Genomic DNA, 116,800 nt, shown 5'->3' on the forward strand with positions numbered 1-116,800 from the left:
GATAGTTCTGGCTGCCGTGGCAGAAGTCAGGCAAAAATGTCACTGCAACCCAAGGAGAGGGACACATTCCTGTGAGACTGGCTCTGTCCAGGAGCCAGGTCCTATCAGGAAGCCTTAATGAATAAATCACTGGAAAGAAGAGTGCACATTCAGTGGCTCCAGGATACAGCTACCTCGGTGTGGAAGGAGAACCAAATTTCCAGCCTGCCACCCCAGAGCCCAGGTGTGTCTCTGGCAGGCTCCTACCTGGGCTCACGGCACCGGCACCACGCATGGCTATCCCGGGATAACCAGGGCGCTTCTCCCAACGTGCCCAAAGCCCCACTGCAGCCAGAGCTCACCATCCCAAACACGGGGCATCCCCAGGAGCCGCCCCCCGCCTCATCCCAGCGCCCGGTGCCGTCCTCTCCCGCCCTGGCCCCCAGCCCGGCGCTTCTCCCCGGGGACCGGCCGCCTCCCCACGGCCCCGGCAGGGCTCGCCCGGCGGCAGAGCCGGGAGCCGCGGGCAGCCCGGAGCGCCGATCCCGGCCGGCCCCGCGGCTCGGGGCGGGGCGGCGGGCGGGGCGGTGCGGGCCGGCCGGGGCAGCCGGCGCTGCTGGGATCGGAGCCTGCGGAGCCGGGCGGCGGCGTGTCCCGGAGCGCTCGGGAGTCGCTGGGCTGCGCTCCCGCTCATCGCCATGGAGAAGTACAAAGGTGAGGGGATGGGAGCGTCTCGCGTGTCCGTGTCCCGCGGCAGCCTCGCTCGGGGACCGCCGGGGGGCTCTGGGGACCTGCGGGGGCGGCGGTCCTCGGGGTGGCTGACCCGCTGGCACGGGCTCCTGCGGAACGCTGTCCCCCCGCGTGGGAAAGCGGCGGTGGGATGCGGAGACAGCTCCCGAGGCGATGTTTCCCGAGAGTGGGAGCGGGATCGGCTGCGGGGAAGGGTCCTGCGAGAGCGGGCCGAGCCCAGTTCCTGCGGCCGGGAGCGGCTGTCCCGCCAGCGGGACCGGGCGGGCAGGGCGGGGGTCCCGCTCCGCCGGGAAAGGCGGACGGACAGTGGGACGGGAACTGGCTCCCGGGAGGGGATCTCCGTGTGCGAGGCCAGGGTCAGCCCGGGGATGGAGGGGAAGCGGTGCCCGCCGTGGGGACAGGGACAGCTCGGGGATGGAGGGGAAGCGGTGCCTGCCGTGGGGACAGGGACAGCTCGGGGATGCAGGGGAAGCGGTGCCCGCCGTGGGGCGGGTGCGGGGAGCGATGGGGAAGGTGCGGGACAGCGCGGGCAGGTCTCGCCCGGGGATGTGAAGTCCCTGCGTACCTGCCCCAGACACCTTCCCCCTTCAGGTAGGAAGGGAAGGAGAAGGAGGGAGATGTGGGAAATTTTCACGTTTTATCCGATCCAGAGATCGGGACCTTTTTCTGCCACTTAAAAGCAGCGGCTTGTTGCGTTTTCTGGAGCCGCTCAGTTGCCTGACATTGTCCGTTCCGTCCTTCATCCTAAGCCACCGATCTGCGTGGATTTCCCACCCTCCCAGGCTGAGCAGGCACGACACTGAGTGTCTGTTTTCTAAACGCAAATAGTTTTGGTGGTTAGGGAGAGGGTAGGTGAGCACTCCCAGCTTTCTCCCTGGCAGGTTTCATCCGGGCTGGCTGTCACCCACAGCCCATTTATTTCCCCTCGATCAATGGCTCTGGCGCTTCCTGTGTGATGCTGCTTGGTCGTGAGCACCGAGACTGGCACATCTCAGGTCCGTGCTGCTATGGACACTCCTGGGCACTCTTCAAACATGAGCTCTCCTTGCCAGCTGAGGCGGAGGAGGTGGGATGCGGTGCCCGGGAGTGCACGGGGCACTCGGATGTGTGTGGGTGCTCCGTGGTTTCTGCTCCTGCTGATGTGTAGAAACCTCCCCTGGAGGAGGCGGATCCACCCCTTGAGTAGCACGGTAAATTTTACCTGTTGAGAGGAGATGGGACTCTCCTTTTCACTGCGGTCCTCCTCATGGAACTTGAACATTTATGTGGGGAACTTGGTACTAAACAAACGTATTTCTGCCAGACCCCGTTTGTATTTATTACTGTCAAACCAGAAAGGTTTGCTTACACCTCAGTAGATGCATTTGAACTAATAGCTCATTTCCTAATGTTGAGGTATTATATTGTGGAAATTAACTTTTGCCAGAACTGTATGTTTTTTTCACTGTGAAATACTTCAGCGTTCTGACAGGGCTGGCACTGTGCTGCCTGTTGCATTTGATCCTTTTCCTCCTTACAACTGGTGCTTTACAGGCCTGATAAGCACAATAATAACACACTGCAAAAGCGATCTTAAGGATTATATTACAAATCAAATATTGTGTAGTTGGTTTGGGTTTGTTTTTTTTTTTTTTCCATCCTGGCAGGGTTTGCACAATTCCATTCAGTTCCAGTAGCAAAGCAGTAGATTCATTAAGATTCAGCTATGTTTTGTATATTGCCTTTTTAAATATGCACACTGCTCCCTCAGAGCAGCGGGGATGTTCTGCACATGTGTGATGAATAAATAGCGAGCACAACTGAATGATGGCAGAGCCCTGCCAGGGCTTTTTTGTGTTGGTGCCGATGGGTGTGGGAGCGGGGGTGGTGATGAGGCACCGCCAGCCCTGCGGGGCAGCCCCAGGTGACAGCACAGCTGGGTCAGTGCGTGGGAGGTGTCCCCACTGTGCGGGGTGACCTGGAGCTGGTGAGGTGTGGGGGAAGGCTGGGCTGGAGGAGAACATTGAGGAGCCTTGAGGAGCAGATGGAGAGGGCAGACAAGTGGGTAGTTATTAATAAGCAAGGGGGATATGTGCCTGTTCTGTTGATGCCTTGCTGTGGGGAGTGTTCATCCTTGCCGCTAGCCTGGCAGAGTGCTTGTGCAGGGAAATCCTGTAATGATAGAGGTGGATGGACGCAAAGAAGGCTGTTGAGCAATGAATTGGTGTTCTGGGAAAATGAATTTGACTACAAAATCTGTCATACTGCTTATGAAATTAAGTTTGCAACCACCATCAAACAGCAGCATCCTTCCTTTAAACACGGGCAGGGATGTGCAATAATCCAGACTCTGAGGTGGCACGTGCAGGCTCTCTGCTGTTTCAATGGCAGGTGAAGCAGCCTCAGGAATCCTGTTGGGTGGAGTGTGCAGAGCCAGGTGGGGTGGGAGGCTGGGGCTGGTGCCTGGCAGGGTGGCACCGGTGGAGTGGCAAGAGCTCAGGCTGTTGGACTGGCATGGTGGGAAGTGAAGGAAAGATTGTGAAACTCTCCTGGGAATGGGTTTCCTTTCCCAGCCACTGCAAATGAGGTCACAAGGCCAGCTGCACAGGAGGACACTGCTGCCTCTTGACTCCTCTTAGGCTGTTGAAGCTCTGAAGGATAATCATGAAGTTCACGAGGGGTTGGGTTTTTCCCTGCCTGCCCTAAAGAATGTCTGCTGTTGGTGAAGATGCTGTTTATAAAGGCACCTTCTCCCTGTGATTAAGGAGTGTGTGTGAGGCATAAAGAGCAGCAGACCCAGCAGCCCAAGGGGACAAGAGGGAGACCTGCAGAGAGCAGTGACCGAGGGTGGACAGCGTAGTGACAAGGACAGAGCTGCTAGTCTTGCTCTTGCTCCTCCTCTGTTTCCTGTGAGTGCTCTCACCCCCTTCCCATGTGTTTTGCCTTTGAATATGGCAGCAGTCCCATCTTGTGCTCCCTGTTCTAGGGGCATTGTGGCTTCTTGCCTGCTCCTTACCACGCTTGTCAGACGTGGCTGGCTGGTCTGTGACCAACCATCTGCAGACCCCGGGAGGGGAAGAGGTGCTGAGTGCACTGTTGCTGCTGAGGGAGGTTTTGGGGACACCTTCATTTACCTGCCATCTCTGTCAAGTCCTCTCAGACTGACACCCTTGTTACCTCAGTCATGGGTGATGCAGCCCTAAGGTCACAGTCTAAAATGTTAAGTGATGTGATCGTGGAGAGATTTGTAAGATTATTGCTGTGTTTTAAATGTGTTAGAGGTCTATAATGGAAATCAGAGCAGATTCCAGCCCAGTTCTTCAAAGAGAAGTGTTTGGCATTCATGTTTTACTATCTCTGCTGAGCAAAGATTCAAGCTGCACATTCCCTGTCAGAGGGTCCTTGGAAGTGTTTGCAGTGCTCCCCCAAGGAGATGAACATTGTTTGCCCACAGAGGAGAGGTTGTCTTCTTAACAGAAACCAACAGGTTAGTGTTGATAAGGAGTAAAATGGTGACTTGGTAAAAAGAAGTGTTTGCTTGCTAACTGGGAGGGGAAAGGGGGTGAGTCTTTTTAGGACTAGGGCATACGTTCCTGCACATACAAAGGGATATGCTTGGTGTTAAACTGAAAAGTGGAGACGTGAATAAAAGACAAACCGTGGTTACAATCTGAGGTGCTTTATAAACTGTTGTTAATCAGAGTTGGAAATGGATTGATTCATATGAACAAAATCTGGTCTGTCTGCAGACACATGTGGTTTCTCCTCAGTTGATTGTCCACACAGCTGTTGTGTTTAACTCATTGTCTTGGTGTGGCAACTGGAGAAAGCAGGGCAATGTACTGCTCTGTGCCAAACCCAGTACAACTTCCAGCTGCTGGGCTGAGCCTTCTTTTAAATGCAGATGAAAATTAGTGTTATGCTTAACCTCATGACATACACAGTAACTCTCACTTATGTGAGAGGGACCCTGGTTTGTTTTGGAGAATGGAACAGGCTCTCTTGGGGAGTAGGCAGGAGTGCAGAGTTATTTACTCTGCAGGGCTTCAGGACATGGAGCCTTTTTTCTGCAACTGAAACCACAGCCTGTCTCAAACATCTGCCATGCCCACCCTTCCAAGCCCTCCCACCTGTGCCAGTATAGCACTTCTGTCTGCTCTAGCACAGCTGCATTTCTTGTTCAAACAGGGCACATGAGGATGCTCTGAGCTGTATTACATGCACACAAGGCTCTCCAGTGCTCCCCACAGCAGGACAGGCTCACTGCAGATGGGCTGTAGGGATTCTGGCTTCAGCCCCATTCCATGAGCAGTGATGGGAGGTGTCCGTGTAACTGCCACGTTTGGGGTGCTCCTTTTGCTACCCCAAAATGATCCCTGGGGCTGGCTCCATCTCTTCAGAGTAAGAGGCAGGGATCCATGCAGTGAAGGGCAGGGGACCAGTACCCCTGCTGCTCTGGGGTCTGTGCCCCATCTGTGTCCCTATGCCAAGAGCCCTACTCCTAAAGCCAGGAGAGAAGATTTCTTCCTAAATAAGGGAGAAAAAAAGAGGATAAAAGCTAGCTGACAAACTCTGAGCCTTTGGGCATCTGCTTTTGGAATGCTCTAGGCAGGGCAGGAGCCCTTCCTTTACCTTTGTGTGTAAGCAAGTCTTGTTCCCCTTCTTCCCCACAGCTTCACCTCTCCTCGAAGCTGGCCCTGTGTGCCCTGCTGGGGCTGCAGACACTGCCTGAATGAGGGTATTGTTCCTGTGCCCTCACTGATGGCTTTCACTGAACACCCACAGCCAGGAACACAGGGAGTGTCTATGCAAAAATGCTTGTATGCTTTATGCTGGGGCATGGCTGGCTCTGTCAGCCCCCAGCAGCAAGGAGGGCTGGGGGCAAGCCCATGGGCAGCTCATGTCACCCAGGCTGAGCAGGGCTGTGCACCAAAGCAACACCAGCTTTAAAATCTGATTTCTGGACACCTGCTTGTTCTTCAATGTTTCCATCTCAACATAAAGTGCATATGAAGGATTTGGTGATTTGTCTGAATCCCTTAAGATTTCATGGCAAATTCAGGACCTGAATCCCAAGCTCCTTCATCAATAGCCAATGCTGTCCTTGCAGCCATCCTTCCTAGATCAAGGGAAGTTAGGGATGCTGTTCTTTTGAGAAGTCTTTGTAAACTCTAATTTGCTGTACCCTGTGGAAAGGCAGGATTCCTGTAATTCAGGGAAGTGCATCTTGAGGCAATAGCAACCAGAGAGCCCAGAGCTGTAGGGGACGTCTTGGGGACCAAAAATAAGAGGAGCACCTATCATCAGAGGGGATGCAGAGCATGTGCACCCAGGGCATAGGTGTTCCTCTTTGAAGCTGTCTGGCTGAAGCACAGATCCAGACCCAGCAAGCGAATTGGGATCCTGCAGTCACACAGCCAGTTTGATGACCTGCATATTATTGTTTACTTCATCATGGAAGTTGAGTCATTTGTGCTTTTCTTTTGGGTCAACAGACAAGACAGACTGGTCCAGTCTGTGCAGCAGCCTGTCAGCACAGCTCTGTGGGTCAGAGATGTGTCTGACAGGGTCTTGTTCCAAGGACCTGCTGGTGCAGATGTTCATGCAGCCACTTTCTGGGCTGGAGCTGCTGGGTTGGTGGTGAATTGGGCAGAAGTGTCAGTGAATTGGTGAATTCCCTGGCAGTAGCTGAGAGAAGGCATTTCCATTGGAAGAGCTATGCTGCCCTGTGAAGAAGAGGGTTTAAACTTCTTGCTGTGTGCTATGGTGCAGGGCTAAAAAACTTGTGTGAACTGATGGAATGACTGTAGGAGCTCACAAATGAAAAATCTTTTCAGAAGTGTTCAATCTAAATTACTAGATTTACTTGAATCCAGGGAGCAGAGCTTTAGAGGGAAAGGCCTCCAAAACAAACAGGAGTTGCTAAGGGTGGTCAGAGGAGCTGGGGCCTTGGCAAAGCTCAGCACAGCGGTGCTGGGACAGGGAGCAGCCGGGGCTGCAGCCACCCAGAGTGGCTTGGCTTGGGGCTGGAGGGCCAGGCTGGGAGAGCAGCCCTTGCTTGAGGAGCTGAGAGCGGGGCAGTTCCTGCCACGGGCCTGGGAAATGTGCTGGGTTGGTCTGGAGTTCAAAGGACAAGGGCCAGGACTGATTAAAATACATTTCCCCTCCGCCCCTCCGCTGACCTGTCGCTTTCTCCGTGGGCAAAATTCCATAGAAAGCAAGCCTGAGGATGGTTTGGAGCATGGCAATGTCGTCTTTGGTTGTAAACAGCTCTGTCTGGAAGTAAATATCTGAGAATTATGGGATCAGACTGAAACTCCCACGTAACATACAGACTTGGCCACTTGCAATTTAATAAAAGTATTTCCCCTCCTTGGGTGGACTGGGCTCTGTGCTGGACAAAGATTTTCTGATGTATTTTTTTTCTTTTTCTTTTTTATTTTCTTTTTCTTCTTTTTTACACTTTGGATCTGCTTAGGATAAAAGTCTAGCATGAAGCTTAGAAAAAGCCTGGGAAATAGGGAATCACAAGTCTTAGCTTGGAGTTTAGCCTGTAGGTTTCTTATTTCTGAGTGTAGGAATCTCCTCCAGAGATAACCAGGAGCAGTAGCTACCCCCAGCACTGGTGTGATGCACATGGGGTTTTTTAAACTTTCTTTTGTGTTGTAGGAGAATGAAACTTTTAAAAAATATCTTTAGATTCCAAATTTTGCTAATAATTAATGAGGCTTTCCAGAGAGAGCTGGCACTGAGTTTGGGGAGTAGAGGTGGCAGCTAAGCAGTTGGGATGCCTTTTGAAGAAGTTTGCATAACACTTTGGCAGCAGTGCTCTGGAAGAGGTGGGTCTGAGCCAGGAGATTCTTGCAGTTCGTGCTCGAGCCCTTCCCTCTTGGACTGAGTGAGATGGGGAGCAAGTCTTGGTCTGCTGCAAGGAGGGGATCTCTGTCCTGCAGCCTGTGTGTGTTCTGAGGCAGCCAGCCCAGGCAGGTGGTGAGGGGAAGTGTGTGTGCAGCTCCTGTGAGATGAGATAAGGTATCTGCAGAGAGATCTCTGATCCAGAGTCGCTCTGCACATCTCATCATTGCTGTTTGTCACTGCAGAGTATGACAACTATTGAGGCTGGGAAGAATGAGCTGGCTCGCAGAGAACCTGAGTTGCACAAGGTCACAAGATGTTACAAGTGGCTTTTGCTGAAAGTCCTCCACAAGTGTGTGTAAATTTGGGGCTTTCTTCTGCTGAGGAATGCAACCAAGCCAGCTGCAGCCCCACAGCCTTCCAGTAGCACTGTCAGTTTGTCATCTCTGGAAGGAGCCCATGTATTTGTTCAGACAGTCCCAGTGCCAGACAGCTCTGACTTCTGATGGTCCTGCTGTGAGTGAGCTGAAATCAGTAGACTGCAGAGAGAGTTCTGGTGCCTGCTGGTAACAGGTATGTGGTTGCAGCAGTTAGGGGGCCAGCACTTGTGGTAGCAAAAATATCACAAGTCTGGGAGTTGGGGCTGACTTTAAAAGTGGAGATGTGGCCAGCCCAGACTTGTGCAGTGGCTTGTGACAGCTGGAGGCCGTCTGCTCCATCCATCCATCCCTTCAGCAGCTTCATCCAGGCTGCCTGGCTGGGGAGCACGTCCTGTCTCCTTTGTATAAACCCAGCATCTTCAAGGATCTTTTGTGTTCTACTGCAGTCTCTAAAATGTGCCACGTAGTCTTGAATGGTGGGAACGTCTGCTCTTTTTATTGTCATGCTTTTCAGACTTCTCCCTGGCTCTGGGGAATGCAGCATCAGGCAGAGAGCTGGGATTGTAGTGCACAATTCCACATCTGCTAAAGGATTGCCTGATCCTGCTAGCTGCTGAAATGTGATAAAGAGGAAGAGAACACTCAGACTAATTGAGCTCAGTTAACAAAGCAGTGAGCTGTGGTTACCTGGACAGAGGGGTGGGATGTGCATTCATACCACCCAGCCACAGCCAGGGTTTTTTTTTTCCCTTGTCGGCAATTCAGTACACAAGCACTGGGGTGCTCACATCTCTTCTGCTGAGGTGTGAGCTGTGTGTGAAGTTGTATACACTAGGTCTGAGTGGGGGTGCCAGGCAAACCTGGCTGCTTCCAGTGGTCAGGAGCCCTCCTCCCCAAGCCTGAGGTCACAGACAGCAGGGTCACCCACTGGCAGGGTGGCTCTGGCTTCACCATCCACTGCTGCAGGGGTCTGGAGTCTGCTGGGCAGCAGGGTGGCTACATGCTTTTTCTCCTGGGTTTTTTCAGTCCATGTGGGTTGTTTACCTCATCTGGGGCACGTTGCACTTGGTGCCTGGGGCTCTAGGTGTAGCCAGTGCTGGGCCTGCAGGTGCTTTTGGAGTTCAGCAACCTCACCTGTCTCGTCAGAAGATGGTCACAAGTGCCCCAGAGCTGTGCAGTCACCAGTGAAATGTGCACGTGACAGTTTTGGGTGGTTTTGGTTTTCTCCCACACCACTGTTTGTGTTCCACGCTCACTTCTGTGTCTTGCTCCTCTGAGCAGCAGTGTCAGAGCTGAATGCAGTTGTTGGTGAGCCTGTGCAGGGTCACAGTGACCTAAAGCCAGTGACCTCTGGAATAAGTTTGTCATGTCTGCAGAGCAGCTTCTTCACCCTTCACCCACCAATTCATCCAGCAATACCTCCTCCAGCCAGGCTGTGAAAAAGCTGTAGGAAGACATGAGGACTGAACTTCTCATGATGGTCCTAATAAAGGATTACTGGATTCTATCTATAACTGAAGTAATCATAACACTGAGGAGTTAATAATATAATCAGTTTCTGCTTGCAAGGGCCTGTCTTGTTTCAACAGAAGTCAGCTACCAAACTATTTAGCAAAGCAACACTTGTAAATGATTTATTCTTGAGTTAAGCATGGTATTATTTTATATAAACACAGGTTTTCATTACTGCTTCAACTTTATTCCATTTTCTCTCTACTAGTCATGTTACAGGAAGCACACACAAATCCATGCACAGTCTCCTGCCTTTCTCTAATGAGCTAGCTGATGCTATTGTCTAGTTGCCTATGTGCCACATCCGTTTAATTTGCTATAGCTAGAGCTTTGGAAATGGTCCCTCTCATGAGGTGATGCTTCTTGGAAACTAGGTTGCCTTCCAGGTGTTGAAAAGAATTATTGACTTATTTGGTGCTAGCTGCTCTAATACAGTTCTGTGCAGACCATGTAACTGCTTAAAGTGTGTCAGAAAATTATCAATGCTCCAAGTGTGGTTTGGCTTATGTTTGAGTCCATGTGAACTCTAAGGTCTGGTTCTAGGAAAATTCAGCAGTAAATCAATCACAAAGTGTATTAATTATGCCAACATATACTCTTGATTTCTGGGCTATTGAACTGTAGTTCTGTCTGACTGTGACCCACAGCCCTGGAATCACTGTTGATGTGGTCTGTCATCTGAGCACTTGGATCATGGTAGCCTGTCACACTCTCAGCTCAACGGGCTCTTGCTTTAATCACCAGGATATGCCAAAATACCGGTGGACTGTCTCTATATGGGTTACACTGGTCTGTGCTGAGCCAGTGTAAACTGGCAGTGTGTGAAGCAGAGCAGACCTGGGCGAGGATGGAGGTGCTTGAAGCCTGAGCCTCTTGGCATCCTGCACTGCTTAACTTTTGTGAATGTAGTTTTCCTATCAGGTTGTTCAAACAGATGCTCTCTAAGTGTAGACGAGATCTATTTCTGGAAACTGGAGTGGGAGTTGGCAGAGTGGGGGGAAGTGAAATGGCAATCAAAATTCCCATACTTTATCCTAAAGGCTGAATTCCCACGTCTGGCTGAGAAGAGAAACAAATGCTTTCTAGACCCAGGAGGCTCAGCATTCCCTGAAACAGAATGATTTATTTTTAATTCTGATAGTTCACTGGAGCTCTTAAACCAAAAGAGCAGTGACAGTTTTATTATACTTAGAAATAAAGGCAGCAAGCTCTGGGCGATGTGAGGCTGGAAAACCTGGAGTGCTGTAGGAAGGGAGAGGGCAGGTTCATCCAGACATTCAACCCCTGCTGAGTCCAGCCCAGCCAGAGCATGGCCTGAATTGCAGGGGCAGCATCCAGAGGCAAGGTTTGACTGGCTGGAAATCTGTGTTGAGCAGCACAGGATTAACATTCATGTTTCTTTGGACTGGCTACGTCAGCCTTCCTTCAATTCTTTGGCCTAAATAATGGCATCCCCTAAGCTTATATGCTGGGTTTTTTTGTTTTTTTTTTGTTTTGTTTTGTTTTTCATTTGCTGCTGATACCATTTCAGCTATGGCCAGTGTTTTATTCGTGTGATGGTCAGCTGTATCTCCCACAGGAATGCTGAAGCCATGGGGACTGACAGGAGCACAGGTGGGTGTTGAGCACACATTGTGTGAGAGGGACTGAAGATCATAAAAAGGGTGTCCTGTTAGTGCAGTGCATGGGATAAAATGGACCATCCTTGTGGTTAACAGTAAAATAGGCTGTTTGCTGTCCCTTTGGAAGTGGCATTGCCCCAAAACCAGGATAAGAGCCACGGACTGTTGGGTACCACTTCCAGGTCACACATTCTTACACCTTTGGCTGCTTGTGTCTCTATTAAAAATGTGTAGGTCTGGATGATGCTCCAAGGCTTTCTTTAAGGTGTTCTTCTAATATTTAACCCTGATCACACAATCTCACTCTGACATTCTGGTTAGCTACAAAATTTTTGCAGTTTGCTTTTGTTCCCATGCTGGATTTTTTTTTTTTTGGAAATGCTCTGTTTCCAGCATATGTTCTTGTTTTTCCTGATAAACATGCATGTCTGTTGGCCCACATTTAGACGAGGTGGGAAGGGCCAAATTAATTCCTGGTGTCATTCCAGCATAGTCAGTGGGCTGACCACAAAGATCAGACTGGGTCTAAGATTTACACTGCAAGTTTTACCAATTTTTACTGATCCATTACCTAACTGTGTTCCTGGTGCTATTGATAAATATGCCTTTGAATTTAATATAATTAAAGCTGATTTGTTATGGAAGAGGGATGTAGAGCTGACAACTCCTTTGCCAATCAGACATGCTCAGAATTCCAGGTGCTAATAGCACTGACGTGGCTGACCCTTGCTCCAGTGTCTGGACTGTGTTAGTTGTTTGGACCATGAAAGATGAGGAGATTCTACCACACTGGAGACATGCTCTATGAAAATGCAGCCAAATCATCTGTGGACACTTCAGCAAGGACATTGTCACCTTCTCTGATCCTCTAGGCTGAAGCCTTTCCAGCTGCTGATGAAACAGTGCTGCTGGGAATGCTTGCTTATCCCGGATTCTGGGATGGAATTTCAAATTTTCTTTCACCCTTTCCTCATTCATGCGTTGTTTTTTGTTCGTTGTTCACAAATGTGCCGGCCTGCTCTGCCATCATACTGACAGAAGGAAGGAAAATGTTCCGTTTTGAATATGGAAAGGGAGTTGCTGCTTAGCACAGGCAGAACTGGCTTCTAGATGAAAGAGTCAAATACCAAACTGTTTTGTTTCAGTTTGAGCAGGACAGGCTTTGATCTAGAGGAGATGACTCAGTCAGTAGCAGGGAGCAATTCTTTATAGTGCATTTAGAAATAAAACCTGAAGATTTAGGCTATGACGGCTTTGACAAGTCAGTCATAGCATATATTATGTGAAAATGAAAACCATAAACATCTGAAATGAAGTGTGGAGGCTTTTCTGAAGAGAGAAAAAAACCATTTCTGATATTGGTTGCCAAGAGTTTTCCTCAAGTCAGAAAGGACTGGGGGTGGGGTAAGATCATTCCTATTGCAATAGGAATAATGAGCAATGTGGACAAAGCAGGAAGGGGAAAGACTTCCTACAGCGCAGCTCAAGCCAGAGGTGGGGCCAGGATGAAAACTGGGATCTCCTGGCCTCAAGTCAGGCTCCATAATCCATCTCTGCTGCCTGCTCTTCACCCTGCCTCGATGCATCATGCCCTTTGTCACCTCTCACAGAGCTCTGGACAGAGGTGGCCGCGGTCAGGCCCCGCTCGGTCACTGCCTGGCTCCACTTGCACAGAGCAGGGATGGCCGGATTCCTGCTACTGAGCTGCTTTCATCTGGAGCCAGGTGACGGCCCTGATCAATGCAGCTGTGTTTTGTGGCACTGCAGCTGGCCAAACAAACACAGCTGGAGCGCGGCTGGGTCTCTGCGCCGGCTGCACACCCGCGTGGAGTCAGAGCCCTGTGGCGTGGCCAGTGTCCTGGGGACGTGGTGAAACACGTCTGGCTCCACACCACGGGCTGCTGGCAGTCCCAGTGTGAAAGCAAAGTGTCGCTGGTGCTCATTATTTCTGCAGCTTTATTCTACATCCAGCCTCTGAACTTCATTTTGTTCTGTGCCACTGTCCTGTGCAGGCTGAGAACAAATGGGTCTTTACCTGAAGAACGTTTCTTGGTTCTTCTTGGTGGCTGCATGCAGGTGATGGGGGCTTCTTTGGCATAGTTGCCTTGTGAAGTATCCTGCTACTAACAGTTTGTTTCTGCTGAGGCTGAGGAGTTTATTTCTCCTCAGACTCCTGAGGAATGATCTCACCTCCTCACCAGCACCATCTCTGGCATTAGTTCCCCTTCTCACCAGCAGACAGCTCTTTTCACAAGGTTATTATTCTGCTGGCTTGACTTGACAGCCTGGGCAGTGATGGGAGCAGGAGCAGGGTGCTGGGGCAGGGAGCCAGTCTGTTGGGTAGCAAAGCTCTGTCAAGTGGGCTCACTTGGGATGCTGAAGATGTGCAGGTCCTTCAGTGATGCCTGGGAGCAGGACTCACCTGGTCTGTCTTGTAGCCCTGGTCACAGAATTTCTTACAAAATAGGAGTTTGATTAGGTGGCCCAAGCTGTGCAGGTTTGGAGGTGACATACCTCCTCCTAGAGAGAGAAAAAATCCTTTAGGTCTCCCGTGGTCTGGAGAGTGTGCATCTCCTGGTGTTCTCCCCATTTAAATGCAAAATATTCCCAGTGAGATTACTTGCTTCAGTTCTCCTAAGGATTATTCCATGGTCTGGAGGGTCCTGTTACTCTTATGGGTGTGATTTATAAGGGCATCAGATTACTTAGATTGGATGTATATAATGGGAGAATCAGATCATTTCCTTGCGTGGCAAACAAAAAGCCGTTTTCACTAGTGCCAAAGAACAGCCAGTGCTGTGATGTGAGAGCTGGAGACAGTGTGTCTGTATCAGGAGATGTGCTGAGGATGCAGCTACCCACATTCTGTGCTGTCACCAAATCAGAGCTGTCCTGGCTCTGGGTCAGAGCCTGCGCTCAGCAGGCAGTGGCTGTCCCACTGTAATGTCATCGTGCAATTTGTCAAGCTGGTGTGAGAGTGAGAGCAGAGGTCGTGCTTGGAGAGGGGTCAGAAGCTCAAAGCTTGAAAACAAAAAGTGTTGAGAGTGTGGCTGGAGGGCAGCAAGGGGCTGGCCAGGCACTGGCTGAGCTTCAGGCAGGCACCCATGGCAGGAGGGCTCTCGCTCCCTGCAGCTCCTGGGGATGCTCCCAGGGCAGCCCCAGCAGCCTCTGGCAGGGTGTGCAGGGGGGGACTGACCTCTGGCAGGTGTGGAACAGAAGGATTGTGCTCCTTCCTCAAGGAGAAAGGAGCAGGGCCACAGGTGCTTTCATCCTGGGCTGTGTGGGAGGGAGGTGGCACCTGCTGTCCATCCTGCAGTAGAGAGGGCTGAGAGCTCCCAGATGTCATCACGTCCTTCTCTTCCTCTCCAACTTCCCTTTGCACATACCATTATGATGATTTGTTTTGCTGATGCATTTCCAGGAACTAACACCCATTTTCAAAGACCTGCAGAGGCAGAAGGAGTTCCTTTCTATGAAGGAGCAGATGGTTAATTTTATATTTTAAGAGTCTTACTGTGGGCAGTGTCTCTCCTGCCACACAAAAGGCTTTTTCAACCCAGGGATGCTTCTTTTAGATTAAGTTTTCCCCCTGAATTCAAGTCTTTCCAATAGAATAATTTAAAATGTAGTTTTGATGTTCCCTTGTTCCAGTTTACTCCTGTCTTGAGTACATAGAACTGCCTTTGCTATAAAAGAAGATTGTGAAAATTAATGGTTTTACCCAGTGGCATTGCAAGAATGTTAAAGGAGAAACCTTTTCTTGTGAGTAGCACTGGAAATGTGTATGTTCTCAAAGAGACTGGAAATGTGGGCTCCAGTCCTCCAGGCAATGAACTGAGCCAGAGGTGTTACTGGGTGTTTTCTGAGTGAATCTGCTGAGGGACCAGGATAGTTTTACAGAGATTCCTCTCTGTTGGGTGGGACACATGCAGTGAGAATTTTCATTTGCAGCCATAAAGCTGTAACCTCTACAATCACCTGGGGTTTTTGGACAACACTCAGATCTCATAAAATCAATGTTTATGAATTATAAATAATAGTAAATGTACCTAAAGACTTGGGTGCTGTGATGGCTATTAGCTGCTGTTAATGTATGTTATAACAGAATGTAACTTTACTCCAGAATTGGTGGCAATCCTTGAAGCTATGGGGTCCATACTGCAGTATGGTCATGGAGGTCTCGTAGTTGGAAGGAAATTTATGTGATAAACATATCAGGAAACAAAAAAACCAAAAAAATCTGTAGAATTTTCTGCTTGCAGCAAAAGCATAGGACAAAGAAATAATAAATTATGAATTCGGCAGGGAACAAGGAAGTCTTAGTTGGAAGGAAATTTATTTGATAAACATATCAGGAAACAAAAAACCAAAAAAATCTGTAGAATTGTTGCTTGCAGCAAAAGCATAGGACAAAGAAATAATAAATTATGAATTCGGCAGGGAACAAGGAAGTCATGTAGCAACTGCAAAAGATCCAAACATATGGAAAATTCAATTCTGTGGAGAATTAAGTCACTATTATGTAATCAGGATCAATGGAAATGAGCTGATGTCAGTATTGGACTGGCTTAATGCATGGGTGGAAAATTGTGTTGTCTCAGAGAGGCTGCTAATAGCAGTGGAAGCTCCATGTATGTGGCATGCCCATTAGCTGTTGGGTTTTTTACCTAGGGGGGCCTGATCCAAACCCAGCAGGAGTAAATAAGCTTTCCACTAACCTGAAACTCATTTGGGATCTGAAGGTAAAAGATCTGTGTGAGGTTGGAAACAGTAAGAGCCTGGGATGCACATGTACCTCATACTGGTTGTTCGGGGTGAAACTTACCCCTTTTCTATCCATCTGTCTGAACCTTTTGCACTGCAGGTTACCTGTGTGTCCCTCCAGGCTGGGCCACAGTGGCCTTACAGCCTTGGAAAAGCCCTGCCCAGGCAGGGGCCAAACCCCCAGCTGGACTGGAAGGGGCTCTACCTGGCAGGAAGGGAGAGGAGTGTTCCCCTGTGCCCAGGGCAGGGGACTCCAGAAATGTTGGACACCAATAGCATTGCAAAAGTGCCCAGAGACCCTCCTGACCTTCCTATGGCATGACTGTGATCCTGTGAGACCAAACATGTGGTGAGAAGAAGGGATGCAGAGCAGAAGAAGAGCTCCTGGAGGAGGGCAGGCAGCCAAAGCACCTGGCAGGGTCCTGTGCTTGATGTTCTGTTGTGACAGGGCTTGGCAGCAGCAGCAGCAGCTGAGCTTGGAGCTCGTCCCTGAAAATAAGCCATCATTAGCCTGGCAGCTGTGCAGGGAACAGCAGAACCTGCTCCTTGGCATGAGCATGCTCTGGTTGGTGTCACTGTCCTTGGGAAGGAGGGGCAGCAGTGCATTGTCCTGGGTGTGTGCTCTGGGCAGTGTGAGGGGCTTGGCAGCACAGGACTGCGCCCTGCCAAAGAGGTGGAAAAAGCTCCTGGAAAAGCTACCTGGCTCCAGCAGGAGCAGCCCTTCTGTGGCCACTGGCTGCCAGGCACTTTGCTGGTCCTGAGAATCCAGCCGAGCATCCTTGCTGCTGGCTTGAGAGCCAGGAGGAAGTTTGGGGGAGGTTCTGAGTGTGGTGGTTTTGTGGGGATTTTTTTGTGGTTGGTTGGTTGGGTTTTGATGGCTTTCTTTTCTGGCTCGTAAGTGAGGATCATGGGGAGGACAGAGCCTGTAAGGATTTACTGAGAAGTGCAAGCTCTGGCTGCCTTGAACCCTGTCAATGCTCAGGACACTGCCCTGGGACTCACTGAAGGTGTGTTTGAGTGATGAGCATCAGGCACATATTAACTAGAAGAGACATTCTGCTGGGAAGCAATGGGCTTCATGAGAGACTTTTCTCCACATGAAATAGGTTTGATATTCTGGAGTGCTACTGTGTATAAAAACATGCCTTTGAATCAACAGATTAGGGGAAAATGTCAGCTGTTAAACGTTAGTGGATGGAGCTGTCACATGAACTGGGCGTGTGGGTGGTTTCGAATTAATAGATGCCAGAGGTAGGAAGAGTAATGAGACAAAAAGTGGTGGGAAAGTCTGACCTTGACAGTTTCCAGTCCAGTGAGAGCCTGAAGGGCAGGTTGAAGTGAGTGAGGTTTCTAAGTGGGTCAGCAGAGTGGGGGACCTGAGTTGCTGAACACTTCTGGAGCACTGGAAAGGGGAGCTGCAGTACCTGCTCTTCCCTAGCCAGGCACTGCTGCTGCTGGCTCTGTGCTGGCTCTGTCAGACCACCCTCTGAGCTGATTCATCTGGCCAGCCTGATGGGGGAAAAAACACCCACAAAACAAAACAAAAACCAGATCCTTTTGTTGCTGCATGTATCTTCTCCTGAATGAGAATAGATGTGGCTCATCAGGAGCTCATGGGGGACACCACTGTAAATGGAAGGAAGGGCTGAAGCAGTGTAAGCAAAGGCAGGGAGAAGGAAGAGGACAGAGTAGCCCATGGATCTCAGTAGCTCTATGGGTTTCTTTTTTTTTTTTTTTTTTTTTTAAGGTTTGTGGAAATAACCTTGGTGTTTCCCAAAGTGAATTTATTGAAAAGATACATAGGGGACTACAACACGAAGGGAGCAAACAGTTCCTTAGACGTTTCTTTTGTGTTTCTAGCAGGCCTGTTTGTCTTAACTCAAGAAATATCCTCTGTGATAAGGAATAATCCGTCCTTAAATCTCGTTAGAGAGGTGAAGACATCCCTGGCTTTGTGAGCAAGGTTAAAGTGGTAGTGTCTCCCTCCCACCCAGCAGCTTTGCAGATTCATTGAAAGTGGCCAGTGTCTTTCCTGAGAAACAGCTGCTCAGAAATTTGGGAGGAAAAATATTTTATTCCTCACATTTTGGTGGATTTGAGGCTGACCAGCTGGTTGAGAATCCTGCCAAGGCTCCACACTGTTGTGGAAATGTACAGTAACTGGGCAGAAGTAGCTCTAAGCCCTTTTTGGACTGAGGGGTGAAAATGTCTTAATGCTGGAAAGCTGTTGAATGTCTTTTTCAATGTAGAAATAAATCAGAAGGGAATTGTGCTGCCTTTGCCAACAAACTCATTCTGGGGAATTTACTGTCCCTGTTTCCATGGGACCTCTCATGCTCTGCCCGTCGGCTGGAGCTGTCCGAGCCCTCCAAAGCCCTCATTATGTTAATGTCTGTGTTTGAAATACAATTTTCAACCTGAAAAACAGCTTCTTAAATTACACTTTTTGACTGATTGTATACATAATCTGTGATATTTCCATCTGAGAACCAAATTCTCAGAATATTGATGAAATTTTCTCACTGACTTCAAGGAAACTAGGCCTGTCAGTCTGGGTTAAACCAGGAAAGACAAACAGAAGATCTCTGTCAAAATGACTTTGTGCTAGCAAATGCAATTTCTGTGTTTCCCTGAGTAAACTATTCTATTTGCTTTTTTCCAGCTCTATTCCTACCCACAACATGGAGAAAAGTTCATATGAACTATTTTGACTGCTGTAAAGCAAGGATTTTGTTAGCTGTAAATAGAAAAGAAATACATGTTCCCCAGTCTTAAAGCCTGTCTCTGAATGGAAAATTGGATATTTGTTGGCTTGGGATGCAGTGGGGGCACTCAGCTGTGGGGAAGGTCTTGTCCAGCTCAAATGTGTGCCCAGAGTGGGATGTTATGGTCCAAGAAGGTGGGCTGTGGATGGGTGGGCTAGCAGATAGGTAAAGAACTGGCTGAATTTTGGGGCTGAAGAAGAAAAAAGATGATGGTTTGTGTTGTAGTGAACTCTTGCCTTTGGGGTGTGTGGAAGGGGCCCTTGCCTGGGCGGAATGGTTGGAGGCCATGTGAGCTGGGTTGAGCCATTTTGTGAGTCCTGCGTGCACATCGGGGCAGAAAGTCCAAGACTGCCCTTGCTTGTCACCAGGAGCTGCTCGTGTGTGGCTTCACAGTGGGATAAAGATTATTGTGGGGGCTGTCAGTATAGCAAGAGCTCTCCAAGCTGACTTCCTTCCTCTGGTTGGAATAGATCAGCCTGCTCGTAGCAGCCCTGTCCATCGGTGAAACTCAGATCAAGGCTTTAATGTGGAGCGAATTGTTCTCTTGGGATGAAGCTCAGGCAAGAGGCCAAGAGCCCAAGACTTTAACAAAGAAGCATCAACCTGTTTGTATGATTTTTGTATACGCTATACAAATCTTCTGAACAAGATGTTCTTCTAACCCCATGAAAAGGAAGGCCAAGAGAGAAAGTCTGATGCATTAGTGGGAGGCATTCAAGTGCTGCCAGAATGGTGTGATGTAACTTGACACAGTGCCAGTGTTTCTGCTGTAAACTGAATGCAGGTGAATGCTTATTAAAATGAGCCTTCACAGTATCTATCTACTGCATCTGTTGTTTGGTTTAAGGCAGCATCTAGAAATGCAGGTGAGGGAACCAGATTCTGTCTGTGTGATGATATATGGATATTCTTATCTCTGTATTTTCATCCTGAAACAGAAATACAAACAACCCACAGATACACAATGTTGCTCGCTCTAAATAATCCCAAGCACACCTTACTACTTATGTCTGGGTTTTGATGAGTAGACAGCTTGGGAAAATGTTGGCTTTATTTATTACACCTTATGTCACAGTCTTGATGTGTGTAAAACTCTAACAACAAGCTTGGTAAATGAAGAGTGAGCAGTGGGTGTTTATTGACTTTATTTCAACACTCTCTTTAACATCCTCCTAGCAAACTGGTGAAGTACAAACCCAAGAAGTGGATGGTAAGGTGAGGCAAAAACTGGCTGAACTACCATGCTCAATGGATTGTGACAGGAGACACAAAATCCAGCTGGAAGCCAGTCACTTCTCCAGCTGCATTAAGGACCTGGTTGAAGGGGCAGTTTTGTAGGTAACACCAAGCTAGGAGCAGTGGCTGATGGTTGTGCTGCTGTTAGGAAGGGCCTCACTAGCCTGGTGGAATGAAACAGCAGGGATCTCCTGAAGTTCCAGAAAGAAGGACAAGGTCCTGCCCTCAAGGAGGGATAACCCCAGGGATAATGTGCTGGGCCAACCAGCTGGAATACACCTCTGCAAAAAGCCTCTTAGTGGACACCAAGATGAGCATGGGCCAGCAGTGTGCCCTCATGGCAGCAGGCCAGCAGGCATTAATCTGAGAGCACACATTAGTCCAGTCCTAACGCGTGCTGGTGTTTGATACGCCCTCAGTAACAGAGGAGGAATCTTTAAACAAATTTGGCACAAGCCATTCTACAATGCTTCTGCATAGTGGCAAATCTGTGTCAGTCAAGGGAGTTTTAGGTTCTTGGAGCAGGGCCTGTGTTCCTGTAACACAAGACACAGCTGCATGGATCAACAGCCACCCCATTCTGCTGCATCTGCTTTTGAAACACTCCAGGTAATCTGTGAATTTGTGGCTCTAAAGCTATTCCACAGATGAAAATCTTGAGTGTTGACAGTGTGCTGTCAGGGCTGGACGATGAGGCTTTTCTGTGCTAATGGATTTACTGCCTCCCTGATTTTCTCGAAGCAGTGCTAAATGTGTCACGCAGAAAGGTGGTTTCATTAGCAGTTCTGCTTGGCTGGGGGAAAATCACTCTATTTATTTATTTGGTTGGTTCAGCATGAAGTCTCTCTTGGCAGGTCAGTCACTTCCCAGGCCCTCCCAAGCTGCTGTTTTCCATTCCTGTGCTGTGGATGAAGGTGAGCTCCCAGCCCTGGGTGGCTGTGGTCAGTGTGGGCAGAGCTGCTGGCCAGGTCAGCTCCAGTCCAGCCAAGCACAGTGTTTGTCATGTCCATCCTCCTTGGCTGCCCTCTGCTTTTGTAGGTCTGGAAGTGTCCCTGGGATGCTCCTCACCAGAGTTAGGGCTCCTACACACTCTGGAGTTCAGCTGGGAAGGAAGGAGGACTTCTAGTGGAAAGGAACATCTGTTACTCCTTAAGTGTGACCACTGTCAAGGTTTCCATCCCTCCAGCGAAGCAGATCTTAGCCAAGGGCCTGGTAATCTGATTTTTTTTCAGGAGGAGAGGGAAAGTAAATCTTCAGGATGATTCTTTTTTTTTTTTTTATCTGAAGAGATTAATTTTGTTTTAAATTACAATATATTGAGTCAGTGTCTTTGACACCCACAGCTGTGTTGGTGGAAAGCTGCTGAGGGGCCTGGCCAGGCAGGGCCCGCGTGTCTGCTGTGGCTTTGTGCACCTTGCAAGGGGCCTTGCTCAGCCACTCGTGGAGGATGGTCCCTGCTCAGCTTCGCTTCTCCAGCTGGAGCATTCCTGCTGGAGGGTGTGAGTGTGCCCAGCAACACAAATGACATTGTTTTCACATGCTGCAAAACCACTCCCTGCACCTTCCCCTGCACCGCTGCCCGTGTCCTGGCTGTAAATCCTGGGGGGAAGCAGGGCTGAGTCATCTGGCACTGAGCGTATTTATAAATCAGAAGGGCTGGAGCTCTGCAGAGCCTGTGAGGAGAGGCCAGCACTTGGAGGATCTTGGCCAGCCATGGTGGGTTCCCCCACGCCCCGTGCCTGTCCTCAGGCTTGGTTACTGACCCAGATCAGCAGGTTCTGGCTGTGAGGTGATTGCAGGGGCTGCTTCAAGGAAACCATCGATGAGGCATCAAACTGCTGGGCTAATCTGCTTTCTTTTTCTTTAGAAAACCTCATACGTGGGCTCAGGGCAGAAACAGGAGCATGGAAAAAGGCTTGCACAGGGGAAGAGCTTTGAAGATATGTGATGCCCACAGCTAAGTTGGCTGGTTGCACTCACCCTTCAGCACCCAAGGTGCTGGTGGGGGATGCCTGTGCAGTTCTGGCCATTCTGGCTGGTTCTTGCCTTGGCTACAGCCTGCAGCAAGGTTTGATCTCACTTGCATACGGGTAAGCAAGAGGGAGCACCAGGGCTGCTCCTGGGGGCACTTTGGAGTGGAGTAGCCTGTGCTGTGGCACAGGGGGCTGAGCCCAGCCTGGTTCTGTGCTCAGGGTTAAGTCGTTGTTTCTCAGCCTCCTCACATTCCCTTCCATCCCCTTAATAACAAAATCAGAGCAGGGAGGTTTGCTTTATTGTGCTGGGTCTCTCCTTCCTCCACCTGCTGTGGCAGCTGATCTCCTCTTAATGAGCAAAGTTGCCTGGGGATGCCATTTACCCAGGGGAGGCAGTTTGCCCTGCACAGTTGGATTGATTTTTAATTTTTTTTTTGGTGCAAACTGCATGTCCAGCCTTGCTTGCGGGTGCTGTTAATTCTGTCCATGCTTTCTCTGGAAAAGCTGGTTTTCAACAAAAGGGCTGTGTCTGCAAACCTTCCCCCTTCCTGGAAGGAGCAGGGTGAAATAGTTCGTGATCGTGATACTGTGTGATGGAGAATTAGAGACAGTGGAGGGGAGGGATTGCTCCTTCCTTCTCCATATATCCCACACACACTATGAGAACAGGGAGTTTGCTGCTGAAACAAATGGGCAGGAAATGGGAGGTGAATAAAGCAAAGGGCTCCTTCACGTGCTGCGAGTGTGACTGTGGGAGGTGCTGCTCAGGCCAAAGGATCCCTGCTGTTAACCTTGATGGTGAAAAGGACTGGCTAAATGGATGTCACCTAAACCTGCCTGAGCTCAAAGCAGTCAGTCTGCATCATGCCTTGTGACTGGGCAAAATCAACCTGCACATTGTGCTCCGCTGAGACCCAGAAATTTGTGTGCCAGACCCCAGAATACAGACCCTGTGCCCTGCTGGCTGTTTCACAGGTGCTGCCTGTGAATCCACTCTGCTGTGGAGCACCAGCTATTGATTCAGGCTTGCTGGCCCAATGGTTTCCACCACTGCTGCATTTCTCTGGCTCCTCAGGGTCCTGGCTGGGGATTTGAGTCCAGGGGATTTCTGTTTGTTTGTTTAAGAATGTTTTATTCATTTATTCCTAATCACAGTTCTCACTATTGCTTAGGTCGTGGCTTTCAGCTATCTTGAAATGAAAAGAAAATACATGTTTGTCTTCCAGCACCTTGAGAGCCAAGGGAAGCCTTAACCAGAGCCAAGATGTAACGTGGCAGTACAAACACTAATATCTGATGTTCCCCCAGATTTGTAATTAAAAGCTGATGATTTTCCCAAGTTTACCAGAAGGACACCAGCCTACAGGACCCACTTGTCTGGCTGCCAAAACTCTAAACCTGTTCCTATGGCAATGAGCTGATTGCTGTTGGCGTTTGTGCTGATTTTAGCCCTTTTTTAGGTGTGCTTTTTAGTTTTTTTTTAATGAGTGCTGCTGCACATCTCCCTTCCTCCTGATGCAACCAGGATCTCAGCACAGTTTCTTGGCCCTGCAGGATCATCCTGTATGGGCTGCAGGCGGTGCCAGGCACTCTACAGGGATGTCCTGAGAAGCAGCCCTGTTCCCAGGGGTCCCTGAGTCCATCCTGGAGATGAATGGGGCCAGTGCAGCTCCAGTGGCTTCTGCAGGGCACTGCTGCTGCCTCTGGGTCGTTTTATTCTCAGAGTATTTTTGTCAGGAATGCACCTCCTGACCCCCGGCTTGCAGCGCTGCCTGGGAGAGCAGAGAACCGGGAGGGGTCCAGCCCTGCTCCAGCTGTGAGTCGCCAAGCTGCTCCTATTTTGGGGCTGGCTGGGTGTTTCCAGGTCCCCTGGGGATGTGCTGAGTTTGCCTTTGTTAGTGCTGCTTGGACAATAACGAAGACCTGGAAACCAGCTGTGATTTATTATATTTTTGTTAGGTAGGCAAGAGACAAAATACAAAGCAAGAGATCCAGCTCTTCTCTTTTTGCAGAAGGGGTGCTTGAAGTTTGAATACAGAAATTTGAATAGGAAGTGTGCAGGGTGGGCTGTGTTGGTGCAAGTACCAGCTGGTTTTTCACCTGGTTGGGTACTCCTAAGCCACACTTTGTGTAGCAAGAGAAAGAAGAGATATTTTTGTCCTGTTGAAAATTTGGATCCTGCTTCCTGCCTGTACTGGAAGGTGAAATATGCTAGGAATGAGCTCTGTGTACATCACAGGAACTCCTCTCCTCTCTGTAGCTGGGTTGGATGCTTTGGGAGGTTTTAAACTGACTAAGCACAGGCATGCTCCTGCCTGCTCTGCTGCTGAGACATCCCCAGCCTGAGCATGGGCTCACAACCCACCACAGGCTTGCTTCAGAGGGAATTCAAGGATGTGCAGTGAAGGGATGGGGGTAACCATGTGCTTGACATCTTTAGCTGGACCAGGGCCATCAATAAGTCAATCACACCCTTGCTTTGCACAGGTGTGTCCTTCCAAGTTGCCAAAAGATGGGCTTGTTAGTGATGGATTAGGGGAAATAGAGGAGTTGAACACAGCCTTCCCATCACCCTCCCACTGTACTTGGTGCATGCAGGGACTAGAGGACTTTGCTTCAAGTCTTGTCCAAGTCCCTGCTGAGCAGGGATAGCCATAGGAATTGTCCCCTTGGGGCTCTCTAGCTCCATCTCCTCTGTCCCAGGCTCCTCATTTCCCACTTCTCGTGGCATCCTGAAAAGTTTTAGTCCAGCACAGCTCCCAGCTGAAGTCCTTCTGGAAGCCAGATGTGTCAGCTCAGCAAGACATCCTGCCTAAATATTTCCAAAAAGAAGTTCAAGGTTGCCTTGTGATTCTTGGTTTGGGTGTTGTTTGTTTTTCAACACTGGTTTTCAGTCTTGTGGCTATGCCTGGTAATTCCCAGCTGCTTTGGGCTTTTTGGGCTAATGCAAAAGGGCCATAAACTCAGTCTGCTAGTGCAGTTAACAGGAGCTGTAAGGGATTTGTAGCACCCCTCTGGGATGGAGTCGCTGGAGCTACCCTGATGAATCTCACCCAGGGGAACTCTACTGGCATGAAGAAGTCTGATCCTGGTATTGATTCTCTCACACAACAAGTAGAAGATTTTTCTGCATCCTGACCCATCAGGACAGTGATGGGTTTTTTTTGTTTGTTTGTTTCTTAGTGAAGGTGCACAGAAGCATTTTTTCATGCAAGTTCCTTAGGTCCTGGCTGGTATTTCTGATCAAAAACAGCCTTTGTAGTGATGGTCATGTCCAGGAGACCTAGGTCCCCAGACCTGAGCCTCAGAGGTCACTGTCTGTGTTTTGCAGGGACTCCTACCCCAAGGAGCACTGGCAGCATGTATAATGTATGTATAGGGAATTACTTAAATGGGAGAGAGCAGCTCCAGAGGAGCTGTGTTAAGTGTGCAGAGGAGCTACCTCTGGTGCTGCCCAATGTGAGCTTGGTTTTGGTCCTCAGTCCCTCCCACCCTTGAGGAGGGCTCCACTGGCCTGATGGGGTTTATTGTTCAAAACAAAGAGAATCCCAAAGTTTGGGCTTCCCATTGAACATGGAGCGGTTTGCGGTTTCCTGTTTCAATAAAGTGCAGCTTGCATTTGTTTGGCTTACATCTTGGTTTTTCTCTGGTGTTTTGGAATCCAGAGTTGGACATCTGCATCTAATGTGAACTGGGAAATTTCTGTACTGTCCATTTGTGCCTGCATAAACCTGGAGTTTCTGTATACAAGAGTATCCTTCTCTGGGCTTAAATTCAAACTCTGGTAAGCTTCAGTGGGGCTGCACAGGTCTGTATGAGATGAGGGTACAGCTCTGGTAGATATCTGTGATGGTTGCCCAGCACTACAGCGATGCTCATGTATCCTCCAAGCATTTCTGTGTTCTCAAAGGAGTGTTCCTTTCATATTCTAAACACAACCTTCCAACTTCTGTGCAAGTCCAAGAGGCCTGGAGGACCAAGCTGACACCCAAATCCTGGCACTGACTACAGAGGTGAGCAGGTGGAGCTGCGTGTCCAATTGCCTTTGATTCATGGCTCAAACACCCACGTGGCTGCTTCTGTAAGGGCCAGGCTCATGGTACCACTGGTACATCCTGGAGCAAGTTTTGAAGTGGTGTCTTCACTTCCACAGCAAGAAGCTTTGCCAGTCTGCCGCTATGTCCCAAAATGTGGCACCCTTTGTAGACCTTCTTGTGAGGAGTAGCTGCATTTGTACAAAGATCATTCTTTTTCCCTCAAAACTGAGTCAGGAGCTTGGGAAAGAAAGTCCCCATGAAACCTGTGGGCAGAAATGACATGATAGGGTGAAAACTTTTATTCCCTTGAGATTATGGTTGCACCCACAAGCCTGCGGCAGATGGAATCCAACACAACTTGAACTAAATACATAAAGAACATTTGAATGCCGAGACAATTTTCGGTAAATACTTTGTGTTATGACATCCTGTGAGCTTCCTCAGAGTGTTACTGGAAGCCTGTTCACGCCTGCCAAACTCCCAGCAATCTTTTTTCCTTGCCCACTTGACAGATGAGCAATTTGAGAGCCTGAGCTGCAGTGACCCACCGAGCTGGGAATGGGGCGGCCGGGAGCGACCGACTGTGCCAGGTGCTGCTGCTGGAGCTCATTCCTCCAACCTGACTCAACACATCCCACCTGCACCTGGGGAGAAAACAGGGCTCTGTCTGACCTGGGAGAGCTGGTGACTCATTTTGGTTGTCTCTGGCACTGTCTGAATATGAGCTGTTGAGTCTTTACTGTAGGGAAAAAGTTCAAGAAAATGGGTATTAATGTCTTCAGGTAGAGAACAGATGCTGGGGAGAAATGGCCCTGGTGGATCACCAACTTTGGCTTCACTCCAAAGCTGCGCTTCTGCCCTTGGAGTTTACTGCAGACCTCTAGTTTTGGCCTTTGCTTTCCCAGAAGTGTTGGGACCTCCTGGTGGAAGGGGCTAAATGCTGAGTTTGTTGTGAGCTGCTTCAGCTTTTTGGAGAAAGCCAGAACAGACATTTCTGCTGTTTTGCAGCCTTGCATTTGTTTGAATGCAAGGCTGCATTTGTTTGAAATTTGTTCAAAACTTCCATAGCAGAGATCTCAAAGCAGCAGAAATTTAGCAATGATCCTTGGTGACTGGAAACCACTGAGTTCTGTGTACAGTTTGATCTCTGACTAACATCACACCTCTCCAGTTGGAGCAGGGCTCTTGACCTGGCAGGTCACTCACCAGCAGAGCAGACATCAGTGCTCACCGACCCTGCAAGCCTTTGAAGCCTTTAAAAAAAAAATTTAAAAAATCCAACCCAGTGATGAAGGAAGATAAACTGTGCTGTATACAAAACCCCTTGTCTAAGAAATGTCTTATCTCTGAGGGGTTTGCAGAAAGCCTCTCCTCTTTGGGAAGGATAAAAGCAAGACAGCTATTAATAAGCTGAGAAGAGAAATGGAAGCAGGAGGCATCTAGCTTTTGATGGTGGCATCTTTCTCATGTTTTCAACAACTGCAAGGGTTTTCTGTAAAAATGTTTTGAGACAGAGGTATTCATGAAATTGCATTTCTAATGTGGGCTAGAGAAAGCTGGGAAAGCAAAAGAAACTTTTTTGGCAGCAATTCATCTTTCTTAGCCTAGTGTGCTTGTCCAATCTGTGTCCCTTTTAAATTCTAATTACTTCCTCAGGCACCACAAACACTCTGGCCTTGTCACTTATCCTTTTGAAGTTTGCTTCTCATAATGCAGCCTCTTCTGAAGCGCTCATGCTGTCGGTCAGCTAACTAGTCCAAAACATTCCACTGCTTCAAAATCACTTAATTCTTTTTCAAGTACAAAGAACGGCTTTCCTGTTGCTGCCTGCTGACTCATGAGAGGAAGGTAGAGTGCCTTGTGTCAGCCAGGAGAGCAAGTTCCTGCAGGAACCTCACATAGGGCAGAAAATCTGCACAGTGGGATGGCCAAGGTGGCAAGCAGAGGTCTGGGTGCAGAGGAGGGTGTTAGGGGAGAAAATCCATCTTGGTGGAACCAGCCTGAGCATCACTGATTGCTGAGTGTGTATCCTTGCCAAGGCTCAGATTATCAGCCCCATCACTGGAGTCATGTGCTTTGGCCTAAGAGGCTGCCTGTGATGAAGGGCAAGTGAAGAAAGTGGGCTTTTGCAGAATCTCTGGAATATTTAATGCACAGTAGCCTTTTTCAGGTGTGCAGGACAAACTCAGTGAGCGTTGCCCAAGCTGAGTGTGCATTTGATGGATTTCCTTACAGCATCAGAGAGGCAGAGCTCCTAAGCAGTGTGTTATCCTGAGATGCTGTTCCAGCACCTGAGCACAAAGGATGTGGGTGAAATGTGCTGGAGCACTGCCTCCAAAGAACTGAATAAGGATGGATAGTCATGGGTAGGGAAAATTAAATGTTTTATTTTGTTGCTGAGATGGTCCTATAGGTCCATTTTGTTTTCTACATCTCTGAAACAGTTTCCTTCACTTTCCTTGCCCTCAGGAGGGGGGAATTTGTAGAGGCATGTTCCACATGGAAGTTTCAGACATTGTTACTCAAAATGGAGAGGAAACTTAGAGTGTGGATTTCTTGAATGCCATGACGAAGGAGTCTGATGGCCTGAACAGCCCTTGAGAGCTGGGCAGTTCTTGTGCCTGTGTTTTTTGTCTGCAGGTTGTGCAGTGTGTGACCTGCTTAGCAGCCTGCCCAGGTGGCTGTGACAGATGTCCCTGTGAGATGGAGCTAATCACTGTCCCCTGCCCTTTCCACCTGGCTGCCAGGCCAAACGCTTCTCCCCTTTGGGCAGTTTTTCACACAGGTGGGAGTGGGGTGGTAGCAAACTCCTCCTGGTGTCAGTGTGAGAGAAATTGCTGTTCTGGGGTGAGTGCCTGAAACAAACCTCTTTTGGGAGAAACAAAAGATTGTCTGGTTTTCTTTGTAACCAAAGGTAAGTGATGAAGGCCCCATAACATGTAGAAGCTTTCCAGTGGAACCAAAAGGGACACGTGGTAGTTACATCCCAATTGCTGTTTGAGGTGGGACTCTCAGGGTGGGAGAGCTGGTGCTTTTTACCCTCTCTAGCAACATAAGTAGATGGAGCAGCCTCTAGAGAAGATGAATTCAAACTCCTTCAGTTAAAGATCCCCCACCTTGGAAGTAAGGATGAGAGGACAACTGTCCCAGGCCTGGCCCCCTCTCTTTTTTGTCTTCTTTCCTGAAACAAACAAGTTAAATCAACCCTATTGGTATTTTATCTTATAAATGCCCACACTTTTTATTGTTTTAATGGTCTTCTTCAACAAAATATGCCTAGTCCTAGCAATGGGGATTGTTTTCTCAGTCATTTGTCTTTCCTTTACCTGCCTGTTTCTTTCTTAGAAATGCTGAGCAGATAGCAGTAAAGCAAAGGAAATTGCAACAAACCACACAGAAGCAATCTCTTAACCTGAGAAGATTGAAAGGCTTTGTGGCTTTGCTTTTGGGGCTGGGGCTTAAGCCCAGAACTGGTGGAAGGAAAGACAAAAGGTTGAGTAGAGGTTTGCAGTGGCAGCCTGGGATCTCTCTTGATCCATGCCCAAGAGTACTGCTCCTCTTTTTCTCTGGGCCCTCTAGTTGAATGGCCAGCAGTTTACTCTGCAAAGCAGGAAAGGCTGGCTGTGCTTTACCAGCTGGCACCGGTGAGGATATGCATCTCTTTTTTCCTGTGAGTGCTAGAAAACTGTCTCGAGGGCAGCTCCTGCGTGCAGGATGCTCCTCATGTCCTGGCTGAACTGCTTCCAGCGCTACAGGCAGGGTGGAAGACTAGCCAGGCTGCACTAGCACTGAGCAGACAGAGAGTTCCTTCAAGTTATTACTCTCATTAGAGATTATTAATTCACTAGCGCCAACACTGAGCTATATTCCATTCATTTTGGGGATGGAAAGCACAGCAGTGTGGTTTGGAGTGACAGTGGCGTGGCCAGCCACAGGGAGCCAGGCACGAGCTGCTGGTCCCAAACCGCTGCTCCACAAATGATCCCCGGCTACCAGGGGTGACAAAAGTGTTTATTAGCATGTAATGCTGAGAACAGAGAAGTGCCAGCATGGCTAGCTTATAGCCAAGCTGCAGGGATGCCTCCAAAGTGTGTTAAGAGGAGGATGAAAGAGTCAAAAGTTCATTTAGAAAAGCTCCAAGAAAGCTGAATTTGCTGGAAAGACTTGAACTCTTTCATCAGCAGTTTCTTGTCACAAATATTCTGCTGAGATGGTAAATGAAAATAATGATCTAACTTTTAAATCTGTGATAGGATTAGTGATACTTTTGGCATATTTATGTAATGGGTTTCAGAGGTTTAATTCAGAGTATTGTTTCCAGTCTGGATAACTGGCTCTCATTCATGTAAACAAAGTGCAAGACAGACAAAGTAAGAAAATCTTTTTTATCCTGTAAATGGTTGTTTTGCTGGTTTAAGAGCTGTCTTTCAATTCCCATGCCTCGCAGTCAGGATAGAAAGGGAGAAGTTTTCCAACTCACATGGGAAAAAAAACATGCAGGTCATTGTCCTGGTTTTCCACTGCATAAGCCCCCCTGGGCTCCTGCCAGGCTCTGCTGGGGAGGGTGGCACAGGTGCCATGGGGTGGTCTTGTCCTGAGCCTCCTCTTCCCCCAGGACATCTCTGTGAGCCTGACTTGCTGCTGCTTGGAGATGAGCTCAAGCTCAGGTGGTAAATCAAGGTTTATTGACCAAGGCTTGGTCTTGGCAGAATTTTGGGTGCTTACCTCTACCTTACCTTATAAGAGGTTCCCCCGTGCAGTAGAGCATCCATGGGCAGGGGAGCAGGGCTGTCACCATGAGTCAAGCCAGGAGCCCTCCATTTGGTCACTGCAGCTGCTCATCTCAGCAGGGAAATGTCTGTGGCTTCTCTGCTCCCTGCTCCATGAGTCAGATCACCCCACATGGGGCCTGCACCTGTAGGACACACGTGGGAGCTCATGTGTCCTGCCACTTGTGGTGTGCAGCCTCCAAGTGATGCCACCTGTGTTTTGGCAGGACACATTTCTGTCACGTGGATGGGCCTGTGGTGGAAATTTAATGTGTGTGCAGCCATTGCAGAAATTGGGTGGCCTGGGAGAGGTTCTTTTCTGAGCATCCTCTCCATGAGTGACACTTGTTTTTCTCAAGGCCAGCAATGCTTGTTTTTACGAGTATTGGACAGAGAAGCTCCATGAAGAAAACGTATTTGGGAGTTTCTTGGCAACAGGAATTAATAACACAGATGAAAAATGGTACCAAAGATTTGAATCCCATTTGAAAACCTGTTGAGTGATGAAAGGGGTGTGAAGCAGGGCAGAGCCTCTCTTTCTCTGGGCATCACTGCAGCATTAGGACAAGACTGGTGTTTCCTAACAGGGCACACGTGTCTTGAAACATCTCATGTGGTGCCCAGCTGCCTTGGTAATCCATAGCAAACAGGGGAGCTGCCTGTTCCTGGGAGGCTGCTCTGCCACCCTGACTTAGTGAAATATCAGTTTGGAGGTGTGGGAGAGGAGTAAAGGTGGCATCTCTTGAATACAAGAGTGAGGAATGTCCTCAGGTCACCTGGCAGGTGTGCCTTCCCCTCACACGTGGGAGGGTGGTGGGTGGGAGCTGTGGCCTCCCTTGGTGGCAGATGTTGGGAGGTACTCACTGAGCAGTGGTGACTCGTGGCAGGAGAGGGTTTGTAATTTGACCTCTTTGTAGTATTACTAAAGCTTGTTTTCTATGCTTCTTAACCCTAAATTAAAGTGTAGTGAACGCTGGTTTGATTTGAATCTTGTTGGGAAGGAGTGTGAGCTCTGGTCCTTAGTGATGTCTGTAGATGGAGGAATTTGGTGGGGGTGGGGAGGATTTTTTCTGGGGGGAGCATTGGTATTAGGGATTTTAGCACTTCGCTGATAATTAAAACAGCAGATTTCCAGAGGAAAAAAATCTCTGGTTTGCACATTGCTCCATCAACACTGCTCAGTGACTCAGCTGCATGATCCTCCCTCTTGGAGTTTAGGCTTCCAGATTACTTGAGAAGGATGGATAAGGACTGCATGCTGGACAAGGGATTGAGCAAGATTATTTAGAAAGAAATCTAGCAATCAATAATGATGTTGCTGTAGGCTCTGCCAGCCTACCCTGATACACTCAGGATACTTAAAAAACCTGTTCTGCCCCTGCAGTAATGCGATAGCCTGGTGTGGTCATTCTGCTTTTCAGAGGCAGGCACAGAGGCCCAGCCCTGGCTCCTGTGGGCAGTGTGGCTTGAAAAGCCCTTTCTGCAGAGGAAACAGCAAGGAAAGTCTGGGACTCCAGGGCTGTGTGTCTGTCTTTCTCTCTGACCCCAGAGCTCTTGCTTTTGCTTTCTCAAACATAATTGCTTTCCCCTTCTGCTGTGTTCCTATTGTTCATTGGAGAAATGATGCCATTAAATCAACAGAGAATGGTGGGAAAATGCTTTGATATGAGGCCTTAGGAGGGTGTGTGCATGTGTGTGTGTGTGTGCTTGTCCTCTCTTAAAAACAGCACAACCCTATGTGTATCTGGCAGCTTCCTTTAATTTGTGTCTTGCCTGGGAGAGAGAAATCCATCTCAAAATATATTTGGCAGTTAACCTCCTTTATTTGTATTGAAGTGGCACAAATTGTGTGTTGTTCCAGGGCTGTTGTTCACCATCGCTGTGAGAGTTAATCTCTCCAGGATCTTGCCTTTCTCACTCTCTGTTTTGGGAATGAGGTATGCCAGGCTTCCTTTTTCCATGGGAGAGAGATCCTGTGGCTGTGGGCTCGGCAGGCACTGGGGACTGTTGTGTGCCTCTATTCTGCTGCTGCTCTGTAATGTGGACAGGGATGGAAATGTGCTTTCCCCTGCAGAGTGATGAGCAGGGATGAGGCAAAGTTTGCCACAGCATTTTGACTAAAACTGTGCTCCAGGAGCCTTGGCAAAGAGCTGAGGTGAGGTCCAGGGAGCACATTGCCCCACTCATGGAAAAAAGGCTGCATGAAGGCAGGGGAAAGCAAGGCAGCTGTGGGATGCCTTCTTGCACAAGGTTGCAGCAGCAGTGTTTGTGACATTTGGTTGAGTGGTTTTTTTTTTTTGTGTTTCTTTTTCTTGAAGGCAGCTGTTCCATTTGATCAGCCACTTCTTGGTAGTCCCTTCCTGGGCACAGCTGTGCATGGCAGTAGCCAGCAAACAGCAGATGTGCTTTGAGCTGCAGGTCAGATGGTCACCAACCCCTCCAGTGAAGTCATTCCCATGGAGTGATGGAGAGGAGAGCAACCCTTCACAAGGCAGAGAAAACCCAAACCAACCAACCAACCACCAGTCTTAGCTGGAAACTGAAGGAGTAAGGGGCAAAAGCAGCAGAAAAGATTGTGGGAACAGAAGGGAATCAGTGGGGGCAGCTTCATAGGAAATGGGGTCTCTGTCTAGGATTCAGCTCTGGGGCTTGGCAGCAGACGTGATTTCTGCTTTGTAAAACTTGTTGGGATTGTTTTTTTCCCCACTGGGAAAGGAGCCCACCAGGCCCTGCTCCTGGGGATATTTACCTTAAAAACAGTGTTGTCTTTAATGTCCTGCCCTGCCTGACTTGGTCCAACTTTTTTTAATTGACATCTTAATTTGGATGGATCGTTACTTACCCTCTTGACTACTGCACTGGTATTTCTTTAGCTGCTTCCTTTCTGTTTTCCTAGCTGGGTTCTGTTCCAGCAGGAGTTACTGTGTTACACAACTTGTGTGTGACCTGGTGCCCTGCGCAGCGAGGATGTGGCACTTGTCTGATCCACCCCAGGTCCCAGCATGGCTTTCCATGGCGCTCTGTGGTATGTTCCCATCTGCTGGGGCTATGAGCATCACTGAGCACAGACCTGCAGTTTGTAGCCTAGCACAGCTTTGGGGATCTTGTGAGTTTGATGGGCAGTCTGCTAATATGGCCTGCTCCAAAGGAAGAGGTGCCAGCTTCTCTCGGATGTCATCCAACAAATTTGTTTGGCAGTGGGGGACATCCAGTGACTCACCAGTTGCTCTGTCATGGAAAGGCTGAGACCCTTTGCAAAGAAACACATCACTATGTTGCCTGTGAAGTGTCAAACATACACCCTCCATTGCATACCAGATGATCTTTAAGGTCCCTTCCCACCCAAACTTTTCTATGATATGATAGATCAATATGGCACTAAAATGTAGGAGTGCTCAGTAAAATCTCTGTGTGACATGGTAATTTTCATGTTTTGCTTCTCTTCTCTCTTCCTTCTTTTTTTTTTTTCCTTAATTTTTCTTGGATGCCGTTTCCCACCTTCCAGTGGAGGGAAGAGGAGTCTGTTGTTTGCTCAGCTAACTGAAAAAAGCTTTGTGTGCATTTTCTGCCGCCGTTCTGTTAAAGTTCAGAGTTCCTGGGTTAGAGCTGCCACTGCTCAATACAAGTCTTGTTCGAACTTCCAGAGCAGCCCACGCAGAGCTGCTGGGGTTCATCTGTGCAGTTCACAGCCCACAGCCAGCCAAACACATTGTTTGCCTCTGTCCTTCCATGAATCATACTTTGCAACAAAGACCAGCCTAGTGCTCCCAAGGAGAGTGTGAATCCAAGCGGTGCTGGATTTTAGGTACATTAATAGACCAGTCTGGGTGGGGTTTTTTTTTCTTTCTTTTTTCCCTGTGAGCACTCATTGTGTCTAAAAATCAGACAGCTTTGTGACAGTGGTCATAGCTGTCTGACACTTGTCTGGCTTATTAGGAATACTCTGAGGGGAGTTCTCCAGTTTTGCAGCTTTCTTATTTTGAGGGATTTTAGCTTGTCTCAGGATTATGAATTTCGCCTTTTGTTTTGTTTAATCTAGCAGTGATTCTCCAATGAGAAAGTTCATTGTTTGCCAGAAGCTTAGAGGGGTTTTTGTGGGTTTTCCTTTAAAAAACACAGCACTTCTCATTTTGCTGTGGGGAGATTTCTTTTTTCTACAATTACTTATATATTCATAATTTTTTTCTGTGGGTAAAAAAAAAAAACCCTTTTCAACTGGACAACAGTGGGCTGGACTTTTTTATTCTCTTCCCATGAAAAGCAAGAACATGGAAGGCTAGCCAGTCATTACAGGTGCAAGTGTGAGAAGAAAATAATTTTTTCTGATGGTCAAAACCAAGGTGGTAAGCCTGGTCTCACTCAGTGTGAGTACCTGGTTTATTCTGCTCATCACCCTGGGTGAATGCTGGTGGAGTTTCAGTGGGATGGGGTGCTTTCCAGAGAAGCAGCTTTCCGGGATTCATCAGAGATGTTGCTGCTTGTCAGTGTACTTGGATGAACCATCTGCCACCTGTCCTTCCCTGCACTGCATTGCCAAAGGCAGCAGCACCTGGAGCAGGGCAGAGGAGCTGCATCCACTGCAGAGGAGCCAAAGCATTGCTGTTCTCTTTTCTTCACTGCTCCTCTGCACGGCCCTGCGGCCAGCAGGGAGAGGAGGGTTGGTTTGTCTGAGGAAGGATCTGCTTTGCTCTTCTGGAAGGTGGCCCAGTGTAGGGGTCATCCAGCTGTTACAGCTGTCACCATCCACACATCTGCCTTTCCTCACAGCTGGGGAGAATGGCCTTCTCTAGCTGTAACCGTGGGTGACTTTTCCCTCTTGCAAAGCCCAACTGTTACTGTAAGACTCCAAATTAGCCAGGGAGGCCTGGGCTGGGTCCTCCTGCTCTTCTGACAGCACTTGCTATTCAGCAGCCTGAATGCTGCCTCTGTGCCTGCCTGTCCTCCCTGCACGCTCCTCAGCTGCCCTATTCATTTTATGCAGCAAAGGAAAAAAGAAAGCAGGGCTAGAAAGGAACTGCTGTCTGCCAAAGCAGCCCCTGGGGAATCCCAGTGCTGCCAGCCAGGGCTGGGCAGTGGGAAGTGGGGGCTGAAAGGTTGCCATGGGATGTAGTGCATGGTGGAGGCAGTCTGGGTGTGGGCAGGTACCTCAGGGTACTCCTCAGGAGCCCCTCTGCTCCTAGAGCTGGCTTTTTCGTGGTTCACAATGCTGTGGTTTTGTGGTTCACAATGCTGTTACCAGTTCTACTGTCCCTGGAGTTTCCAAGATTTTTGAAGCAGGAAGCTTGGCATGGCACAGGCTGCAGGTATTGGTGCCCGAATGGAGTTGTTTGTCTGCAGCTTAGCCTAGCTCCTCTAGGAGGGAAGGGCGAAGCCAAAAGTACCAAACCCAGACTCTGCTTTGGGCAGGAGGGTGGAGTATCTCTCAGCACTTTGGGATCCATGGATGGGGAGTTGGAAACACAATCCTCAGGCTGGGATGTGGGAAAGCTAGTTTATATTCCTGATCTGCTGAAGAATATGCCCATATCCTTGGACCAATCACTTAATCTCCCCGTGCCTTAGTTTCCTGTTAGCAAATGATACTCCTTATCTTTCACCTCTCATCTCAGCAGAGGAAAGAGTTTGTCTTTTAGTATATATCTCATTACAGTTCTTTGTCCGGTGGCTGGGGCCCCTCTACCTTGATAAAATAAGTAATTGAATTTAGATTAAAAGGTCTAATACAATCCTGCCCAGTGGTTACTGAAACACTTGAATGAAAGTTCATTCAGAGCCTGTCTTCCCATTTCCTCATAAGGCCAAGACATGAAGTAATTAGATGTAGACTTAGGTTGTTATTGTAGCACAATGACAGAGATCAGTGGTTATTGGTAGGAATGGGTTTTATAATCTAGTTTAATGGTCATTTACCTTTCAGTGACCTTGGTGTCAGGCAAAATTGGCAGCTCTTTTGCAAGGAATGTGCTTCCTCAATGAGGGCTTTGCAAGCTGTTTCATTTTTGGCTCTAGATTCTCATGAGCTAGGATAGACACTGCTGCAATGTAAGAGACTTTCAGTCTGCAAAGAAAGACACAGGCTCTTGCCAAAAGAAGCCCTTTTCAGTGCTGTCCTGCTGCCACTGAATTGCTGCTGGAACAGATCAGTCGTGTTCAAAGCATCTCTTTGCTTATTGCTGCGGCCAGAGTTGCAGCCTTCAAACTGAGAGAGCTGTGGTAGTCAGGGGCAGCCCAGGAGTTTCTGCAAAATGGGTTGCATTGTCTTGGAGCAAAAGAAGGGAGAACATATCTCATCATCCAGTTAAGTGCATGCAAGAAGAAGGAGCTGGTAATTCTGACTGTAACCCCCACCCTGAAAGTCCTCATTACATCAGTAAAGATATGATATTTCTATGTATTTCAAAGTGCTTTCCTTTCAGTAATGATCATCCACTCACTGCAGATGCAAAAAACTCCAGTTTCCCATTGGCTGTGATGCTCCTATAACTCTCTCCATCATGTGTTGAGAAATTCCTACTGGTTTTATCCAGTTACTGATGTCTGTTGCCATGGAGAAGAACATGGCATGAGCTGTGCTGTGATTTCTGATGGTACCCCAGGTCTGTGGCCACGCTTTGTAGGGAACTGGAGCAGGTCATATCCTGGTGCTTGAGGGGACTGGATTCAGTGCAGGTATTCACAGTGACCTTGGCCAAGCCTCTTAATTTTTCTGACAATCTAAACCTTAGAGGTAATCCCTGTTTTCTGTGAAGGAGGCTGAATTTTTGTGAGATCTGTGAAGCTCTTTGTTTGAGGTGGTGCCAGAAATATTATTTAAGTCACAAAGAAGTGCTATGAGACCTGAGAAGAGCAACATAGCAGTGGAAAAAAAGTTTCAGAAAAGCATCTGAGAATTTCTTTGCCTTATGACTTAGGCTTCTGTCTGCTTCTGGTCTCTCATCCTGCTGCTCACAGCCATACAATTTTGCAAGTAAGTTCCTTGGATTTGTCACTATTGCCCTGCAGAGCCAGCACCATCTCTTTATGTGCTCTCATTTCTAAACTAAACTAAGATAAGGAGAGCAAAACTATGCAGCTTGGAGGGAGAACCATTTGTTTTCAGGCTGCTTTGAAAAGCCACCAACCTGGTGTTACCATGAGCGTGGTGCATCCACACATCACCAGCATAGCATGATAGGTTTTTAGCTAAGATTAAGCAGTGACTTCCAGCACTCAGAATCCTGAGATGGTTTCTTGTACAAGGATTCTCAATTGTTTTTACTGCTGGGACCTGCTGTGATAGTGGCAAGCACAGAGGATCTTACAGACCCTCTTCGTATTCATTCATTTTACTTGTCATGCTCATCAGTCTCTGATAAGTACGAGCTTGTTCTCCCTCTGATAGGAGAGACTGAATGGTCACTGGAGTTTTTGGGGTTTTTTTGCAGGTATCAGGTTTGGATTGGGAATGTCCAGCTGAGGTCAGAGAGATACTTGCATAGGAGCAGATGGATTATATACTGCTTTTTGCTGAAGAACAAAATTAACCTCTCTTGAGGCCCTGAAGTCTGAATCCATTGAGGTCTGACAGAGTCTTTCCACTGACCTCTGTGGCCCCAGGATCACATCCTAAATGAGCTGCTTTGAGTCACTGGAAGCCTGAGTTCAGCTTTGGTGGGCTGGAAAATGTAACCTACTGTATGGGCTCTGCTATTCATAAGGGCTCAGCCCTGAGTGTGTGCTAGCTGTGCATGCCTGGGAGAAGAATAAAGTCATTTTCTGCAGTCTGGGGGTGGAGGAGGGAATGGGAATTGTACCCCCTTCCCTGCAAACCCGCTGTTGTGACAGTGGGCAGCTGCTTCTGAAGCTTCAGATTGAGGTTAGGTGTCCTTGGTGCTGTTTCTGGTATCATCCCTGACACATGGATGTCCTGTGCAGCTGGCTTGAGCAGCAGGACCTGACCTCAATTTGAATTTTCTGAAGTGGGCCACTGAATAGCAAGGCCGTGATTTACCATGGGGAGTTTCCTTAAACTTGGAAGAAACAGGGTCTCTGAAGCTTTAGTGAAGCTTTACTGAAGGCAGTAGTGAGTAGGTTTGACACCATTCATTGCTTATTGGCATCCAGCAGGATTATCAGCAAACGCTACCTGTTTTCTCACAGCTTGTTTCTTGAGGTGATTCTTGTTTTCTCTGGGCAGAACAGAAGCTAGCAAAGACCTTTGAGTTAACACAGCATGATGCAGGTGTTTTCTATTCCCTGCTGGTCCTAAATCATACCAGAAGGGAATTAATTGTAGCGGGTAGAGGGTAATGTGTAGAGGGTATAGAATGAAGTGTGAATAACTACAAGTTGATTGGTTCCTCTGGAGCTGTTATTGATTGATCTGGAGTCATCAAGCTGTTTGACAGTCAGTCTGGTGAAGATTAATTCAGTTTGAGAGCAGTAGCAAGTTTTTCCAATTAATGGCTAGCAACATAAACCTTTACAGTGTAATTTATTTAGCAATCTTCTAACATGCATTTACCCCAGGAAGGTTGCCTGGTGGCTAAAGATAGGTGAGTAGGAAGGTGATGGCTTTCTCTTGCCTTTAAAAAAGTGTTCTTTGTGACCTTAAATATGGTAGCTCTTTAACTAGAACTGCTCAGATGCTTTGTATTATGAATCCAAAGTGCTAACACTTTCCTAGTTCATGGGTGTGAGCTGTCACTCACAGGGTACCATGGGATCAGCAGTGTGGGAATGCTGTAAGTACAAGGAAGGGATCATTGCCCCTCTCAAGTTATCCCTTAGCTCCCTGGGGGAGTGCTCAGGAGTCACTGCCTGGCTTGCAGGGTGGTGGTGGCAAAGCCAGGCTTCACTGCCCATCTCTGCAGCTCCTCAGCACCAGGGAGCCTTGGAGAGGGGCAGCAGGGGAGCCTCCAAAGGGGAGGAACAGTCCCAGCTGGGTTTGGCACGTTTCCCCACATACTGTAATTCTTGCACAGCGCTTCCTCTCTCCTCATAATACTCTGTTATTTCCTCCTCCTGCCCCTGCTGCTAATTAGCCCACGATAAACTCTGGTGTGAACAAAAGCAAACAATTAAGAGTGTGTTGCTTCAGCGTGAGCCCTGTCAGAGCAGTGATTTGTTGGTGGCAGGGCTGTGCAGCACCTCCTCAGGAGGAAAACAAACCCATTAGCCTGGCTCAGCTGGGCAGTGCCGTGTCCCAGCTGCTTGCTTTTGGGTGTGCAGGGATGTCTTGGGTACAGCAGGGCTTCCTGAGCCTCTGAGAGATGCTGCTGAGTCTTGTGTCTTCAGTTTCACGTGATACAGTGGGTCTGTGGTCACTGCCCAAGCAAGGCGGCTTGAGAAGTTCCTGGATTGTGATTTATGTATGTGAGGAGGTGGGGATTTTTTTTTTCTTTTCTTTTTGGAATACACACATAGACATTTTCAAAATAATACAGACAGAGAAATAATAGTGGAATTAAACATAAAATTGTTGAGTGGTTTGTGTTGGAGGGGACCTTAGAGATCATCTAGTTCCAACTTCCTTACCATGGGCAAGGACGCCTCGTGCTACACCAGACTCCCCATCTCTCCCAGATATGGAGGAGGTTTAGAAAGAAGAAGTAAAAAGCAGGATTTTTGGTAGGTCCCAAGCCAAATGAGGTTTGAATGATATTTTGCAGGATTCAAGGTGCATGTATCAAGACCTTGCAACCTGCTTTCGTGTAATCTCAGCCCTAATGCTCAAAATCTCTTCAGGTTGTTTTTGCTTGAGCAAGAAGTCCTAATGGAAGAAGAATAGGTATTTACATGGGATTTCACTGATGTATGAACAGACTAAGGGAAGTTGGAGATTTTTTGGTTTGAGACCCACTTCCTTTCCAAAGCTAGAGGCAGGGTTCAAGCTGGAAAATTAAAAATGAACTGTTCCTGGGCAAAAAAAAGCAAAGTATTTTGGAAATCATGGAATTAACATATGTCCTCTTTTGACACACCAGCCAGCTGCTTTGCGAACAGTTGTCTCTGTTTCTGTTGTAGCTCTCGAGCAGCTGCTCACAGAACTTGAAGATTTTCTGAGGATACTGGACAAGGAGAACTTGAGCAGCACAGCTGTGGTGAAGAAGAGCTTCCTCTCTGACCTTCTGAAAGTCTACACCAAGTCCAGTGGTACAGATGAGGAAAACCAAGGATGGGATTGTGGGCTGTCATGGGAATTGCTACTGGGTCTTGAAGCAACATTTTATGGCTGCTGGTGGGAATGGGAGACAGGAAAATTAGAAGGAGAAAATGAAACTGAGTTTATTTTTGCAGTGACCTCTAATTGTTTATGTAAAATTACTATAGTTATGTGTCCAGCTTTACAAGCAAAGGATTCCCAAGATTCCTGATCCTTTCTGTTTTCCTTATTAAACCTTAAGTTTATTTAATCCACTTTGTAAGATACACAGGATGTACTGTTTGGCCAAGTTAATGTTTAAGTAGAAATTTTAACTTACGGAATTTCCTGACCATAAAGCACTTAATTTTTCTGCTTTTTATTATTGCTTGGGGTTTTTCCTGCACATTGCTTCGACCAACATGCTCTCTCCAAATGTGCTCAGCAGAGACACTTTTTACATCTGCCTTTGTGGAAAAACTTAGCGGTGTGAAAGCAGCGTGTGGGTAAAGAGTTCACTTTTCCCTTTGTTTGCAGGTGGTGATGAGGAGTACATTTATATGAACAAAGTGACAGTCCATAAACAGCAGGGTGACCAAGAGAAACAAGACAAAGGTAGGGAGCTGGAGATTAATGGTTTCATCGTGTCTCAGGGGATGATGAAGGCACACAAGGTTAGAGCCTTGCTCTGGCAGCTCTGAGGGCTGAAGCAGCTGCTGGTTGTGGAAGGGCCATTTTCATAACATTCCCTTGGAAATAGTGGTCCTTGCCAACACTGCGAGGTTATTCCTGGAAGTAGCACTTTGGAGGTCTTTATTTTGGGATAAAAATGTTGCCTTCTAAGGCTTGAAGCTCCAGTGCCTGAAATATTCAAGGAAGCCTTCATGCTTTCTTTGGCCACAAAACAAGCCACTTTTTGCATCTTTGAGACCTTGAAAGTGCATTTCTTGTTTGCTGTGTTGCTCTGCCCTGGCCCAGAGGGTCTGTGCAGTCACAGCCCTGCGAGGCGAGTTCGCAGGGCTCAGCCCTCACCATCTGCAGGGGCAGAACTCCTTCATCTCCCAGGGATGTGAGAGCTCTGCAGAGTAAAGGCTGAGAAATCAAACCTAGGTGAAACTTCCATTCCATTTCCTCATTTCCAATTTAGTTTTCCCACGTTTTGAATTTGTAACACGGCAAAGAACGTAATTGTCTAAAAACGTTCTTCCTCTTTGAAGTTCACCGTGAAAGAGGTTGCTGATAATTGCATGGAGTGAGAGTATTAGTGACACACATTTTTTAAATGCACACCTACTCAGGGGCTGATCCTACCCCAGAGTTTCCAGTGCAGAGGGATGAGGCAAGGACTCATCAGTGCAGCCTGCTGCTGATGTGCTGGTCCTGCAGTAGTTGGGATTGTTCCACTTCCACAGTTGTTTGTTTTGGTTTTATTTCTCTGTGGTGGTTGTGGTTTTGGTTTTTTGTTTTTTGGGTTTTTTTTTTTTGTTGTTTGTTTTTTTTTTTTTTTTTTTTTTTTGGTTTTTTTTTTTTTTTTTTTTTTTTGTTTTTTTTTTTTTTTGTTTATTTGGTTTGATTTGTTCTTTAAACTACCTGCAGCCAAACTTGGGCTAACTTCAAATGCCTCTGAAGACAGGATGTCCTCCCAGATTACACGTGCAGCCCCAGTGTGACCTCCAGGCAGGGCCCTCTGGGTGATGATGTAATGCTCTATAATAGGATCACACAGCCTCCCAGCAGCTGAACAGCAACAGAAACTTCTCTTTATATAAGTTCTCATTTGGGTGGATAAAGCCAAGTTTGCACTGACCCACCATGCTCAAACACAGGGAAAATTTCAGACAATTTATTTTTAGAGGTGCTTCTTTTGTTTCAGACTTTTCCCTATCAAGGACACGACCCTGCCCACTCAGTCACTCCCTGTGGGACCTGGCACTTCTCTCTTTCTGTTTTCAACAATTTCCCTATTCCAAGTAAAACTTCTGAGTTATTTGGAAGTGCTGAAGTCAGTGAGACATGTGTGGGGTCTTAGCTACAGCTGGAGCTGGGTGTAGAGCCCTGATCCTGCCCCTGTGACTGGATGGAGAGGTGCCTGCACTTCAGGTTGAGTGGATGGAGGGGGCCCAAGTGCCCACTGGTGTGATATTGATCTTGCAGTGATCACACAACTCCCTCTGTCCCTTTTATCTACTGCAATTCCATGCCTGTAACGGGACTGGAGACCACACTTCTGTGCCTGAGCTGACAGGACCTCTCTTGCTCTGCAAAGCTTGTTCCCCACAGCAGCTGTGCTCCAGCAGCACAGGGTGAAATGCTTTCCAAAGTCCATCAGCTCTAAAAGTCACCCCTCCAAACTTTAAAATATGCAATTTCTGCACAAAAACGTAATTCCCTGCCCCTTTTTCTACTTAAAATTCCAGTGGTAAGAATTTAAGCAGAACAGACACAGCTTTTGAGATGCCTTCCTGTGGCCCAGTAATTGAATTCCCTGCGCTGGGTGATGAAGGCACCATCATTGACTGGATCTCGTTTACCTGAGAGATGCAGCAGGTCTGTACCCTGCAAGTCCACAGGGCTCTTCAGTGAGCCAAATGCCATCTCCTTCTGGAAGTCAGCACAAAGGGGCAGGACTTTGGGAGGTGGGACTGATGTGAAGGGCTCCTGGTGTGGCCACTGGGATCCTCTTAGCCCAAATGCCAGATGATATTCACTTTTACAAGGAACAGAGAGCACAGATAAGTAATAGCTAGTACAGATTTGAATTTCAGCAGGATTTTGGATGGTTTTTCTTTTTCCTTCCTCCTTCCAAGTCCTCTTCAAACTGCAGGTTTTAGAGAGGCATCTTTATCAGAGGACACCTGCAAAATGTTAATGCTTGTCTAGGGAAAAACATTCCCTCCCTCCCGTCCTAGCAGGGAAACAGTCTGTGATTTGTGGTGCTGGTGTGAGTAGCTGGAGAAGGAAGGGGTAAATCCATCATTGCACTGTCTCAGAGGCCATGGGATTTGGGCACTCACTGAGGCCACCCAGGAGTTCTGTGGTAGGAGAAGGGGGACTGAACACAAGTTTTCTGAGCCTTCAATGTACCCTCCAGATACTAAATCACTCTGCATGCAGCTGCTTGGAAAATGTGACTTTCCAGAGGCAGACACGGATCACCTGGAGCAGTTCTGCTGCCACGTGCCACGTGTTTGGCCTGGGCTGCTTCAAGAGCAGCTCCCTTGAGCAGTGATCACGCTACTGATCAGGGCTGGCTGTGATAAGCCACTCTGCACTTAAAGCAGCCACCTTTGCAGTTTGCCCTGGGAGCAGGGTGGTGCTGGCCCCATTTTTGGGGAAGGGTAGCAGAGGAGCACAGTCACCAACCTGTCTGTTTGCAGGGATCAGAGCTACCAAGGACTAAACTGCCATGGACTTCCAAACAGTGTGGTGTCTGTCTGCTGCTGCTTCTCCCTTCACCCTTTAAAGTCTCAGCAGTGGGTCTGGCCTTCACAGTTTTCCCTCCAGAAGGAAAAACATGCCCTAAAAACAGAGGTCAGCTCTTTTGCGGGTCTCCCGTTGCCACGTTCCTGGCTATGGCCTGAAATGACATGGTGGCCCTGCAGCCCTGCCTGTAATTGTCACTCTGCTCCCCACTGAAATAGCATCCTGCTGCTCCAGCACAGCCCAGGGTAGCAAGTGCTCTGCTGGGAGAGGCCACATGTCATGTGTGAAATTGTTTCTGCCTTGCAGTGCTGGATCGGAAGAACTCCCTGACCAATGGAGACTCAGGACTGCATTTGTCACCTCCTCAGAAGAGCCTGCCAGACCTCCCTCCTCCAAAGGTATCTCACACCCTTTGCTTTTCACTGCCTCAGCCTGGGGCTTTGAACCCCTTGAGGCTTTGCTGTTGTCAGGTCCTGTGCAGCATGGCTGGGTGGAACACCTCTGCCTGTGTATGTTAGTGAGGCAAAGAGTCCTGGGGAGCTCTATTTTAAAAATAATAACAAAACATTGAACTAGGCATTTCCAGCTGCATATTTCGTGTTTACAAAGACCAGTATGTGGTTGGATGGTGGCCTGAGCTGGCTGGACACTCAGGAGCCCCTGTGGTTCCCAAGGCTTGTGCACAGGTGGAGCAGGCAGCTGTGGGAGCTCCCCATGAATCTGCAAATTGGGCTGTGCCCCCTTCCAGGGAGACCCACACCCATTGCATGGCACTCCAGGCTCAAGGAAGGAGAAGAGAGGTTTTCAAAGAAACAGAGGTGGTGATGACTCTCAGCTGTTGCTTTGGAAATCTCTCCTGGATTGTAAATCAGCTGTGCCTGGGCTGCTGACATGATCTTAGAAAAGTCAGGAATCCCTCAGCTGCCCTCAGGGTGGTGGGGAGCTCCCTGGGCTGTACCAGGACCTCCCTCCCTTGCTGCCAGAGCCTTTCTCAGTTTGGCCATTGCCAGAGGTTTGCTCACAGCTGGAGCACCTGGTGTTGTCTGTGCACTGGGTGCTGCTGTTGTTCTGGTTGTGCAGCCCACAGGTCTGTGAGGAGGAGTTGCTGGCTCTGCAGGTTTTTCTGTAGGGCAGCTCTAAGTCAGTTAAACACCATCAGCTCTCAGTGGGCTGTTGTCTCTGTGCCAGGAGCCAGCCCAGCTGTCCTAGACACAGGTCATCCTCGAGCCCCTGAATGTTGCTGTTTGGTAGTTGGTGCAATGTGGGAATTGCTGTTAGCTGGGATTTCAGGATGTGAAAGGAAAGGAGGGCAGGGAGCATGCATGGGGAGGAGGAGGAGGAGGCACAGAGGAGGATGGGGTGGTGCATCCATCAGCCACAAAGGAAGATCTGTTCTTTTCCCAGGAAGGAGGATGCAGGGTGAGGCCCCAGGATTTTTGCCCAGGGATCTGTGTGGCTCAGCTGGAGGAGCTGGGAAAACAAGGGGTAGGATGGGATGCAGCTGACAAACCCTTGGATGCAGTGTGATTGCCTGCTGGGAGCTGCTCCAGCCCCAGAGGGCTCTGCCCACACAGATGGCTGGAGCTGGAGTGGCTGGGAGCAGTGGCCAGAGCAGGAACCTCCCTTTAGCTCTGTATTTCACAGTGGGCAGGAGGTGGAATGAAGGCACCACTGGGGAAGCAGCAGCCAGGTGTCCCCAAGGCATTTCTCTTGAGCTTGGTGCAGCCTAGCTTTCTGACTGGGCAATCAGGAAGTTAAAAGGGAATTATAAAAAAATAGTCTTAGATTTTAGCTGAGAAGGACACCTGTCCTCTGCCAGACCTGTGCTGGGAATTACCTTCTCCTAGCTGCTTAGCACTGGAGTCAACCTCCCTTGGATGCAGCAGTCAAACACCTCATCACTGTGAGCATCAGAGTGTCAGTGAGCTTTGGCAGCAAAGATATCAGAGTGTCCTTCAGGGAACAGGGCTGGGGAGAGCTTTAATGAGTGGAATTTGCTGTTAGAGGGAAATGGATCTTCCCTGTCTGCATTTGCAGCTCCCAGTGCAGGCGGGAGCCACAGCCACCTGGGCAGGGGAGGGTGGAACACAACTCCTTGCACAGAAACTGAGAGGTTAGGAGAGGAATTCAGATTAGATCTGTTTTTGCTCTGCAGATTTTTCTGTGGTTTGGTGGCGCTCAGATATCCTGTGGTGTTGCTCTACACTTGCCTTTTGAGGCGTGGAAGAAAGGTGGTGATAAAGCTCTGCACAGCCAATAGTCTGTGGCACCCACAGACACCAGAAGTCACTGGGCAACTCAGCAGGGATGGCCCACCTGGATCCCACTGATTCCCTTGGATTTGTCCCAAAGCAGCCTTTAAACAATGAGTTCTGCAGGCCTTGGTGACCTCTCCTGTGCTGCAGCTGTGGTGGCTCTGCCTGTTCCCTCAGCCGTCCGCAGGGAAGGTCCTGTGGTACGGATGCAAACAGCCAGGGTGGTGATATTTGCATGCTCCTTGTGCCATAATGCAACAGGCAAATGTTCTGCAAGGGCCAGTGTGGTTAAATAACCTTTGACTGAAGTTAGAGAGTAAACCACTCCACACCCCTGGGGAAAGAGGAGACAAAACAAATACCTTCTGGTCAACCAAGGTGCACCCTGTAGGCTTTCACTGTCTGTAGGAAACAAAACAGAGCAGCGCCTTCCCTGACAGTTGTGGGATGGTGTTAAAAAAACCCACAGCATTTCTTTGTGTGGGCAATTTCTTTATGGTCACAGCACAAAGTGGGCTGGCTACACGCAGGAGGCCACCACAGATGGCAATTACAGACACATTTCCTAGCCAGGGAAGGGATTAAGTAAAGCCCTGGAGTGAGTGACTGGGTTTGTTTTTGTTTCTTTAATGCAACACATTAGGACAAGAAGTTCCTAAACATTTTAAGTGTTTGGAGGGCAAGTGTTTTCCAGCAGTGTTGTATGTGTCTCTGTAAGGGAAGTTCAGTGTGCTCACAGCATCTGGCAGACCCACATAAGTAGTTTTAACACTGCAGAAATTTGGGAGGCTGGCAGAGCCACGGGCAGCTCGCCCAAGTGGGAGCAGACGTGTGACTTTGGTGTGGTCAGGGTTCCTCACTCCCACAGGCCCAAGAGCTTCCCTTTGTGGGCAGCTGTTGGCCAGAAAATCTCGTCCTTCAAAGCTTCCTTTCTGCTTCTCAGCACCAGTAGCTGCTGGTGGAAACATCCAGGGCAGGGTGGGCAGCTTTGCACCTGTGTTTGGTGATGCTGGCATGGCCTGCAGATGGGCTGGTCCTGCAGTGCTGGTGCACAGCTGGCTCCTCTTCCCCAGGGGCAATTGTGGGCTGGCACAGTGCACGATTTGTGACCTTCAACACCCCTGTCTCTGCAAAGAAACCTGCCCCAAAGACTGCTGGGGGGAGTGGGGCTTTAACCCTGGGCATCCTGTCAGGGTTTGCACAGCCTCAGCCAGGGCAGCTGAAGCAAGGCAGGACAGGGCATCCTGTTGTCAGCTGGCTGGGGGTGCTTTGACCTTGGTGAGCAGCAGGGACACCTCACTGGGGAGCAGGGGAGTGCTACTGTCAGGTCAGGGTGAGAGATGGGGTGCCAGGTATCTGGGAAGAACATAAGCTCTGTGCTCATCCTACTGATCTGTTCATGATGCTGCCCTGCTGCCTCATGTCCAACATCTCTGTTCCCATCTCTGAAAAAGAAAAAGTTTGTTTCTTCACTTTTTTCCCCTCATGTATTGATATTTCTAAAGGACCAAGGCATGTTTTTCCTGCCAGCCCTTGCTTGTGTTTAGGGAGGGGTTTGGCAGGCGCCACAGGGATTTTCCAGCACTTGGACTCTTTTCAAAGGCTTATTTTCCATTGGTGTTGTTTATCCATTTCCTTCATTTTTTGTTAAGAGCACAATTAAAGATTCCCAATATAGTTCCTAAGGCAGAGATTTTTTGTTGTTGGTTTCTATCAGTCAGAGACTTGAAGACACAACCAGAGACTGCTCAGGTTATGTTTTCAGTGTAAAGCCAGGGTTGCACCAATTGTCCTCCCTTCTGGTTCCCTGATAAGATAACCCATAGCACACAGAGCCATCCCCAGTTACCAAGGTCAGTGCAGCAGGCAGAAATCTCAGTTCAGGGTAAGGCTGATGGTTGAAATTGCTGCTATGAGTTGATCTTCCCAAACCTTTCAGCAGCATGAAAGAAGGTAACATTTATGATGCAATTATACAGTAATTTCAATTTATATTTGGGCTAACTGTACCACATCTAAAAGATTTCATCCACTGGGATGCACTTGAGTGCTAAAAAAAGGGGAAAAGGATGTCCTGTTGTTTTGGTGGATCTGTTTTTACCTTAAATCATGTTTCTTTTATGTGTTTATTCTGCAGATTCTCGAAACAAAACAACCACCAATCCCCAAGATTGAATCCCCAGAGGGATATTACGAAGAGGCTGAGCCCTATGACATCTCTGTAAATGGTATATCCCAGCTAACCCTTGGGAGGGGATTCGTGTGGGAGATGGAGGACACGAGATTTATGAGAATCAGTAAATGAAAGCACAGATATTTCGTACAGCTTTTGGGACAAATGTGTTTTCTGCTGCTCATCACACTTGATATTACAGACCTAATGCTAGCTGGAAAGCAAAGACTACTGAATTACTCCAATTTTTAACTTTCCTGTATAAGTTAGTAATATGCTTGGTCAATATGTTGTCAGTGTAAAATGTTAGAAACCATTGTGGGCTCTCTTTGTCTTGGTGGTTTTCTGGCAGATAGACTGCAGTCAAACACAAGTTTCTATTCAGGACTGAGTGGTGAAGCTGTGGTGGCTTGCATTCGTGTCCTAGTGCTCTAATTGTCCCCTTGGGGCTCAAAATCCGTGGCTCTGCTGGTCTGTTAGGAGTGATAACCATTTTTATAATTGGCTCTTTATTCAGCTCTGTCTCTTGTGGCAGTTTAACCATCTGTAAACTTGATTAGAGAGCCACACTTCGTGTGAGGGGAGAGCATGTGGGTTCCCTTGCACACACCCTCACCCTCTGGGACATCATCCCAGCCATGTCCTGGGGCAGTGCCACCCCTGCCTGTCCCCTGTGGGCTCCCCTCCCCTCTGGGAGGAGGCTGCTGCATGCTGAGCTCCCACATTCTCACTTTTTACAATGTGTTCCTGCATCCTTTTGTTGAACACCCTTCACTGAGATTGCCTTGCCGTGATCTGATAGCAGAGCTGATCTTGTCGTCGCTTTCTAATCCATTTAAGCCCATAGGAGACAGATTGTATCACCCCAAGCAGATCTCTGCTCATCAGCCTTGGCTGCAGCAGAGTGTGTGGCATGGGCAGAGCTGAGTGGCAAGAGTGGAGGCAAGCAAAGAGGGCTAAGGGTGACACAATTGGATCTAAAGCCTTGGCTGTTGAATCTGAGCTTCATCTGGGAGAGGCTGGGTCCTCTCCAGCCCCAGTGTGAGCTTTGAAGCTCCGTGTCAGTGCACAGGAAGATAGTGCCCAGCTCAGATGGGAAGAGGTTCAGGCTCATCAAGGCCAGGCTGAAAGGTGCTGTTCAGTGCAGAGGAGAGACCCCCCAGCTCTGCCTGTGTTTTGCTGAAAGGCTCTGTGTTATTTGGCTGGGGTGAGGGCTGTGAGGCTCTGTGAAGCCCTGCTGCAGCTGGGGCAGCCCAGGGTGCTGCAGCCTCATCCCCATGCCTGCAATGTAAGATAAAGGAGATTTCTTTTCCCCCTGCACATTGGGAAAGTGGATAAATTGTTAAGAGCCATGGCATAAAAAGGCACATGCTGGATTAGCTGGAGTACAGCCATGGATCCATGTGCTGGGATACCCAGCTTGTGTGATCCAGGCAGCTGCATAAAGTCGCCCTCAGATCAGAGGCTTGGCTGGCAGGAGTGATAAGTGCACACCCAGCTCCCACCTCTGCTTTTCCTTGGTAACCTGCTGCTCCGAGATGCAAATACACCCACCACCCACTGAAATCTAGGTCAGTCAGATGCCCAAGGAAATGAGAGCTGATAGCTCTGCAAAAAGAGAAAAGCACAAATGATGGGAGCACTGTCCAAACAAGGCAGCTGTGGGAGGCTCTGTGGCTGCTGTGATCAGCTGTTGCACCAGCAGGCTCTGTGTTTTACTGAGCACTGCCACAGCTGCAGGTGGGGAGAGGAGCCTGTGAAAGCAGCAGAGATGGGGCAGAGGATTCCAGTGATTCCCCACCCCTGAGGTGTGTGGTGCCTTTGCATCCTGAGATTGCTCAGCCACTGGTCCCCTCTGCAGACCCCACCACATCCCTTCTACACAAACCTCCTGGTGTGCTCCTGGCATGCTTTGTGTGAGGAGGAAGGAAGGAAGCATCATGAGGAGCTCTGTGCTCTTTGGCAACTCATGTTGGAGGTGGTTCCTTGGGGGGTGAGCCAGAAGGAGGAGCAGGGAGAGACGTGGAGCAGCAGGGATGTGGCAGCAGAGGCTGCGGGGGCTCAGGAGAAGGTGAAGTGTGGTGTGTTGTGCAGAGGGGAGCTGGGCAGTGATGCTGGTTTGCCTCAAGAGATCAGGCTGCAGCGTGAGGGCAATCCTGCAGGTCCCTGTCCTGCCCTTTGTTTCAACAAGCACAAGCTCCCCATCCCTCCCCCTGCCCCGCCTGTGCCCTGTCAGATGTCAGCAGTATTTGTACTTGTCCTACACAGTGGTGCTCACTGCTAGCAGATGATCTGGGACCTTGGTGTGACTGCTGTTGCTCAAGGGCAGTCTGGACATGCCTGGCTTTGCCCTGGCCAAAGATGCTGAAGCCTGACCCCAGTACCCCCCCAGCTCTCTATGCCTTTCCCCTCAAGCTGGACAGGGAGGGGGTGGCAGTCCAGGAAGTGCTGGTGGTCTTCCACAGAATGACAGAATGGCCTGGGTTGGAAGGGACTTTAAAAATCATCTCGTTCCAGCCCCCCTGCCATGTACAGGAGCACCTTTCACTGCTAGACCAGGCTGCCCAGAGCTTCAGCCAGCCTTGCTTGAACACTTCCAGGGCTGGGGCACCCACAGCCCCTCTGAGCAACCTGTGCCAGTTCCTCATCATGGTTGCAGTCAAGAATTTTTTCCTGAAATCCAAGCTAAACCTACACTCTCTGTTTGAATGCATTTCCTCTTGTCCTGTCCCTGTAAGCTCTTGCGAGAAGTCCCTCTGTGATACTTTTTGACAGTGTTACAGCATGAGCCTTGGAAGACACCCATGTGTCCCCAAACAAATGGGCGTAGTGAAGTCAGACAAAAATAGGAACACGACTAAAATAAGTGGGTGCACTGCCAAGAAAGGACATCAAAGCAAGCCTCCAGATGGGCTGAGGAGATAGGGGTTTGGTGCACCATCAGAGGTGGGACTGTGAGACACTGTAGCAAACGTGGGTGAATTAATTAAAACAAAGCAAGCGGGCGAGTCCGCTGGGTCTCAGGGTCCATCTTTCATCAGTATCATTCCCACCCCTCCACTGGGATGCTCTGCCTTTCATTTTCCAGCTCCAGCAGAGGCTGCTGCTTCCCTTCCCTCTTGGGCTGAAATGTGTTAAAGCCTTATCAGCAGCCTTTGCATAATTGGAGGGAGCGATAAGGAGTGGAGTGAAACGGGAGAGGAGCAGCGTGGCTGCCGACTGAGCAATCATTATTCTGGCTGAAACAGCTCATCAGCCCTGGCTGCTTTTAATTGCGATGACGATGATTCTGTTTTAAAGGGAATTGCCTTGTTTGAGGGGATGGGTTGAAAATGCTGTCCTTGTTTGAAATCTCAGCGTGCAGGGATGGGACCTCGCTGGCCGAGGGGATTGAGGCCCTTGTTCTCTGCATTTGCTTATATGTGGCTTTCTCTCTTTGTCTCCTTTCTCTTTCTTTTTGACTGTGCAGGTCTTTTTGGTAGGCTTGCTGCGGCTGGACCCAGGCCAGGGTTGCAGGTTACTGAGGGCGTTATTTATGCCACAATAACTATGGGTATGGCATGCTTTCCAAACCTGAAGTGCCTTTTTAAAACAACAACAAAAAAAACCAACCCAAAAATACTCCTCAAACCCTCAGTTTTAGCAAAGATTATCAGGTATCTCCCCCTGGATTTGCCTGCATGGAGGGTAACCGCCTCTTGCTGTCTGATTTGCACAAAGCATTATTTTTTGTGGCTTTCCCTGTGCTCAGGATGACAATGAAAAGAAGAGCTCATCTAATGAGGAACCACACTTGGGGTTGTGGTTGATGCACAGAAGAGCATCCAGGGCTTCTCAGGAGTAAGGTGGCAGCCTGAGATCTGCTGCTTAGGTGGGGGCACCAGAGACTTCCAAAAGAGGCCAGAGGGCCCATGTGGAAAAGGAGGGAGTTTTGGAAGATGAGATTCCCTTAGGCATCCTTGCTGCTGCATATGGAAAGGTCCTATAGCAGTGCAGAGGTTCAGCTCCTTGGTGTTTGTAAGGTTGAGAAACACCTGCACTGTTACTCCAGCTGAATTTCTGCCTGTGGACAAGGTCTGCACAGTGAGAATGCTCTGATGTTTCCTATAAAAGTTTTCCCATAAAAGATGGACAGTTTGATACACTGAGGGCATGGAGATGTGCTCCATTCAGAGACTTTGAAAGGGAGTATTTGCTTTTTGAAAAGTTTGTTTAATTGGTGAAGTTTTGATTACTTGAGGGAGGTTGTAGAGTGAAATTTCACTGGGAGTAAGAGTGTAGTTTTGTTACTGCATCTTAGTTCATTTTATTTAAAGAACAAATTACCCCAACTGAAACAGTCTTCCGAAAGAAATGCCTTTTTCTTTCTCTTTTCTGGCAGCTTTTCTTCTTTTCATTTGCACCAATCTGATAATGTTATTTTTATGTAGATAGTAAGATGTGGTGAGAATCCAAATTAGATTAAATTCCAGTGAGAGAAACTTGACAATATTCCTCCATGCTGTTTGGTAGGACAAGAATGCCAAACCCTACACAAATGTTACCCCAATGTTACTATATAGCTCTATGAGCTTATGTTGTGACTTAGAGCTCTAAATGCCAGCAGAGCATTGCAAATCCCCCTGCAGTTAGGGAGAACATTTTCAGTGTTTTTGATGAGCCTGGTACCAGTGATCAGCTCAAAACTGCAAAATGCTGCAATGCCTTAGAGCTGAGTATTGAAATTTCCAACTCATGCTAGTAACATAGCAATCTATTTAAGAATGGAAGTAAAAAATGTTGTTACTGCTCCTCACATTTGCCACTTATGATTAATTTTTTGGTGCTGCAACAGTGTATTACTTCAAAGCCCCTTGCTGTCCATTAGATGCTGAGTAGAGAGAGAGGGATCTCTTAGACCAGAGAGGGAATGTGAATGACATCTCAAATACAAGAGATCATTGCTTGCTGCATGGCCTTGCAAAATACCATTTTTACTTCTGGCATTTAGAGGACAAGAGCTGATTGTAGCTTGCTGTTGTCTTTAAAATTGTGTGTATTTGGCTTGAAGTGGAAAGTAGTAAAAACATCTTTGGGGGGAAAGCAGCAAACATCAGGAAATGTCTAAGGGAATGTTCTCAGATTTGTGGTCAGCCGAGAAGTGTCTTTTGAGTGTTTGCTAACAGAAGCTATTAGGCACAAAATACTGCAATGAGATTCATATTGGGCTAGAAAGAAAAAAGGATCTATGAGGGTAATTTCCCTATTAATTATCCTCCTGGAGGAGAGCCTCAAAAGACACATCCCTGCACTGGAAGCTTGTGCATGTGTGAGCATGGCTGAGGGAAGCATTTGGCTTAGAGTTATTCTAAAAATGGATTTAATGACAGAGCTTTGCTTTTGTTATAGAAGATGGTGAAGCTGTTAGTAGTTCCTATGAATCTTATGATGAGGAAGAGAGCAGCAAAGGCAAGTCAGCAACCCATCAGTGGCCATCCCCAGAGGCCACCATTGAGCTGATGAAGGACGCCCGCATCTGTGCCTTCCTGTGGAGAAAGAAGTGGCTGGGACAGTGGGCAAAACAGCTGTGTGTTATCAAGGACACCAGGTTGCTGGTGAGCAGATCCTCTACTCTCTGTCTAAAACAATCTGGTTTTATGAGCTGAGGAAGGAAGTGGCACCTCAGACCATGTTAATGAGCTGGCAAAAAACAAAGTACCCCTAGAAGCAATGCTTCAGAAACCATGTCCTGGAGATTTGGGGATCTTACTCCTTTTTTAGAAGGAATGTGGGCATGGGATTGCTGAAGGGCAAAATCCCAATCCCCCAAAATGTCTAGGGATACTTTTTGGGGAATCTTTACGAGGTGGTTGAGCAGAAGGGATACTTACCCCAGAGGCTTACCACATACTTGATCCTGTGTCAGTAGAAGGTATTTCAGACCATATATGCGTGCAGTCAGATGTGTGTGTACCTGTACATCAGGGATCTCCTGTGTGTAGTCTGTGCAGACTTGTTAGAGCTGTAGGACCTTCTTGTGTTCAGTGCACTCAATGCATGAGTCACTTGTGGGGTTGAGTTCGTGCCAGTGGGCAGGAAGGCTCCTCCTCTGCCTCTCACCCGCTCCTGTCTTCCTTCCCCAGTGCTACAAGAGCTCCAAGGACCACAACCCCCAGCTGGATGTGAATTTGCTGGGCTGCACAGTCATTCACAAGGAAAAGCAAGTGAGGAAGAAAGAGCACAAGCTGAAGATCATCCCCACGAACGCTGATGTCATCGTGCTGGGGCTGCAGAGCAAAGACCAGGCAGAGCAGTGGCTCAGGGTCAGTGGCACCTTCAGGATTTGTCCCACTGGTGCTCCCATGCTTTGCTGCGACAGCAGATCTTATCTCAGCCCTGTCCTTGCGTGCTCTGGCTCCCTTCCCACTGCAAGCCTTTATACAAATATACCACTTCATTTTCATGTCCTGGGATAGATTCTTCCTGCAGCTCCCTGCTGCCTTCAGTCTGCTGAGGCCACGTGGGGACCTCCCAGCCCAGCTGCTGGGGTGGGGGCGGTGGGGAAAATGTCTGGGGTGGGTCCCCAGCATGAATTGGCTGAGGGCAGGGGTAAATGTCACCCTTCCCCTGGGACAGCAGCAGGAGGAGCCTCCTGAGCCCAGGACAGCCATGGGGCTGTGAGACGCCAGGGCTGCCTTTGCTGGCAGCCTCTCCCGGGGACTTGGATCCAGCAATTGCTGCTGGATGCCTGATGCAGCACCAGGACAGTCCCCAGGGTCACAGGGACAGTAAACCACGGGTCTCCCAGGCTGATGTGGTTTTGCCTGTCCTAGTTGGGGGAGATTAATTGATCCTGTTACTGCAGCTCTCTCACAGGCTTTGGCTTCCCCTTCTGCACAGGTAATCCAGGAGACCAGTGGTCTGCTCTGTGAAGGAGGCAGTGAAGGCAACCAGTACATCCCAGACTCGCAGCGCCTCAGCTACCCAAAGGTACATCTTGTGTCTACAGACAGAGATAGCACTTAGGCTTCCAGCCCTGTTCCTTCAACAGATAGTAGTGTAGGTGCCTTAATTTTAGGTAAGCAAAGACTGATATGAGTGTAACCAGACCCCTGTGCTGCTGAAAAGAAGCATTCTTGGAATCATCTTAACTTTCCTTTGCTTCTTAATTTTGTTGCCATATCTTCCCTCCCAGATGAACTCAGCATTTGGCTACCCACTGTCTAGGGCAGGAGCTGCTATCTCATGCAAATGGGATGGTTGTGTTCTCCAAGAGCTTTGGGAGGGTCATAGACCCTTGGATGCCAGGGCTTGGGCCATCTCTCGTCCAGGTTTAGGTGACACTCCCCTGGGAGCAGCTTGTTCCAAAACAGTGGGAGAACAAAGAGACTTTCCTGAGTCACTTGTGGGCACCCAAAATGGACCTGTTTGGGGATCTGGCTGGTTCCTCTGCCCATGCCCCCTGTAGGGACTGTCAAATGCACCCACCAGGCAGGCTGCAGGGTAGGAGCCATAGGGTGGCCCCAGTGGTGCCACTGTCTCCTCAGAGGTGAGCCCAGCTGGCGTGGGGCATGTTCAGGACAGTGGGAAGGGCACAGTGTGAGGGAGCTGGCTGGGCATGGCCGGGTGAAAGCATCTGCTCCAGAGAGAGTGGGACCTCATAATATGGGAGAAGGGGGAAAAGGTCCTTGCAGCACGTTCTGGCTGGAAGAGTGGGTCACTTGCATCTGTGGAGCCTGTGCCTGGTGCTTGTTGACAGGTGGAGGTGTCCGAGAGATACTCTGCAGCCTCCGAGAGCGGGAGCAGCACCGACGGCCACGTGGAGACAGCCGAGGCAAAAGATGGTAAAACTTTGCCCTGGGAATGACAGGGAAGATGGGCCCTTGACCCTTCTGTAGCTCCTGCAGTGACTGGCCTTTGGTGAGAGCCAACCCACTTGTAAAGTAGACAGATTAGCATCTTCCACAAATCCCTAACTGATCTTACTGATGCCATCTTCCCCTGAACTCCCTGGGCTTTGGACTTTTCCAGCCTGTCCCTGAATTGCAGGTTTGCTCTCTGCAAGGGATGTGTGTGAGGTGGGGGCAGGACCCCCAGCTGGGACAGCAGGCTGGGAGCTGGGAAAGCCACACACGTGTCTTTTTCATTTCTGGTAGTTAAGAAGAAGGGCACAACTGGCCTGAAACTGAGCAACCTGATGAACCTTGGGAGGAAGAAGTCCAGCTCCCTGGATAGCCCAGAGAGATCCCTGGAGACTTCAAGTAAGTGGCAGCATGAGTCCCTGTGCAGGGATTTGCCTCAGAGCTGGATCTCATTTTCTCTCAGGGCAGGATGAGCACCAGGTATCATCCTTCTCCTCAAATGTGCCCGTGCCAGGTGGTCCTGCCAGTAAATCCCTGCAGATTGTGGTGCCTGTGGCTCTCAGGGTGACCCAGGGGGAAGGGGTGGGTAATGCCAGACGTGCACACACAGGGCATTTGTGCAGGGAGAGTTGTGAGGGTCAGCTTGTATTTACCACCTGGGACCAACTTTGTCCAACCAGCTGCAGCCAACTTGCTGCTCCCAAGCTATCCTGACTTTCAAGGGTCTCATTTTCAAGATTTTTACCCTTTTCACCCTGTTTTGTGTGGATAGCACAGCTTGTCTTTGTGCTTTTGCTCTTTGTTGGTGCCTATGACTTTGTGTTGTGTGGTGATCTCGTAACTTACCCCTTAGACATCCCCTGGCACACAAATTAATATGGATTAAATGGAAAATGTGTCTAATGAGCTGTGATTACTTGCAGGTTACCTGAATGTGCTGGTGAACAGCCAGTGGAAGTCACGGTGGTGTCAGATAAAAGATGGGCACCTCCATTTCTACCAGGACAGGAACAGAAGCAAGCTGGCTCAGCTGCCCCTGAGTCTGGCAGGTTGTGAGATCATCCCAGAGCCCTGCCCTGATCATCTTTACTCCTTCCGTATCCTGCACAACGGGGAAGAACGGGTTGTTCTGGAGGTAGGGTGTCTGTCTCCGAGAAAGCTCTGCTTAAAACCCTCAGGTTGGGTACCTTAGGAGGTCTAAATGCTAGTGAGTTCCTCCAGAGGAACCTCAGTCCAACAAAACAGAGCCTGAAGAGCAGGACTTTGCTTCATCTGCCAGTGGTCACCTAGAATTGTGTCCCACCTCACTGGTAATCCAGGCTGTGTGTGATGCTGGCTCCTCTCAGCCTTCATGTTAGGCACTCATCTTAGGGGGGGACATGGGGTCCTCTGGAGATTCCTATCTCCCCCCCACTGCAGGATAACCTTGGATAATAAAGTTCTGTGGAGTGCATTGCAGATGGTTAATGTTAGATGAGAACAATGCCACTCGAGGGATTTAAGGCTGTGGTTAGGAGGAACAGAGAACTGCATGTTTTGACAGCAGAGCCCCAAAGCCATGGGCCACACATCCCAAGTAATCCTATCACAGATCTGCCCCTGAAAGTGCAAGTGAATTCATCTCCATCTGTTACTTTCCTTTGCCTGCATCCAGGACTGTTTATCTCTAATCTTACTTCTCTCTGACGACAGCATGGTTATAGTAGGAGGTGGACAATGTGAGCAATTTCCTGTATTTTTCCAGTGGGTGGAATATTTATAGCTAAACAACTGACTTTGAGGGCATGCCATGAAATTGGAAGATGTTTTTGTTGTTTCTGATTCAGGGTCTGTCTGTATCTAAGAAATTTTACCCCATTACAGATGTGAAGAAGAGGTGCTGGGAAAATTTACATTTTGTGAATGGAAGAATATGTATTTTGTTGAGATGTCAGACTCAATGTACGGATTGGCTGGCTGGCAGGCTTCCCAGGGACTGAAGTCTCTGCTAAATAAAACAGACTGAAAGCTTAAAATATACTTTCCAGTTTGGAAAGTGTATATATATTCACTCGCCCTGAATTTTACTTTGTGGTTACTGCTCTGACTCCTGAAATCAGTGCAAAAAGTGGCTGCATCAGCCAAATTCTTCTTGCTTCAGGTGGAGTCGCCTGCACTGGGAGGTGCACGTGGCTGTTTGCTAGAGCTGACTTCGTGGCACAGAATTTAACTCTTTGTGTTGCAAAATGTCAGACTGCTCACTGCAGCTGACCATGGTCAGTACCACTGGGTACTGACCATGTTAAAGCAACGGACTCTGATGCTCTGAACTCCTCTCTTCTCTTGTGCAAAGAACCATGGAAGGGGTTTGTGCTCTGGGACCTTTCAGGCTCGGGTCTCCTTGCCTCTGTTTGGCAATCCCATTGCTGCACTCTGCTGGTGCAAAACAAAACCCGCAGGCTTTCCTCATCCACAGCTGCTCCCTGCCAGCATCTCCAGCCCCAGACACTTCTCTTACTCTTGTAGACAGCTGAGTTGATCATGACTGAAAGGAAAATGCAGACTGACTCGAAATTTTAGGAAGGAGCAGAGCAAAGAGCTGCATTTACGTAGCTGCCAAATTTTTTAATCAGTCCGTACATAGAGCTGTACTTTTAAGGCAGCCTCAGGTTTATATCAATACCTAGCAGTTCATCTTTCCCCTTGGAAGCCCAGGGGATTGCCAACATGCTTCCCTACCCAGCCTAAGCCAGCATCAGCCCTGTGAGTGCAGAGAAACCACTGCTACAACCTGTCCTGTCTGTCTGATCACCCTGCAGGCAAAGTCCTCAGAGGAAATGGGCCACTGGCTGGGCCTCCTCTTGTCAGAGTCAGGCTCGAAAACAGACCCAGAGGAATTTACCTACGATTACGTGGATGCTGACAGGGTGTCCTGCATTGTGAGCGCTGCGAAGAATTCCTTCTTGTATGTCACTGGTAATGGGTTGGGGCTGCGTGGGGCTGGTCGAGGGAAAGCAAGCCAGAGCAGGGGGCTCTCCACTTGTGGGAGGTTGGCTGCCATGGAAATAGGTGGTAAATTCACAGCTGCAGCTCAGTCACTTTCTTTTGGGACAGGAGAGCACTTCCTGTCCCACCACGGTGCATCTGGTTGAGCTGCAGCTTGCCATGGAGCATGTGCCTGAGTGGCTGCAAAAGCAGGTTGGGCTCTCAGCCACCCAGTCCATCATGCCACTGGGGCAGGGTGACTGTGCTGCTGTGGCTGAAGGCTGGGTCAGAAAGGAGAGAGCCCAGGGGAAGTACAGCCCCACTCTGGTGGGTGGTGCTTACTGGGGAGCAGCAGCAGCAACCCCTCTGCTCTGTATGGCTCTGCCTTCTCCTCTCCTGCATCTGGCTGCCTGGCCTTGCCCAGACCTCAGCACTGGTGTTCTCAGATGTCTCAAAATGCAGCACTGCAGAGTCATGCAGCAAATCCAGTCCCCCTGATGGGATGTCCTGTTCACAGCCTAATGCAGAGGAAATACTCAGAGCCCAACGCCTACATCGATAACCTGCCCAAGGGCAGGGTGCAGCAGGACGAGCTCTACGACGACGTGGATCTGCCAGACCTGCCTGTGGTAAGACAGCTGCCCTGCTGCAGGGAGCTCTGGGGGACCACAGCCAACATCTGGCCATGGGGAGTCTCCAGCAGTGAAAGGGGGGGATCCCCAGCCCCTGGGGATATCCTGGCCTTTGCAATGGAGCAGAACCAAGTATGGAGAGGAGTTGCTAAGGAATGGGAGAGAGGTTTCCAGAAAGGGGCTGTAGGGATCCTCAGGCAGCTGGGATAAAATTCCACAGTTTTCTTCAGCAAACAGCATGGATTATTTGGTGATAGTGGGCTTTTTGGAATCTAGCCTTTCAAAATTCCTTTCTATGCCTGTAAGAGCAAGTCCTGTGTGAAAGGACAAGAACAATGGGTCATGCTGAGAATGGGACTGTCACCTCAGGAAAGGCAAAGAATATGGCAAGGGTTGCTGGATGTACAGCAGTGTGATATCCTTGCATGGGGCTGCTGCTGCCATCAGAGAGATCTATTGAAGGAAAACAGGAGGGGCCTTTCCTTCAGTACTTCAAAAATGCCTCTGTGGAATGACTCAGAGACTGGCATTTTAGTTCCTCCAAGATTTTTGGAAAATACTCCAGATTGCCTGAGATAGTGCTGTTCTGCAGCGAGATGTTTCTTGTACTTCCAGTTGCAGCAGATGGTCTCTTTTGCAGGAAGAAGTACCCAAGAGTGAGAGCAAATTGGAGGGGGATCAAGACAGAGTATATCTGGATCTCACCCCAGTGAAGTCCTTACTACACTGTGCTGGCAAGATGTCATGCCAGTCTTCCCCCCTCGGCTCACCGTCTCTGGAGAGGGCTGCCAACAAGGCTGCCCCAGAGAGCACAGCTGAGACAGCCCCCACGGCCAAGGAAGCTGAGCCCTGTGCTAAGGCAGCAGAGACCTCGGAGCAGGTACTGTCCAAACTCTGATACCAGACCAGGCTGAATCACTGAGCCACTTCCCTACACCTCATCCTCTCACTTCATTTCTCCTCTCCAGAAACACCCAGAGAAGCCAGAGCCTGAGCAGGCTGTGCCGCAGGTGCCTGCTATCAAAATCCAGACCCAGCAGCAGAACAGTGTGGCCCCTGAGGTGCCAGCGGGCCCAGTTCCAGTGGGCAGTCCCCAGCTGCTGCCTGCACACCGGCCCAAGATGCCACTGCCAGGTGGGTGAGCTGCTCAGATGGCCCAAGGGTGCTTAAAGAGAGGTGGTGCCCTGTGATTCGACTTGCCTCTGCTCTCCAGCAGTCTGTGTGCTGACTCTAGTGGTTGGTGACTTTTCAGACCTTCCCTTGTTTTCCTTTCAAGCACCTGAAAAGGTTTTTTCCCTCCTGCTTTTTTCCCCCTGACTGAGCTTGTTGTTGGTGGGCTGTTTCCAGCAGCAGCAGTGGAAACCAAGCTGGGCAAGAACAGGACAGAGGCAGAGGTGAAACGGTTCACGGAGGAGAAGGAACGGCTGGAGAAGGAGAAGGATGAAATCCGAGCTCAGCTCACCCAGCTGCGCAAGGAGAGACGGGAGCTGAAGGAAATGCTTGGGGGCAGCACAGGTAGGGCAGGGCAAGGTGGGATGTGTGGGAATGAGCCAAGGTGGGGCCGTGGAGAAAGAGGGGGCAATGAACCTGGCCCTTCTGGGACCAGAAGAAATGGGGGGAACCTGGTGCTTTGAGCCAAACCACCTAACCCAGATTCACTAGAGCAAGAGCCACAGTCCCTCTTGGGATAAAACCCAAGGACAATGTAGAGGACATGCCCTGATCCCTGCTCCCCTCAGGAACTCCCCAGGTTCCCAGCAGGCACCAAGATTCCTCTTCCTACACAGACAAGAGCCTGGAGCAGAGGCTGAAGGAGATAGATGAAGAATGCAAAAGGAAGGAAAGCCAGAGGGTGGACCTGGAGCTGAGCCTGGTGGAGGTGAAGGAGAACCTGAAGAAGGCAGAGTCTGGCCCGGTGACACTGGGCACAGCTGTGGACACCACACACCTGGAGAACACAGCCCCACGGGTATGTGGGGCACCCCTGGGAGGCACAGCAGCTTTCTGGCAGCTAGGCAGTCACACAGTCTCAGTCTGCTTAAAAATTTAATAATTAATAATAGCATCATTATTATGTGTAATATGCAATCTTGTATGTATGAATGAATGAATATACCATCTTGTATGAATGTATAGCTAATATGTCTGTATTGATTATTATATATAATATACATTATGTAATAATAATCTAATGAGGTAACAGCAGTAATGGGGAAGTGAAAGGTGGATGGAGCTCTGGAGAGTGGTTGTATTTTCCTGTGGGACCTTGAGCAACACCCTCCAGAGCCATGCAGGTCTGGACTCAGCTCCTTCTGCACTTGACTGAGCTAAGGGATGGTTTTTTCAGGAGGAGATTCAGGCATCTAAATTCCTTCTTGGGAACTTGTTTCCCATGAAATGGAGATCTCCACCACCTGCACCCTGCTCTGTATCTCTTATTCTAGAGTCCTCAAAACCCAAACACACCACAAGCTCCCCTGGTGTTTTTGTGAAATTGGCATGTCACTGAAAAAATGCACCTCCATGTGAATGGGATGACGCTGTGACTAGGAGATGGTGGGGAAAAAGCAGCAATCTCTCTCATTAGTCTGTAGTCATAACCATTTCTATGATTTTTATTGTAGGTTCAGGCAAAAGGTGCCAGTCCAGCAAACAGCGCAGAGAACTCACCTGTCAACTCAGCAACGGCTTTAAAAAACCGGCCCTTATCTGTTATGGTCACGGGAAAGGGAACAGTCCTGCAGAAAGCTAAGGTGAGGCACAGCAGTAAAATCTGTCTGGGACAGCTTCTGCTCTTCCCTTCTGGCAGTGGAGCAAACTGGCTGTGGTGAGATGGGGTTGTGGGGGGTCCCATGTCTGGGAAACACCCCTGACCAACACAATTCAGACACATCAGCCTGGTTTTCCTCTAGTCTTTTCACCTGTGTTTGCCTTGCCTACAATTTAAATGAATAAATACATGCATTGTTTATAGCTTAAAGATAACCCTGACCCACCCTGCAGCCAAAATCACCTGGGCACCAGACAACCATGTTGATCCCATGCACATTATGGTTGCCTGCTTTGCATTTCGACTAATTTGCCTTTATTCCCTGGCAGGAATGGGAGAAGAAGGGAGCTAGTTAGAAGCTCATTGTACAGAGATGGACTAAAGACTCGAATTGCCCATGCATGGCCCAGGGGATTCAACCATCTGTGGTGGAGGTTGGGTGTTCAGCACCACCACACACCAAGTGCCTCCTCCACGTCGCGCCCACGGCTCAGACGCAGCGCTGGAGTCCACAGCTGCTGACACGAGTTACCCCTCATGAACCTGCTCTTTCCAGACAAATCCCAATCACGTAGCTAAAATGATAACAACCAGTGGCAATCCTTCCATCAAAGTCCTAACCCAGCTGATGTAAACAAGAACGTTACTGTACATAGGGGGTGTTTTGTGTATTTCTACTCTGAAGGTTTATCAATGAGTTATTAAGGTTTCTATATTAGTGACTGTAGTGGATTCAGAAGGAACGTTTGCTGTTCCTCAGCCTGGTGAGTTTGTACCTGTCCTGATAAATTGGAGTCAACTAAAGTTCTTAACCTGTCTTGCTGCCAGTCATCACTCAACTGCATTTCATCCAGCCTTCAGCCAAGGGCTGTCCCACATGTGAGCAATTCTTCAAACATGAGTGAGAAGCACACAGCAGCCTGTCCAGGGCATTTCTAATCAGTGTCCTGATGCATTCCAGCATCTCCTACCAGGTGCAGGTTTGCTAGAATATTGAGCTGCTCACCTTCTCGTGCTGTAAGCTGTGTGACAGACTGGCAGCACCAAGAGCTCTGAGCAAAGAAGACCTGCCAGGCAGATTCAGTTAGCTTTCTTGAAGATCTTACTTCACCTGAGGAGTTTATTCTGAAAAAAAAAAAAAAAAAAAAGAAAAGAAAAAAAAAGGAAAAGGAAGAAAGAAAATAAAAAAGTAATATTTGAGGGCTTGCTCAGCTGTTTCATGGGAAAGCTGGATCCCAGTGCATCCTTCAGGGATCCCCTTTCCCAAGAGAGAGGAGGTAAAGCAGTCCCCATGCTGTGATGGTGTCTGATCCTCACAGAGCTGCAGCTGAAGCCATCCCTCTGCCCCTGTGTCCCTCCCCACTGCCGTAAGGCTGCTCTGCCAGGGCTCTGCTGGACCTCTTGGTGCTGTCACCCTTATTTCCTGATCATAAATACAGCCTTTGGGCCCTGGCAGCATGGCCCACAAAGCCCACCCGTCTCTAGCCTAGCCAAGCTTTCTAATGAAAGAGGTTGGAGATTTGGAACTGCTAAACTTAAAGACATTGAAATTTGAAGGGTGGCAGTGGGTTGTGAGAAATCTATGCACTCCTCCCCTCCCTGTAACCTGCTGACATGTGTGATGGCCTGGATACACCTTTTCCTGTCTCCTCTGATGGCCCTTCAGACCCAGGCTCAGGAACTGGGTTGACTGGAGGGGCTGGAGCTGTTCTACCCCTCCAAAGTTAAAGCAGCACCAGTTCCCAGGACGGGTTGTCCCTGGGGTCCCGTGGCTACACCAAAGCCAAGGTAAAGGCAGACAGGATAAATCTTGTACCTTCCTCACCCCCGAAAATATTTTACAGGCCTGAGACCTCCTCTAAAGGGCTGTTCTTTCTTCACACAAAGGCCAAACAGCCAGTGGGAGCACAGGGCTGATACCCAGAGCTGGTGCTGTCATTGGGGTGAGAATGTCCTGACAAGGACCACAGAGCCAGGGTGCAACAAAACACTTGGTCAGGGTATCCTGGAAGCAAGAAAGGTGACTGTGCTCCCGTTTTGTTTTACCCTTTACTTTCCACTGTGTTGCAGATGCAGGAGTTGCTAATGCCAGGCCTCTGGAGCCTCAGCTGGCCAGTTGGCCCTGTGCAAGGTTTTGCACATAGGAAAAAATCATGCAAATAAACTGCTGACTCTGGTTCAGGATCCTGGGGACTTCCTTCTCCAGAGCACCAGAAAGCCACAGACTCCATGAAGCTTTTGTTTTGGCCCATGATGAGCTGGCAAGAGCCCCTCTCTGTACCCTGAATATCCGTGACACCCCGCTGTCATCCTCCAGGAGTTGTCCAGACATTTCACAGTGCTACTGAGACAGCCGTGGACAAGAGCAGCTCTGCTTTCCCCTTCACAGCCCAGTCAGCTTCAGTGCTCCCGCTGGGATGTCTCCATGAGGGAATGGTAAACATAGGCAAGTCCTGAAGGACACACTTTCCCCAAACAAGAAATGTTAAACAATGTCTCTGTGTCCCCATTGTTTTCCTAACTCAAGGCATTTCCTTTGTTGTAACTGTGACCTATAAAGTGGCGCTTTAGAGGGTTTTATAATAAAATGTTGAGTATATTATGTTAGCAGTGGTTTTCTCAGTAATGGGGCTTGTCCCAGCTGTATTTTCCAACAGATTTCAAGTACATCAAATCCCCAATACATTAGTTACTACAAATCCTTCGCTATGCAGTCTACAACTGCAGTGAACTATAGCTTAAATAGTAGTGATTGCACCATCAAGAAAAACAATTTTCAGAGATCTAACCCGCTGAAAAACAGCAGTAACCCCGACAATTTACAGGAAGACACGTAACAGATATCCTACCTGTATCTCTGTAGCAGTCCTCTTGCACAGAACCAGCAGTGAAAAACCTTCCACTACCTTCCTCTGGCCACTAGATAGCAACTGTGTGCAGGCTTAGTGCCTGCTGCAGTCCGAGGGAAACCGGGATGGGCTTTAGCTGGGACGAGAGAAAAAAGTTATTAAAGAAAACAGTTGAGGTCTGTACAGAATGGACACCAAAAGAGACACACGTGTGAAATATCCCTTGGTGGCTCCACTCCCACAGACAGCTTGGGGAGGCACTGGAGCTGCAGCACAAATTCCTGGGCCAGGTCCCACTCGTTGCCTCTCCAAGCTGACCCCTGACACAAACCTGCCAAGGAGCTCCTTAGTGTCCTGTCAGCCTCTGAGCCCAGGAATCCCCAAATAACTCCATTTTGGGGGCTGGTTTTGTGCACTGAGTGCACAGCAGCAGCAACTGCTTTTGTCCTTCCCCAGCATCTCTGCCCCATTGCCTATAGCTGCTTTAGAGCACCCCTGTATCAGCTCCAGCTGGTAAAATTGCTGCTTTGTTAGACATTCCACTGCAATCCTCCAACTGGAGCCAGGCCACACTGGGGCCTGAAGTGTCCCCAGCAAAATTCCATATCCTTCTGGAAGGAAATTTCCTGCTACAGACCATTTTCTTTAGCAAGTTTCTCATTTAAGTACCTCCACATTTCTTGCTTTGGATACACAGAACCCCACAAAAGCTCCTGGGTATTCCTGACTAGCACACCAAGGCTGCTAGTGAGCATGCTAATTTCCCAGTAAGACAGAAGTGACAGATTTTAAAGGAAAGAAAAAAAATTACATCATATCAGTGGAGAAGTTGGCCTGAATGTTTATGTAAGATGTCTCAGGTATGAATCAAATTAATTTACTTCTACTGCAGAGATTGCAGGGGGGTTGAAGCTGAAGAAGCCAGCTGGCTTTACAGGGAGTATCAGCAGACTTCTTGCAGACTGGCCTTGGTTTTTAGTATGCAGGGAGAATGGCACAGTGGGATCAAACCCCAGCTTCCCTGCTGCAGCCTTTGCAGGACAGCTGCCGTCCAACATTTACTCACCACAAACAGTTTGCTGAGGGAGTGTAAGACTAAAGGGGTTGAAAATCGTGGCACTTGCTTAAATCCCATTTTTAAAGGAGAAAAAGGCTCTCTCCTGGAGTTAGCAGTGGCCCAGGACTAGCCAAAGCTCACCCAGCAATCCTCCAGGATTCAGAGACTAATTCAGAGCTCCACTAGCAACAGCAGCCCAGACACTCATGACAAGCTGGCACAGACAGCATCCTCTGAGCTCCTGTGATGCCAGACAGGATTAGTGCTGGCTTTGCAGGGACCCCACCTCCCCAGAGCCTGGGCCAGCCTCAAATATTGACCCAGCCTTAAGGGAATGAGCTCCCATCAGGTAAAGGCTATTAAAGACTTCTGATTGAATCATGGCAAGTCTGAGAGTGAATTGAATAAGGGATCATGTCAGAGATTCAAGCCACTTACCTACTTACTCTTTTTTAATTAAAATTTGTAAAAAAAAGGGCCTGCAGATTAGCCAGGAACTTCAAGTCACATTTGAAAAAGAAAACAGCTCCAAAAACTGCTCAGCAGTGTCCTGCTTGCCTGTGGGATCAGCAGATCTCTCCACGACCATCCCATAGATCCTCATTATCAGGCTGGCTTTTCCCATCTCCTCCCAGTGCCCCGTGACCTTCTTACCTTGCAAAGTGCTTTGTCTCATACAAAAGGAGAGCTGGTGGGTGCTGCTGCTGCCAGAGAGTGTCTGAGCATCTATCCAAGGCTTCAGGAATCACCTGCTTTCAGCAGGAATGTCAGGAGGAAGGTCACATGTGGGGATCCCTGGGGCACTAAGACCTCATCCAGCTGTACTCAGAGCCCAAAAACTCATGAGTTTCCAATCTCTCACATCATCTCTACTTGACAAATGGATGCACAGAGATAGATAAATCCTGCCCAGCATTAAATTCTTGACTCCAGCATGAGATTTTGCACTCTGTGCTTCCTGAATCACACAGAGATGTTTGTGTACCTGTGGTGCTTAAAGCCAGCAGGATGGTAAAAATGCAGGGTTTTTCCAGGTCAGGACCCAGGCAAGCCTGCCCTGTTCGTTGTGCAGCCCACAGGTATAATTAATACCTGTGCATTAAAATAAAGAACTCACAAACAGATTTCACCACATTAGCCACAAGCTGAAGTGCTCAGCAGCAGCACTGTGCATGCTGTCCTGCAAACAGCACGAGGAGAAGCACTTGCAGAAGGCCAGGAGGGCAGGTCCCAGCTCCAGAGCTGTCCCAGGCAATGTGAGTACACTGCTGTTTGAGGGCAGGCTGATCCTGCAGAGGACAAAGACATGTGAGGAGCGAGCTAATGATGCTGTTAGGAAACGCCCAGGGAGCTGCAAAGCCAGCAGGGTGAGAAGGGGGGTCCCTGGGACCCTTCACACAAACAGGATGCACTCTGCTTTCGAGAGCAGTCGGTCTGGAATGCAGCCAGCTCCACAGGCACTTCTGCACCCCAGCATGAACCACGGCTGTGCTGTGAGCCTGGCCAAGCCCATTCTCCCCACATCAGGAGAACACTGACAGGTTAACAGCAGAGGCAATGCTGAGCTACAGCCATGCCTGAGTAACATGAATAGATTCATTTCCCTTTCATCCCAAATGTCAGCCCTTCAACTAAGCCTCTGTTCAGCTGTGCCTTAGGACACAGACAATCTACCAAAGTGACAGTGAAAAGAAAGCAGAATTTCCTCTTTCTCCCAGCCTGGTTTCTCCCACAAGGCACGACAGTGCTCCTCCTGTCTCAGTGCCAGCTTTCATCCCTGAGAGTGCTTTCAGACCATTCTTCTTCTGACAACAAACCTGCTGAGCAATTTGTGTCTCTCTTTGTCCATCTAATGTTACTATTCAAACACGGGGCCAGGATTTCTGAGTGAAGGGATTTTTCTTCTGCTGGGAACAATAGACTCTATTCTCATGAGCACTGGCAGCCACAGTTAATATCTCTGCCCGGGCTCTCTGCAGACCTGGTTGTGCTCTCCTGAGGTGACAGACACCATGGGAAAGTCAGCAGACAACAACCCAGCACTGGGAAGCATGGGCTTTGGGGGAGCAGTTCTGTAAATTTTACAGGTTTGGGGGAAAATTGATCTAGCGATGAGGTGAAGCTGATGCTCCAAAGGATGCAGGCATGTGGCCAAACTGTCTTTGGAGACATGAACCATCACAGCCCAATAAATTCAGAGAAGAAAGCAGCATGAGCAACCTAAAGAGAAACAGAATAAAGACTTGTAATCAGTTCTCCTTCCTCTTCCTCTGTCTTCCTGCATGTAATGAGCTATTCACTCCAGCACCTGGCTGCAAGTGCATCATCTGTTATACCCCTTCAGCACGAGCTCAGAATTGCTCAGACTTCTGCGTATTTTTAGACTAACAGATCTCTCAAAATCTGTTTAAAAACCCCAAAACAATCACAACCTTAAGACCTGCATGAGGAAATAAAAAATGCCAGAAAGAAATACTTAAACACAAATATTTACTTCAATTATAAAAGATAGAGAGTGCTCGGGGGCCCAGTTTGTGCAATTCAGGAATTGGGAATGGCCTCAACAGAGTCCCTGTGCTGGAGCAGCTCCATCACTGCCAAGGGCTGGATGGTGGCTGTGGGTGGCAGGAAGTGCTCCTGGATGGAGAACTGCAGCACTCAGCACATCCGTGTCAATGCCTCTGATCCATTTGCCTTTTGCTGTGCTGGAGGGCTCTGGAGAAGTGCTGCAAACCCCTTGGACTCCACTGCACATGGGAACCTGGAGGAAGGGCTGGAGATCTCGGAGAATCCCCCCGGAGAACTCCTGTGGCAGAAGAGAGCACAGATGGGGATGAGGGCTTCAGGACCAAGGGATAAGGTCACAGTCCACAACAACCAAACAACCATTCCCTTAGATGACAGATATTAGAGGCCACAGGCTGGAAACCAGAATTCATGTAAAAAGCAAAATATTGGGCAAGGGGAAAACGCACTTAAATTGAGAACTTCAAGCTATGGGCACAGGGCCACCTCTAGAGAGCCAGAAACTCCCCACCTCCTCCCTGCTGAAGAGAAGGAAGGCAGTGGGGAGGCTTTTACACCATGGACAGCATTGAAAGGAGTAGTGAGGGAAACAGCTCCCTCCCATTCCAATCTTTCCACATGGGGAGCCTAGGAAAGATTGCTTCTTCTAGCATGGCAGAGGGAAAAGGGGAACAGAACAGAGTGGAAGATTACCAAAATTATTAGACCTCCTTGGACTCCCCTCACAGTCAATTCACTCAGTGAATGTATAAAAATGCACAGCTTTTTGAGAGAAGCCCTTGCTCCCCTCAGCACCCAAACCTCTCCACTTTCCGTAAGATAGAGACCACACCAGCACCAAGGCCTGCCCACCAAAGAGCTGTCCAGGAGTTACAGCCATTTCCCTGCTTCAGGGAGAGGTGGGATCAGTTTGGAGGGGCTGCTGGTCCTTACTGGTCTCGCAGTGGGGTCCCTCCCAGCCGTGGCACTCGCAGCGGTAGCTCCCTGGCCCGAGGATGCACACGCCCTGGTTCATGCAGGGGTTGGGCTTGCACAGGTTCACAGGGCTTCTGGCTTCTGCAACAGCACAAGCAGAGAGCAGGCTCAGGCACATCTGCATTATTACTAGCTAAGAGCCACGTCCATCAGGAATGCTGCAAAAATTGTCATCAGGGGCTAATGGGACTGGAGAAAGATTTGAACGCGGCAGAGGGTGCAAGCCACAATTCTAGCTTGACACTTTAACCCAGAGAACAGAATGGCTTTTCTAGGTGCTTCAATCTGGAAAAGAATATTCCTAGTAAAGCTTAAAAGAGTAATTTAATGATAGACTGCATATCCCAGAAAAGCAAAATGGAGGATCTGCAGTGCTGTGAGCACTCCCAAACTCCCCACATCAGACATGGACAACACAGCAAGACACGGGCCCTGCTCTAACAGGTTCACAATCCCAAACGCCACTCAAGTTCAAACCTCACTTTGCCCCAGAGAGAATAAAGGTTTCCACTGGAGAGGAATAAGGAGAAGTTGCCAGCTGGGAAGCAAGGATGGCATGAATGGAAAACAACACAGGGAAAATTTCTGGGTTTCTTTTCTAGGGGGTTTGAGAGAAGCCTGCAAGCACAGCCCAAGTTATTAGCCCTGTTGTTATGAAGTACATGACAGCTTTCCCAACCCTCTCAACACAACAGAGCCCAGCTGTCAGCAGGGCTGGCAGTGTTCCACGCTGCCTTGCTGCCAATACATTAGGTTAAGTAGCAGCATCCCAGAGGAATTTGCTTCCAGTCTGCTGGCAACACCACTGCGGTGTTGGTGAGGGTGTGAAATTCCTCTGCTCAACAACTAAGTGGTGTAGAGCTGCTTGCCTTACTCTTTGCTCCAGGGTAGAAAAATCACAGAGAAAATAGAAAAAGGGGAAGGAAAGAGAATACAAATCCTATCCCCTGTCTTAACAGACATTGTGCTCATTCTCCCTCTGCACATCAAGTCTCAACCCACACCTAACGCTGGCAAAATTATAATTGAAATTATTTTTTTTGTTTTTTTGACTTTCCTAAACCTGACACATATCAGTCTTTAGCTCCAGTTGATTTTATAGGGAATCAAGCCAGGTTCAAAAACATTTTGTCATCATGGGATTTCTGAGCTGGGATCCTGCTTGAGAGTGTATTCCCAGGGACTGACACTTTCATTTTCATTGGGCTGGAAAAGTCACTGGCAATGAAATCTGGATCTCTTGGACACACCACTCATCTTCCAGGTGCTGCTGTTCCCCAGGGAGCTGTTAGCTACCACGAAATTCCAAGGGTCATGTGCCCACCTCATTCCTCCAGGGATGCTCCACAGCACAACCTCAGAGACCCTGTGCTGCTGTTCCCCAGGGAGCTGTTCCATGGTGCTCTGCTCCAAGGGTCATGTGCCCACCTCATTCCTCCAGGGATGCTCCACAGCACAACCTCAGAGACCCTGCTGTGGGGAATTATTCTGCCACAATTCCTCTAAACTCAAGCCTGCTCTCAACATGCCTTAAATAAGGTTCTTGCACTTTGATGATCCCAGTGACTTGTATTTCCATTCATCTGATTCATATATATGTAATGCTTGGGAACTTTTCTCCTAAACCCTGGGTGTTTTTTTACTGGACTCTTCAGATGAGCCTCAAAACTAATACCATATTCCAGGTATACAGAGGCAGGGTCTGTTTCTCAAATACTTTTATAATGAATCATAAATTTTTTAAAGTCATTTCACAGACAATGGTTCTGTTATTAAACCTTGGACTTGGGAGTAGAAGATGAGTGAAGGGCTTATCTTTACATCGCCCTTGGTCCCAGCCTATCTTGCACAAACTGTGATTTACCTGTACATGAAATGAAAGCAGCATTTCAGTCTCAGGAAATGATATGTTATTACCCTGACTCATTGAACCTTGCTGTCTCTTCCCCTTCACCCCTGGCATTTCAGCTAATTCCAAGGTACAGTACATTGTTTTTGTAGCAACACAGCTGAAAGCACCACTGCAACAGAGACACACTGAAAAGCTCAGGCAGAAACCATCTGCAGAGCCTGCCAGGAGAGCAGCTCCTCACCCCAAAGAGATGATGCTGCAGCTCTTTCTAAGCCTGAAGGACACAAAGGCATGCCCAGAGATGGAAAGGACCTCTGTGCTGCAGCTAAAATGTGCTTCTTTTGATCTTATAAACATGTTAAAACAAAGCAAATGGATAGATGTTAAATTTGGGCTATTTTGAATGAGAAAACAAGGCATGGTATTTTAACTAGGAGGACTTTCATTGTCACTGTCTGAAAACTAGAGCTGATGTCCTTTCTGAAAAGCTGATTTCTACACAACGTGCAAATATTTCAAATTCAGTATTAGAGCCTTATTTTTCACCAGCTGAGGACTGGCACTCATGACTCAAAGTTTTGAAGAAACTTCATCTTTTTTTTTTTTTTTTAACCCCAAAACAGGAGTTTTTACAGAAATATTTGAAAATTCTTCCCTTCCATTTTGAGGATAAGGATTTGGTCCTACAAATAAGATAAATCACAATTTGTCTGAAGGCTTCAAAATGGACAGATTGTGATTTTAAGATTAAATACAGGGCAACACAAAATCTCGAAAGCCTGCATGACAATTTCAGTAGTGAGATGTTAAGGATGAACAGGAGCAATGAGGTTGCAGACTCACTTTACAAACACCTGGTAACAAACCTGTTGGACAAGACAGCAGAGACCTCACTCAGGACCAGCACAAAAAAGGGGTCCATTAAGCCCCCCCAGAAACACAGAAAGGGTTCAGTAATACACAGCAAATTCTACAGATTTAAAGCAACATCAGAAAAAGACTAAACTTCTTTTTCCTTCAGAGAAAGCAGAACCTAGATCTAGCAGGGCTGGAAAGAGCCAGTCACACTATGCCCACTCTCACCCACTGGACTAAATCTTAGGAAAGCTGGTTACTAATTCCTGCAGGATTGCTTTGGGCAGTCATCAGACCTCTGTGTCATAGCTTCCCCCTCCATAAAACGCAAAAGATAGTATCCAGTTCAGTCAGTAAAGCATCAGAAAACCTACAACAGCAGCAGCTGGTGGCACTGACAGAGAGAGTGATGGCTGGAGGCTCTCCTACCTTCACAGATCCTCTCGATGATAAGGCCTTGGTAATACTGCAGGTCTTCGTAGGAGGAGACGTGGAGCAGGTAGTTGGGAGACCCAGCAACTCTCAGCAGGGTGTCCCTCTCTGTGTCCCCAATGACCACCACAAACACCAAGATGCCATTGTGCCTCAGCTGCTGAGCTGGGGCAGCTGCATCCTGCATGCCCCCTCCGTTGGTGAGCAGCACCAGCACCTTGTTGACGCCAGGCCTTGCTCCCTTCTGCACAGTCATTACGTCACTGTAAACGTGCAGCAAGGCACTGCCAGCAGAGGCTGAGTCCCCAAGGAAGGGCGCCTGGTCGATGGCCTGGAGAACAGCAGAGCTGCTTGTGTGGGCGTCCAAGGCGAACACGGTGTGAGCTCTGCTGCCATAGGTCACCAGGGCAATTTGGGTGACGTCCCGGTTGATGATGAAGTGCAAACAGCTGCTCCTGACAAAGCGCCTCAGACGCAGAAAGTTCTCCAGGCCAACTCCAGACGAGGCATCCAGGGCAAATGCCAAATCAAGAGACTGGGCCTGGCAGCCTGTGGAAAGGAGCACAGAGATGGGATCTCTCAGAATATGTATCTGCTCCTTTCTGACTGAAAAACAGCAGTGAGAGGAAATCGTGGGCAAAATTCAACACTGCTGATCACCGATTGTGAAGGCTGATCTTTGTCTCTTTCACACCCATAGGCAGAGATCCATCACAAAAAATTACTCGTGGAAGGTTAGTCCCTGGATTTGTGACTGACAAACAAAAACAAGGACATTTGTCTTTCTGTCCTTCCCTCCTCCCTGCTGGAATTCAGCACACCTCTGCATGGTTTGGCAAACTTTGGCAAACAGTCTTACCTTCAGGACTGCCCACACTGCAGATTTTTCTCTGCAGCTCTGGCATCCTGTTGAAGAGGTCCTGAGGGTCAGAGTAGACAATGGTCTGCTGTGGATTGCCAGTCACCGTGGTCAGCTCTGCTCTCATGAAGCTGCTGCCTATGCCAATCAAGAAGATATTTTGGTCCTTCACATACTTAGCGGCTTCTGCCACCGAATCCTGGGACTTGGAGTCAGTGAGCAGGACAACCACACGTGGGAGATCATCCTGCACATCTGCAAAGACTGGGGTGCTCCTAAAACCGTGCTGTGCAATGTATTGCAGGGCTCTGCCTGTCAGGGTTCTCCCCCCACTGAAATTCAAGGCATCAATGCTCTTCATGAGACTGAGTGTGTCCTTGTGTTGGCCCAGCTCAATGGGTACCTTCACATCATCATCGTAGTGGGCCACCCCCACACTCATTGGCGAGTCGTGGCCCACCACAGCTTGGAGGAATCTCTTGAGGAAGGCCTTGAAGCGCAGGAACCCTTCCAGTGTGACCCCTGCTGAGCTGTCCATCAGGAAAAGGAGATCCACACTGCACTCGAGGCTCAGCTTTGCTGCTGGAAAGAAGATTGTTGAGTTGTTGAGAAGGCAATCAGTCATTTGCAGGGCAACCCCAGCAGGGGCCAGCTGGAAACCTTGTGGAGAGGGGACATTGTGTCCATCAACCCAAACATTTTGCCATTCATATCATGAGCTGGAGGACAAATGAGCCAGGAGCAGGCTTTGTTTTGGTTGGATTCCATATAAGCCTTTTGAGACAAGAAATATCTATGGAAATTCATGAACTTTTGGATGGCAGTCTTAAAATCAGAAATTACAGCTCCACTCTTAGTGCTGTGGGCAGAACACTCTGAATGACACAATCACATACTAGAGAAAGGAGAGAGTCCAAGCACCAGACCCTCACCTATGACACCCTGAGACTCTGAAGCTGGAACCTTGGTTCTGGGGAAAGTAAGTACAAGGTGTTTTCTAATGATCATGAGCTTTTGGCTTTTTTACATTGAACCCCCAAAACCAGGAGCTCCTGCTGCACCCATGTGTGTGGGGAGGGGACCAGCAACACCCATGTCTCTCCCAGGGACTCTGTTCTCCTGATCCCATGGCACCTGCACTTAGACACAAAGGCAGCCGTGCCAGGGTGAGACTGTCCATACTGGTGCTCTTCATACCCACACGGTGTCTGAACAGCAGGACCCAGCCACTGGGTCTGACACAGCCATGACCAGCATGAGAGTAAACTCAGCCTGCTTTTTGGAGCAAAGCACAAGGACTGTGGCCCCACCCCAGCTGTCCCCAGGGTGGCACAAAGGGTGTCACCAAGGCAGGACTCGGCTGAGAGGGAAGGAGACAGAGCACAGGTTCATACCCACCACAGTGGATGTCTCCTCCATAGCCCAGCAGGCAGAGGCAGTGGTATCTGTCCAGTCCCTCTGGGACACACGTGCCACCATTCTGGCATGGCTGGGAGTCACAAGGGTCTGATCAGGACAGGGAAGAGAAAGACAGGTCATCATCAGGAAGCCTGCCCTTCCCATCCTCTGCCAGCACGAGCAACACTTTTAGTGGAAAAAGGGTCACAGCTCTGCCCCTCTTGCTAGAGCTTGAACTAACACAGGGCCATGTGTACCCTCACCTCCACGGTCATTTCCATTTGGGGTGGCTCTCCAGCAGGCTGTGACAAGAAAGCAAACCAGACTCTGACTTAATTTGATTTGGAACTATGCCAGTGACACCATATTCATATAAACAGAAAATTGTTAAAGGTCCTGCAGCCCTGACAGATTTTCAGCAGCAATGAAGAGGTCAGGGTCTGGCCTGCTGCTTGGACAGTATTGTACTGATAAAGAAAATGAAGCCATTTTCACCTGAACTTGCAAAAAGGACAGAAGGAGCCACAAAAATAGGCTGATGATCATCAGGCTCCCCACTAACCTGATGCTCCTTATGGTACCAAGTATGACTGGAGCATCACTGCATGTTCTGCTGGCTGGAGAACAGTGACTCCCTGCAGGCACTGGGAAGCAATGCAAGACTCTGCCCCCAGGACATGAACAGATGAGAATTCACTGGCTCCTCAAGTGGAGGAGAAACTACGGGGAGACATTTTAATCCAAAAGAACTCTGGTCACAGATACCCGTGAGAAACAAAAAACGGATTAAATATGTACTGATCACAGTGTCTCACTCAAAACAAAATTCTTGAGAAGTGAAAGTAAATCCCTGTCTTTTGTTCTTTAGCTATTACCTTTCCTGTTTCATAAACTAAAATTTTGGAAGAGCAAAATCCCACCTGGACATACAGTTCGGAAGCATCTGGATGGGTGTTTTATCAAGACTCGCTTCCACCTGAAACAGGAAGAATAAGACCTGTCATGAATTTAAATATTAACAAGGTGCCTTCAAGGTGGACCTTACTGTGTTTTCAATGGAACAAATTTTTCTTTGAAAACACAGGTTTTCAAAACAAGTATTTTTTTAAAAACAGTCCATTCTAAATGAGATGGCAAAAGGAAAAGCGTAATTTCATTGAATCTACCTATTTTTTTTTAATTCAACTGTAATCTTTACATTTTAAAATTATGGATTATTTTTAAATTATGGAGTATTTTTAAGACTCAAAAAATATTTTGTTTGCTTGCTTCTCTGCCAGTGATCAGAGCAGAGACTCTTCCTAGGACTAGAGACTGTTTGCATCAGTCTTCTGAGGAATCTCCATCCCAGTAAAGAGCCAAGGTGAGATAAAAGCCTCATTGCTGTATTTGTTATCTCTCAGGCCCACTCATTTTTAGAGCTGTGGGTGCCCAGCTTACCTGGTGAAAGGGCACAGTGAGGCCTGCACTGAATTGGGCTGCTTTGAGCCTTTCCAACACACATAGCTGCCAGCCAGCTCTTTCACCGTCTCCAGGGTCCTGCGTTCACAAGGGTGGGACTCAACTTTGCAGCCTGCAGCAAAGCAAAAAGCAAACTAGCCTCAACTGCCTGAAAATACAAAGGCTCTAAGAGCAGACAACTGGTTTCAATACCTAACAACAGACTGGGCAGAGCTTCCAAGAGCCTCTGTGAGACCTCAGAAGAGAGATTTCCTGTTGAAAAGATCACCAGCCTACTCCACTTTCTAGGAACCTAAATATTCGGCCTCCTTTGCTTTCCAATAAACCTCACACTGCTAAGTTCATGGTTCAGTGACAGCTTTTCAGCCCCTTTGGTGCCTTTATCATTCATGTGTTTGATTTTCTGCTACCTCTGGACCACTCTACTTCTATCCTTTCTAACTACTGCAAGCCCTGGGTGCCTCCCCTTAATACACAGCCAAGTCCATTAGGAAATTTAACACAACTGCTTTTATCCTTCTATCCCCTGCCACATGAGCAAAAGCCAATATTCCCATTTTCAGAGGTGAATCAGGATACAGAAAGATTTAGGTTTCTGCAGCTTGGAGGTATTTGGAGAGCATGCCATCCTGTTTGGGCACCAGAAGCAGATTACCTCGAAGTGCAACACCTGCTAATTCCCTGTAGGCTTCCTGACACTGCCTCATCTTCCTCACTCAGTGCCATGTCCAAGCTAAAGGCATGGGCATGGAGGTGTGGCCAGCAGGGTCACCTGGAGCAGTGGCAGTGCAGACAGGGTCACTCAAGGTGCTGTACAGGCCGTTGGCAGCATCGTCGGCATCTCCAGCAAAGAGCAGGTGCCGCTCAGGGGGCTCGCTGGCCAGCACCTGCAGCTCCTCCCACCTGCCAAGCAAGGCACAGGTCAGCTGCTCAGCCTCCCCCACAAGGAATTAAGAGTCAAAACCAACCCTGTGCAGCAAATAGAGAGTTGAAGCAAAACCACGACACTCCTCAGTTTCCATGATCCTGGCGTGTTTAGTCTCAGGCAGCAGCATAGCTCTACTAAGTGGAAAAGTTTCCTTCATCAGCTCTGGTGCTGCTTCTACGTCAGCCACCAAGTCAGTGTTTCCCCCATGCCTGTGTTACCCTGCAAATTCTTTTTTGTCATGGTTTAAGTATGGTATTCCCCAATTTAGTGGTCTCACTGAAACCAGGCTTCCCCTTGCTTCCCCTCTCACCTCCAGCTGGAAACACGAAAGGCAAAAATCATGGATTGAGATAAGAACAATTTACTGAGAACAAAAACGAAATAAGAAATCAAGCAGTAACAGCAGCAACAAAAATATTAATGACAAAAGATAAAAGGCAAAATTAATTTACTAGGAAAGTCTGGCTCAACACTGATTGTTTTGTCCACCATACTTTCTCCCCTCAAGGAAAGGAAGGAAAGGAAGGAAAGGAAGGAAAGGAAGGAAAGGAAGGAAAGGAAGGAAAGGAAGGAAGGAAGGAAGGAAGGAAGGAAGGAAGGAAGGAAGGAAGGAAGGAATGCCCTTCCTCTCTGAAGGAAGAAAGTCCCTTTCTCCCACTCCTGGCAATAACAAAACATATCAATGATAAAGTTACAGATTATCTCCTAGATACAACCAGAGCTACCCCTTCCTCTCTGAAGGGAGAAAGTCCCTTTCCCCCACCCCTGGCAATAATAAAGCATAGCAATGATAAAGTTACAGATTATCTCCTAGATACAACCAGAGCTACAGAAGAAAAAAAAAAAAATCAACCCTGCTCTGGCAAAAACTAGGACACCTTTTCTCTTTCCAAAACTCACATCTATCCTGAGACAACCCCTACTCACCAGGACTGGCCATTTCACTAGCTGGGTGTCTACTTCCCAAGTGGGAGACAAGAGGGACAAGGACCAATCACAAGGAAAAGACTACAATGTCGAGGAGCTTCCCCAATGGGAAGAAGACGGGAGTGACCAAAAGCTGCCCCAACAGGAAGGAACTGTCAGCAGCCAGGAGCTGTCCCACTGGGCAGAAGGCATCGATTACAAGATATGGGACAAACCCCTGCACCCAGAGAAGGATGAGGGTGCCCAGAATTTTGCCCAGGAGGGCCCCACCTCTCCCAGCAGTATGGGCACCGAGGTGGCAGGAGAGGCAGCCCATGAGCTGCCCAGAACCTCTTCTGCCCTGGGGAGTCCCACGGAGGATGAGCTGGCAGCAGCTGCTGCTCTGGCAGGAGCTGATGAGGAGGAAGAGCCCCCCGAGCCTCTGCCTGCTGAGGTGGAAAAGGCACCAGGTTCTCCTGCCCTCAGGGAGGAGGCAGAGAACTCAGACCCTGCTTCATGCTGCCCCCCAGACTGCAGCCAGGCTCTGCTGGATTTAGCAAGGCACATCAGCTGTGACATTGTGCACAAGGCTGTGCTTGTGATCCAGGAATCTGGCCAGGAGCCAGAGGAACAGAGGGACCTGGAGCAAAGCACGGCTGCTGAACTAGAAGCAGCAACTGCAGGAGGAAGAAGGGAAGAGAGCCCAATTTTGGCCCTGCACAGCCCCTTGCTCAGCCCACTGGGAGCCCAAGCCCCCAGTGAGGAGGAGGAGGAGGCAGACGAGGGATCAGTCCTGGCAGAGCAAGAGCTTGAGGAGGGGGCCTTGGCTGGGGAGCTTGAGCTTTCCCAGTGCGAAGATGAGGAACACACAGAACTGTCCCAAGGAGAAATCAATAAATACCAAGAGGGGTCCCAAGGAGAAGCCTCAACTGAACAGAAGCTGTCCCTAGAAGGAGCTGGTAGCCACCAGGAAGAGTCCCAAGGGGAAGCCTGCACTGAGCAGGAGCTGTCCCTATATGAAGATGGTAGGTACCAGGAAGGATCCCAAGAGGAAGCCAGCTTTGAACAGGAGCTGTCCCTAGAAGGAGCTGGTAGGTACCAGGAAGGGTCCCAAGGGGAAGACTACAGTGAGCAAGAGCTGGTGCAAGTAGAATCCAGAATCTATCAGGAAGGGTCCCAAGGGGAAGCCTGCCCTGAGCAGGAGCTGTCCCTTGAAGAAACTGCTAGCCATCAGGAAGGGTCCCAAGGGGAAGCCAGAATTGAGGAGGAACTGTCCCTAGAAGAAGCAGGTAGGTACCAGGAAGAGTCCCAGCAGGAAGCCAGCAGTGAGGAGGAGCTCTCTTTAGAAGAAGCCCAAAGCCACCATGAGCTCTCCGATTGGGATGAATCCATCGGGGAAGAGCTGTCCCATGGGGATGCTGGAAGCTACCAAGAAATTTCTGACTGGGAAGAGGCCATGGAGCAGGACCAGTCCTTAGAAGAAGCCCAAAGCCACCATGAGCTCTCTGATTGGGATGAATCCATCGGGGAAGAGCTGTCCCATGGGGATGCTGGAAGCTACCAAGAAATTTCAGACTGGGAAGAAGCCATGGAGGAGGACCTGTCCTTAGAAGAAGCCCAAAGCCACCATGAGCTCTCTGATTGGGATGAATCCATCGGGGAAGAGCTGTCCCATGGGGATGCTGGTAGCTACCACGAAATTTCAGACTGGGAAGAAGGCACAGAGCAAGGCATTGAGCAGAAGCTCTCCTTAGAAGAAGCCCGAAGCCACCACGAGCTCTCTGATTGGGATGAATATATTGGGGAAGAGCTGTCCCATGGGGATGCTGGAAGCTACCAAGAAATTTCAGACTGGGAAGAAGGCACAGAGAAAGGCCTTTCCCAAGAACACGTCGGCAGCTCCCAGAATCTCTCTGACTGGGAACTTTACAGCAAGCACGAGCTGCCCCATGGAGACATTACTAGCTACCAAGAAGTGTCTGATTGGGAAGAGTCCATTGGGGTATCCAAGAAACGTCGCTCCTTCCTGTACCGGGCGCTGTGGACGCTGCGGGGGGTGTTCTTCCCCTGCCTGGCCCCACAGCCCGAGGATTAGGGCTGGCTGGCAGCACCAGCCCGGGCCCTGCAGATGGCAGCTGGCCCGCAGCCTGCCCCCGTCCTGGGGCAGCCACACGGGCTGCCTTTGCCCAGACATGGCCCTGCAGCCCAAGTGGCCTCCCCAGGACAATTACCCATGTGGCCAGCCCCAATCCAGCACCCCTGGGGGACACTTGGTGCCATGTGACTCACAGGTAAAGGCCACAGACTCATCAGGATGGGAAGAGACCTTGAATGTCATCCAGTCCCACCATCACCCTGGCACTGCCTCCATCACCCTGAAACCATGTCCCCAAGTGCCACAGCCAGATGATGCTTGAACATTCCAAAGATAGAGACTCCACCACCTCCCTGAGGAACTTCTTGCAATCAATGCCTGACCACTCTGTCAGGGAAGCATTTTTGAATATTTCATCAGAACCTCCCCTGGTAGAATCCAAGGACATTTCCTCTCATCCCGAAAGGGTTACATGCTGATCCTTTGGGATTTTATCCATGGGGAAGGGGCACAGACAGGTATTTTGCACACTGAATGACTCCATTGCACACTGCATGACTTCACCAAGCACAATTCATCCAAAACAGGCAGAAGTTGGGTTTTAGAAATAGTAGCAGTAGTAAAAAAAAAAAACAAAACAAAAACAAAATACAAAGCCCAACCAAAATACAACAACAACAACAACAAAAACACAAAGAGAAAAAGAATAGTAGGACTAATAATAATATGAAGAAGTTTGAGAAGATAAAGAAGTAGTAGTAGTAAATAAGAAAAGAATTAAGCATAAGAACAAGAAAAAAATTAAGAGTAATGATAAGAATAATAAAAAGAAAAAATAATAAGCATAAGAACAAGAATAGGGATAATAAAATTATTAAGAATAAGAAAAAGAAAAAAGGAATAAGAATGAGAAAAAGAATACAAATAGGAAAAGGAATAAGAATAATAATAAGGAAAAAAAAGAAAAATAATAGGAAAAGGAATAAGAATTTAAACAAGAATAAGAAAAAGAAAAAAAGAATAAGAACTAGAGTAAGAAGGAATAACAAAAGGAATAAGGACAATAATAAGTTGATGTAGAAGAAGAAATGGAAGTAAATACTAGGAAGAAGAAGAAGGAGAAGAATAATAGGGATGATAATAATAATAAGATGATGATGATGATAAAATAGTAGTAATTGCAAATTGTTGTTGTTGTTGTTGTAATATCAAGTTAAAATACACACCTACACATCCTCTAGCATCACAGAATGGTTTCGTTTGGGACGGACCTCAGAGATCATCTAGGTCCAACAGATTCTCTTCTGCTCTTCTTCTCTCTCTCTGACACCTCTTTCCTATTTCTCTCTCCCTCACATTTCTTGTAAATAAAATCCATGCTAAATAAAATCTCTATGTTGTCATCATATGGTCTCACTTGTATCTTCATTCTGGCAGAGGCATCTCTCTATAAAACACATTCTCTGCCCAGCCTGTCTCCAAAGCAGAGGTTCTCCAGCCCTCTAGGATCTCAGCTGCTCTCCTCTGAACTCATTCTAACAGGCCCACATCCTTCTTATGCTGTGCCCCAGACACGGCTGCAGTGCTCCAGGAGGGTCTCAAACCATGGACTGAGAGCCACAATCACCTCCCTGACCTGCTGCTCCTCACTCCTTTCATGCAGCCCAGCCCAAGGGCGGCTTTCTGGGCTGGCAGCACAGATGCTGACTCAGGCTCAGCTTCTCCTCCATCCACACCCCAAGTGCTTCTCCTCAGCCCCTGCCCTGCTCAGCTTCTCCCCACACATGCCACAGACCTGGTGGTAATAACGCCACTAGAGCAGAGTGAACATTTCCAGCTGTCTTCTAATTTGTTCAAGGAGTTGTGCTATAAATAATTTCCTGTAATTGCCCTTAAGGGCTGCTTTTATTGCAGGGGGACCAAACCACAAGTGTCACACCTTCCTTGGAGCATTCACATTCTTTGTCTGCATTGACACAAACAGAACCTCATTTTCTTTCTGAACATCCATCCTCTGCCCAAGCACCTGATTCCTGATTTGCTTGTTCTAGAAAAGCATTTCATCATGCCCAAGTTCACTGTTTTTCCATCTACCCTCTGATTTTCACAGAAACTTTTTTCATTCTGTACTTGCCAGGCCTCTTTGCTTTGAACTTCTCCTCTGCACTGCATCATTGCCAAGCATACTCAGTGATCATGTGTTCATAGCAAGTCCAAATTTGCCTTTTTCTGACCAGATGTCTGTGAGATGTTTCACTGAATAGTGCTTTGCATGAGGAAAAATACCTGTGCATAGTCAGTGTAGTGACTAAATCTTGATGATTTAGCTCAGTACACTGTGCCCATGTGAGCCCTGAGGATTAGAAAAAATTTAATAAAGAGCTCAATAAATTGCTTATTAATTTGCATTTGGAGCTTCACTGGGGTTTGGCACAGTGAAAGTGTGTTTGAGGCATTATTCCAACAAGGATTTTCTGGACTTTACCTGCTGTCTTTCTTCAGGAACAGCACTAAGAAGGTTTCTCTCCTCGAACCATCTACTGACTGATATGAAAGAAATTCATATGAAATTTAGCTTGAGATTACCACCGAGTATGGCTGGAACTGGCCAGCGAATTCCAAAGCTATTTGGACAGCATTCACAGAGAGAGACCAGCAGTCTCCAAATAAATCACAAAAGTTTCACTTTAGTCTGGTGCTGCCTCCTTCCAAGCGCTGTCAGCTCCGGGCTGAAGTCAGGAAATGCCTCACTGGCCAAAGGCTCATCAGAAGCACATCAAGGAACCTCTCAACCAAGATGTCAAACACCCATTTCTTTTCAGAAGCCAACTGGAATCCATCCATAACTATTTTATCAACTGCAAAATGTCAGCTTTTCATTTAAACTAGACGAAATGGCCAGGCAAAAAGTAATTATTTCTGTTTGATCTGTCAGCATCCCTCTGTTGTCACCAAGGAACAGTGACACCAAGAAGCAGTGCCAGCCAGCAAATGCTGCTTCACTTTCTCTGCTCTCACAGACTTTCAACAACAACCAGAGAGGGAGAATGCATCTTTGTTTTCTGTAAGTTTTTCCTGTAACTGTACACAAGAGGTTTTCTTGATTTGCTAAACTCATCAAAAGAAATACAACAAAATCCAGCCAACTGATCTTGCTTGAAAAATGCAAAACTGATCACATTTGCTTGCAATATGTACAACATCCTGAGAGCAGCAGGTATCCATGGGAAATGTTAATCTAACCCTTAGTCCTAAAGCAGATCAGCTAAAAGAGCAGACATCCAGAGGCCTTACCAATACCTCATCTATCATCAAAACAAGTGCTGTTTGGGGGTGATTGCCAGATCCTTAGTAGATCCAGATGTATTCTTCTGAGATGGAAAGTTTAGATTTTGAGAGGTTCTAAGGACAGCTCTTCCTTGAACTTCTGGCTCCATTTCCTGGGGTCATGGGAAGACATCCAAGTCTTAACAGTCATGAAGAGAAAAGGTTTCTATCTGAAAACCTGATCCTCTTGAATTCAGCAAGCACCCACAGATATCTACAGACCAGCAGTTCATCACTGACTCACAGGACAAAGGAAATTGTAACCACCAAAAAATGAAGCAGCACACTGGGTTGCCTTAGCTCAGCCATGAGGGAACAACATGCTTGCTTTTCCATGGAGGATGTATCCCACTGCCTGGCTCAAATAGACAGAAAGACCTGGAAAACTCTATTTACCACATTATAATAGGACACTAAAAACTGTATCTCCTATCAGCTTTCACTAAGACAGACCAGGTTTCACATTTTTAGTGGATTGTGGATCATGGACCACAGTGTTCATTCACCCCCCTCCCTGGGGACAGCACACTGGTGTAAGCACAGCAGAAGCAGAGATTTCTAAACCTCAGAAACCCCCTCAATCCATAGGTTATTCATAGCCCAGAAAGAGAAGAGCTGTAAAATAAGCTGACCTGAACACAGTCCTCTTGATTCTCTCTTTCACTTCTTGCTTGGTTAGATAAGAATCCAGTGGGAATTCAAGGTGGGGAGTTGAGCTAAACTGTATCATTCCCACACGGACCTAAAAGAAAAGGTTATGGAAGGTTATGAAAGGTGCCCGTGCCAATTTTACTCTTTTGATCAATTTACAAACTTGGGAAGACTGAATTGTATGGAGCCAAACTATTTTTGCTGTTGAGCCACAGGCAGTCTAAATGAACTTAGAGCAGGAACTCCAGTATTATCTATACAGACTATAAACAAGGCAAAAAAGTTTATCTGGAAACAACAGGAGCCTCTGCTGCAGTTGGAGGCAGCTCAGGATCTATATTTATCCACTCAGAGCAGCTCATAGCCTCAAGGGCAGTAAGTTTATAAATAACACCTTCTACACCAACCCATTTAAGCACTGGGCAGGCAACCTTTCCATTACTGACAGTAGCTCCCTCTGGCACTGAGCACAGCAGGCAACACAAACCAACACTTTTTCTAACTGCTCCTCTAAAACCTTTTGCTCTAGTTGAAAATGCAAACGGACTAAATGGTCTGTACTAGGCAATACATCCAGAATACTTCACTGAAGCCTTACAAGAAGTATTATGGAATATGACAATTCCAAAGGTGACAAGACTATCAATTTTCAGTCCAGCCTATGCGAGGATTAAGTGAAAGACTAGAGGAAAGATGGTGCTTAAAAAACAAAGCACACCACCAAATCTGCAAATATTAAATATTCACTGACACAACCTTCCCAAAGACCTGACATTTGTTTGGAAAGGCTCTGGCATGGAAACAAGTCCAGCAACCATCCCAGCCGGCTCCAAGGCCCTCAGCTGAGGTGGTGCTGTGGGACTGACGCACACCTGGAAGCGCTGCCAGTCTGGCTTAACTCCCCTCAGATGAGCCCAGGATGTGTCACTCAGGCCCAAAGGTGCCCCAAGGCTGACTCCAAGGACCAAGAGCTGAAACTACAGCAGCACAGCACCCATCTCACTCTAGGGGAAGAGACCAAGCAGACCGTATCATTTACATCTGTACAGAAAGGTGGATAACTTCCCAGAGAATAATTCTGCAGCTTTCCAAGGAAAAGCAAGAGAAAAATTCAACTAATCTATGAGCTTCCAAACCAAAATAAAATCAGTAAAAAAAACCCTCAAATTATAATCTTTAACCTGAAGGATTATGTATTTTCTCAAGTTCAAAAGGAACTGCTTAAAACCTGAAGAACCAAGAAGCATCCTCCAATCCCACTGCTTCACAAACCACATCTTTCTGACACAAATAAATACTCTGCCCCCATGGCAGCTGGTTGGTTGAATTTTGCAGTTTCACTCAGCACATTACCACTGACCTTTAGATGCACTGCCAAGCTGTTTGAAAATTAGAGGAGATATTCCTGACACTCACTCTGTCTGGATGGATGTCCAAGGCATCACAGAGCTTGCCTGCAAAGTGCTTGGACCTTTCAAAGCTTCCTTTGCCAATGCTGTAGGAGCCATCCAGGAGGAAAAGGACATCTAATGAGGCAGAGCACTGCATCACTAGGAGAAAAAATATATACACTGTGAAACTGCCCATTGTTAGCCCTGCTCGGGAAGCAGGCAGCCAAGAGCTGAAAATCCAGACAAATTGCAGAGGATGGACAGGGGCAGCCAGTGCTCACAACCCAAATCCCACATGCACCCCTGCTCTGGCCTGCAGAGCTCCAGCTCAGCTCTCAGTCTGCCAGACTCAGCTCAGAGTTCAGAGCCCCAGCCTGGTCCCAGTGACACAGAGCAGCCAGGGCAGTGAATTATAGCAGATACAGGGAGAGGTGCTCTCTCAGAGAGGACACAGAGGGAGGGGGGAACAGCAGGGAAAGGGAGCCCTGCCCAGTGGGACCTGCAGGCTCTCCCAGCCCAAGGCACAGACATAAATCCAGGAGGCATTTACAAAGTCCCACAGACCCCAGCATGTTTCATCTGCAGCACATTTTTCAATTTTCTTATTTTTCTAAACACAAATTCGCTGAACAGCTCCCAGACACAGACAGAAAGACTTTTCATTAAAATCTGCCTTTTATCTCCTCTTCAGAGATGTGTCTTTGCATCACCCCTGTCTGCATGAACATAACTGCTTCCAAGCAGAAGTTTCTGAGGTGCTTTTGCTGCAGTGGAAACCCACAATTTCACTGACATTCACATTTAATTTTCATTCACTGAAATAAATAAATGGCAGATTGCAGACTATGAAGAGTCATTTTTCAAAGCGTTTAAAGGGAAATTTTAAAGCAGCATTCTCTGCAGCATTTGTCAGAATCAACTTCAAGGGAAAAAGAATCCAGAAGTTCAATAGAGATCAAGCACACTGACCCCTAAAGAGCTGTTTCGGCCAGTGATGTTACTCTACCCCCATTATTATAATCTTTTTATTGTCACTACTTTTTCCAAGTCCTTCCTGCTAGCCAAAACCTGAATTTATAATTAGGGTTTTCTAATACCAGATTACAGGGATTGAAAGTTGTGAGGCATTCCCTTCTGGGTCACTGGCTCTCCTAAGGGGGCACCCAGCCTTGCCCTGGGGCTCTGTGTTGAGGACAAGCTGCAGCACAGCCTCCCTGCCAGCACTGTCCTGGCTTGTCAGCCCTGCCCTGGGAGCTGGGCTGAACCTGGAGCTGCAACAGGGCTGTTATCCCTGCCTAAGCGTGCACAGAGAAAACTGCAGAGCCCCCAGACTGTGCTCAGCATGGAGAAACACTCCTCAGGAGGCTCTGCAGCTGAGGAGTGCAATGCAGCTCTTCCACAGGATGTCTGCAGCCCACCAAGGGATGCCAGAGGATGTGCAGCAGGGAGAAACACCAAACACCCATCCCTGGGATGGGAAGTCTGAGCTGAACACATGGTGCTGCAGGGCATGCCTGGCATAGGAATGAATGCACTCTATCCCTTGACAGACAACAGAAAAAAATGGGGATCAGGAGAGAATTCACAACAGAGTTTATCAGTAACTGATTGCAAGCACAACAAGGGAGCTGCAGGTGAACATGTGCCAGCCAGAGCCCATCACCCCTGCTCCCAGCAACCTGGCTGTGCTGGCTTTACAGCCTGAAAAAACACCCCCGTGGGAGGGCTGATCAAGGCTGTAATTAAACACAGCTCTGCAAATCAGGATTGCTTGGAGCAGGCTCTGAAGAACTGACAGAAACACCATCCAGTTGGCAAATAGCCAATTTGGGAAAACCAGAGTAGATCACGTCCCAGGAGAGCTAACACCAATGGGGAAGAAAGCCAGGCTGGGGTAGAGGCAGCCACAGTGCTGTGACTGCCAGAGCACTTCTGGGGACTAATAAATGTAAATAACTCCAAAAACAAAAAAAAAATTTAAAATGCCAAAACAACCACACCAAAACAACCAAAGAAAGAAGGAATTCAGATATAGAAAATGCTTCATAAAACAAACTTACACTGGCCAGCAGCTGAGATCTTGCCAATCATCTCCTGGCCAACATGGATTTGTTGTATACCCAACGCCAGCAAAGCTGTGGGATCAAACAGACAAATCCATGAACAAGATATACAGGATTTAACCTATAACAGCAAAAATGCTGGTATAGGTTTCACAGCTGCAAAACATAATTTGGTGACACAGCAGTGAATCTATGTCAGGAAATTCCTTCTGGCAGGGACACAGAGAGCAGGAAAATGACAAAGACATGACTGCAGCACACAGGACAGTCTCTCTGCTCACTGCATGCAGGGACACAGGGCAAGAATGAGAGCTAGGCCAGCCTTAGGCTTCTGAGATTACAGCCATAAACACTGGATAGATTTATGAACTTTCAATATAACATCACCTTTTCCCACATCAGTTAGACACTTCACATACAGATCAGTCACATGTTCACATTCTCAGAAAAGCTGCTTCTCCAGGAATTATTATCTCCCCTTTTGTGTGAAACTATGTTTCAGAAGTTTATCCCTAAACCTCTGGAGAGGCACTGAGTTGGCTCTCATTCCTTGGAGTGAAGAACCCTGGCTGGAGATAGAGAAGCTTCCCAGACAAAAACCACTGATGCAAAATGGCAGCTTTAAACATACCTTGGGAAAGCAGGAAAATGCAGATGGGCTCAAATGACAAGAGGTTCGTGGTGACAAATCTGGAAGGGAAAAAAAAAAAAAACCAACCAGAAACAAAAAGAAACAAAAGAGGAGAGGAATAGAAATATGGTGACAAATCTGGAAGGGAGAAAAAAAAAAAACCAGAAACAAAAAGAAACAAAAGAGGAGAGGAATAGAAATCCAATTCCCAAAGCCAATTTCTTTACCTGCAGCTGATCATCTTCTTCCTGAGTGTCTCAGGTGATGAGCTCAGAAACATTTTGTCAGAGGGCAAAAGTAACTTCTGCCCTGGGAAGAAGGGTAGGGAAGAGATTGAAGGAAAAAAAACCCATGAAAATGAGGGGAATAATAGAAATGGAAATCTCTCAACATACTCCTCTCCTTTCCCATCACATCCGGAGAGAGCAGCCCTGACAGGGAGGGACAGCCAGCCCTGCCTGCCCTCCTCTCCATGCCCACGCACACCTGACCTGACCTCTCCTCTCCTCTCCTCTCCTCTCCTCTCCTCTCCTCTCCTCTCCTCTCCTCTCCTCGGCACCTCCCTTTCCCAGCTGAGTCCCACCAGGGTGCGGGGAAGCCGGTGGAGAGCCCCAGAGAGCTGCTCGGGGCTCCACCGAGCACAGTCTGAGCTGCATCCCCCCGAGCTCCCCCCAGCCCGGCTGGGACGCCCCCGTTCCGCAGCCCAGCCCGGGGACCCGTCCCTCGAGCGGCGCTGCTGCCCATCCCCATCCCCATCCCCATCCCCATCCCCATCCCCATAATAGAAATGGAAATCTCTCAACATACTCCTCTCCTTTCCCATCACATCCGGAGAGAGCAGCCCTGACAGGGAGGGACAGCCAGCCCTGCCTGCCCTCCTCTCCATGCCCACGCACACCTGACCTGACCTCTCCTCTCCTCTCCTCTCCTCTCCTCTCCTCTCCTCTCCTCTCCTCTCCTCTCCTCGGCACCTCCCTTTCCCAGCTGAGTCCCACCAGGGTGCGGGGAAGCCGGTGGAGAGCCCCAGAGAGCTGCTCGGGGCTCCACCGAGCACAGTCTGAGCTGCATCCCCCCGAGCTCCCCCCAGCCCGGCTGGGACGCCCCCGTTCCGCAGCCCAGCCCGGGGACCCGTCCCTCGAGCGGCGCTGCTGCCCATCCCCATCCCCATCCCCATCCCCATCCCCATCCCCATCCCTGGGCTCCAACAACACTCAGCCCCAGGCTCTTTCACGCTTTGTGTTTTACAAGGACTGGCTTTCTGGGGAGATGTTTTTATGCATAACTGTCCAGCAAAGTCAATTTTCTGCTCATTTTTCCTTTGAAATCAGCGAGGCTGCCATCACATCGTAGGTAGATTTCAGTGACACTTTCAAGCATGCCCAGATTTAGACCAAATGTATCTGGTAGAGCTCTTGGCTTTCTATTTCAAACATGTATATTTTTTTTTTTTTTCAGATTAAAAGCACTCACTAGACCGATTCCTGATGGATCTCTGCCCCTGTCATTGCACAAGTAGATTTTTGTTATGTAGTTAAAGACAAGTAAGTGTTCTTCTTGATAACCAGCTCTATTAGTTTTCCCAGAAAATGGGTGGATTTTTCCCAGGAAATACTTGTCTCTGCAGCAAATTACATATCACTCTCATCAGACAAGGCAAGATACCTAAAGCAGGCCATGCTCAGTTACCTGCACAGGTACAAAATGAAGAGGGGATTAAGAAATCCCCTCTGGCACCACCCCACCAGGGATTACAGACACAATAACCCTGTCCTGCAGTGCCAGGTGCATCGAGCATCTCCCTTCAGCAGGCTGTCCCCACCAAACAGACAGTAAGTAAAGGGAGATCAACACAAACCACAACTTCATTGGGCAAGCCCCACTGTGTGTCCCTCAGGAGCTTCAAACGCTGCAAATTCCACGGAGGAAAGGTCATTCTTCTGCCATACCTCAAGGACATTCTTCCTAGGAGCAGTTTCCAGGGTGCACATCACCCAGAGCTGGACAAGCCTCTGCTTGCAGTCAGATGTGACAGGTATTGGGGATTTCACATTGTTTTTATACAAAACATTGACAGGTCAAGACGTTTCGCCAACTTGGTTTTATCTTGGGTTTAAATCAGCTAATCTGCAGGATGAATTATTTGTCTTTTAGCCCAGCCAGACTCTCAGCAACAGGAATTGAAAGAAAGCTTCATCATCATCTGCTGCTCATCAGCATTAGCCCAGGATTAGCAGCAGCAACCTTAGCAGCTTTGCTGGGGGGGGTGGGAGTGGGGTGGTGAGTGAAGGACATTTTCATTTTATCATCTCAGTCATGAAGATAGGGAATTTTAATAATGTCTACCTCAATAATGAGTCAAAAATAAATATTTTTTTAAACCACACTAAGTCAAAACTCCTATTTTTGTACCCAGATTCTCACTTGGACACACGAATATGACGGCAACTTACTCTTGCTAAGTAAGAGTTGTAACCATGTGCACTGTGTTTGGGGGAGAGAGACCAGAGATGGGAAAGAGAGGTAAAGGGGAAAAAAGCTCCTCTTGACAGGTACCTTCCCAACATGTCTTTCAACATTGCAAAATATCACTCATTTAAATCGGGGAGAAAGCAGGAAAGATTACACTGCATATTCATTAAAACATATTCTTAACAAGCCAAGCAGCCTCCTGTCGGTGCTGAGGAATGGCCCCAGCTTGCTGAGGGGAGCTCGCTACTACGTGCTCATCTGATGTTCAGATGTAGGGAGGGAGAGAGGGAACCAATCTTCCTGTCTCTTTTTTCAGTCTCTCTCAGCTTGTTTTCCATAAATAACTTTTGCTTTTTTCTTCTTGCCAAGGTTTGGAGGCAGTGAGCAACTTCTGTTAGGAGCCCCTCGCATCCCCTCTGCCCAGCCCCAGGCATTGCCTGGGGGCAGCCCACAGTGGGATCTGAAACTGAAGGGTGAGGAGGACGACAACACACTTCTCCTTAAAACAAACATCACAAATTTCACTCTAAAAGTTTTGACAGTGTTTTTCTCCAAGGGATAAACAGGATTAAATTTGCAGAAGATGCTCTGCAAAACCAGTTTATTTGTTCTCCCCAGCCCAGTTCTGCAGTGAGGGAGTTTTGAGAGACTCTTTTCCCTTGTACAGCAAAGACTCCTGTCCATAAAGAGACCTTGATCTTGCAGCACTGCTCACATGGGGTACTGTCAAAACCAGCATGCTGCAGATCAGATCCTGTACATGAGTTACAGAATAAAAGGCACTTTTCTGACCTGAGAGTTTTGATAAACTTACTGTGCAGTTTATTCTGACAGAAGTGCTTATGCTACTGACTTTGCCTGTGGCTAGAGCACACGCTGAAGATGACATGGTTGATACCCCAACACACAGATGAGAAGTGGGTCAGAACACACACTGCCTGTCCAGCACAGCCCTTGCTGAATAAAGTGGGGAAATCTGATTGCGTGGACGATTTATCTCACAGCGATGCCTCACCTTTACTAAGCAAAATAAACAAAAAGGCTACTCTCATTTCTTTCATGAAGCATCCGGACACATTACAGGTATCAGTCTTTCCTTGATTGTTAAGTCATGATCAAGTTGTTATTGTGTCTTTTGCAGAAAGATGTCTATTACAGACATGAGACACAACCTGTTGGAAAGCCAGCCCTGACAGGCTCAGCACTTTCCCCTGGCCGCACCCCAAAAGTGCTAGAAACAAAGTAATTAAAGCACTAGAGCACGGGCTGAGTCTGGTTTCCTGGGCGATGGGGATTATTTTTATTTTACTAACGCATCACGGCCCTGTTTATTTATTGAAGAGATTCACGCCGTGTTCCTGCCGAGCTGCGCCAATCCCCGCACTGAGCTCGGCATTCCCTGCGGGGGGACCAGAGGCACAGCAGCCGGGACTGCTCCAGAGCCGGGACGGGACCTGGGCTGCGGAACCGCCCTTGTGGGTGCCTCCCGTCCCTCCTCGCTGCCCCGGGGCTCGGAGCCGGCCGCCGCATCCCCGCCCATGGGACAGCAAGGTGTCCCGCCGGGACCGCCCGGCCCGCCGGGAGCCAGCCCCAGCCCTCCCCGGGAAGGCTCTCCCGGGTCCCATCGCCCATCCTGGAAGGTTCCCCCGGGCCCCATCGCCGCCCCGGGAAGGCTCTCCCGGTCCCCATCGCCCCCCGTCCTGCTCCGCGCCGGGCTGGGAGGCAGCGGCCCGGAGCAGCCGGAGGAGGAGCCGGGCGGGGCTGCCCTCGAACCCCGCTGCACATCCGGCTCCTCTGAGCGAGCGAACCCCCAGCACCTCTGAGCCCACACGGCCCCATGGCTCCAAGCCGGAGGTTTAGGATGTTCTCAGTTTAAAAGGGTGGGGAAAAAGCTCTCCGAGCCGCACTTTACCTTTTCGCGGCAGACTCTGCCCGACCCCGGTGCACCTGCGGGGGTTGTGAGCAGCCTTCTCCCCACCTGGAGTTACACCGCGACAGCCTCTCCTCATCCGCCACAGCCCGAACCTGTAACTACGATCTGGGGGGTGGGGAAAGAACCCCAGGAACACCCACATTGCTGTAGGTTACATTTAGGAGGAACACTGGTGTATCCACTCCTCCAATAGGCTCCGTACAGCCAAAACTGTCAGCAGCCCTGGAGCACGGCCAGCAGGCCTGGCAGCAGCACCGAGCACTACAGGCACAGTCACTCTGCTCACAGCAGCCCCAAAGGGGCTTCATGTGGCAATCAGGCTTTTTCAATGGTTTTTCTAATGCTTTCTTTTCCACAGAAAACTATTCCTGACCTGTGAGCAGAAGTACCACATTCACACCTGCTACACCTGGAGGAATGATGTAAGGGGCCTGTTTTAAAAATTATGTTTTGTTATTATGCTATTATTATTATTCTGTGCCAGTACTAGCAGTTACACAGAACTGAGCTCTTTCAGTCAAAGAAGAGCTTGCACACCTCTTCCCACACAAAACCTAAGTGATCACTAATTTTTGAATTGCACAGGCAAAACACACCCTTGTGTCTACCTCACAGTATGCAGCTAGGAACACATCAACTGTTAAATAATTTCAGCCAAACTTAGTAAGCAAAGTATACTCAAGTTTCCCCAACAGTGCTTCATATATCAAAATTATAAGGATAAAAAAAGCCTTGCTGCTTTGCAGTGCTAGGTAATTTTTATTAATTTCATACTACTCCCCTTTCAAAAGGGCTGTTATTCTAGATTTCCAGTTCACTTTTGAGGGAGGATGTGAACAAGTGAACAAGAGGTGTGGGAGTACTAAATCATCAGTGAGGTGCTTTGCAGGGGGCAAAGGCTTGTGCAAGTCACTCTGGTCCCAGGGAGTCAAAGGACACTTGACAAAGCCACAGTCTCAGTTCAGAACCAGGGGCACAAATAGAACTGCAGAAATTCAAGTGCAAGTATTCATCTAATAAGAATACTTGCACTGCAAGAATATGATGCAACAAAAACTAAGAGGCAGGAAAAAAAAAAAAAAAAAAAACCTGAGGCAATTTGAGTGTAATAAAGCATTAAGTCAAAGGAAAATATTTTGCAACAATTTTAATCTCAAGATTCTTCCAATCTGCAAAAGCCCAAACTTGAAGTATGTGTTGTAAGTGGACAAAAAGGCTGACCCTGCAGTTTCAATCAGCAAATGTCTACTGTGTTCCACAAAAACTAATCTGACATTCCTCAATTAGTCAGAAATACTGATAATCTCTTAATAATTTGATTCAGTATTTTTGTCATAGCCGGGACTGGGTCTTTTTTATTACGATGTGAAGACCTGATGGGGTAGAAATCCTGATGATGTAGCTACACAAAAAACAGCTTCAATACAATTCACTTCAAAATAACATTCACAGATGCGTATTATACAGCATAAGTGTAAAAAAGGAACTGTGCACATTGAAGTGTTTACTGATTTCAGAGAGAAGTACGTGTGTGCAGTCCAAGACAACATTCAACCTTTAATGGTACTGAAATCAAGGTTATGAAGAACAAATGGCAGTCTAACTTCAGACCAGAGATTAGGCTGAAAGATGAGTAATCAAAAGAAGATACAGAGTTTTTCAAGTAATATAAATGGTACCAAAGTGAAGTGAGCCTTACAATTACAATAATTTCAAATGCAAGTCTGCAGAACAGACTCACAATGTAATGACCATTCCATAAACTTCTGTGCATTCAACAAGAAAATACAAGCAAAATGTTTACTAGCACATGGTGACATAAGAACAGAACGAAATTTTAGCTTGCAGCTTTGTAATCCTCCAAGTTACATACTTGTGTCACAGTAACAATCAAGCATACAGATAAATGCAGGTACTTAAACAGCAGAGTTTCTACAAAGTCACCCTCATTTTTTAAGCTGATGCTCTTGATCTTCTAAAAAAGGAACTGCAGCAACTTGATGGACATGGAAATGAAATGGTGCATGTCAGAGACTTAGTGCTTCAAGAGATTTTTCATATCAGTGAATCCATCTGGATTCCCAAACTTGTTTAAAAGGAAGAGTAGGACTTGTTTATGTTTTTCAAGCTGTGGAACAAGCAGAAAGAGTTAGAAGTATACAATTCTGGGGTTTTTTAAATTGCTGATTTCAGATCAGGGTAGATGCTAATATGACAAACTCAGCTAAATACCATATTAATTCAAGAAATAGATTTAGTTCCTTTCTGTTGTAGAATCTTCTGGAGGGGGAAAAAGCCAACAGAACTGTAGCTGATTTCCCCTTGTCCATGTATGTGTCACTCCCCCCCATTTTTCCTCCTGAAGCAGCTTCCTTAAACCAAACTGATTAAATACTCAAATTAAGATTGAGATCAGCATCTTAAATTAGATAACAGAGAAAAGTGCCACTCCTGAGACTTCAAACACTTGAAAAATGAAGTAAGAGGTGTCTGTGGGGCAAAGTACAGACTAATGAAGTCTGAGTGCTCTAAACACCGTCCTCCCTCAGCTTCAGGGTGCTCTAATTATCACCATATATGAAAAAACCTGAGAACAAGTGTCAGGATACATTTCACTGAACTTCCATGTTTCAGTAGCTATTATTCCCCGTAATCCCATTTGCTTCCTACACAGGGTTTCTTCTGAATTCTGGAAACATAAAAAAGGAAGTACAGCTTGGAGTGAATCTTACTTGCACTTTTAATTCCTTGCAGCAGCAGTTGGTCTCACCTTCATTACCTACAAAAACCAAAGTGAATGAGAAAAATACACACATACATTCCTTTCCTAATTTAAGAGGTGACATCTGCATTGTCCAGGACTTTTAGAAGGAAAAGTAATTTAGCCACCCCGTGTGCTTACAAGTTCTTCAGAATAAGCAAACTGAAGTAATCAAGCCAAAGTATGTACCTTGATGTTCACTATGTGAGTTTTCAGCACTGCAGGATGTGACCAAGCCCTCCTTTAGCAGTTTGTCAGCTACATTCACATAACCATCGTCCAAATGTTTCTCCACTGTTACTAAATTAACATTTCCATTAATCCCTTTCACTGTAATTGTAACATGTTGCTTCAATAACAGTTTTTTCAACTTGTCAAGCACTAATGGAGACCACTCAGCTTTCTCTATTCCTGCAAAAAAAGGAAAATCAAATTTGTTATATAAATAATTCCTTTAAGCTATAACTTGAATTGTACATACATGTTTTGGAAAATATGATACTAAATTTTCCTAATATAAATAGCTTAAATTCTAGACATAATAAACTAAAAACATGTTTTCTAAACCAGCTTTCACCATGCTTACCAATATCCTATTTCAGAAGAGCATCATGTTGTTTACCAGTATTATGGAATGAACACTACCACCAGAACAGGTAAAAAATCATAATGTTCAAGAAAACCAGTCAGGGGTTTTTGGGGTGGGGTTTTTTGCTTATTTTGGGGAGATTTTTTTTACCTGCAAGTGAACATGTAATTGTCTGAAAAGGCAGCTTTAAATAGGTATCGGTGATTGGCAGCACCTTTGAAAGGGGTAAAGTTTCTGTGTTGCCATAGTCTCCATAGAGAACTTTCACTGCAGACTGGGAAGCTTCCAGAACAACAGCTCTGTACCAATTGCCATTACCTGAAAAGATTGGGACAAGAATGGTCACATGTGACGAATCATCTTATAAACACAGATTATCCCAAGAACAAGAAACTGTAGAGTTTCTAAAGAATTTTTAAATACTGTGGTGGATATATAAAAGGCCAATTGACAAGAAGCACAATTAAGAGATCCAGAGGCACTTTCAAGTTGGTGGTTTTCCTTTGTCTAAATCAAAAATGAAAGCTGTGTTTTACACTGGCCAAGGAAACGGAAGGACAAACGACTGTCTCACCTGAAAACTGAGCACAACAGGCTTCACCCAGTTTTGGCTGGAAGGGCTGTTTGTTGCAAGATCTACAATAGTCTTCCAGTGAAATCAGCTCCTTAAGGAGCTTCTTTTGATCTACAGGAAAAAACCACATTCACTAACCACATCTGGGTACAATGAAGAGCATACTTAAGCCCCCTGCTCTCACCTTTGACATTTTTTATATTTTCCTACTGCCCAAGATACATTTCTACACAGTTTAGTTCACTACACACATTAATTTTATTAATTAGCTTCAACAGTGACCTCCTACTGGTATTAGGAACAATGAACACTTTTTCTTACCTTTATTTGGAACTGGTACAGCATAGAACAAGTCTGGGCTTACAACTTCAGTTATACAGACAGACATGGTTTCATCTACAGCCAATTCAATTGACTTCCAGTGCCCAAGTGAGGTTGCTAATAGAAATTGTAAGAGAATGCAGTGTTACCACTGTCCTCCAAGCATACATATGTTAAGGAACTGTTATTTTATTTGATATTTATAATGATTTTTTGAATTTCAGACACTTCCCTTCAGGAAGACAAATATAAATCAAGATAAATAATGCTTACTTTGCTGTTCATAAACTGTTGGTATATAAAAGTAGCTAAAGTAAAAAACAGCTCAGAAAAAATAAGACCTTGAAAAGCAAACTTGAGAAAAGTTTCAGTCACAGAAAACTTCTAATTCTCTGATTCCTACAGAGTCAAACAACATTCATTTAAGACAAACACAGTCATTTTTAACTTTCTCTTTTTGTCTGTAATGCCACCTGCAGGGCAGCTGGTGTTCAACTGTAAGAACTGACAATATACCCAAAACTTGCATTGATATTAACTGTAGTTAAACAAGAAAATAACAGTTAACGGCTGGAATACTGAAAATTATTGTTAAATCTAAAAGTTAACATTCCTTTAATTACCTTTTTGGTCAACAGATGTGTTTGGAAAGTTATTTTTATCTTGTAGAACTTCCTTTACAACCAGGTTTTCTGAACTTAGTATCTCATTGATAATTGCTGGACAATCTGTGGAATTATCAGTAAGCATTACACCTGCCCCAGCTTCAGAAAGGGAAGTTACTGTGGCTTGAAGCTCTAAGCCTGAAGTGCACATATGAAATCTTCTTGTAGCTTCTGGATTCCATTTGCTGTTTCCAGGCTTTATACCTGGGAAGTAAGAAATGTTATCTCCATATCATTATTACTGACTTTCCTCAACATTATGATTTTCTTTAAAAAGTACTTTAAAAAATTTCTTAAGAGAATACCCTGAAGTATCAAGGCTACTTTTATTATCCTAGGGTAACACATTGTCCTTCATCCTGTCAACTGCTCTCCCTCTTCCTCCTTTTTTCTAAATGCCCACATTTTCTCAGGACTCCCAAGTTTCATCTTCTATATTTTATGATTCAACCACGTAAATCCTTTGCCTCAGCACAAACAACATTATTAAAACTGGTTTTGGATCAGTATAATCAGGCCTTTTCATCAAAGGAGCAGACAAAACCTAAGTGTTTTAAGGGTGGGTGTTTAAGGGGGGAACAACACAAGACACTTGAACAAAATGAGGTTTTGAGCTTTTTCCTCTTTCCACATTTTTCATTTTTTAAACCAAGCAGACTACACCAGAAAGAAAGAGAAGCTCTGCAGAATTTTGAACTGTGTGGAAAAAGAATTTTCAGAACACTGAGAAATAGCAGTACAGTGCCAAACTCTTCAGGAATCAAATGAAAGAGAACTGAAAGGCCACCTTGCTTCAGTTAAACAGATTAGCTCCATTGCCTGCAAAATTTTTGAGAAATAAAGTTGCACAAAAGCACAATTACTCCTAGGAAGGCAACAACCAAAAAACCAGTAAGCATTACAGATGAAGCAGAACTAAACAAGCTCCCTTTTGAGCAGTAAAGCAGTAAGCAAAGTCCATGCAGATCACTCCAGAGAACTGGCAGGAGCTCAGAGAAGAGAAAGCAAACAAACAAACCCAAAAGAACAGAGTTCTGCACAGTATTCCCTATCATCACCTCCTTCCCCAAAGCAGCAAGTCTCTAAATGCAAGAGCTCTTGTAAGAAAAAATAAGATTCACCTGAGAGCCAGCATTTAATTGCTTGAAATGGAAGTTTTAGGAATGAGGACGAGATCTGTCGGATATTATCCCGTGGTACATCCTCAGTGTTTCCATAGTCCACAAAGCTCACTCGAACACTTCCATCTGAAGTGACATTTTGCACCACAGCACGGTACCAGTTACCATCCTCTAATTTTAAAAAAGATTAAAAAAAAATTTAGTGATTACTTCACACATTTGCTAAGTCTACCAGCTTTCACTTGTTAGTAAATAAATATAATTCTTTGCTGTCCTCTACTAATGTAAACTACCAGCTAATTTTTCATGTTTACCCTATAAAAAACAAAACTATTTTAGTCTGTTACTTGCCAGAGTAAAAAGCACAGCAAGGGTCTCCACTCTCAGGCTCAAAAACATCTGGTGGTGTTTTCTGACAGTATTCAGACAATGATTTGTTAAGTGAGTTTAGAGCAAGTAACTCTGAAAATTAGAAAGAAAACCAAAGAAAATTAGAAAAAAACCCAAAGATGAGATCAATGAAATGAGCTGACTCGAACTTTATCAATGCTGTTCACTCCACAGTTTACTTGTAAACCTTCAAATGTATTCCTTGACTACGTAAGTCAAGGAACAAACATCCCTCATTTTAAGAGCTGCCCCACATTTTTTGTTTGAATGCCTTTAGCTCCCTCTTCAGCCACTGAATTTTGTCACATTCTTTTTCTAGCATTTAAAACACCAGTGGCTATCAGAAGTCTTTATACAAACTTCTGGTAGAGAAACAAGATTACTTTTTAACTGATCCAATAGGAAGTCATGTCTCAATGGCTGCTAATTGTGTTGCAATTATTATATCTCTAAGTTTTTCTAAATTACAAGAGTGTACTAGAAGAGAGCTCCAGTAAATATTGTCTTGGCACAGGGAACATGTCTCTTATTTGCTTTTATTAACAGAATCACTAAATCCTGAAGATAATTTAGTCCAACATCAACCCAGCACCACACCATAGTCACCCCTAAGTACCACATCCAGATGCCTCTTGCACACTTCCAGAGACAATGACTCTACCACCTTACTGGACAACTTATTCCAATGCCTGGCTACTCTTGCAGTGAAAAAAAAAAAAAAAAAATATATCCTTTGGCTAGGTTATGGTAACTCTTTCACTTTCCTCTACTGCTTATCTTCAACATTTTCACATTTCAATACCATGACCTAATTTCTTTGTCACTCCATTTGTATTCTTAGATAAAAGCCTCAGAGGTAAGCCTTCATGCTGTAAACTTACTTGACATAGTAGCTCATTAGAGCTGTAATAAATGACAAACCAGGAAGCAAAGAAACTATCAGAAAGAATTAAGCTGAATAAACTTACCATGGCTGTTTGAAATCTGACAGTAGAACTCCCCAGGATTGTACACTGTACATACTATGACATTGAGTGTTTGGTTAAGAGTTAATTTAATCCACTTGCACATTCTTTTGTTTGTTGAGTCCTCTAGAAAGGACAAAAAAAAAAATGCACAGAATTAAAAGAAATTAAAGTAACTTTTACAGGAAAAAAAAGGAACTTAGCATGCTTCATAAGAGAAGCCAGGAATCCTCACCAAGATTTCAAAGAAATTCAACGTAACTTAAGTAAAAATCTCTTGGATTGAAGCTTTGGTCACTAAATCCAACAGGACAATTTAAGCATAGACTTGAAGCTTTATAAGCTACTACAGTCAAATTTTCAAGGACTAAGTATGTGGGTTTATGCATAAAATACAGGACAATGAAGATCACAATAGAGCAAATATTATTTGCACTAATGGATTAGGGCGTAAGAACAAGCAGGTAGTAACTAGTCACAGCCTACTTCAACTGGAAATTGTAAGACTTATAACAAGAGTAAGTACCAACTTCCAAAAGCAGGCAGTTACAACTTTGTTAAGCATGCACACCTGGACACACACACAGACACACAATTCTTTACTGTTAAGATGCCATGGCTGAACTCTGGACTTGTGAAAGCCAGACTTGATGAGCCAGACTGAAAAGCTCTTAGAGATAAGAGCTTGCATTCTCTGTACCCCCTCTAGTAGGAGGTAAACAGGAGGCAAACAATGCCAGGGCAGCAAGATGTGCTCATACTCACCCTTGGCTTGCTCAACATCACTCCCTCTGGCTGCTGGTAAGGCCATGCTCAGTTCCTCAGCTGCAAAGCCCTCCTCGATGAGAAGGCTTGATACATTTATTACTGGAGTACCTGATGCATCTGTAAGCTCCACCACGGATTTAGAACTCTCTTTATCCACTACTTTTACTGTCAACACTTTATCTTTCACCAGTTTTTTCATGTAAGAAATACCTTCTGAGGTCCATGCTCCTAATGGTGGCTTTACACCTAAAAAGTCACATAGTAGGGAAAGGTTCTGAGGTCAGTCCAATTCTCACCAATGTGTGGACAGGTACAACAACTGCAAGTACATTCTGAAATTATTTGCCACATTTTGTAGATATGCCGTGACAGTTAAGAATTCTGGAAATAATGCCTACCATTACCTCCATCCTTCCCCATGTTTCAATGTGAGATGCTACAGGTGTGGTGGTTATGTAATACCACTTGTTCTCCCTGTATCTAGTTTGAAACTGCTAATCATTTACTTCATACCTGCCAGGCTACATCTTATGGCTTGAGCTGGCAAGTCCATTAAGCTTGGAATGATAGGATGAAGTCTGGTCAGTGGAAGAGAGTCAGAATTACCATAATCCATATAGTCCACCAAAACAGTGTCTTCAGAAGCGTAAGCTGTAACAGTAGCACGATACCAAAGGTTGTCTTCTAGAAAGGAAGACAGAGATGTAATGTCTGAGAACAGAATGATTTTTTTTGGACAGACCAATATAAAAATACATCAATTTCAGTACAGCTCAGGACTATCAGGTGTTGGCTAAAATAGCATTTTGAGAAGAAGTCCATCAGAGTGGCATCATTCCATACAATCCCATTTCTTCTGTGCTTTTTTTGGGGACTGAAACTTCAAAGATATACTTATCTTAACCCTGGGGAAACAGTACTTAGCAACATAAAAAACCCCAAACTTTCCATGATCTCTTAATAAACTATTCTAAATAATCTGAATCCAGTGTTAACAGTTTGCTCAATAAAGGGACATTTTAAAGTTGGTACTTTACAGATACTATTTTTCAAATTACTACCTAGCATTACCCACAGCTAAAAATCACAGATAAATAAATTCTATATAAAACATTTCTAAACACAATTTCAAAATGTATCTTTTTGATAATAAATTTAAGTGACATAACTTAGTATTTTGAGTCCATTTTTACCTGTGAACTGGGCACAGCACACATTGCCAGCAGCAGGACGGAAAGATGGACTGCTGGGAATTTTGCCACAGTATTCATTAAGAGATACTTCAAGCTCAGCAAGTTGACCTGATGTTAAAATACATAGGTTTTGGAACATGGTCTGTCTTGCAATTATTACAAAATAATTAAGCTCAAAGCCTGGAAGAACATCTTGTAGTCTAATAGAGAGAATTTCAAATGTTTAACATTGATCAGACTAGGATTCTTCAATCATTAACATCCAAGGGAGTCCTCACGTGTGTCTGAGGAATCACAGCAGGGAACGGACAGAGAAAACCAGTGATAGATTTTTTCAGCAAAGGGACAAAGCTGAAGCCAGTGCAAAATGAAAGCAAGCTAGTGGAGGCATGCCAAGAAGAAACCAAGGAAGACAGCTCTTCCAACAACAGGCAGTTCACTTCTTCCCAAAGGACACACTTTGCTATTGATTACCCAGAATTAAAAGGCTGTACATGGACACAGAAGAAAAATTCACCTTCCTCCAGCCACGCCCTACGGAAGAGAAAAATGCCATACCAGGCATTCTACATCCCACTTCCAACCCATCACTTACGGGCACTTTGCATCCGCTGACAAAAAAAGGTGTCTGGATTTTGAATGTGAGAAACCACACCAGAAAATTCATCTCCAATACTTAAAGAGACAAACTTGGTAATTAAATTAACACAGTGAGAAGAGTCTTCATCCTCAAGTATGGTTTTTTCACCTCCCTTTGAATGGTTTTCTGATACTGCACATAAAAAAGAAAAAAGGTTGCCCATGAAAAGCTAGCTGACTTTGAAAATATAAACATACTGAAATAGTTTATTCTTTTTATTGATACTTTGGACTTTGAAGGCTCCTGTCATATTATGAAATTAATGCTCACAAAATAATCACTATACAAATGTTTTATACTATTAAAATCTCTATGAGCTAATGTGAGCAGGGACTTGAAGCTCCATTAGCCAACATTTTTAAGTTTGAGGTGATGCTAGTGAGCAGCTAGAATATCATGCAGCACAGGAGCACCTAAAATTCCCCAAGTTTAGTTTGGTTTGCTCGCTTACCTCCTGGAGAGTCTACTTTGGCATCACTTCCTGAAGTTAAATGAGACTTCATTTCTAAAGGAACTTTATCTAGGCAGTCTTCTAGAATACAGATACAAGAATAAATGATTTATCACACAAAATAGCCATCAGCTTGTTTCACTTCAGAACCATCCTCTGAGCCAGATCTGTATTCTTATCACAGGGAGAGCATGTTCTACTTATTTGTTCAGCACTTAACATTTAAAATGCAAAACAAAGGTAATTTCAGAGTAGCTCAGCTACTTGAGTTCTCTGAGCACATTCACAGCTCCAACTGTCTGACTTCATAAAATGAGCAAAGCAGTAACAATCAACATTTACTTGCAGTCACTAAAAACTGTGAGGTAAAAAACTCATTACTGCTTTTTAGACACCAGGATTCATAACTTACCTCATTATTTACAACACTGAGTATGTAATGATTTAGTCAAGATGTCTTTGTAAATCTTGGTTTCTCACCTGTTATATACTCCATTTCTGATGCATGAAGCAGCATTCCAAACTTTCAATGCCATTATTTTCAAATTAAAACCTCAATACACGTGTTTCAGTTGCTTATAAAGTCTGGAATGAATGCATGGAACATTTCAAGAATGCAGTGACATTTATGTGATCTTTTCTCCAAAAGGTTGGCAGGTTACACATCACTTCACCTCTAGTGTGCTGTGAAGCTCCCAAATGTGAAATATGCCCAGCACAATCCTTAATCAGTTGAATTTACATCCTTTGACAGACTGCATAGTATTACATGGAGAAAAGCTTCCTGCACATGAGCAAGTTTAGCAAGCTAGGAGCACCAACCATCACATCTCTGAATGTTTCTGTGGGATGCAGATCAATTTAATGAATATGGTCTTGGCACTACATTGTTCCTGCTCTGCAGCCAGAAGAAAACCTAAACAATAGTATTGCACATGACAAAAGGTACACCTTGCATGTATTGATCTGCTTTGACAATCAAACCCAGCTCAACTGAAAATCAGAATTCTTACTCCTCAAAGGTCTTGTGCTTGGCTTGTCTCTCACTGAAGCTTGCAAAGTTAGAAATATAAATATGCTTATAGAGTTCTCCAACTGGATACAGCAATATCCAATGATTGTTCTTTCTCTGGAATACTTAGTGAGCCTGTATGAAATATCATGAAAGCTGGTAAAATCCTACAGGGAACTAGAAATTGACACTGTAATTTTTAAAGAGTTAAAAATGCATGAGAAAGAAACAAAATTGTACCAAATTTTCATGCATCTATTAAAACAGAAAAATAAACAAGATGATCCAGAACACAGTGAAGTTAATACAATTCTACTGGAAAAGTAACCTTACTAAAATTTAAGCTTATTAAGCTTAGCAAGGTATTTCAGGCACTGACATTTTATGGAAAGGTGAAATAAAGTAGAAGTGAAAAAAAAAGTCAAGGGAGAGGTTGGGAAAATGACAAGAGAGAGGAGGGCAAAAGAAATAAACAAGGGTTATCTTTTACAGGTGTTAGGGAGGGGTGTGAACATAAAAGCCTTAACTATGGTCAGTTTTTTTACCCACACAACCAAGCACTCACCAGAATCTGGAAGTACAACATCTACAGCAAAACTCAACCTCACTTCCTCCTGCAATATATCAACACCAGTTAGTGAATACTCCTTTCCTATGAGCTGAGAAAAAAAGCTGGCAATGCCTTCATTCCATCCTTTTCCTTTTTGATCAAAATGGACAAATAAACACTTAATGGCCTGGAAATAATATAATTAGAACAAGAGGGGATTATTTCCCCCTATCTAAGTGACTAAATAATTAAGGCCTTCAGTAATATCACCTTGCACATTAAAGCTGCTGTTGGGGCTTCAATTCAACTAACTTCTGCACTCTCTTCTAAAGCACTGGGAAATTAAGGTAAAAATAATCCCCAGAAGTTGAATTACCCTATTTAAAACAGGTACAAGTTATGTTTAATATGAAGCTGTTCAGCTGTAGCTCCTTGTAGTAGCAAAGTTCAAGAAACACTGCAGAGATATACTGAACATCAATGAAGAACAAGTGCTGAAGACTCACACATTCACCTCCTCACTCCTGTCTTACAGGACAACTCAGCTAAAATTCCCACTTATGATGCTCTCATAAATAAGAATCTAATTCCACTTGCTTCCTCATAACCTTAACACCTCAGAGTAGATTAGAACTCCTGTTTTATCTGCTGGCATCCATTTTTAAAAAGTCTAATAATTTAATGTAACCCACCTTAATACCCTTCAACATGTAATCTCTTACTTCTGCAGAATTCATGAGAGCTTCAGAAGGTGAACAAGATTAACAAAACCCCTTCCATTCTTTAAAAATCAAGTGATTGCAAATTTTTGATTCATATTATACAACCATTTGGTATAAAGGGCCCTCACCATCAGTTGATCAGTTTCATTAGAACCCAGTCACAAGCACACACACTACAGGAACTAACAGGATGAGCTAACAGAAGTCTCATGACATGAAGCCTCCTTTCCACATTCCTTCAAAAAGCTAAACAGATGAATAAGCTACTTCAAAGAAGTACATGACTTCTTTGAAAGGAGTTCTGCAGTGCAAGCAAGAGGCTAGCTGGACGTATGCAAACTTATTCACCTTCATAAATGTGATCCCAAGAAACCACAAAGACACAAAAATCAACTCCTGCAGAAGAATTCATAGAAAGACTGGAAGAAATGTTTGGCTCAAAGTTCAAGAGAGGCTTCAACACATTACAGAGGAGAACTGTGTCATCTTCAGTTCCTTCTACAGCAAAGAAACAACAGCTTATCTGCATCTGTTACTGTATACTACATTAAATGTATTTGTCTAATAGATTTCCTAGACTCTAAGAGCCAGCTCATTATTTCTTTACAGAAACAAGACACCAGAATTTTTCTGAATTGAACACACTACATCTGCTTCCTTCCCACACTATTTCTCTAGCAACATCATATATGTCTTGATTTTTAACTTTTTTCACAATTTTTTTTTTCAAAAAACTCCCAGGGTTGTCTGATAGTGCTTCTAGGAGCTTCTAGGAGCTCCACAAGTAACAATTTTCTGAATGCTTCTCCCAATAGCTTTTCATTTGAAGCTATTCTCCCAATACCTTTTCATTCATCAATAGCTTTCTAGAAGGAGCAACTTGTTCCTTTCCTGTACAGGTTAAATGAAGCACACTGCCACTCACTCACAGCACATCCAGTCAAGACACAGTCAAAATTGTATGACATACCTTAAGATAAACTCCTGTCTTGGTTTTGCTATTACTTAAACTGTAATAAAAGAAAAAGATGTCAGTTTGAAGAACCAAAGACTGACAAGTAGCATTAATAATACAATCTACTTGCAAATAGATAAAAAGCTGTGTTTGTAGTATGTGATTTTTGCCAACCCTTATTCCTCATCCACTAAAATGCAGAATTACAAATATGGCAATATGTAATAATGACAGACATAAGATAATGCAGTACTAGCTTAAGAATAAGCAACATATTTTACTGTAATAGTGCCTTCCCATGGTCATTTATGTTGTAGAGGCAGGGACATTGTCTTCCTGCGAAGATTATTTGGCAGAACTTTACACAAACTTACTTCTGTTTAAGGGGATCACAAACTACTCTGTGTGCTGGCCAGTCTTTTTTCTGACAATCTGCAGAGCAATAGTATGTTTGCAGACACTGTGAGCATCTGAGCTTTCCTAAAACAAACCAAAAGAAAAGACAAGAGAAGTCTGAGCAAAACACATTTTGGAAGGAACAACAACTGTTTAAATAACTGCTTCACAAAACAGCTCCCCTGCAATTCTAAGCACATACAAATAGGTATTTGTATTGACATACAGCTATCAGACCTTGCTGCCCAAATATCCCAAATTCCTTCTATATTTAAGGGGAAAACCCCACCACTTTTGATAAAGAAATGCTCTCTTCTGCTTGTCAGTTCTGTTACTCCAACTATGTTCTATACTTGTGCCTGAGAGTTAAAAATATTTATCCATTTAAACACATTTCTGAGCAAACCTGACCTGGTTTCACTGATAGATGTACTGTGTGCCACAGGCTACAGGACAGCAGGCACTTACCAAAGAGACCACAGCGATGGCAAGTGCCCCCTTTAGGGGGTGGTACTAACAAACTCAAGAAACTCTTATCATAGCAAATAGAAAAAGCACTCTTAGAGGAACATTGCAATTTCTTTGGCTTCCCATTAATCCAATTAGAACGTGACACCTGTGGAAGAAAAACCTGAAGTCATTCTTACAGGAAAAAAACCTCCCCATTAGGGTAGAAATATTCTAATATACAAAAACATGACAACAAAAGGAGAAAAAACTTCTAAGTTCTAGAAAGAGAAATACATGCTGGTAATTCCTGCTACCTAGAAATGCTCAGAATACTTGGGGCAACTATAAAGTGAAATAACTCACAGTATTTCCTTTATCAGCTGCAGCTATGCAGTTCTCTCTACCAGTTTTGTCTTCCATAGAACTTCCTAGAAGCAGAAGTATTTGCAAAGGGATCTGATTAACAACACCAACACATGCCTATGTTATGGAATAACTGCAGGAAGAAATAAGGCTCTTGGCTACTCCTACTATTCTGCCAGCCCATTTGAGTGAATGGAGATGCTTGGACACACTCTGGAAGTCACTTGTTTTTGTTCTGATACCACATTTACTCAATCATGCAATCAGTGGTATTATTAAAACAACAGTTTCACCTTCTGTGCTTATCACTCAATACTGAGAAACAAAACACTCTGAAATGTGATTCTGACTTTCCAGTGAGTGCCTTATAAACCTTGTGGTCTTCGCTGTGAGTTTTTCTTTACCAAACAAATCTTAGAAGACATTCAACTAAGCCTGCATATCAATACAGCAGGAACTCTGTTTTTATAAGTGGGCAACTCATCCACCTACAAAGAATTTGTTTCTGTGCTAGGCTACGTAATGCCCTCAAATCTTGTTCCAGTCTGGCAGGCCTGTCCAAGGTCTCCACTGAGACAACATAAAGCTTACACAGCCTTTTTTCCCACTTGGAAGCAAGTAAACCATGTAAACTCTGCCTGAACTAAAACTCTTGCCTAACATGAAACCAAATTTCATGAACTCTCCAGACCCAAAATGTTTGCACATAAAGCTAGTTCAGGTCTCCCAAATGAAGCCTTTCCTTCTCCCCAGCTTGGAGTAAGAGAACATGGATCAGACAGTACTGAGGCAGTTAAGAGACAAGAAGCATTGCTGAAGGAACTCCAGCTCCCACGTATCGCTCCAAATTCCCTGACACCTCAATTATCCTGGTGGGTTTTTCAGTTTCTGAGGCATTTCAGCAGGCACAAGTTTGGATAATTAGGAGTTATATTTACAAGCCATATTCATAGTCATGATGTGTATCAATAATAAAGCATATACACAATCACAGAAGAATAAAGTCAAGATCTCTGTCAAGCTTAGGACAAAGTATCTCTTATTGCACTTGTGCTGTTGTTAAAACTTTCTGTACTGTTTCTACATTTGTCAAAAATACGCTGTATTGTTTGCTTACAAAATATTGTTAATTGATTTTGTTAAGTATTTCAGAAACTCAGCCTCAAAACTCAAAGCTTTTTAACAGTAAGTTTGTACCTGTGACCCTGTTGCTTAAATCTGCATCTGCAACTTCATTATGTTGACGATTAAGTGGTTCTGCCATCATGTAAAGGTTGACATTAGAGTATGACCAAAGGTGGCTGTGGGCCAGGTAACTGCAAAAGCATGGATTTAAAGATTAATTCAGGCAGGCACACAAATTAAAGTATTTTTGGGTCATATTCTGAAGATATATTTAAGCATTCATTCTGTAAGGCTAATTTCTCTACAATCTATTACTTTTGTTTGCACAGCAAAACACTTTCTGCACTAAGGAACTCAACAATTAATACTGCAGATTAAATGATGAAAATTCCTTTAGAAGAGGAACACACTGACAAATAGGAGCAGCCATCAACACCTGCACATGAAGTTCACTGTGTGTCTGGAGGAGACCTCGCTGTACTTTTGTTAAAAAAATTGGTAGTAATAAAAAGCAGAGGCTGCATTCCTGGGTTGCTTATGCCTGGGAGCCTGAGGGGAGCCACTGCCCGAAGAGTGGCTGCCTGAGGGGAGGCAAAGCCCTGGGCTCTGCCGAAATACATTTTCAGCACCTGCTTTCTAAATGCTAAGAAGCAATATAATTGTTTTAAATTAAAAATACAGGCAAAAACAAACTAAAATGAACATGCGAATAAAGCAGAGTAGTCTTCTAAGTGACACTGCAAACTAACTCCACCAGAAATGTGCTTTCAACAACCTCAATTAAAGAGGTGTTATTAAAATTAACTGATTCTAAAGTGATTTTTAAGTGATTAAGTGATTTTAAGTAACTCAGAATAAAATTAGACAACCCCGTCCCACGGCCTGCACCCAACCTCGCAGCCAACCCCGCCACCTCCGGCCTCTCTCCCCTCAGCAAAGCGTTCACCCCCAGGCCGTCTCCGGCTTCTTTCCCGGGGGAAAGCGAAGCGCCCACCCCCTGCCCCTTTCTCGCCCCTCAGAGCAGCGCTCGCCCCGGGCCGCCCCTGTCCCTGTCGCCCCTCAGAGCAGCGCTCGCCCCGGGCCGCCCCTGTCCCTCTCGCCCCTCAGAGCAGCGCTCACCCCGAGCGGCCGCCCCTGTCCCTCTCGCCCCTCAGAGCAGCGCTCACCCCGAGCCGCCGCCCCGCCGTCGGCGCTGCCCCACGCGGGAAGCAGGGCCGGGCGCTCACTCGAGGACTGTCGGCGGGAAAAGGGAAGCAGCGGCCCCCGCAGGCCAGCGACGTCTCCAGGCGCTCCGGCGGGTCCGCGCCGCTCGTTCCGCCCCGCCCAGGCGGGACCCGGTGCTCAGGGGCGGAGCGGGGCATGTGCTGCCCGGCCGCCCGCAGCCCGCGGTGCGGCCATCGCGGCCAGGGAGGCGCGGCCTGAGGAGCTTCCACTAGTCCCGGTTATTCTAAGCCCCATTCAATCTGGATTTGAACACTTTCAGGGATGGGGCATGGGGCATCCACACCTTCTCTAGGTAACCTTTCGTCAGGGCCTCACTACCTGCACAGCAAAGGATTTCTTCCCAATATCTAATCTAAACTCATCCTCTCTCAGTTTGAAGCCGTTCCCCCTTGTGCAGTCACTGCCTGCCCTTGTAAAAAGTCCCTCTTCAGCTCTCTTGTACCTTTAGGTACTGGAAGGTGCTCTGAGGTCTTCCCGGAGGCTTCTCCAGGATGAACAGCCCCAGTTCCCAGCCTGAGCTCATAGCAGAGGTGCTCCAGGCCTCTGAGCGTCTTTGGGGACATAATTACCCATGGTTGAACCAGTAACCACAATTTGTTTCCTACAAATTCAGAAAATGGCTGTGAGAGCTATGCAAAAATCTGAAATTTGATACATAAAATTGATGCATTTGTATTTTAAAAGTATTTGAATTTTGTCCTGCGTCTGAAAAGATATATTACTTCATCTCCCATTTCCAACCTATTTTCATTTTCCTTTGTACTTTTCCCTCTTTCTTTTCTATACAAGGTGTTTTTCCCTTTTCTTAAACTTTTGTCTCCCACCTTCATGTCCCTATCTTCATGGGAAAATATACTTCATCCTCAAGACTGTTGCAGTTTTATGCTACTCCTCAGACATGATCTCAGATGTTCTCAGTGCTGTGCAATTAAGCTTTCACCAAAAAATAAATTAATCTGATCTATTTTAGTGCCTACATTGTTGTACTTATTATTAAAGTGTATAAAATTAGTGATGGATTTTATTGTTACATGTTCTGTACAGCAGGGGAATAATTATCTCTGTTCACAGAGAAGTAGCTGAAGCACAGCTATTTTGCCTTAAGTCATTTGGCATCTGGCTGTGACAGCGTTTCAGTCTAAATTACCTGTATTTAAGTCTAGGATCCTGTCTGCCAAACTAAGCATTCTCAAAAGAAAAGTGAACAACACACCTGATGGCTGCTGAGTTTTCTCTCAGTGGTTTAGATACCGCCTACTAAAGTCAGAGGAAAGACTCCTCCTGCCTCACATGAACCTCCAGCCCGCAGCTCCAGCCTGAGCAAAGCTGAGTGGATCAGAGGCTGCTCTTGCAACAAGAAGGAAAATTAGGTAGGAATTGGTGGGATTTCAAGAAACCCACATGCCAAGTTGCTCAGCATTGCATATCAGAGTAGGCACACCTGTATGTGGGAGATTGTGGGGAGACAGGACAATCATGGTCATACAGCCTTCATCATCTCCCTGCCCCTTGTTCCTCTGTCCCTAAGATCAGCCCAGTAATCCTCATGCCTAGGAAGAACTAATACCAGTAAGGCACTAAGAAATACTTCTCTGTCATTCAAACCTCTCTCGCAAAAAAATTAGGCTTCCTTGTAGCTTAAAACATCTAGACAAGATGGCCCAGCACCATGTCCAGTTGAATCTTAAAATTGTCCAGCATGGGGAATCCACCACTTCCTTGGGGAGATTATTCCAAAGCCTGTTTTTTCTTATTGTGAAACATTTTACTCCTGTGTCTAATAGGAATCTTCCCAGAAGTGATTTGTATCCATTACCCTTTGTCTTTACCATGGGAATCCATGTAAAAAAAGAATTTCCATCTTCTTTGTATGCACTCTTTAAATACTAGAATGTGGTGATAAAGCCTCCCCTGAGCCTTCTCTACTGACAGCTGAGCAATCCCATTTCTCTCAGCTGTTCTTTCCATGCCAAACTTCTGAAACCTTGATGTCCTTTATGGCTCTTCTCTGGTGCCTCTCCAGCCTGTCCCCAGCTCTGTTATGTAGCAGGGACCAAAAGTGAATGCAGCATTTCAGGTGTAGCCTGGCAAGCACTGAGTGGGGCAAATACTTCTTTATCTGTGCTGGTGATGCCCTTGTTGATGCAGCCCTGAAAGCATCCTGTTGGCTTTCTTTGCTGCAGCAGCATCCTGTTCACTCATGGTGAGCTGCTTGTCCACCAGGAACCCCAGATCTGCTTACACAGTGCTGCTCCTCAGATGGGTAGATACCAGCCTGTGCTGCACTTCTGGATTATGTTCTACAAGGTGTAAGACATTACACTTGACCTTGCTGAACTTTATGATGTTCTTGTTGGCTCACTCTTCCAGCCTGTCCAGGTCTCCCTGCAGGGTAACTGAGTGTCTGTCAGAGGTAACTGAGGAGAGTGCTCTTAGCACGGTGGCTGATCAGGAGCGACATCCCAGGAGCTGCACGAGGCTGGTGTGACTGGCCTGCAATTGTTAGAAAGAGCTTGAGCTTACCTGCATGTAGGTTCTGTAATAACTGTACCAGTGCGTCACTAGCTCCAGGATCTAAATGCCTAGGAACGAGCTGAGACACCACTGTGCTACCTGCTGAAAAAGGACAGTCCAAGCAACATAAAATGAACAGAATTTTTCCCAAATGTAACTTGCTTAGAGCATTTGAGTGATCATAGTCACACTTGGGATTTGCCATGTATAGATCAGATGTGATGGTGGTGGCAAGCAGCTTCAGCAGAAATGCTGTCCTCTCCTGAAACGTGGAGGGAAGATGGGGCTTTGTGCATGGTGCTCCTTGAACACCCCTGGCAAACTGTGCTGGCTCAGAATAAAATAGTTACACAATGAAAACAATTCCCAAATGAAGAAAATAATAACTCTTTGTGTAGTTTTGCCATGATGTGAAATGCAGGAATCAATTCAGCCCGCAGTAATTACATTCCAACAGACCAGTCCTCTGACAAATACAGAAGATGGGAATTGAGCAAGCTGGACTCTGCTGCCAGCTCCTCCTCGGCAGTGCCAGACATGGTCCTTTGACACCGGTGGTCTCAGAGGAGTGTGGGGTATCACTCAGCACATCTGCTGTTTAAGCCACCTCATTGTTCTCCCTTAAAGTGGAGTTGCTAACACTTTAGCTGAAGGAGAAAAAAATAGCTTTGTAAGCCCTTTCAGTGGGCAAAGATATAGAAATACTCTGGGTGAGTAACAAATGTCATCTGTAAACTGAGCAATCAGATGAACATTTCCTTTCCTTTTTCTTATATAATAAAGCATGAGCCAAAAGCCAGAAGTACAACCTTTTGAATATGTGGGCCAAATTCTGCTTCTGCCTCTGCAATGCAGAGCTTGTCTGCAGCAGACAAATCTGTTGTGTAGGACTGTCTGTCTTTCAGATGGTAAATTCTCTCAGGAATTGTTTTCCTCAGCATTTGTACATGCCAAATAAGAGCTATGGCTGGCTAATTAAAAGGTACAGTAATTAATTTTGATTTAACACCATGCAAGTGGTTTGGGGAAGGACTCTCTCTGTGACCTGTCGTTGTCATTCCCTAAGTATCTGTGGCTGCCTCCTGGGGATAAGATACTCTTCACATGAAAATGGGGCTTAAGCACAGGTATTATAAGAGTCAGAACTGTGAGCATCAGTTCTAGGGCTGAAGCTATGGGGAGTCTATTCCTTTTCTTCTGCCTTTAAGGAAGAACTGCACTAACCAGGCTCTATTTTCTTAACCTGATTTTAATCCTTCTCTAAAAAAAGCCCAGAATAAAAGGCAAAAATCAGATTAAATTCTGCCAGGTCTGTTGGAACACATTAAACACATACAGGTAACATCAGTGGGACTGCAGACAAAGTGTGCAGCAAGGTAAAAGCACAAATCTTAAACAGACTGGGGCCAGAGTATACTGATGTCTCTGCAGTTGTCTTTAAACATCTAAAAGACCAAATAAGAAAAGAAGCATTTGGGTACTGAAGTGACTGTGTTACAGAGCAGCAGTGTGAACTTTGCAGCTCAGCTGCAGAACAGCAGCAGTAGTGGCAAAGAGCCCTTTCTGAAAGCAGAGCTTAGACTTGTGCTGCATGGCAATTAGCAAGTGAGTGTTGCATGGCACTGCTTTCTGAAAAGAGACAATTTTTACTTATCTCTGTTCCACATCTGATTTTTTATGTATTTTTAGAAATATGGAACGCACAGTGTAATTTGAGCAGAGCAAGGGCTAGACACTTGCCTTTAAAGTGTTATTTGGAGGTTTAATTTGAGGGCATGAGTGCTCTCTGCAACCTACTTCCATTTGTGTTTTCAAATTAATGTTTTTAAAGACATATGACTGACTCCTTTGCTGCTTAGAGGTGATGGCTAGGACATTGCTTAATTACCTGAAGCAGTATTGTCTTTCATCTTTCCCAGAATACTGAAAGATTTATAGTTATGATGGCACTGAAAGGTTTACAGATTGATTTTTTTCTAAGATCCCACTGTTGTTTTTAAGGATCAGTTAAAATGTTTTGTCCTGGTTTTGGCTGGGATAGAGTTAATTTTCTTCCTAGTAGCTGGTACAAAGCCGTGCTTTGCATTTAGGATGGATTTAGAATAATGTTGATAACACACTAATGTTTTTAGTTGTTTCTAAATAGTGTTTACACTATTGTCAAGGACCTTTCAGCTTCTCATACCCTGCCAGCAAGAAGCTGGGGTGGGAGGCAGGGAGGAAACACAGCTGGGACAGCTGATCCCAGCTGGCCAAAGATTATTCCATACCAAATGGCATCATCCTCAGGACATAAACTGAGGAATAGTTGACCAGGGTTCAGTTTGGGAACTGTCTGGGCATCAGTCAGTAAGTAGTGAAAAATTGCATTGTGTATCACTGGGTTTGTATATATTATCATGATTATTATTTTATTTTCTGTCACATTAAACTGTCTTTATCTTGACCCACAAGTTTGAGTCTTCCATTTCTCTCTCTTGCCCTGCTGGAGAGGCGAATGAGCCAGCAGCTTTGTGGGGCATAGTTGTTGGCTGGGGTTAAACAGCAGGTTTTCAAGTAGCATTTTCTAGGACCCCCAAATTTGCAGTTGCAGCTCTGAAATTCCAAATATCTAGAAAGGATATGGAGAAAAAGAACTTGCTCTGAAATAACTCTCTCAATTAATGTTTGTAAGTGAAGTTATGCAGCACATTCTACTTTGAAGGTCATCCATGATATAAACTGAAGAAATCATCACTGCATCATTGGGTAGGTGATGTTTTCATGCATGTAGGTATGTGTATGCTTTTATCCATATATAAAAATAAATTAGTCAAAATAAAGCAACAATCTGATCTAACATTAAAGATAGCCTTGCTATGAGTAGGGGATTGGACTAGATAATTTACTGAGGTCCCTTCCAACCTGAATTATTCAGTAATTCTAACTTGCTTTTCTATTGTTATGTTTAAGATGTTACTTCAGGAGAGATGCCAATGCTCATTTTAGCTGAGCTGCTATAGCAAATACAACTGCTTTCACTTAGCAGCTTGTCTGCTAAGGTATTTTTTCAATTTCTTTTTTATTAAATAAAATGTGCTGTGCTCTGGATTCCAAAAAGCTTTGTGTTCCACTGAAAAACTGCTGATCCCAGCACTGAAATGTAGTCCAGATTTTTGATGCCCAGCAAAATTTTCACTTTCTTTTTTTAAATCAAATCAGAATGAAGTCCCAGCAGGTGCTAAGTGCTAAGTGAAGCTGTTTATTACCTGTACTGGATTGACTCTTGCATGGCATGTGGGCGCAGAAGGTTTTGACATAATGTGCAGGGGTTGGTTATGGAGAATGAGATGTGGTTTACTTAAGAGAGAAGATTCTATTTGTCATTACTTGTGCACTGGATCTTGCAAAAAGGAGAGGCATCTTCATAACCATCTCTCTGAAAAGTGCTGCGGTGAAGAATCCCTGCTGTAAGGCAGCTGCTCAGGGCTGCGGGCTTGGATAGTGCCATGGAATGTCTGACACGAGATCCCTTGTTAACATAAACACATGTGTTTAAATAAGAAGAGAAAAAAAACTCATCCAGACTGAAACAATTTATAGACGCATGCC

At 46.7% G+C, this 116,800-nt stretch overlaps 3 protein-coding genes across 6 annotated transcripts; 1 reads left to right on the forward strand and 2 right to left on the reverse strand.

Annotated features, from left to right (window-relative positions):
- Positions 1 to 577: 577 nt before the first annotated feature.
- Positions 578 to 65,404, forward strand: AFAP1L2 (actin filament associated protein 1 like 2). 3 transcript variants are annotated; one of them, XM_041461286.1, is made up of 19 exons: positions 578 to 693; positions 40,627 to 40,755; positions 41,282 to 41,359; positions 44,474 to 44,565; positions 48,560 to 48,650; positions 53,984 to 54,189; positions 54,718 to 54,897; positions 55,475 to 55,564; positions 56,334 to 56,418; positions 56,731 to 56,835; positions 57,360 to 57,571; positions 59,235 to 59,380; positions 59,918 to 60,029; positions 60,673 to 60,912; positions 61,001 to 61,166; positions 61,380 to 61,547; positions 61,820 to 62,001; positions 62,657 to 62,785; positions 63,132 to 65,404. In XM_041461286.1, exons 1-19 carry the CDS (start codon positions 678 to 680, stop codon positions 63,156 to 63,158), a joined length of 2,454 nt encoding a protein of 817 aa, XP_041317220.1. In that variant the 5' UTR covers positions 578 to 677; the 3' UTR covers positions 63,159 to 65,404. The 3 variants fall into 3 exon arrangements, with proteins under 3 accessions (XP_041317220.1, XP_041317222.1, XP_041317221.1); XM_041461288.1 differs by having other exon boundaries at positions 61,383 to 61,547; XM_041461287.1 differs by having other exon boundaries at positions 53,987 to 54,189.
- Positions 65,405 to 69,217: 3,813 nt separating this feature from the next.
- VWA2 (von Willebrand factor A domain containing 2) lies at positions 69,218 to 93,591 on the reverse strand. 2 transcript variants are annotated; one of them, XM_041461325.1, is made up of 14 exons: positions 93,440 to 93,591; positions 89,286 to 89,367; positions 89,059 to 89,117; positions 88,425 to 88,499; positions 86,390 to 86,523; positions 84,955 to 85,064; positions 77,839 to 77,969; positions 77,046 to 77,178; positions 76,526 to 76,581; positions 75,606 to 75,713; positions 74,208 to 74,789; positions 73,346 to 73,897; positions 70,168 to 70,290; positions 69,218 to 69,514 (listed from the first exon to the last, which is right to left on the reverse strand). In XM_041461325.1, exons 1-14 carry the CDS (start codon positions 93,534 to 93,536, stop codon positions 69,381 to 69,383), a joined length of 2,376 nt encoding a protein of 791 aa, XP_041317259.1. In that variant the 5' UTR covers positions 93,537 to 93,591; the 3' UTR covers positions 69,218 to 69,380. The 2 variants fall into 2 exon arrangements, with proteins under 2 accessions (XP_041317259.1, XP_041317260.1); XM_041461326.1 differs by lacking the exons at positions 86,390 to 86,523; positions 88,425 to 88,499; positions 89,059 to 89,117; positions 89,286 to 89,367; positions 93,440 to 93,591 and having other exon boundaries at positions 74,208 to 74,786; positions 84,955 to 85,193.
- Positions 93,592 to 95,383: 1,792 nt separating this feature from the next.
- TDRD1 (tudor domain containing 1) lies at positions 95,384 to 108,403 on the reverse strand. Its single transcript, XM_041461138.1, has 20 exons — positions 108,347 to 108,403; positions 108,002 to 108,149; positions 107,512 to 107,617; positions 107,153 to 107,192; positions 105,476 to 105,524; positions 103,899 to 103,976; positions 103,403 to 103,579; positions 102,808 to 102,915; positions 102,128 to 102,298; positions 101,612 to 101,860; positions 100,850 to 100,972; positions 99,843 to 99,953; positions 99,492 to 99,662; positions 98,329 to 98,574; positions 97,706 to 97,822; positions 97,385 to 97,495; positions 96,961 to 97,128; positions 96,411 to 96,632; positions 96,193 to 96,239; positions 95,384 to 95,588 (listed from the first exon to the last, which is right to left on the reverse strand). The coding sequence occupies exons 1-20, from the start codon at positions 108,401 to 108,403 to the stop codon at positions 95,496 to 95,498; spliced, it is 2,592 nt and encodes an 863-aa protein (XP_041317072.1). The 3' UTR covers positions 95,384 to 95,495.
- Positions 108,404 to 116,800: the final 8,397 nt, after the last annotated feature.

Source organism: Pyrgilauda ruficollis, unplaced genomic scaffold (assembly GCF_017590135.1).
Source record: "Pyrgilauda ruficollis isolate IOZ18807 unplaced genomic scaffold, ASM1759013v1 scaffold15, whole genome shotgun sequence".
Lineage (NCBI taxonomy): Eukaryota > Metazoa > Chordata > Aves > Passeriformes > Passeridae > Pyrgilauda > Pyrgilauda ruficollis.

Excerpts from the sequence above, each read along its gene's own strand:
- AFAP1L2 (XM_041461286.1), top strand. Across the intron at positions 60,913-61,000 it reads CAGCAGAGACCTCGGAGCAG|AAACACCCAGAGAAGCCAGA; the intron begins GTACTGTCCAAA and ends TCTCCTCTCCAG. Across the intron at positions 61,548-61,819 it reads AATGCTTGGGGGCAGCACAG|ACAAGAGCCTGGAGCAGAGG; the intron begins GTAGGGCAGGGC and ends CTTCCTACACAG.
- VWA2 (XM_041461325.1), bottom strand. The coding sequence starts at position 93,536 with ATGAGGAGAGGCTGTCGCGGTGTAACTCCAGGTGGGGAGAAGGCTGCT. Across the intron at positions 89,368-93,439 it reads GCAGAGTCTGCCGCGAAAAG|GGCAGAAGTTACTTTTGCCC; the intron begins GTAAAGTGCGGC and ends CCTTCTTCCCAG. Across the intron at positions 86,524-88,424 it reads GATCTCAGCTGCTGGCCAGT|TGATGCAGTGCTCTGCCTCA; the intron begins GTAAGTTTGTTT and ends TTTTTCTCCTAG.
- TDRD1 (XM_041461138.1), bottom strand. The coding sequence starts at position 108,403 with ATGGAAGACAAAACTGGTAGAGAGAACTGCATAGCTGCAGCTGATAAA. Across the intron at positions 97,496-97,705 it reads TGTACCAGTTCCAAATAAAG|ATCAAAAGAAGCTCCTTAAG; the intron begins GTAAGAAAAAGT and ends TTTTTCCTGTAG. Across the intron at positions 96,240-96,410 it reads CTCACATAGTGAACATCAAG|GTAATGAAGGTGAGACCAAC; the intron begins GTACATACTTTG and ends TGGTTTTTGTAG.